At 39.6% G+C, this 144179-nt stretch overlaps 1 pseudogene; it reads left to right on the forward strand.

The window, feature by feature from the left end:
* The first annotated feature begins 31622 nt into the window (after window positions 1-31622).
* On the forward strand, window positions 31623-112568 carry LOC133765200 (cyclin-C-like; annotated as a pseudogene).
* The last annotated feature ends 31611 nt before the right edge of the window (window positions 112569-144179 follow it).

Here is a 144179-nt window from a genome sequence, read left to right on the forward strand (position 1 = left end):
CTCTCACTGTCTACTCTGCCTGTCAAAAAAAAAATTTAAAAAAAATTAAAAAAGAATGCTTTGTTAACCACTGCACATTGTGAGAAGAAACTCTCAAGTGGAAATTACATCAAAGATCTGAAAATAGTAGTGTTTTAACTCTGGAATGCAGAACAGAGATCAAGGTAAGATCAATGGATTTTACTTAAAATGTCATTAAAGATGTTTGAACTGAGTAGGGAGCCAACTTGCAAAAACACAAGTTTAAACAATTACTATCTGAATTAGTGCCATGTAAGGAGAGCAAATATAACAGTAAGGTTTTCCTCTGAGAATAGAAAACATTTTCATGGGTACTATAGGGAAGACAGAAAGGGTATATCAGTGTATGGACATATTTGTAATTTATCCTAATGTTTGCATAAAAATCCATCTTTTACTCCCTTATTAAGCACATCTTTGTAAATAATTTTCCTTTCACATAAACAGAAAAAACTACAAACAGTAATCAATTTCTCCCTTTCAATATTTTTCACATTGTTGCTATTTAAAGCACAATAAAAGGGGGCATTGAAAAACCCTTTAGAACAAAGCACTTGAATATACATTCCAAATGGTTTTATGTGTAGAGTAAGTTTGCCATTTTAAGAATCTTTTAAGGGACTGGCACCATGGCTCAACAGGCTAATCCTCCGCCTGTGGCGCCAGCACACCAGGTTCTAGTCCCGGTGGGGGCGCCGGATTCTGTCCCAGTTGCCCCTCTTCCAGTCTAGCTCTCTGCTGTGGCCCGGGAGTGCAGTGGAGGATGGCCCAGGGAGACCAGGAGAAGCACCTGGCTCCTGCCTTCAGATCAGCATGGTGCGCTGGCCACAGCGGCCATTGGAGGGTGAACCAAGGGCAAAGGAAGACCTTTCTCTCTGTCTCTCTCTCTCACTGTCCACTCTACCTGTAAAAAAAAAAAAAAAAAAGAATCTTTTAAGGAAAAATTAATGTATAAATATCATTCCTTACACATAAATATAAACTGCTTATTAAATAAAATGTCAGTAAAATTCTTAGCTCAATGGGAAAATAAGAATATATGTGACATATCATGGAAATCATAAATGATTGCAAAATACAGATAGAATGAATACTGAATACATAAATAACAGCCTTTTATAAGTAAACTTGTAAACATGTACCATTAAAAAAAAGCCTAAATTCAAGGACCAATGTTTTTACATAGCAGGTTGCCAGCATTCCATATGGACACCATTTTACAGTCCAGTTGCTCCCCTTCTGATCCAGCTCCCTAGTAAAGCCTGGGAAATCAGTAGTAGATGGCCCAAGAGCTTGGGACTCCACCCATGTGGGAGACTTGGATTAAGCTCCTGGCTTTGGCCTGGCACAGCTCTAGCTGTTACACCCATCTAGAGAGTGAACTAGCAGATAGATAATCTCTCTTTCCCTCCCTCTGTGTAACTTTGCTTTTCAAATAAATAATAAATCTTTTTTAAAAAAAATCTAAATTCATCACTTTGAACTTGCTTTACAAGGCAATATAAAGTTTGTTTTCTGTAAAAAGTGGCTTTTATCATGATTTGGCAATTTATTCCTTTGGTAAAAATGCAAGTTTGAAAATAAATGCAGTTTGAAAATAAATCATTTTAAGACAGAACAAATTACTGGTTATATTTACATATAATGCATCTCTACAAAATATCTTTTTGTGACAACAATGATCTGTTGCTGTTTGACAGTGCTGAGTTTATGTACCATGACAATTATATGAAAATATCAAACATAACCTTTTGCATAAGAAAGTTGCAAACCAGTATGTTAACAATACAGCAGCTTATACATTAGTGCTGGAATAGTCCCTAGAATAACAAAAATAAAATAACATGGAATGCTCATATAGTGTGTATAATTGCAATTGTTAAAATGGTAACAATTTCTTTGTGAACTCATAATACAAGTTCAAGAAATAATCATTGGATACCTCAGGCACAAAAAGCTCTGCCAGACTAAGCTAAAATACTTGAATTTTAGTAAAAATATTTTAAAATGAATATTAACAAATCTTTTTCATTATGCCTGTGTCAGGTACAAAGATATTATAAGTAAGGAGATAATAAAATGTATTTTACTATTTTCTTGATAAACTATCCAGTTTGAATGAATTGTAGTGCTTGAATTCTTTCTGGGCAGTTAACTCAATGGAACTTCCAGTTTCCCTTGAATACGTGGTAACATGACTGACTCCAGGTCAAGAGACTGAGGCCAATCATGTATGTCAGTTCTAGGCCTGCTTGTTAAAAACTACCCACGCTCCTGCTGTTGATCCTTTTCTTAATCTTTTCTAATGTTTCTGAGCACATTGCTTTTAGAGGAACATGGGAGAGGCATCGGATGGATGGAAAGAGTGCACTGAGAGTGTGATGACCGCTGATTCCCAACATCTGCTTGGAAATCAGTAACAGAAAGATAATATTTTCACGTTTCCTCACACATTTGAAAACTTCTTCCTTCATGAATTAATATGTGATGTATATGAAGGATCTGCAACAAGTTCATGGAAATAAGTATTGTGAGGAAATTCTGTGAAGATTTTTTTTTTTTTTGCCAAAATAAATCTACCAGCCAATTTTGGGTTTGATTTGTTCTTGTTTTTTCTAAATTCTCAAGATACAATATCAGATCATTTATTTTAGATCTTTCTATTTTTTAATATAAGCATTTAATGCTATGAATTTCCCTCTTAATACTACTTTTGTTGTATTCCACAGGTTTTGATATGATATATTCTCATTTTCATTTATTTCAGGAAAGTTTTTATTTCCTTCTTAATTTATTCATTGACCCACTGGCCATTCAGTAGCATGTCATTTAATTTCTGTGTATTTTAAATGTTTTATTCTTCTTATTGTTCATTTCTAGTTTTATTCATTTGTGGTCTTAAAGATACATAGTGTGATTTCAATCTTTTTGAAAATTTACTGAGACTTGATTTGTGGCCTAATATATGATCTATTCTAGAGAATGTTTCATGTGCCAATGAGAAGAATGTGTATTTTGTATCTGTTGGAGGAAATGTTCTATGAATGTCAGTTAGGTCCATTTGCTCAATAGTATGCTTTAACTCTTTGTTGATTTTCTGTCTGGATGATCTGTTTGTTGATAACAGTGGGATGTTGAAGTTCTGCACTAGCCTTGTATTGGATCCATCACTCTCTTTAGTTCTAATAGTGTTTTCTGTGTATAATTGGGTGGTCTTGTGTTGGATGCCTATATATTTACAATTAGAATATATTCCTGCTTAATCAGCACTTTCATCAATATATAATGTCTATCTTTGCCTTGTTTTACAGTTTTTTATTTAAAATCTGTTTCCTCTCTTGTACATATAGCTACTTCTGCTTGTTTTTGGTTTCCCCTTGCAGGATATATCTTCCTCTAGCCCTTCTCTTTCAGTCTATATGTGTCTTTGTTTCTGAAGTGAGTTTCTTATAGGAAGCATATAGTTGCATTTGGTTTCCTTTTTCCATTCAGCCAACCTAAACTTTTAGCTTCAGAATTTAATCCATATACATTCAAGGTTAGTATTGATTGGTAAGAACTAACACCTATCATTTTGTTAACTGGCTACTGTTTGTACCTGCACTGTTAGTGAATTTGGTAGTCTCATGGGTTTTCATAATGTTTACATCAAATGATGTATTCCTTTCAGGATTTCTTGTAAGGCTGGTCTGGTGGCGGTGAATTCTCTCAGTTTTGCTTATCTGGGAAATAGCTAATTCTCCTTAACTTCTACAGGAGATCTTAGTTGGATATAATATTCTTGGTTTGAAGTTTCTTTCTTTTAAGACTTTGAATATATCATCACAATCTTCCCTGTGTTGTAAGTTTCTGTTGAGAAGTTTGATTTTATTCTAACTGATTTTCTTTAATATGTAATGTGACACTTTTCTCTTAGTGTCTTCAGGATTCTATCATTGTCCTTAACTTTTCACAATTTGACTATAATATGCATTAGAGATCTTTTTTGGTTGAGTTGGCTTGTGTTCTTTTGAGCTTCCTGTATCTAGATTTCCATGTCTCTTTCAAGACATGGGAAATTCTTAATGATTATTCCATTTATTTGGTTCTCAACTATTTTTTCTTTCTCTTCTGCCTCAGTGATCCCCAAAATACAAATATTTGCTCACTTCATGGCATTCCATATTTCATGTGGGTTTTCTTAATTTTTGTAATTCTTTCCTCTTTATTTTTGTCTGGTTGGTTTATTTCAAAAGTCTTAATCCTACAGATCATGAATTCTTTCCTCTGCTTTGTCTACTCCATTGTTAAGGTTTGCAATCATATTTTTTATCTCATGGACTGAAGATTTAATCTCCAAAAAGTCTATTTGGCTCTTTTCAATGATTTCTATCTCCTTAGTGAATGTCTCATTCATGTCACCTATTGTTCTCCTCATTTCTCTAATCTGTCTATCTGTATTCTCTTACAGTGCATCTTTTCCTTACAATAATTATTTTGAATTTTATTTATTTTTCATAAAGATTTGTTTATTTTCAAAAGCAGAGCTATAGAGAAGCAGAGGCAGAGATACAGAGAGAGAGGTGGTTCAATCCCCAAATGGTTACATCGGCCGGAGCTGGGCTGATCCAAAACCAGGAGCTTGGGGCTTCTTCCAGGTCTTCCACATGGGTGCAGGGGCCCAAAGACTTGAGTCATCTTCCACTGCTTTCCCAGGCCATAGCAGAGAGCTGGATAAGAAGTAGAGCAGCTGGGGCTCGAACCAGTACCCATATGGGATGCCAGCACTGCAGGAGGCAGCTTTACTTGCCAAGCCACAGTGCTGGCCCAGAATTTTATTTCTGTCATTCAGATTTCCTTCAGACCAGGTTCTATTTCTAAACTACTGTGTTTTTCTGCAGGAGTCTGGTTACATTGCTTCTTCATTTTTCCAATACCCCTATTTTGAAGTCTGTGCATCGGTGTAATAGTCCCATTATATGTGAGAAGAGTTTATAGTTTAGATTGAATGCAAGATATCACTTGACTTTTTTCTTTGGCTTTGATTTAGGTGATTCCAGAAGTGTAACCTCTGAATGATTTATTTTGCATTGATCAATGCCTTCTGTGTCTATAAATAACACAGTCAGGAGAGAAATAATAAGGATTAGAGCAGAAGTAAATTAAATTGAAACTAAAAAATTACAGAACATCAATTAAGGGGCCAGCATTGTTGTATAGCAGGTTAAGCCACTGCCTGTTGTGCCAGCATCCCATATGGGGGCCAGTTGGCATCCCAGCTGTCCCACATCTAATCCAGCTCCCTGCTAATGTTCCTGAGAAAGCAGCAGATGTCCCAAGTGCTTGGGCCCCTGCATTCACATAGGAGGCCTGGAAGAAGCTCGTAGTTCCTGGCTTTGCCTGGCATAGCCCCAGTCATTGTAGCCATTTGGGGAGTGAAGTCATGGAAGACCTCTCTCTCTCTCTCTCTCTCTCTATCTCTATCTCTATCTCTATCTCTATCTCTATCTCTCTTCTCTCTGTAACTCTTTCAAATAAATGTTTTTTTGGGAAAAAAAAGATCAATCAAACAGAAAGCTAGTTTTTTGAGATGATAAACAAAACAGACAAAACATTAGCCAGACTAACAAAGAAAAAAATATAAAACCTCAAATACATAAAATTAGAGATGAAAAAAGAGATATCACAACCAACAACACTAAAATCCAAAGAATCATAAGAAACTATTATGTACTATAATCTAACAAATTGGAAACCCTTAAAGAAATGGATAAATTCTGGATGCATATAACCTACGAAGTTTAAATCAAGAAGATACAGAAAATCTAGACAGATCAGTTATTACTGATGCGATAGCAATGAGATTGAAACAGCAATTAAAAGTCTCCTGTCACTGAAAAATTCAGGACCCGATAGCTTTACCACTGATTTCTTCAAAACACTTAAGGAAGAACTTACTCTAATATTTTTCAAGCTATTCCAAAATATTGAAAAGAATGGAATTCTCTCAACTTATTTTTATGAGGCCAGTATCACTCTGATACCAAATATGAACAAAGACATAGCACTAAAAGAAAGCTATAGACCTAGATCTCTGAAGAAATCGGGTGCAAAAATTCTCAACAAAATAATAACAAACTCAATCCCAAACCCCATCAAAAGCATTATATATCATGATCAAGTGGAGTTTATCCCAGAGAGGCAATAATGATTCCACATTTGCAGATCAAGAAATATCATAAATCACATAACATAATGAAGTACAAAAACAATATGGTCAACTGAATAGATGCCAAGAAAGCATTTGATTAAATTCAATATCACTTCATGACCAAAAAAAAACCTCCACAAATTAGGCACAGAAGGAACATACACCCAAAAATGATAAAGGCTATATGTGAAAAACCAAAATCCAACATCATACTGAATGGGGAAAATCTGAAAGCATTTCCCCTCAGGTCTGGAATGAGACTAGGATGTCCACTTTCAACATTCTTATTCAACATAGGATTGAAAGTAGTAGCAAGAACAATTAAGGAGGATAAAGAAATAAAGGGCATCAAAATTGAATGGGAAGAAGTGCAAATATCTATGTTTGCAGGTGGCATAGTGTGGTACATGGAACAACCTAAATAATACCACCAAGAACCCAATAAAACAAATAATCTAATTCAGTAAAAGTTTCTGTTTACAAAATAAATATACAAAAAGGTGATTTTTCTATATGCTTATGATGAACTTGCCAAAAGAGGAATCAAAAAAGAATCCCCAGTCACAATAGCTGTAGAAATAGCAAATATTTAAGAACAAGTTTAACAAAAGAAGTTAAAGATCTCTACAATGAAAATTTTAATACATTGGTGAAAGAAATCAAGAACACTCACAAAAAAAAATGAAAGATATTCCTTGCTTATTGATGGGAAGAATTAATATAATTAAAATACTGAAACTACCTAAAGTAATCTATAGATTCAGTGCAATCTATATCAAAATACCAGTGACATTCAGAAAAAGAAATCTAAAATGCATATGGAATCATGAAAGACCAAGATAGCAAAAGCAGCCTTGAAAAAAAAAAAAAAAAGCTGGGGGCATCACAATGCCTGATTTCAAATCACATTAGAAAGCTATAGTAATTAAAACAGCATGGTGCTAGCATAAAAACTGACACATAGATCAACAGAACAGAATAGAGAGCCCAAAAATTAGACCAAGCACATACAGCCAGATTATTTTTGACAAAAGTTCCCAGACCATACATTGGAGAAAGAATAATCTCTTCAAAAAGTGGTGCTGGCAATACTGAATGGTGTATATATATAGAGAGAAGAATGAAATTAGATCCCTACAACTCAACACATAAAAAATAAACTCAAGATGGATCAAAGACCTAAATTTAAGACTTGAGACTATGAAGTTACCCAAAGATAATGTAGGGAAAACACTTGAAGACACTGTGTAGGTGATGACTTTTTGGACAAGATAAACAAATGGGACTATATCAAACTCAGAAGCTTCTGAACCAAAAATGAAACAATCAATCAACTGAAGAGACAGGTGACTGAATAGGAAAAAATATTTACAAGCTACCTACTCAACAAAGGATTAATATCCACAATGTACCAGCAATGCAAAAACCACAACAATAAAAGAACAATCAATCTAGCTCATAACTGAGCAAAATGCTTCAGTAGACAGTTCTTAAAAGAAAAAATACAAATGGCAAAAACAAAATTATGAAAATAGTGCTGAACAGCACTAGCCATTAGGGACATGCAAATTAAGGACACCATGAGGGGCCAGTGCTGTGGCACATTGGTTTAAGTCGCTGCCTTCTACGCTGATATCACATACGGGCACTGATTAGTGTCCTGGTTGTTCCACTTTCAATCCAGCTCCCTGCTAATGTCTCTGGGAAAGCAGCAGGAGCTATCCCAAGTGCTTAGACCCCTGCCATCAACTTGGGAGACCCCTGTGGAGTTCCAGGTTCCTGGCTTCAGCCTGGCCCCATCCTGGCCATTGAGGCCATTGGGGGAGAAAACCAGTGAATGAAACTCTAACCCTTTCTCTCTCTCTCCTTCTTTGTAACTATACCTTTCAAATACATAAATAAATCTTTAAGAAAAAAACACTGACATACCATCTCACCCCTGTCAGAATGACTATTATCCAAAAAGCAGAGTAGCAAATGCTGGTGAGGATGTGAAGAAAGTAGAACTCTGATACATGACTACTTGAGGTTCCACTGTTGGTGGAGATGTAAATTAGCACAGCCACAGTGGAAGACACGATAGAGATTTATTTTAAAGCTAGAAATAGACTTGCCATTTGCTCTAGCATTCACACTACTGAAGTTATACCCAAAATATAGAAATACATTTTATCTAAGAGGTACCTTTACCACCTTATGGCTGTACTGTTCACAATAGCCAAAATTTGGAATCAATTATGGTGTCCATCATCAGATGAATGGATAAAGAAAATCTGGTATTTATATACAATGGAATATCATTCATTTATAAAAATGAAATTCTATTATTTGCATCAAAATGGTTGGAAGTAGAGTACACAATGTTGAGGGAATTAAACCAGACACAGAAAGACATGTTGTCCATTATATGTGGGACCTGCAATTAAGAAAAAATCAAGAAACAAAAAAGAAATGCTTTTGTGTAACAGTATGGCTGCAAATATAATTTTGTGAAGCTTTGTGTTATATCTTAGTCAAGCAAATTGTTGTATTCTATATATTGTTAATCATTTTATTTATTTGAGAGGAAGACACATAGAAAAACAGATAGTTGCTATCCACTGGCTCACTCCCCAAATGCCTGCAATGGCCATGGATGGGCCAGCAAGGACACAATCCACTTCTCTCATAAAGGTGTAAGGAACCCAATCATTTAAGCTACCACCTGCTGTGTCCAAGGGTCTGTGTTGGCAGGAAGCTGGAGTCTGGAGCTGGAGCTGGGGATTGAACACAAGTACTCCAAAATGGGAATGGGTGCTTAACCACTAAGTTAAACACCCACCTGCAACTTCACGTATTTTTACTGGGCTTAAAGTGAAACTCAGTTCAACATATGGTGCCTGTCACCAGCTAAGGCATCCTCCGTGTAGCCTGAAAGAGCAGCTTAACAATCACAAAGTATTTGGGGTCACATAAGCAGGGATCTAAATCACTTCTTCTATTTGCATAGAGCTCAGTATCCCTGTGGGAAAAATGTAAATGTGTCCTCAATAGGAGTTAAGCAAGGACATCTGATAGACCGTGGAATGGGAGTGTCTTGGGATGACACAGTGCAGTCCTCTGCCCTAAAAACAGCCAAATAAACAAGCAATGTGTGTCAGGAAAGACCAAACTCAGCAGGGAAGTATGAGTGAACTGCTCTTAGTGAGACTACTTGAGGTTCTAAAATCCACTATCAGCCCAACTCCACTTACCACCACCACTGTTGCCATTAAGCATACAAGAATGTTTTGGAAGAATATGCTACAGTAGAAATAAAAGAAGGACTTGCCTGTTTGACCCTGCTCAGAGGTAACGGAGCTTACTCCAAAGCAATGGTATGGAGCAAGGATGGCAGAAATAGGAGCTGAAGGGAGACAGCATCAGGTAGGAGGTCCAGGTGCCTGGGTTGATCAGACTGAAGCCTCAGATGCTTTGATAAGGAGTCTAACAATGTTTCCCACTGTCGTACTATCCCCAGCAACCACAGTTTTAATTTACTGCTTCTCAAGTGTTCATTACTCTAAGTAGTAGAGTATTTACTCCACTGTTTTCCCAGGCCATCAGCAGGGAGCTGTATTAGAAATGGAGCAGCCGGGACTCGAACCTGCTCCCATGTGGGATGCTGGCACTGCAGGCGGAGGCTTTACCCACTTAGCCACAGCACTGACCCCAGACACTGCAAGCCTATAAAACTCACCTTGTTTCTGTCAGAGCACCGGCTAAAATCCACCTGCATGGATGTAGAGCCTCATCACCTCCCTTTCCAGCTGTGTCGCTTTGGGGAAGTTGTATCACATTCCTGAGCCTGAATTTCTCACCTGTAAAAAATCAGAGTTCTATTACCTAACCTCATAGGTGCCCTGAGCAGATAAAGTCAATGCATACAACTGAAGCTCTCATAACACAAACCTGGAGCATAAAATGCACTCCATAAATACCTGGTTTCACTATAATGGTTAGGTGCATCACAGGGCATCTGATACTTCTTTTTGTCCTAGGGACATAACGACACAAATATAAAGAAGCAAACAGGGACTCAGGAAGCCAAGCAACTGTGTGATGGAAGAAAAACCACCTAAGGCATGGCATTGTTATAGCAACATTTTTTGAGGTACAATTTACATAAAATTCACTGATTTTTACATAAACAGGCAGAAGAGTTTTAACTGATATCCAAATATGTGATGGCAATCAAGATAGAGAACAATGTCTCACGCCAACCAGTTCCCCACTGTCCCTAAACAGCTACATGCCCCTCTCCCCATCAGAGCCCGAGGTGATCCCAGATCTGTCTTTTATCACTACAGGTCTTGCCTCTTCCAGAACATCATTAAAATGAAACTGTACTTTATTTATCCTTTGGTTCAGTGTGTTTTGCTCAGAATAACATTTTCTACAGTCACCTTGCTACATGGACCAGGGGTATATTCCTTTAAAATGCATAGTACTGTTCTATTATAGGAATGAACTATAAATCATTTATTCAACTATTGGGAATCATTTAGGTCATTTTTATTCGAGAGGTAGGGATTCACAGACTGACATATACACAGAAAGTGGGAGAGATGGAGTTCCCCTCCACTGATTCATCCCCCAAATGCCTACTACAGCCAACACTGGGAGCTAGGAACTCAATCCAAGTCTCCCAAGTGAATAGCAGGGACCCAATTAGTTGAGGTATCAGAATTGTTTCCTAGAGTCCGCATTAAGAGGATACTGGAGCCAGGAACCAGTGTTGGGTTTTAAACCCAGATGCTCTTAAATGCTAGGCCAAATGTCCACACCCCCATCTAAGAAATCTGTGTCCAACCCAGTATCATAAAAATGTTCTGTGTTCTCTTTTAGAAGGTTTATAGTTTGAGCTTTCACACTGAGATTTCTGATTTCTAGATGTTTATACTGTGCTGCAATGGTTGAGATTTTTAAGCATCATTTCCATTTTTCCCAACAACATTTTTGAATGTGAGAAAAAAAATCTATATTTAATTACCTAGTGCATTTACTAAAAATACAATTGGCCATGTATGTGCAAGTCCATTTCTGTATTGTTTCTCATGCCTATCATAATGCCAATGCTATTGTCTTTGTTACTGAAATTTCATAATCTCGTTTGCTTTCAAAGAAAGTTAAGTCCTCCCAGTTTGTTCTTTTTTTCCCCACACAAAATTGTATAATATTTTTCATTTACATTTTCTTTTTAAAAAATATTTATTTATTTACTTAAAAGGCAGAACAACAGAGAGAGTGGGGAGAGGCAGAGCTCTTCCAACTGCCTGTTCGATCCTCAGATGGCCACAACAGCAAGGTCAGGACCAAACTGACCAGAGCCAGGAACTCTTGAGTCTCCCATGTGGGTGCAGGGCCCCAAGCACTTGGGCCATCATTCTCTGCCTTCCCAGGTGCATTAGCAGAGAGCTGGAATGGTAGAGGAACAGCCAATACCCAAATCTTCTCTCTGATAGGTGATGCAGAGTCGCAGGGAGTTGCTTAACCCACTGTGCCACAACGCCAGCCCCTAAATTTCCTTTTACATATGAAAATGAACTTTTCAGTTTCTAACCTAACCTGAAAATAAACTCTTATCAAGATTTTGAATGTAATTACATTCAATCTATAATTTAATTTAGAAGGGATGGACATCTTAAAATGATGGAGACTTCCAATACACATATGTGGTGTATTTTCAAAATTTAATTGAGGTCATCCTATTTTTCTCAGCAATGCTTTGTAGCTTCCAGTATACAGGTCTTTCTTGTGCAGGATTTCTCTAAGTTTGTCTCTAAGTTCTTCATTTTTTGATGCTAGCTTAACTTGCACATGTAAAAAAATAATAGTCTAACTGTTCACTGCTAGAGTTGAGATAATTTTGTGAATATTACAATTTGTTAGATTGCCTCAAGAAATTCACTTATCAGTTCTTTTAGTTTTTGTAGATTTCTTGGTGTTTTCTTTTTAAGAAATATTTATCTACTTATTTATTCATTCATTCATTCATTTATTTATTTGAAGGCAGATTTACGAGAGAAAGGGGGAGGTATAGAGAGATCTTGCATCCTTTGGTTCACTCCCCAAATGGCGCAGAAGCCAGGAGCTTGGAACTCCATTTGGGTCTCCCACATGAGTGCAAGAGTCAAAGCACATGGGCCATCTTCCAAATGCTTTTCCAAGTGTGTTATCAGGTAGCTAGATAAGAAGTAGAGCAGCTGAGACTTGAACCTGTGCTAATATGGGATGCCAGAATCACAGGTGGCTGCATAATCCATGGCCCGACTATGGCAGCCCCAGCCTTAATGGTCTCTAATACTCAACAAAGATGCTCCTTGACTTATGATGGGGTTACATCCCAATAAGTCCATCCAAATTGAAACTATCATGGATCAAAAATAATTTACTGCAGTTGGCCTCCGAACACCCTGGCTTAGCAACACAGTACACTGTAGAGCACCGGTTATATTCTCTGATGAAACAACCGCGTACCACCGCCCAGCATCACCAGAAAACAATGCACCACATATTGCTAGCCTGGGAAAAGATTCAAAATGAAAATTTGAAGATTTCTACAGGAAGCATATCAGTTTACACTATTCTAATATTGAAAAATCACAACTTGAGCTATCATAAGTCAGGCCTTGTCTGGCCTTCATTTTCAACATTTATGACAGTATTTCATTTCCTGTACTGATCTTGAGGTACTGGGTATGAATATCAGTATAAAAAATGCATGAAAGTGGTAAGGACAAATATCAGTATCTCTCCTAATCTTAAGGATAAGACACTCCATTTTTTCAACATCTACAAAGATATTATTACAAGATTTCCATTTGTTCTTTATTCTGCAGAAGACATTTGCTTCAATATTAGGTTGTTAAGAGTTTTTTTTTTATCACAAATTGATGTTAAGTTCTATCAACTTTTGTTCTGCATATGTTGAGATGTTCAATGATTTGCTTCCCAGTTTTTAGATTTTAATTGCATTGATTGATTGTATAAATAAATGCTACATGAATCTTGCATTCCTAATTCCTTATGTATATTACTAGAATGGATTTGCTAGCATTTTCAAAGGAATTTTTTGAATCAATGTTTGCTATTCTTATATTTTACTTTCTTCTAAAACATTTGTTTAGTTTTGCTCTCAAGGAAATTTTAGTTGGCCAAAGAGAGTTCAAATATTTCCCAGGCCTACAGGAGCAATTAGTCAATTGAGAGCTCCCTGGGAGTTCTTCTTGCTTGGATTCCTGGAGCTGTGCATGTATAGATCAGTTGGTAGACAAAGACTCCACTGGATTCCTATGCTGACTTCTTGGGCATTTTTCCTTTGTGACATCCACTCTGACATTCGGTCCTGTAAACCTTCAGCCATTGTATTCTCCTACACAACCTGTCTTTGTCCCCTCATCTTCAGAGATGGCCTGGCTCTGTTTGCTTCCTCTCCTCTTCTGTGGCCTGGAAAACACACCCAATTAGGAAGCTCAGAGCAATTTTAGGGCTCCTCTCACTTATGTCTTTTCTCATAAGTCTTGAAATCTAATGTTCCCTGCTGCAAATGCCTGAAAACAGGTATTTTATATATTCTTTCTTGTCTTTTTATGTTAAAATATTTCAAATAAAACAGAAAAACACAAAAAAAGTTCAATGAACACACAGCTTTAATGGTTTTTAATATTTTGTCCTATCTTCTTCTTTCATAAACACCATATATACATATGTGTGTATATATATATATATATTACTTTTTAAAGCAAGGGTAGATATATTAATAATATATAATGTGGAGTTCATGAAAAATCATAAAATGGAAACAAGGGTATATTATTATGTAAAGGGTAAAATTACATGCAGAAAACATCTATAAATATCAATATACCAAATAAAATGATCCACACATTATTGTTTTATGTATATATCAATTTAGACATATGAGAGAAAACACATGGTTTTGTTCACTCAACACAAATATCTCCAATTCCATCCATTGTTTCCAAATGTCAAAATTTATTTTTATGTCTAAATAATATTCAGTGTGTATATATAATGTATGTACTCTATAGATACTATATATATATTTTTATATATATAAAATCTTACTTTCCATCCATCCATTGATGGATGTCTACATTGAGTTCTTGTCTTTGTTAGTGTAAATTGGGCTATGGTAACCATGGGAGTGCAGGTATTTCATATGCTGACATAATTTCCTTGTATACATTCCCAGAAGTGGAATACTTGGGTTATATTGTGGTTATTTTTTTGTAGTTTTTTTTTAAGTTTTTTTAGTTTTTTTAAGGCTCTACAAACTCTTTTCCATGATGGCCATACTTATTTGCTTTCTCACCAAGAAGTGTGTTCTCACGTTTTAACAGACAGTAAGTTTCACATCAAGAATGTTCAGGGACAGAAGCAGCAATTTAAGCATAATATCTTAATTGCAAATGTTATCTAGCCAACACTCTTACCTCAGCAATGAAATATAAATAGTTCTTTATATTGATTCTTTTATCCCCCATTGAAGCTGTGAAGCAATATTCTAAGGCAAACTGACAGCTGAGTTTAGAAATAAACAGACATGTTTAATCGTTCTGATTTTCAAGCTTCTTAATTCTGTTATGTAAGCATCCGTTAAATTTACCTCATGCCTTGAATCTTGTTTTTCTTGAATCTAACATGGTTGACAAAGCTCATTACCAAATCCATAATTATGCAAACTCTGCACCTAAGATTTTTTACCTGATCTCGTAGATTTATGAGAAGAATCCTAAGGATGTTAAGTATAAAGCACTTTTTGATTATAATATATGAACTCATTAGGAAAAACCACAACAGTGAGAAAGAGAGTTGTGTAGTATCATTAAAAACTGGATGAATTTCTATGGGAAGCTTTAAGTCACAGGGATTAATAAATTCCCTAAAATAAAATAAATCACTCAGGTCCAGTTATTGCCACTATGTAGTGTCATCAGAGAGACATGGCAAATAATGTATCAAACAGATCTGAAAATGCATTTTAAAACATTTCAACAATTAGTTTGTTATTAAGTTATGGGACCTGCCAAACTGTTCTTTATTTTTAAAAATGGTAACTACTGAAAAAGGCAGCTTTGGAAGAAAAATCTTTGTAATGAATATTCACTACACCAATAGTAAATAGATATGACAATTCTAATTTGGTTTCTTTTAGAGTTTTGGGAAAAAATGTGGAGTGTGAAGTTTTGAATGTGTTTAAGCAAGTCTGTAGCAAGCAGAAGGCCTACAGAGCACCTCAAAATGAGCATTCTCCCAACATTGGCAACATAGTTAGCTTCCCATGCAGACTCTATTGAAGAAAAGTTGTTGGAATATGAACATAACAGTGTTTTTTTAGCTGAATATGTATTTTTAACAATGAGAGGAGGTTGAAACCATTCAAATTTTAAAGCCCGTCTTGGTTAGCAAACATTTATGAGAAATGTTGAAATATTTTGTCTTCACTTGTACATCTCCATAAGGATCCGCACTCTGGCAATAATTTCATTAGACATCCAAGATTGCTTTGTCAGTTTTGCATTGAATTAAAGGAAACACTTGCTTTAAGAGCTAAAACATGTGTCCAAGCCTATACTCTGTGACACTGTTTAGAAAGGTATTTTAAATATGACTTACAGCACTCAAAGTAGAGAGAAAGAAAAAGGCTAATGCTGGGAGATGAAAATCTTGGCAGCATAAACAGTTTTAGTCCATCTTATATCCGTTTTAGTGATGGATTAGCACTTAGAGCTGGCAGTGTGGAGGAAGTGCTTAGCTTGGTGTGAAATGAAACACAGAATCAGCCATGTGATAGTATGCACACATCACCTTAAACCACAGACTAAACGGGACTTAGTCAATCATCAAAATCAATTAATTCATTCAAAGAAAGTTCAAATAACTAAGCTAGAAATTATCGAAATCTGCACACGATATTGTTCTGAACAGGAATCAGAGAGAGACATGGACTCGTGTTGTGGGCATAAATCAGCATATTCTCTCTCTCTCTCTCTCTCTCCCCCTCTCTCTTCCTCTATCTCTCTCCCCCTGCCAAATAAATAAAATTAAAAAAATGCAGACCTAGGGTAAGGCAGACTCATGGGGCAACATGTATAACCCCGTCTACAGAATGCCACAGAGTACTTCATTTTGCAGAATCAGAGTGGAGTAGTACAGAGAAAGCAGACTGCTCACTCATCCGAGTGGGAGCATCAACAGGGGAATGATTTTGCAAATCCCTCCAGTCAGAGTCCCAGTTTTCTCTTTTGAAAATAAGTTAGTATCAACTAGGGAACCTCCAGGATTCTAACTCTAAATATTCCATTACATTTATAACAAAGGGAGAATTGACAGCATCAACAGATGTTCCTTCAATTTGTGCTAAATAGAAAATAAAAACAATTTAGAAAACTTTTACTTCAATAGAAAACTTAAAATTTTGTCCATTTACATCAAACATTATGTATACGTGCACATTTTTTTTTTACTTTTTAGAGATTTATTTATTTGAAAGGGTCATGGATAGAATAAGGGAGGGAGAAGGGAGAGGATGAGCGAGGGATGAGGGAGATCTTCCATCCAATGGTTCTCCCCAGATGGCCTCACTCCCCAGATGGCTGGGCCAGGTAGAAGCCAAGAGATTGCAACTCCATTCAGGTCTCCCCCCTAGGTAGCAGAGCTCAAGAATTTGGGCCATCTTCTGCTACCTTCCCAGGCACAACAGCAGGGAGCTGGATTAGAAGCAATGCAGCAGGGCTGAATGGCTGCTCCAATATGGGATGCCAGTGTCGCAGGCGGCAGCTTAACCTGCTGCACCACAACACAAGCCCCTGCATTGTTTTATTTTAAGTTGATTTACAGGTGAAAAGCTAAGTATTGAACTTATAATAGTAGTTGTGGTCACAATAATTTTAAATTACCCATTCTTTTTCATCTATAGAGGTAACCTACATATGCTCTATTTTTATTAAAATAAAAAATTACAGCAAAGATAGTTTATTGTCTACATTGTTTCACAAATACTAGAAAGTCACTATAATAACATGTAATCATAGATTCATGTTACCCAAAAATTAGAATCAATAAACTTAGCAGGAAATTTACTTATAATTGAGGATAGCCTGAACATAAAAGTAAGGTCAAACATAAACACTATATCCTCAACTCAATTAGAAGGGATATTCACTAAATTATGAAGTTAGAAAATTGTGGAGAAGTTTGTCTTTTAGCTTTTATGTTTTTAACCATCTCTGAGGTATTCCCACCTATCCCTCATATAAGCACTTTCAACACCAGACAGCGTATTTCTTCATCGTCACACAGTGTCACATTCAACATCATCAGGTGCCGCAGACCCCTGCTTCCCTCCTACCTGTACTGTTACAGCTTAGGCTGACTCAGCTCAGGAGGATTCTGTCCTGGCTGTCAACCAGCCAGATCTACCAGCTCAAATAGCAGGTGCTCTCTTCTTCACGACATTTATCTCAATATCGAAAGCTGTCAGCGCTCCTCCAGGTCTACTTCTCTCCAAGCTGAGTCACTTATCCTTTAGTAATTCCTGAAACCATTTGAGGACTTCTTTTCATCTCAGTGGTCATCCTCTAAATGCACCCTAATTTGTTTTCTATTTAAAAAATACCAACAGATGTATATACTCCTGAATGCCTATGGTATGAGTCAAGGTTCTCTAAAGAAACAGAACTGATGGGAGAATACTTGAAATTGTGTGTGGGTGTGTCTCTCTGTGTGTGTATAGTAGGAATAAGACATGAGAACAGCCAATGCCTTTACACCGATCTTTCTCAGAAGCATACTGCTATATACTACTATACCATATTCTACACATATATATGTACATAGCTTCATTATACAGTATTATATCTCAGTAGCAATGAGACACAAGAGCCAATGTCTTAACACTGTTCTTTTTCAGTAGTATCCAGCTATATACTACTATACTATATTACTGCACACATGTAAAAATGTACATAACTTCACTAAATCTCAGAAGGATTATCACATGAAGAGCCAATGTCTCAGTAAGGCCAGATAAGAGCCATGTCCTGGTTCAGTCAGTGAGCAGGGGTTTCCTCTTATTCAGTCTTGTGCGTTCTGCTCCGATGTTCAGCTGATTGGCAGAGGCCCACTCACGTGAAACAGAGCCACACCTTCATGCAGCCCTGTCCTCATGGTCACCCACAGAAAAAGGTATGACCACATGTCTCAAGCAAATGGTTCTTTCAGGGGCCAAGGGGTGCTGCGGTACTGGGAGGTGGAAGCCTCGTCAGGCGGAATGAGAGGCAGCTGTATTTGTGCTGAATCCTCCGAAACAAACCAAGGCCTCCTTAAAGCCTAATTAAGGCTTGATCACACACAGCTGTGGCTGGGCTCAGTCATCCAGGGTGAAGAAGCAGGAGAAGCAGGAAAGAGAAGGCTGGCTAGACAAGCTGCCACCACAGAGAAACGATCACACTGACATCCCTCAAGCTATTATGGCAGATTTCAAATTCTTATAGATAAGCTTTAACGTCGAAGGTTTTCAAATTCATTCTACTTATTTGATTTCAGGAAAGTATTTAATGCCTCGGGGCTGAGGCAAAACAATGAAGAAAATCTCACAGCTATTAATAAACATAATGGAAATATGTAAAGCCTGTAAGAAATAAAATTATGCAAGTCCAAAAGGGACTCAAAAATTGAAAAAAAAATTATTATAAACTTGTCGGTTCTGTTTGTATATTCACTTAATATAATTGCAATAAACATACCTACAAATATGATTTCAATGGAAATAGGAAATTAGTTCTAAGGTTTCAAAAATGAACAGGCATAATAGCTTAAAATAAAAGTAAAAAACCTGTAGGAAAAGCTAGCTTACAAACTATGACACCTAGTATTGCCAAAATTATGTGAGCTTGGCACATGAAAATATAGGATGGTCAGTAGAATGGAGTAGAAGTATAAAAACAGACCCAAGAGCTTATGGAAATTAAATGTACAATTATGATAATACAAACACTGGGAGACAAAGTAGTAGTATTTGTTAAAAGATGCTGTGACAGCTGGAGACATTTAAAAAAAGGAAAAAAAAATCTATCCTTTATAGTATATACAGAAACTCTCGATGATGCAAAATTTAAACGTAGGAAGTAGAATTATAGGAAGTATTAGAAGAAAATAAGAATAAATTCTTCTATAACCCTAGAGGACCTGTAGGGAAATGTTAACTATGCCTCAAATTCCAAATCCAATAACATAAGCAATTAGTAATTCTATTGCATACTATTTTTACAAAGTATTTGCATCAAAAATCTAGAACAAAACCAAAGGTCAAATGGTAAACTCCATGAAAGTGTTCAAAAAGCATATTACAGGAGTGAGCATCTTGGCCTGGTAGTAAGCCAAGAATTAGGACGTCCACACCCCACACCAGAGTTCAACTCCTGGCTTCAGCTCCAAACTCCAGCTTCCTGCTAATGCGAATCCTGGGACACAGTGGAGATGGCTCACATAGTTGGCTCTTGCCACCCAGCAGGAAGAGCTGGATTGAGTTCCCAGCTCCTTGCTTCAGTCCCCCAAAAACTGCAGGCATCAGGGGAGTGGACAGCAGAGAGCTCTCCCTCTATTTGTCTTGAACTCTCTGTCTCTCTCAAATTTAAAAATAAGAAAAAAGAATTATATTTCCAATATAAGCAAACACTTAAAAATGGGGAAAATGTATAAAAAATGAATGAAAAATAGAAAGAGGAAATTACCAAAAAAAGGTCTTTAAAAAGGTCTTTAAAACATAAAAATGTATCCCATTCCAGTCATAATAGAAAAGCAAATTAAAACGATGCTGAGATGACATTTTTGTTCCAGTGTATTGGCAAAAGTTAAAATCTTGGCAGTATTTCCCCTGTCCAGGTTTTAGAAAAATATGCTCATTCATATGCTCCTTGCAGAAATGCAAATGTATTCATTTCTGGAAGAAAATAGGGCTCTGTGAAACAAAATTACATATGTACTTACACTGTTACTCAGTTATACCACTTCTAGGAATTTATCCTAAAGATACACTTCCAAAAACAGAAAGACACAAATACAAAAGAGCACTCATTTTTTATAATTGAAAACTGTAAATCAGCACTAAGCCATTTGAAAGGAATTGGAATTGCTGATTAAATACTCAACTGTCACATTTAAAACCTGAGAAAGCTATGTTTTCAAAAATATGATGTGATTGTAATGTAATAAAATAAATAAATGAAAACTTCAAAGAATGTATGTATGCATACACACAGTTAAGGGACTTCAGAACACTGGTAGAAAAGTATAATTAAAGATAAAACAAAAAATATAAATGTTTTTTCCTCAATATAAGTTCCCTCAAGTTCAGAACACTTTAGGAAGTTGAGAACACTTTAGGAAGTGATGATACCAGCCATTCAGTCCATCTGCTAAAAAAAAAAAAAAAGGGTCTTGGGAAATTTTTTAAGCTTTATGTATTTATGTATGTATTTGAAAGGCAGAATGATGGCAAAAGAGGCAGAAACTCGGTAGTGTGTTTGTCTGTGTGTGTGTCAGAGAGAGAGAGAGAAAGGATGAAGAGATTTGCTGTGAAGACATTGAGAAGATGGTTAATGAAAGCCAAAGAGCAGCCAGCGCCACGGCTCACTAGGCTAATCCTCCTAGGCTAATCCTCCACCTGCTTCGCTGGAACTCCGGCTTCTAGTCCCAGTTGGGGCACCAGTTCTGTCCTGGTTGCTCCTCTTCCAGTCCAGCTCTCTGCTGTGGCCCGGGAAGGCAGTGGAGGATGGCCCAAGTCCTTGAGCCTTTGGGGGGGTGAACCAATGGAAGGAAGACCTTTCTGTCTCTCTCTCTCACTGTCCACTATGCCTATCAAAAAAAAAAAAAAATTGAAAGAGCTTCATGAAGTGCATTAGCAGAAACTGTTTGCAGCTGAACAATTACAGCAGTAAAGTTCTTTTTTTTTTTTAAGATTTTTATTTATTTATTTGACAGGTAGTGTTACAGACAGTGAGAGAGACAGAACGGTCTTCCATCCGCTGGTTCACTCCCTAGATGGCCATAACTGCCGGAGCTATGATGATCCAAAGCCAGGAGCCAGGTGCCTCCTCCTGGTCTCCCATGCAGGTGCAGGGCCCAAGCACCTGGGCCATCCTCCACTGCCCTCCCGGGCCACAGCAGAGAGCTGGACTGGAAGAGGAGCAACCGGGACTAGAACCCGGCGCCCATATGGGATGCCAGCACCGCAGGCAGAGGATTAACCTAGTGCACCACGGCGCCGACCCCAAGCAGTAAAGTCATAAAGTGATGAATATTATTCTTAAACCCAAAGTTTAGAAAACCTGTTTCCCATGGTAATAGGGAAAACAGAAAATACACAAATGAACTTGATAAAGCTAAGGAGATTTCTAGGCAAAATATTAAATGTACTGCCTTATTCTTTTCTAGTTTTCTATTGTGAAATGAGAGAGAAGAGAAATTAACAAAAAGAATGATATACTAGTTTTTTAAATGATATTCTAAGGAAATATAAAAATTCTGAACAGTCTTTTCAGCCAGCAAAGAGTTCATGATTCAAAATGAATTTCAAGCAAAGATCAGAATCAGGCAATGCTATAAAATTCTTAAGACCTCAGAACAACATAAGGCAGCACATTAGAAACCCCTTCATATGGAAAAATTCTTGTTGAGGGTCTTAAAGGAATGCTCAGAGATCCACTCCAATAAATCATAGAGCTTTTAAGAAACACTGGGGCTCTGTCCCACAGAATCCTCACAGGAAACCCAATAAACAGAAGGGCTTATCTCAAAGAGGTTGTCAGCATACTTACTGTTTACATTCATAGGTGATAAATCAATATACATAATACTTGAAAGAAAGTGTCAGGTTTGGCTTACTAAAAGGGACAGAAATGGTGCAGAAGGAAAAGCATCTTTTGATTCGCCCTCCTCCCTTTTTCTTTTCTAGATGGTAGTAGACAAAGTAACTCAGTCGCATACACACCCTTCAGGAGAATAAAGAAAGCGTGACTAAGAGAAAGCATCAGCATGCCAACAGGCATAGCCGGTAGCTGCCGAAAATAACCGCAGTGAGGAGAGGGGAGCCCTGCTAAGGAATTGAGATCTCACCTGGCTGGATTTCATTACTATGGACTAATAACCGTGTGCCTCCTGTTTCCCCAGTGTGTGTTCAAGTATCTGTGATTATCCTATCCGCCATTGTGTATTGGGTGTGGGCAGATGGCCTATCCCCTTCATTCATACAGGAAGAGTACTCAAAGAGCCAGGGCCTCCTGGGAGATTTGTCCAAGCCTAGACTGGACTTTGGTGATGATAACCTGGACCTCAAGCCTGAGCCTGAGCCAGAAAAAGATCCAACTCCTGTGTGTTCCTAGAAGGGAGCAAGTGCGTTTTGGATTCAGTAGAGAAGTAAACTGGTGGGGCTAGTTAGTAGATTGTAGTAAATCTATTTTCCAAGAATGGGTGTAAAACTAGTATCCAATCTATGTGCTCCTATAGACCATTACCACTCTGTCAGCCATAGAAGTATATCAAGCCCCTCTTCTTGAATCTTGGCAGTACCAGGACTCATTTGTAACCACAGAATGTGGCAGAAGTGAAATGGTGTGTCTTTTCAGAATAGGTCATAACACATGATACAGTTTTGTTTTGAGACATGGGACAGTCAATTGTGGATCACTGAACCACCATATGGGAGGTCTGACTACCCATGGGCTTCCATGCTGTGGAGGAAACGAGGGAACTTGAAGAGTTCACAGACGGTCTGACCAAGCCCCAGCTACAGTCCCAGTCAACACGTGAGAAAAACCACACGTGAGAGGAGCCTCCAACCTATTCCAGGCCCAGTCAATGAGTCACCCCAGTATTTAAGGATTCACAACAAGAATTCAGAGACCCTGAAATATCTCAACTTCATCCTGCCTGAATTCCTGACCCATGGAATCAATGAGCATAATAAAGTGGGAATTTATATTGCTATGATTCAGAAATTCTGTCGCTCAGCAGTAGCATCTGGACTGGTAAGCTGAGTCTTTATAAGAAAGAAAGGCATTCACCATTGAACAGAACACCAAGCAGGTTCAAACAAATCAAACTACCTTTGAAATGAATACACAGCTATTCTGCTGAAAACTCATGGGAATGGTGTGTTATGGAAAAAATACCACATGGATTCCAAAAACAGTGGCACACTGAGGCCAGCACTGTGGCATAGCGGGTTAAGCTACCACCTGCAGTGCCGGCATCCCATATAGGCACTGGTTTAGGTTCCTGCTGCTCTACTTCAATCCAGCTCTCTGCTATGGCCTGGGAAAGCAGTAGAAAACCCAAGTCCTTGGGCTCCCATACCAGCGTGGCAGACGCTGAAGAAGCTCCTGTGTCCTGGCTCTGGCCATTGCGGACACCTGGGGAGTAAACAAGTGGATGGAAGATTCTCTCTCTCTCTTTTTATCTCTCTCTCTCTCTCTCTCTCTCTCTGTGCCTCTGCCTCTGCATTTCAAATAAAATAAATCTTAAAAAAAAACATTTGGCACCAAAATAAATTTACTTTAATCCAATTTTCTATGATTTTTTTCCCAAATTTTATTTAATAAATATAATTTCCAAAGTACAACTTTTGGATTATAGCAGCTTTTCCCTCTATAACCTCCCTTCCACCCTCAACCATTCCACCTCCCACTCCCTCTCCCATCCCATTCTTCATCAAGATTCATTTTCAATTTTCTTTATATACAAAAGATCAACTTAGTATATACTAAGTAAAGATTTCAACAGTTTGCACCCACACAGATACACAAAGTATAAAGTACTGTTTGAGTAGTAGTTTTAACGTTATTTCGCATAGTACAACACATTAAGATCAGAGATGCTTCATGGGTAATAAGTGCACAGTGAATCCTGTTGTTGACTTAACAATTGACACTCTTACTTATGACATCAGTAATCACCCAAGGCTCTTGTCATGAGCTGTCAAGGCTATGGAAGCCTCTTGAGTTCACCAACTCTGATCTTATTTAGACAAGGTCATAGTCAAAGTGGAAGTTCTCTCCTCCCTTCAGAGAAAGATACCTCCTTCTTTGATGGCCCATTCTTTCCACTGGGATTTCACTCACAGAGATCTTTCATTTAGGTCATTTTTCTTGCCAAAGTGTCTTGCTGTGTATCCCACTTCCCATGTTGTATTGTTGTCTCCTTTTTAATTCTATCAGTTAGTATTAGCAGACACTAGTCTTGTTTATGTGATCCCTTTGCCACTTACTCCGATCATTATGATCAATTATGAACTGAAACTAATCACTTTAACTACTAAGATGGCATTCATACATGCTACTTTGAAGGGACTGAATTGGAATCCCCTGGCACATTTCTAGCTCTACCATTAGGGGTAAGTCCGAGTGAACATGTGCTGGACTGTACCTCTCCTCCCACTCTAATTCCCACTCTAATATTTAACAGGCATAACTTTTCATTAAATTTAACCACCTAAGAATAATTGTGTATTAATTAAAGAGTTCAACCAATGGTATTAAGTAGAACAAAAAATACTAAAAAGAATAAAATAGTAAGTTTTTCCTCGACAGTCAGGACAAGGGCTGATCAAGTCATTGTTTCTCATAGTGTCCATTTCATGTCTACAGGTTTCATTTTAGGTGTTAAGTTAGATGTCATATATAAGGGAGAACATATGATATTTGTCCCTTTAGAATGGCTGATTTCACTCAGCATGATGTTTTCCAGATTCCTCCATTTTGTTGCAAATGACCAGATTTCATTTTTTACTGCTGTATAGTGTTCAACAGAGTACATATCCCATAATTTCTTTATCCAGTCTTCTGGTGATGGGCATTTAGGTTGATTCCATGTCTTAGCTTTTGTGAATTCAGCTGCACTAAACATGGAGGTGTAGACAGCTCTTTTCTTTGCAAATTTAATTTCCTTTGGGTAAATTCCAAGGAGTGCGATGGCTAGGTCATATGGTAAGACTGTATTGAGGTTTCTGAGGAATCTCCAAACTGTCTTCCATAGTGGCTTTACCAGTTTGCATTCCTACCAACAGTGGATTAGTGTGCCTTTTTCCCCCATATCCTCGCCAGCATCTGTTGTTAGTTGATTACTGTATGTAAGCCATTCTAACAGGGGTGAGGTGGAACCACATTGTGGTTTTGATTTGTATTTCCCTGATAGCTAGTGTTCTTGAACAATTTTTCATGTGTCTGTTGGCTATTTGGATTTTCTCTTTTGAAAAATATCTATTGTGGTCCTTGCCCATCTCTTAAGTGGGTTGTTTGTTTTGTTGTTGTTGGGTTCCTTAATCTCTTTGTAGATTCTGGTTATTAATCCTTTTTCGGTTGCATAGTTTGCAAACATTTTTCCCATTCTGTTGGTTTCCTCTTCACTTTCCTGTTTCTTTTGCAGTGCAGAAACTTCTCAATTTGATGTAATCCCAATTGTTAATTTTGCCTTTGACTGCCTGTGCCTCTGGGATCTTTTCCAAGAAATCTTTGCCTGTACCTATATCTTGTACGGTTTCTCCAATATTCTCTAATAATTTCATGGTGCCGGGTCATAGATTTAGATCTTTAATCCATGTTGAGTGGATTTTTGTGTAAGGTGTGAGGTAGGGGGTCTTGCTTCATGCTTCTGCATGTGGAAATCCAGTTTTCCCAGCGCCATTTGTTGAATAGACTGCCCTTGCTCCAAGAATTGGTTTTAGATCCGTGATCAAATATAAGTTGGCTGTAGATGTTTGGATTGATTTCTGGTGTTTCTATTCTGTTCCATTGGTCTATCCATCTGTTTCTGTACCAGTACCATGCTCTTTTGATAACAACTGCCCTGTAGAATGTCCTGAAATCTGGTATTGTGATGCCTCCAGCTTTGTTTTTGTTGTACAAGATTGCTTTAGCTATTCGAGTTCTCCTGTGTCTCCATATGAATTTCAGCACCATTTTTTTCCATATCTAAGAAGAATATCTTTGGTATTTTGATGGGTATTGCATTATATCTATAAATTGCTTTTAGGAGAATGGACATTTTGATGATATTTATTCTTCCAATCCATGAGCATGGAAGATTTCTCCATTTTTTGGTATCCTCTTCTATTTCTTTCTTTATGATTTTGTAATTCACATCGTAGAGATCTTTGAAGTCCTTGGTTAAGTTTATTCCAAGGTATTTGGTTGTTTCTGCAGCTATTGTGAATGGGATTGATCTTAGAGGTTCTTTCTCTGCCGGTGCCATGGCTCAATAGGCTAATCCTCTGCCTAGTGGCACCGGCACACCAGGTTCTAGTCCCGGTCGGGGCGCCGGATTCTGTCCCGGTTGCCCCTCTTCCAGGCCAGCTCTCTGCTGTGGCCCGGGAGGGCAGTGGAGGATGGCCCAAGTCCTTGGGCCCTACACCCGCATGGGAGACCAGGAGAAGCACCTGGCTCCTGGCTTCGGATCAGCACAGTGCACCAGCCGCAGCGTGCCAGCTGCAGCGGCCATTGGAGGGTGAACCAAGGGCAAAGGAAGACCTTTCTCTCTGTCTCTCTCACTGTCCACTCTGCCGTCAGGAAAAAAAAAAAAAGAAGTTCTTTCTTAGCCATGGCATTGTCTGTGTATACAAAGGCTGTTGATCTTTGTGCATTGATTTTATATCCTGCTACTTTGCCCAATTCTTCTATGAGTTCCAAAAGTCTCTTAGTAGAGTTCTTTGGATCCCCTAAATAAAGAATCATATCATTTGCAAAGAGGGATAGTTTGACTTCTTCCTTCCCAATTTGTATCCCTTTAATTTCTATTTTCTTGCCTAATGGCTCTGAAACTTTCAGAACTTTATTGAATAGCAGTGGTGAGAGTGGGCATCCCTGTCTGGTACCAGATCCCTGTAGAAATGCTTCCAACTTTTCCCCATTCAATAGGATGCTGGCCGTGGATTTTTCATAAATTGCTTTGATTGTATTGAGGAATATTCCTTCTATATCCAATTTGCTTAGAGTTTTCATCATGGAAATGTGTTGTATTTTATCAAATGCTTTCTCTGCATCTATTGAGATAATCATATGGTTTTTCTTCTGCAAGTTGTTAATGTGGTGTATCACATTGATTGATTTGTAAACATTGAACCATCCCTGCATACCAAGGATAAATCCCTCTTGGTCTGGGTGGATGATCTTTCTGATGTGTTTTTGCTTTTTATTGGCCAGAATTTTATTGAGGATTTTTGCATCTATGTTCATCAGGGATATTGGTCTGTAATTCTCTTTCAATGTTGCATCTTTTTCCAGCTTAGGAATTAAGGTGATGCTGGCTTCCTAGAAAGAATTTGGGAGGATTCCCTCTCTTTCAATTGTTCTGAATAGTTTGAGAAGAATTGGAGATAGTTCTTTAAATGTCTAGTAGAATTCAGCAGTGAATCCACCCGGTCCTGGGCTTTTCTTTGTTTGGAGGGCCTTTGTTACTGATTCAATTTCTGACTCAGTTATGGTTCTGTTTAGGTTTTATATGTCTTCATGGTTCAATTTAGGTAGGTTGTATGTGTTCAGGTATCCATTTTTGATAGATTTCCCTGCTTACTGGCATACAATTCTTTGTAGTAATTTCTGATGACTCTTTTTATTTCTGTGGTATCTGTTGGTACCTTCCCTTTTTCATCTCTGATTTTATTGATTTTAGTCTTTTCTCTCCTTTTTTTAGTTAGTTGGGCCAGTGGTGTGGCAATTTTGTTTATTTTAAACCAAGTCTTCATTTTGCTGATCTTTTGTGGATTAAATTCTGTTGATTTCTTCTCTAATTTTAATTATTTCTCTTCTCCTATTAGTTTTGGGTGCATCTGGTTTGCTGCAGTTTTTCTAGATCCTTGAGATGCATTGCTAGCTCATTTGATTGATGCCTTTCCAATTTCTTGATGTAGGCACCTATTACTATAAACTTTCCTCTTAACAATGCTTTTGCTGTATCCCATAAGTTTTGATATGTTGTTTTGTTATCTTCATTTGTTTCCAGAAAGTTTTGATTTCTCTTTTGATTTCTTCCATGACCCAGTGTTCATTCAGGAGCTTGTTGTTCATTCTCCATGTGCTTGCATGTGCTCTAGGGATTCTTGAGTTGCTAATTTCCAGCATCATTCCATTGTGATCTGAGATAATGTATTGCATGACTTCAATTCTCTTGAATTTGCTGATACTTGCTTTATGGCCTAGTATGTGGTCAATCCTAGAGTAAGTTCCATGTACTGCTGAGAAGAATGTGTATTCTTCAAGTGTAGGATGAAAAGTTCTGTAGATATCTGTTAGATCCATTTGGTCTATACTGTCAATTAAATCTGCTGTTTCCTTGTTGATCTTCTGTCTGGTTGATTTGTCTATTGCTGAAAGTGGAGTGTTGAAGTCCCCAATACTATTGTATTGGAGTCTAAGTCTCCCTTTAAGTTCCTTAACACATCTTTTAAATAACCAAGTTCCCTGTAATTAGGTGCATATAAGTTTATAATAGTTGCATCTTCCTGTTGAATTGTTCCCTTAATCATTATATAGTGCCCCTCTTTGTCTCTTTTAACAGTTTTTGTGTTAAAGTTTATTTTGTCTGATATTAAGATGTCTACGCCTGCTCTTTTTTGGTTTCTGTTGGCATGGAATATCTTTTTCCAACTTTTCACTTTCAGTCTGCGTGCATCTTTGTTGGAAAGATGTGTTTCTTCTAAGCAGAAAATAGATGGGTTTTGTTCCTTAATCCATTCAGCCAGTCTGTGTCTTTTAACTGGAGGGTTGAGGCCATTTACATTCAATGTGACTATTGATAAGTATGACATTGCCCTTCCATTTTTCCAAGGATATATGCTTTGAACTTCCAAATATGTGCTTTAACTTCCTGTGATCTTTTACTGGGAGGTTTTCTTCCTTTACCTTCTTTCGTATTGATGACCGTGTTTCTGTGTTTCTATGTGTGACACATCTTTAAGCATCTTTTGCAGGGCTAGACGAGTGGTGACAAACTCAATTTCTGTTTGCTATGAAAGGTCTTTATTTCACCTTCATTCACAAATGAAAGCTTTACAGGATATAACATTCTGGGGTGGCAGTTTTTTTATCTTAGTACTTGGGCTATATCTTGCCATTCTCTCCTAGCTTCTGGGGTTTCTGATGAGAAGTCTGCTGTGAGTCTAACTGTAGGTCCTCAGAGTAATCTGGCATTTCTCTCTTGCACATTTTAGAATCTTTTCTTTATGTTTCACTGTGGTGCGTTTGATTACAATGTGTCATGGCGAGGATCTCTTCTGGTCCAATACCCTCATACAATAATCATGCTGAAAGGAGAACAACAAACTATTCCCTTCTCCCCCCCAAAAAAGCATACTTTTCCAAAGACAAAACAGAACAAAAAAGTAAATACCGAGATCTTGTTAATAGGTTTTTTTCCGGTGTGGATTAACATACCTGAACTAGTTCCTGTGCATCTCTGCAGAATTAATCAAACAAGACTCTAAATTGGGATTTTTGGAGGCCAGTATCCTCCCTCTTAGAGAAATGATTTACAAATGCAGTAAAGGTGGAACTAGAATCAACCATGAGGTTTGGGGTTGGAACAGAAAGTATCAGAGTGAACCTGTTTTTAATAGACACAAGGATAGGTAATAAGTAGTTAAATAAATTTCCTAACTCCTAAGAAACCCCAGAAGCAATGATAACCTATTAGACACAAGTATGGATCTTGACTCCTAAATACTTTTTTCCTCAAAAAGAACCAAGGATCTTTGAATAAATAACTGACTACAAATGTAAGCCAAGTTAGTGAAAGATGAGTCTGAATCACTCTGTGAGTTAAGAAGCTATTAAAAATGATGGAGAGGGGCTAGCACTGTGGCATAGCGGGTAAAGCCACCTCCTGCATTGCTAGCATCCCATATGGGTGCCAGTTCGAGTCCCAGATGCTCCATTTCTGATCCAGCTCTCTGCTGTGGCCTGGGAAAGCAGTGGAAAATGGCCCAAGTCCTTGGGCCCATGCACACACGGGAGACCTGGAAGAAGCTCCTGGCTCCTGGCTTCAGAACAGCGCAGCTCCAGCCACTGCAGCCACTTGGGAGTGAACCAGCAGATGGAAGACCTCTCTCTCTCTCTCTCTCTCTCTCTCTCTCTCTGTAACTCTTTCAAGTAAATAAATAAATCTTTAAAATAAAATGGTGGAGAACTGCTTACAGAATACAGGAGTCAACTCACAGACTCCTAGGTCAAATCTGAGGAACTGGGTTGTCAAAATAAATAAAATTTGAGTTAAAAAAGGAATGCATCAATTCTGATATAAATAAATTACCATTGTTTTAAAATGAGAGATGCATTGGCATTTGCCTGATAATTAAGACCTTGTTAAAGATGCCCACCACCTGCATCACAGTGTCTGGGTTCAACACCTGACAATAATTCCTAATTCTTGGTAATGCAAAACCTGAGAGGCAGCAATAATGACTCAAGCATTTGGGTTCCTGTCACCCATATGGGAGGCCTAGATTAAATTCCCAACTCTCAGTGTCAGGCCTGGCTTGCCCCAGGGCCATTGTGCATGTATGCAGAGTGAGCTAGTAGAAGGGAGCTCTCTCTCTCTCTCTCTCTCTGTGTGTGTGTGTGCATGTGTGTGTTTTACACAATTTAAAATGAGACAGAAGAGACTTCTATTACCATGTAGAAGGCCAACTGATCAAAGTAGTGTGAATGATGTAGTTAAGAAATGATAGTTTGGTCTCGATGGTAATCGTGTCAGCAAAGAATCATCAATGGCAGATAGAGCCAGGGGATAACTGATAGGAATTGTGTGCTTACAGTTTTATACTAATATCCACATGAGCAGCTTATTGACTATGAAATCACACCCTACACAGTTAGGAAACAAAGACCTAACTGAAAAGCTTAGCACTAACCTTACAGAACAAGAAATTTTGTTTAAATTGCCCCCCATGAAGGCTAAAACCCTTCAGGACCATGGGATGGCAAACAGCAGGTGAATTTATGATGTTTCGAGCCAAAAAACATCCACCTCCAAAAACCATCATTTTTGGAACATACAGTGTAAGAAAAGGCATGGAGCTGCCCTGCATCTCAGAAAGACAACGCCCTTTCTTGGCTGACCAGTCACACCGCTTCCTGGATGATCCATTAACTCCAGCATCTGATTCCCACCCCTCCTTCCCTTCTTATAAATGTCACTTGCAAAAGGTGCTGTTGGAGTCAGATGGCAGCATTGTTCCTGGCTCCCCACTGGCTGTTTCATGATTAATTGGCTGCCCACAAAAGATCATGGCCTTCCTGTGTGGCTTTCAGATGCACACAGGCAGCTGAATGCACATTCATCTGATAAAAGTTACAAAAGCAAAAATAGTCACTTGACCATGAAGAAACTGGCAAAAAACCACCATGTGGCCAAGTTTAACATCACGGTAATAAGACAAACTGAAAACACAAGCCCTGGTACGGTGTGGTGTGAAGAAAACTTCTCTCATATTCCTGACAAAAGCATTTAACTTTGGTGTAATTAGGACAAACCCTGAGACAGACATATATTTTAAATATTTGTGAAGCAACTTGCCTGTGTCTTCAAAATGTCAAGGTCGTTAAACAAGGAAAATCCTTAGAGCTTTCTCAAGTTAAAGTAGAATAGAAACATTACCACTGAAAACTATGCAGGATCTCTAATAGATCCTCACTGGAGAACAAAAGTAGCCATAAATGGCAATAGTGAGACAACTGGCCAAATGTTAACACCGGTTGCGGTTACAAGCAGCATTGCATAAGATTCAATTTCCTGATGTAGATCATCATGCTATGATACACAAAGAAATTTTTTTGCCCTTAATAATTGAGAAAGAAGCATTTAGGGATAAAAGCAAATACTTAGATGACTGTAATTCACTCTCAATCTATGTATTCTCAAATGACATGCGCACATGTGTGTGTGTGTGTGTACAAAAATAAAAAGAGAGAGGACTAAGGGGATAAGCAAGGATGTGGAAATACTAAAATATAAGGAGGAAAGTTATCAAATGATGAATATGAGCCAAGGTTATTGGGGATTCTTTCTTATTTATTATTTATATGATGTTTCCATAATTTTAAAATTATATTAACATACAACTTCCTCCCATGGAAAAAAATATGTCACTGACAACTTGGAGTTTTGAATTACCCTAAGATAAACACATTGAAACCTTGATAGAAAAAATTCAGGGGGCCAGCGCTGTGGCACAGCAGGTTAATGCCCTGGCCTGCAGTGCCGGCATTCCATATGGGCACTAGTTCAAGATCTGGCCACTCCATTTCTGATCCAGCTCTCTGTTGTGGCCTGGGAAAGCAGTAGAAGATGTCCCAAGTGCTTGGGCCTCTGCACCTGCATGGGAGACCTGGAAGAAGCTCCTGGCTCCTGGCTTCAGATTGGCGCAGCTCCGGCCGTTGCAGCCATTTGGGGAGTGAACCAGCGGATGGAAGACCTCTCTCTCTCTCTCTGCCTCTCCTCTCTCTGTGTAACTCTGACTTTCAAATGAATAAATAAGTCTTTAAAATAAAGTAAAAAAAAAGAAAAAATCACTATTTATATCTTTATCACAGGAAAATAACTTTCTTCCTCACATGTAAGTTAGCTTACCTTCTTAAACTTGTATGTTCTCAAAAATCCTGTTTTATTATTCATTACCATAATCATATAGGACCAGGTGATCAAGTCTAAAACTAAGAAATAAAAAATTAACAAATTAAGAAACTCTAGAAAATGCAAATGCACACCTGGAGACTGAAAAACGCACTCCTGAGTGAAGAGTGGGTAACAGTAGAAATTAAGGGAGAAATCAAAAAATTCCTAGAAATGAATGAAGAAGAAAATATGCCATATCACAACTTATCGGATACAGCAAAAGCAGTTTTAAGAGGGAAGTTTATAGCACTAACTGCCTGCATCAAGAAATGGAAAGGCATCAAATAGATCTCAAGGATCTAGAAAAACAAGAACAAGCCAAAATCAAAATTAGTAGGAAGAAATAATTAAAATTATAGAAGAAATAAAACAAAATTGGCCAGCACCGCAGCTCAATAGGCTAATCCTCCACCTGCAGCACCAGCACACCAGGTTCTAGTTCCGGTCAGGGCGCTAGATTCTGTCCTGGTTGCCCCTCTTCCAGGCCAGCTCTCTGCTATGGCCCAGGAGTGCAGTGGAGGATGGCCCAAGTCATTGAGCCCTGTACCCACATGGGAGACCAGGAGAAGCACCTGGCTCCTGGCATCAGATCAGCGCGGTGCACCAGCCGCAGTGGCCATTGGAGGGTGAACCAATGGAAAAGGAAGACCTTTCTCTCTGTCTCTCTCTCTCACTGTCCACTCTGCCTGTCAAAATAAATAAACAAATAAATAAATAAATAAATAAATTAAAAAAAAGAGATAAAACAAAATTGAAACCCAAGAAAACAAAAAACTCAGTGAAATGAGAGATTTTTTTTTGAAAAAATTAACAGTTGATAAACTTTTTGTTCAACTAACCAAAAAACAAAGGGAGAAGACCCATATTAATAAAAATCAGAGATGAGAAATGTGATGTTACAACAGGTACTACAAAAATAAAAAGAATCATCAGAAATTATAACAAATAGCTGTGTACCAACAAATGGGAAAATCTAGAAGAAATGGACAGATTTCTGGACACGAACAATCTACAAAATTGAGTCCGGAAGACATAAAATACCTACACTGACCGAAAAGGAAGATGGAGATTGAATCAGCAATAAAGACCCTCCCAACAAAGAAAAACCCAGGACCAGACAGCTTCACTGCTGACTTCTACTAGACATTTAAAGAAGAACTAGCTCCAATTATTCTCAAACAATTCAAAGCAGTTGAAGTGGATGGAATCCTCCCAAACTCCTTCTATGAGGCCAGCACCACCTCAATTTCTAAATCAGAAAAAGATACAACAAGGAAAGAGAACTACAGACCAATATTTCTGATGAACAAAGGTGCAAAACTCCTCAGCAAAATGCTAGCTAATTGAATATAACAAAACATCAGAAAGATCATTCATCAGGACCACGTGGGATTTATTCCTGGTATGCAGGGATGGTTCAACATTTGCAAATCAATAAATGTGATATTTCACATTAACAAGCTGAAGAACAAAAGTTGTATGATTATTTCAATAGATGCAGAGAAAGTATTTGATAAAATATGACATCCTTTCATGATGAAAACCTTAAACAATTGGATTCAGAAGAAAAATTTCTCAACACAATCAAGGCAATTTATAACAAACCCACAGCAGTATCATGTTGAACAGGAAAAGCACCTTATTGAATGGGGAAAAACTGGAAGCAATACCACTGAGATTCAGAAACATACAAGGATACCATTCTCACTGTTGCTATTCAGTATAGTCCTGGAAGTTTTAGCCAGAGCCATTAGGTAAGAAAAAGAAATCAAAGTGATTCAAATTGGGAAAGAAGAAGTCAGACTATCCTTATTTTCAGATGACATGATTCTATATAGAGAGGATCCAAAAGACTCCACCAAGAGACTATTGGAACTCATAGAAGTGTTTGGTAAAGTAGCAGGACAAAAAAATCAATATACAAAAATCAATAGCCTTTGTATACACAGACAATGCCATGGCTGTGAAAGAACTTCTACGATCAATCCCATTCACCATAGCTACAAAAACAATCAAATACCTTGGAATAAATTTAACCAAGGATGTCAGAGATCTCTATGATGAAAATTACAAAACCCTAAAGAAGGAAATGGAAGAGAACATTTTAAAAATGGAAAACTCTTCCAGTTCATAGAAAGGAAGAATCAATCTCATCAAAATGCCCATTCTTCCAAAAGCAATTTACAGATTCAATACAATACCAATCAAAATACCAAAGACATTCTTCTCAGATCTAGAAAAAATGATGTTGAAATTCATATGGAAACACAGGAGACCCTGAATAGCTAAAGCAATCCTATACAACAAAAACAAAGCCAGAGGCATCACAATACCAGATTTCAAGACATATTACAAGGCAGTTATAATCCAAATAGCCTGGTACTGGTACAAAAACAGATGGATAGACTGATAGAACAGAATAGAAATGCCTGAAATCAATCCAAGCATCTACTTCCAGCTTATATCTGCACAAGGAGTTAAAGCCAATCCCTGGAGCATGGACAATATCCTCAAAAATGGTGCTGGGAAAACTGGATTTCCACATGCAGAAGTATGAAGCAGGACCCCTCCCTTACACCTTACACAAAAATCCACTCAAAATGGATGAAAGATCTAAATCTACAATTTGACACCATCAAATTACTAGAGAACATTGGAACCCTGCAAGACATTGGCACAGGCAAAGAGTTCTTGGAAAAGACACTAGAGGCACAGGCAATCAAAGCCAAAATTAACAAATGAGATTACACCAAATTGAGAAGTTTCTATACAGCAAAAGCAACACTCAGTAAAGTGAAGAGGCAACTGACATAATGGGAGAAAATATTTGCAAATAATTTGCAATTGATAAAGGATTAACAACCAGAATATATGAAGAGATCAAGAAAACTCCACAGCAAAAAGAAAAAAATAAACAACTCAGTGAAGAAATGGGCAAAGGACTTAAACAGACATTTTTTAAAAGAGGAAATCCAAACAGCCAATAGATACATGAAAAAATGTTCAGGATTCTAGTCACCAGGGAAATCCAAATCAAAACTACAATGAGATTTCACCTCACTCCAGTTAGAATGGCTTTTTTTTTTTTTTTTTTTTTTTGACAGGCAGAGTGTTTAGTGAGAGAGAGAGACAGTGAGAAAGGTCTTCCTTTTTGCCGTTGGTTCATCCTCCAATGGCCAGTGCATCGTGCTGATCCGAAGCCAGGAGCCAGGTGCCTCTCCTGGTCTCTCATGGGGTGCAGGGCCCAAGGACTTGGGCCATCCTCCACTGCCTTCCCAGGCCATAGCAGAGAGCTGGCCTGGAAGAGGGGCAACCGGGATAGAATCCGGCACCCCAACCGGGACTAGAACCCAGTGTGCCGGCACTGCAAGGTGGAGGATTAGTCTGTTGAGCCATGGCACCAGCCTAGAATGGCTTTCATACACACATAATCAGACAACAAATGCTGGCGAGGATGTGGGAAAAAAGGTACCCTAATCCACTGTTGTTGGGAATGTAAACTGGTAAAACCACTGTGGAAGTCAGTTTGTAGATACCTCAGATCTGAATATAGACCTACCATATGACCCAGCCATCCCACTCCTGGGAATCTACCCAGGGGAAATGAAATTAGAAAATAAAAGAGTTATCTGTACCCCCATGTTTATTGCAGCTCAATTCACAATAGCTAAGACATGTTATCAACCTAAATGCCCATCAACTGAAGACTGGACAAAGAAATTATGGGATATGTACTCTAAGGAATACTACACAGTGGTTAAAAAAATGAAATCCGAGCTATCAATTGTGAGCTGAAATTGATCACTTGAACTAGTGCGATGGCATTGGTACATGCCATCTTGATGGGATTGTGTTGGAATCCCCTGGCACATTTCTAACTCCACCATTTGCGGCCAGTCCGATTGAGCATGTTCCAAATTGTTCATCTCCTCCCTCTCTTTTTCCACTCTTAGATTTAACAGGGATCACTTTTCAGTTAAAATTTAAACACCTAAGAATAATTTTGTGTTAATTACTGAGTTCAACCAATAGTACTAGAACAACAACAACAACAACAACAAATACTAAAAAGGATAAAGTATTACATTGTACATCTAAAGTCAGGACAGGAGTTGAAATCTTTACCTAATATATACTAAACTGATCTTCTGTATACAAAGAGAATTGAAAATGAATCTTTACAGGAATGGAAGGGGAAAGTGAGCGGGAGAGGGGAGGGTTGCGGGCGGGAGGAAAGTTATGGGAGGGGGGAAGCCATTGTAACCCATAAGCTGTACTTTGGAAATTTATATTCATTAAATAAAAGTTAAAAAAAATGAAATCCGGTCATTTGCAATAAAGTAGATGAATCTGGAAAACATCATACTTAGTGAAATAAGCCAGTCCCAAAGGGACAAATACCATATGTTCTCCCTGATCTGTGATAACTAATATAGCACCTAAAAGGAAATCTGTAGAAGTGAAATTGACACTTTGATAAGCAATGATTTGAACAGCCCTTGTCCTGTCAATGAACAGGTTTTTTTTTTTTTTTTCTTAATGGAGAGTTGGACTCAGAATGGAAGAGGGAGGAGGTGGGTGGGAGTGGTGGTGGGAGGGGGGGTATGTTGGGAAGAATCACTACATTCCTAAAGTTGTACTTATTAAATTTGTACTCATTAAATAAAAGGTTTCTTTGGGGAAAAAAAAATCAAAACTAGAAAAATGGGATTACGTCAAGCTAAGAATCTTCTAAACTGCAAAGGAAGTACTCAACAAAGTGAAGAGTTAATTGACAGAATGGCAGAAAACATTTCCAAACTATGAGACTGATAAACGATTAATATCCAGGAATTATAAAGAGCTCAAGAAACTCAACAACCACAAAATGAACAATCCTGTTAAGAAATGGGCAAAGGACTTGTACAGGCATTTTTCAAAGGATGAAATACCAATGGCCAACAGACACATAAAAAGATGATCAGGATCACTAGGCATCAGGGAAATGCAAATCAAAACCACAATGAGGTTTCACTTCACCCCAGTTAGAATGGCTCTTATTTAGAAATTGACAAACAATAAATGCTGGCAAGTATGTGGGGGAAAGGGTACCATAATCCACTGTTGGTGGTAATGTAAACTAGTACAACTATTGTGGAAGACAGTATGGAAATTCTCAGAAATCTGAAAACAGATCTACCATATAACCCAGCCATTCCACTTCTGGGAATTTACCCAAACAAAAAGAAATCAGCATATGAAAGAGTTATCTATATCCCCACATTTATTGCAGCTCAATTCAGAATAGCAAAGATATGGAATCAACCCAGATGTCCATCAACTGATGAATAGATAAAGAAAATATGATATATATACACTCTGGAATACTATTCAGCCATAAGAAAGAATGAAAGCTTGTGTTTTACAACAAAACGGATGCAACTGGAAACAATTATGCTTAGTGAAAAAAGCCAGTCTCAAAAAGATAAATATATGTTTTCCCTGATTTGTGGTAACTAAAATACAGAAAGTCAAAAAAGTAATGTGCATGAGCAAAATTGACATTTTGAGATTTGATTATTGTTTACTACTTACTACTTATTGAATTGTTCATTTAGTGGAGGCGTAATCTTGTAATTATAAAATAAACTAAAGGTTACAAAGGGTTGTTTTAAAAGTATTATATATAAATTCTTAAATTATAAAGAACTGTCTGTGTATTACAAATATAAAAGCATGTTAATAAGATTTATACTCATTGTACTGCAAGACTGTAAAATTCTAATTGACATAAGATGTGTCATTATACAGTTTTAATGTTCAAAATGCTCTTTCTTTAATAATTTATGAGGCTACAGTTAAGTTTATATACTCAATTATCACTTTGAAAAATAATGCTGGGGCCAGCACTGTGGCTCACTTGGTTAGTCCTCTGCCTGCGGTGCCAGTATCCCATATGGGTCCTGGTTCTAGTCCCGGCTGCTCCTATTCCAGTCCAGCTCTCTGCTGTGGCCCGGGAAGGCAGTGGAGGATTGCCCAGGTGGTTGGGCCCTGCACCTGCATGGGAGACCAGGAGGAGGCACCCAGCTCCTGGCTTCAGATCGGCGCAGATCCTGCCATAGCAGCCATTTGGGGGTGAACCAAGGGAAGAAAGACCTTTCTCTCTGTCTTTGCCTCTCGCTGTCTATAACTCTACCTGTCAAATAAATAAATAAAAGAAAATAACGCTAAGCTGACAATTAAGTGCTGAAAGAGATGAATTAAATACTGCATCATTCAGAAAAAAAAATTTGAGAATTAGAGCATATCAATGTAATGATATATTTTTAAGTAATACAACTATAATAATTGGTCTTCTCTTATTTTTTTTAACTTTTATTTAATGAATATAAATTTCCAATGTACAGCTTATGGATTGCAATGGCTTCCCCCTCCCATAACTTCCCTCCCACCCGCAACCCTCCCCTCTCCCGCTCCCTCTCCCCTTCCATTCACATCAAGATTCATTTTCAATTCTCTTTATATACAGAAGATCAATTTAGTATATATTAAGTAAAGATTTCAAAAGTTTGCACCCACATAGAAACACAAAGTGAAACACACCATTTGAGTACTAGTTATACCATTAAATCACAATGTACAGCACATTAAGGACAGAGATCCCACATGAGGAGCAAGTGCACAGTGACTCCTGTTGTTGACCCAACAAATTGACACTCTAGTTTATGGTGCCAGTAACCACCCTAGGCTCTCGTCATGAGTTGCCAAGGCTATGGAAGCCTTACTAGTTTGCCGACTCTGATCATATTTAGACAAGGTGATAAAAGACAGGGTGAGGATAGTAACCAATGATCCTAAGAGTGGCATTAACCAGGTTGGAACAATTATACAGCATTAAGTGGGGAAGAGGACCATCAGTACACACAGGTTGGGAGTAGAGCCATTGGAGGTAGAGTAGAGGTTATGATTACAAAGGAATGAGGCCCAAGTGCACTAGACAGGGTCTAGAACAAAGGACAGAGTCATTATTAGAGGAGCTAAGAAAGGTGCTGTCTAAGCTACAATTAAGTTTTCTGATTGAGAGGCAAATAGAACCTGACAGAAGGGGCTTGATAATAATCTGGTGGTCTTCTCTTATTAAGGATGACTATTGGGGCTATTTACAATAGATACAAACAACATCAACAAAAGCACTGAAAATTTGATGGGACATGAAATTCATAATAGCTGGAGAGCATATTTAATGTTTTATTTAATAGTGAAACTCATTAGAATTTAAAATAGTTATAATCACTTTATGGACATTATGCAAATAAAAATATTTGAGGCCAGTGCTGCAGCTCAATAGGCTAATCACACACCGGGCTCTAGTCCCAGTCGGGGCGCTGGATTCTGTCCCGGTCACTCCTCTTCCTGTCTAGCTCCCTGCTATAGCCCAGGAGTGCAGTGGAGGATGGCCCAAGTCCTTGGGCCCTGTACCCACATGGGAGACCAGGAGAAGCACCTGGCTCCTGGCTTTGGATCAGCACACTGTTCCGGCCACAGCTGCCATTGTGGGGTGAACAACGGAAAAGGAAGACCTTTCTCTCTGTCTCTCTCTCTCACTGTCCACTCTGCCTGTCAAAAAAATAAATAAAAAAAAAGAAAAGAAAATATTTGAAACTTAAAAGAGTGTAGCAACAATATAAATTTCGGTTTCTTACTTCTCAGTGGTAGGTTAAACTTTCCATTTTGAAAAACTTCTTGTTTATGGTCTATTTACCCACAGGAAGGAACACATTAGCTAAGTCTTACAGGATAAGCAAGTGCTTGCAAACTGAAAGAAAAATATCATTTCAACAGTAAACTATTTCAAAAATTCATGGAAAGCAAAGTTAAAAGTCAATTTTGGTGAAAAATATTTTGAAATTATACATATAAGGCATCTTCAGAGTTCATGGAAATGCATATTATGAAAAACTACACTCAACTTTCAAAACTGATTTGCACCAAAATAAATCTATCTTTTTCTGTGTATTTTTCAAAGTACCCTGGTGTAGTTATGAAGGGTCTGGTATATTCAGAGAATGATTCACAGAACCTAAAGTGTGAGAGAGGAATTTAAATTGTGGCCAGGGATAAAGCTGGAGCTATGGGTTCGTGTTAGATTGTAAATGGCCTAATAACATCAAACTAAGAAATTTAGAGTTTATTCTACTGGCAAGAAAAAAAATAGCTATTTTAAAGAGATCGATTTTGCAGTTTTTTTACAAAAATGGTTTTGGAAAGAAAACTCTCGCAGTAGTCTGAAAATAGAAGGAATGCATTAGTCCCAAAAAAGGAATTGAAGGTTAATTAGGAAATTGTTTTAATACATCAAGCTAACGATGCAAATGTTTATAAACCAAATGACAATAATAAAACAGTAGACTCTTCAGCTTTGGTGATTTATTGAGTGTTGTGTACATCATGCTTGCTTCTGGCTTCAGAAACTAGGTAAATAGTAGAGTCAAGGGCATGTCGTAACAGTGCAGTTTGTTGGGTTCGGAGTTGGTAATGCTGGCTAAGCAGAAGCCACAGCAAATACATAGCGCTGGCCCAGTGAACTATGCAACCCACAGAGACAAAGCCAAACAACCTTTCCATTTCTGACTTAGCTGTGAGATCTCTCAACAGTGATGCACCCAAAATCCTACAAAAATTGCTAGGCAACCAGTGGGGCTGCTACATGCCGAGGACACAGACAGCTACCCCCAAAATCGAGGGCTATTTCACCCTCTGAAAACAGCCAAAGTCAGATGCTCTTGAATGAGAAGATTTCAAATGGAATTGACATGCAGAATCCATGCACAAAGAAGTGTTTATAAGGCACAGGGAATTAAAAACCAAATTTTACAGTGTAACTTTGGTAAAATTACACAAACTTTTTATTTATTTGAAACAGCTTGAGCAAGATTATCATTTGATAAAAAACAGTATATGTTTATCAAGTAAAATGTCATTTTGAAATAGGTGTGTGTTGTGGAATGGCAAAATCAAGGTAACTAACACAAGCATTACTATTCTTTTTTTTTAATTTTTTTGAGAACAGTTAAAATCTAATGCCTTAAGCATTTTCAAGAACATCATATATTATTATTAACTATTCAGCAAGCTATGTAAGAGAACTCCTAGAGGTAGTCTCCTCACCTAACTGAAACTCCGTGTCCTTCGACCAACCCACTCTCCCAGTCCCTGGTGACTACCATTCTACGTTCTACCCTATGAGTTCGACATGCTTAGAATCCACGTTAAAGGGCAATCATGCAGTACAGTAATTTGTCTTATTTCACTTAGCATGATGCCCTCCAGGCTCATCCATGTTACTGCAAATGGCAGCATTGCCTTTAAAAAGACTGAATAGTATTATGTGTGTGTGTGAGTGTGTCATATTTTCTCCATCCATCCATTCTATTGATGAATACTTTGCTTGATTTCACATTTTGGTTTCTGTGAATAGTGGAGCAGAGAACATGAGAGTGTAGATCTCTCTTTAATATACTGCTGTCATTTCCTCTGGATAGACAGCCAGCTGGTCCTTTCATGGTTTTTTTCACGGATTTGTTGTGTCCTTAAGAAACCTCTCTACAGTTTTCCAGCAATTCTCTGTTCTACTTTACACTGCTACCCATGGTGTGCAAGGGCTCCCTATTCCCTGCATCCTGCAAACACTTGTCATCTTTTGTCTTCTTCAAAATAACAATTTTAGCAGGTTTGAGGTACTATCTCACTATGTTTTAATTTTTTTTTTGGTGATTGGTGATTTTCAACATTTTCTTCTTGTTCTCTCAGCCATTTGCACTGTCTGTTCAAATCCTTTGCCTGTCTTATAATTCTGCTTATTGTCTTACAGTGCAGTTGTTTGAGTTCCTTATACTACACATCTTCCAAAAGTTCATGGAACTATATTATTATGAAAAAAAAGGATGGATTTCAAAGCTATTTTGCACCAAAAATAGACTTTACTTTAAATTCCATTTTCTACAAACTTGTTAAAGCCCCATGTGTTTTTTGGATGTTAACCGCTTATCAGATATGTGGTTTGAAAATACAACCTCCCAGGGCTGGCTCCGTGCCTCACTTGGTTAATCCTCTGCCTGCACTTGCCGGCATCCCTTATGGGCACTAGGTTCTAGTCCTGGTTGCTCCTCTTCCAGTCCAGCTCTCTCCTGTGGCCCAAGTGCTTGGGCCCTTGCACCAGCAAGGGAGACCAGGAAGAAGCTTCTGGCTCCTGGCTTCAGATCGGCATAGCTCCAGCCGTAGTGGTCTTTGGGGAGTGAGCCAATGGAAGGAAGACCTTCTCTCTCTCTCTCACTGTCTAACTCTGTCAAATAAAAAAAAAAAAAACTACCTCCCATTCCATATGTCATCTCTTCATTCTGTTGGGTATTTCCTTAGCTGTCTAGGAGCCGTTTCGTTTAACATAATCCCATGTGTCAGTTTCTTTCTTTTTTATTCATATTAAAAATCATTTCCCAATATTATTTTTAAAATATATCAAACAGCCAATAAGTCTTTGATCATACGTTTTGTCCTATCAACAGTGTGTCTTACTTGAATAGCCAAAAAAGTAAAGGGAAATACATTAGATGAATATTTGAAGTGAACACTCCAAGCATTTCATAATACATTGACAACCGCCATCCCCACATTAAATCACTTGTGTTAGAATCACAAGATGTAGAATATCCGATGTTTGGGGTCAGCATTGTGGCACAATGGGTTAAGCCACCACTTGAGACACTGGCATTCTGCATTAGAATGCTGGTTCCACTCCTGGCTGCTGGTGCAAAGTCTTGGCTGCTCTGCTATCAATTCAGATTCCTACTAATGTGTCTAGGAAGACAGAGGATAATGCTCTAAGTAATGCGTTCCTAATACCCAAGTGAGAGACCTGGATGGAGTTCTGGGCTTCTGGCTTGTCCTTGCACCTGTCCTGGCCAGTGTGGTCATTTGGGGAGTGAACCAGTAGATGGAAAATAGCTTCTCTCTCTCTCTCTCTCTCTCTCTCTCTCTCTCTCGCACACACACATGCACACTCAATGATCAGGATTTTTTTGTCAGAGTTCAGATGGGACACAAACACTTATCCCTGTAAAACTGAATACAGTTTCAGTGAGTTTAAAAGCCTGGACTGTAGTCACATATTTATGCTATTAAACGCTAAGAACTTCCTTAAAATGTTTATTGGGGTACTCAATCTTGGTATCTACATTATTTAAACATTGACTTTATCAACTATAGGTCAAGGAATAATTGAGAAGCCCACAAATACTGTAAAGTAGCTTCAAATTCAGTGAGGTTTTAATAAATGAATAATAAATAAAATTTTCAGATCTCTTCTATAGATATGTAAACAAGGACAGGCACTTGGCACAGCAGACAAGATGCCACTTGAACCCCACATTCTATATGGGAGTTTCTAGTTCAAGTCCAAGCTACTCTGCGACCCACCCAGCTTCCCGCTAAGGCACCCTTGCCAGGTGCATATTGGAAAGGGGGTAGCAGGAGATGGCACAAGGATTTGGCTTCCTGCCACGCCTATGTGGGAGACCCACATGGATTTCCTGGGTCCTGGCTTCATTTAGCCTGACCCATCCTGGCTGCTGGTGGGCATTTAAAGAATGAACCAATGGGTGGAAGGTCTCTGCCTATACGTCTCCGTCTCTCTTGTCTCTCTGCCTTTCAAAAACAATGAAAATAAATAATGTTTTAAAAGATTTATTGTATTTATTTATTTAAGAGATAGAGTTACAGATAGAGAGAGGGAGAGACAGAGAGAGGTATGGTTCACTCCCCAAGTGGTCTCAACAGCTGGAGTTTGGCCAATCTGAAGCCGAGAGCCAGGAGCTTCTTCTGTGTCTCCTACATAGGTGCAGGGATCCAAGGACTTGGGCCATCTTCTACTGCTTTCCCAGGTGATAGCAGTGAGATGGATTGAAAGAGGAGCAGTATAGACTCAAAGTGGCACCCATATAGGATACCAGCCCTGCAGGTAAACACTTAGCCCCAGTAAATTTTACTTTTAGAAGGGTATATGTAAAAAAATAAATATCTCTAGACTTCTAAGATCTGTTTACCTGTTCATTTTCTTTAATAAATATGGAACACATAATAAATGTATTTATTTACCAGTTTCCACCATTTTACATCATGATGATGAGAAACTCCTCAAGCCATTGGCTGTCATGTTGTAAATACATTTCAGTGTGTGACATACACCCACAGCTCTGTTTTACTGAAGTATCTTTCATTTTATACTTTTAAAATTACATGCATAGTAGTTATGATATCGGGAACATAGGAAGTTCGATAGGAATAGAAGAGTTGGAAGATTTTCTCACAATTTCTGTTCAGCCCAGCACTACAACTCCATCCCTTGATGCAAGACAGTACGTCCATATGCCCAAGATGCATCTCTGTCTCCTCCCCAGCCAGAAAGCAGCACAGGTCACGATGGCCATGTGGAATTTAAGCTCCACGCAGAGGGGCCAAGAAACTCCCAGGAAGCTTTATACACAATAACACCTGCCTTAACTCCAGCCCAGTAGGGCACCAGCCTTCCCGCATAAAGGGAACTGCAGCACAGGGCACTGCCTTTTCTGACTTCTTGTTGTTGCTGTTGGTCCTTCTCTGGCCCGCTCCGTGCTTGCTCCTCTTAAGCAACTCTGGTCTTCTTATGTGGGTCCCTCTCTGTGTGGGGTTGCCCACACTCACGTGTGTTTGTTTATTCACTCTCTCATTTAAAAAAAAAAATTGCTCTCACTCGAGCAGCTGGCTTAAGCCTCTGCCTTGAATTCTTATCTTGTGGTGTCAAAAACTTGGAACAAAATTTAGGATATGTATTCCCATAACAGCCTTGCTTGTACAACTCTGTTTTGAGAGCTGTTTGCCTCTAGAATATAATAAAGAAATAGAAGCATCTCTTTATTCTCCTTAACTTTTAGTGTCTCTTTGGCTTTGAATTGCATTTTAGACAATACATAATGTATACAATTGAATAGTTTCTTTGTATATTAACAGAGCCGTGTAGCCATCAACAGACTGTCAGCACTTCCATCATTAGGAAAAGACCCCCGGCTCCTTTACACTGACTACCTTTGCACCCCATCCTCCTCTGTCTGGTCCCTAACATAAAAGCTCATCTTTCTATCTCTGGGTACATGGAACCACATAGTACATAATGCTTTGCATCTCACTCTACTGAACATAATTTTTGAGGATTATCCATCTCACAGCATGTATCAGTGTATTCCTTTTTGTTGCTGAGTACTCGTCGACTGGGTGAATATACTTCATCTCTTTTATATTAACCAGGTAGTAGACATTTTGGGTGTCTGCACTTTTTGGCTATCATGAATGACAAGGCTAGGAACACTCAAGTATAAAATTTGGTGTTTGACATATGCTTCCATTATCTGTGGGTAGATACCTAGGTATAGAATCGTTGTGTTGTAGGGTAAACATACTAACTATTTTTAATACCAAACTGTGTCCAGGGTAGCTATACAATCCTACCAGCAATGACCAAGCTATGCAATATTACTGTGTCTTTACTGACTTTTGCTATTTTCCTTGTATTTGTAGTAGTAGCATTAGTAGTGCCAGCTGAATAGGTATGAAGTAAGTAGCTCACTGAGGTTTTAATTTATGTTTTCCTAATGAATAATAATGAAGAGTAAATTTCCATGTGCTTATTGGCCACACTTATATCTTTTTTGGTGAAATAGCTTTTTTAAGTCTTTGCTCACTTGTATGGTTTGGCATTTGCTTTTCTTTTTCTTAGTATATCTCCATAGTTCTTCATATGCTCAGCATACAAGTTCCTTACTGGATACCTAATTTTCAATCTTGTGTTTCTAAACATTTGTGGTTTTCCATTTTCTTAGTAGTATAATTTAAAAGACTCAACGTTTTTCAGTTTTAATGATATTTAATTCATTTTTAAAATTTTGCTTTGATGTCTGGAATTCTGCCTAACCCTGATTCTCAAGATTATCTCAAATGTTTTTCTAAAATTTTATAACTGTCTTTCCTTCCTTTAGCTCAGTGACTTGTCTTTTTTTACATGTGAGTTTGTGTTAAGTATAGTCTCAATGCATCTTTTTGTATGTGGATATCCAATTGTCCTGGCATTATTTATTAAAGGACTATCTTTGTTTCACAGAATAATCTTGATTCCTTATTGGAAATTGATTAACCATAGGCATAAATTTTTTACAGACAATTCTGTTCCCTGATGTAAAGTTTGTGTTCATGATGACATCACTACTGTGAACACTATTACTTCCTAGTTAGTTTTTGAAAGAGGGACATTTAAGCCTTCATGTTCATTCTCCTCTTTAAGTTGTTGTAGCTGTTGTGGATCCTACATGTTTAATAAACTTAGAATTTACTTGTCAATTTCTGCAAATTGCTTCCTTAGAAGTTTATGGAAATAGTCAGCTTAATAGTATTAAATCTCCAAATGCACAAACATGACATTTGTCACAATTTATTCAGATTTTCTTTACTTCCTCTCAACAATGTTTTTAGTTTTCAGCACACCAAACTTGCACGTTTTTGTTAAATTTATTCCCATGCATTTTACTCTGGAAGGAAATGTGAATTGAATACTGAATTTCACTTTAGCATTGTTTATTGCTGGTTTATAGAAATGCAAATTGGTTTTATGTAGGACTTGTATAGTCCCTCCAGAAGTAGCTTTGTGTATTCTTCAGTACTTTCTATATACGGTCAAGTCATCTACAGTGAAAAAAGTTTAATTGTTTTCCTTTTCCAATCTGGATTAATTTCTTTATCATTCCTTATTGGGCTGGTAGAACCTTCAAGTCAATGTTGAGAAGGGGTGCTGTCAAGACTGAGTATCTTTCCTTGTTTTCAATCTTAGGAGAAAATACTCAACCTTCATTATTAAATATGATGTCATCACAAATAAGCATGTTAATTGTTAAGGGAACAACAGAAGTCACTGTGCACTTTCTCCCCACATAGGACCTCCATCCATAATGAGTTGTACTATGAGAATCAACTGTAAATTTTGTTCCCAAACTGTACTCTATATGTTGTGTGTGTGCATGGGTGCAAATTGTTGAAGTCTATGCTTAGCATGGAGTTGGCCCTCTGTATATAAATTCAAACTAAAAATGAACCATAATGCAGAAGGAGATGGGAGAAGGAGAGGGAGAGGGAGGCAGGTTGGGAGTCGGGGTGGGGGGCGGTTATGGGATAAAGAAGCAGTGTATTTCTAAAGTTGTATCTATGAAAAAATGCATTCATTAAATAAAAAAGAAAAAAATAAGTAAATATGATGTTAGGTGTAGTTTTTTCAGATACCCATTATTTGGAAGAGAAAGTTTCTTTTTATCCCTAGTTTGTTGACAGTTTTTATTATGACTAGATAATGGATATTTTGTAATTATTTTGAAATGATCATGTAGTTTTACCTTTTATTCTATTAAGATATTATATTACTTAATGTTCTGATGATAAATCAATCTTGAGTCTTAAGGGTAAAGCCTACATGATTACAGCATATAATCCTTATTATATATTGTTGGATTCAGTTTGCTTATTTTTAAGTTTAATTTATTTATTACTTTTATTATTTCAAAGACATAGTGAGAGAGAAAGAGATCTTCCATCTACTGGTTCACTCCCCAGATGCCCACAAAAACCAGGGCTAGACCAGTTCTAAGCCAGGAGTCTAGAGCTCAGTCAAGATCTCCCATGTGAGTGGCAGGGACCAAAGTATTTGAGCTGTCACTCTTGCCTCCCAGGACACAAATTAGCAAGAAGCTGGACCCAAAACTAGATAATTGGGACTCAAACTAGGTGTCCCAAGTAACAATAACCAATGCATGCCCACACCACCACCACCCTTAATTTGCTTATATTTTGCTAATAGATTTCACATCTACGTTCATGAATGATATTGGTCCATAGTTTTTTTTTGTTGTTGTTGTTGTTTTTTTTTTTTTACAAGATGGACAGGATTATTTAATGACATAGGAAAATAATATGCTTTCAAACAAGATGGTCACAATAGGGAAGCATGAATTCATTTTGACAAAAAAAAATTTAAAAAACTATGAACACACATACATAAATCTGGAAGGTCACGCGCCAAAATCTCAAGAGTGCTTATGCTCACTCTTGTTTAGTGATTAAATCTTGCCTTTGCTTTTGTGTATTTTTTGAAACATGATTATTTACGAAGCAAGAAAAACAAGGTCCTGTTGAAATAGTTATTAAGCGTCAGGAGTGAAGAAACCAGGAGCCCTGCAGCCAAGGTGTAACATCCCGGTCAGGTCCAGCCAGGGAGACAGTAGTCCAGTGCAGAGGTGGAACACTGGGCTGTCCTTTCATCCTGGAATGCTACTTATCAAACCGTTTCCTCTGCGGCTCCTGGTCTCAGTGGACTTAATGTGGCTTTAAATATTAGCTGGCCAAACAGCAAAACTATGCTAGATACTCTGGTTTTGAACCGCAAAATATACTTATTTTGTATGTACATACTACACAAAACTGAAAGCAAGTGTTCCTGACACAAAAAACCTCACTACAGCACTGACTGCTATTTTATGACTTTGTTGATTTCCAGTTTTCACTGCCAACCTTTTTTTTGTTTCACAGACCTGGAAGAGTTACTCTTTCTCACTAACAGTAATGCAGGTCAAGCCCTGTATATAGGCAGGTTGGCTTTTGGTCCATAGTTTTCTTGTCATATCTCTTTCTGGTATCATAGAATTAGTTGAAAATAATTTTCTCCCTTTCTGGTTTTGAAAGATTTTGTGAAGTACTGCCATTAATTCACCTCAAATAGTGCTACTCCCCAAGTATCTGCTCCAATTCTGTTCTCGTATAGACTCCTTTAATGACCTAATCCGTACTCATAGTATTAACCTGAGAGATCATCAATGCAAACTTCTTTCATGAGTTCTGTATTTCTTTTTACAACTGCTTCCTAGTTACCTGTTCTTAAGTGTTCATTGGTGTTCCAAACACCTAATTTGCCCTAAGTGTTAGCGGAATAAAGGCCACCCAATTGCATGAGAGACACAGACTTGCCTGCACCTACTATGCTCCCACACACAGTCAATAATCCCAAAATCTTAGGAGCATCACCTCCTAAATCTCTCTTACACCTTTCTTCTATTCTCCTTGGACACAGTCACTGCTTCTCACTTTGATTAAACAGTTCACTCAGCAATTCCTTTTGCTCTTGTTTGTGAGCCAGTCCTGATTAAGTGTTACAAGCGGAAATCATCATTTGGAATATGGCAGGTGGTCACGATTCTGTCCTCTGCTTTTGCAAAGAGGTCTTTAATAAGTAGAAGGCAGCACCCTCCCAAGAGGCCTGGCTTTTACAGCCGCACGTCATCCTGATAAACAGTAATAGCAGGTACTCTATTGGTATTTAGTTTCTTTTTTTTTATTCCTTGATAATGTAAAAGCTCTGCCTAAGGTCAATACCATGCTTTTTCCATTAATAATGCATCCTGTCCTTAATTATTTCCTGTAAGGGTGCTGTAAAATTTAGCAGCTCGGAACTGGGGTTCTGGCATAGCAGGTTAAGCTGTTGTCCCCAATGCCAGCATTCCATAGGGACACCGGTTCAAGTCCAAGCTCCCTGCTAACCCACTGGGAGACTCAGAGGAAGTGCCTGGCTCCTGGCTCCTGGCTCCTAGCTTCAGCCTGGCCCAGCCCCAGCTGTTGCAACTATTTTGGAAGTAAACCAGTTGGTGGAAAATCAATCTCCTCTCTCTCTCTCTCTCTCTCTCTCTCTCTCACTCTGCCTTACAAATAAGTATTTTTTAAAAATTTTATCAACTATTCCTCCAAAGTCTTAGATCGACCAAAAAATTAATCATTTATATACTAATGTCAAAAACATACACGAGAAATGATCTTTTAGTGACATAATTTTCTTTAACTTGTCATTGAATGGCTGCCTATAACATTTCCCTAAAATATAATCTGAAAAAATAAATGGTTTTAAAAGAAAAGTTAAAACCTCGAATGCAAATATATCTACACATTAAGACCCAGGGAAAGAAAAATATGGCAGATAAGAAATAGAAATTATATTCACAGCCCTAGCCCTCAGAAAGTTAAGTGTAATGTATTTGCTTGATGAATGAAGGTTGTAGTTAAAATCATAAAAAGCAATTACAATGACATTTTCAACCATCTGTATGTACAATGCCAACTGTGCTGAGATACCCACAGTTATATACTTAAAATAACTGCTGTTAATAAAAGTGCCTGTTAAAAAATACATCAGTTCACTTTACAAATGAAACTACAGTTAATACCAATTATCGGTTGTCATGGTAACAGCTGAACGCTAAAAGGTGGGTATTTTGCTCCTTTGGCTTCTTCACTCCGCTCCCTGGATGGTGCTGTCGTCGGCATGCAAAGTTAAACATCTAGGAGATTACAAGGCCAGGGTCAGACATTTTCCCATAGGCATTTACATTATCGTCATGAATGTTATCTTGCAGCACTATTAATTATGTGTGATTGCCTCCTTGTCTAGTTTTGAAAGCAAATAATTACAGAGTATTTATATCCTGAAGCATTCCTATATTGCTAGTTTGAAAGTTATTCCTCACAATACTGTGAAATTTCTCCCATTATCCAAAGAAATAACTTTAAAATTTCAAAGGTCTGTACAGCCATTCCCTTTCATATAAATTATACACAAAATTTAAAAGTCAAAACCAATGTTATATATGAGCCTCTATAAGAATCACTTTCAGGTAACTTTTCTGTTTTCTGATTTTTGTAAACTTTAAATATATATTTGCCAGAGAAATTTTAGTGCAAACTAATTTTCTTAGTATGATGTTTGTGTCTTTTTTTAAATCATCTTAACATTTTAATTGTGTAAATAATGAAAACTTTGGAACTACGGTGTAGCAAAAAGTAACATTTAAGCTCAAATTTCCTCACACTTGCTATAAATTGAATGCATGGTATAAAATGGCTTTTAAAATTTTAGTCTTTAGAAATCTTTTGTAGGTGGAAAATATATATACATATATATTCATTTTTTTACAATTTCTGGTGGTCACTATGATTTGCTTATGATTAGTCATAGAAGGATCAGAACAATTGTTGGTGAAGAAATCAGGGATGAGCGAGACCTGTGGTCCCTGGACAGCTGACACCAGCAACCACTGGTGGCATGGCAGATCTTTGGCAGGTGGAGCCTAGTCATCTTTTTTTCATATATAAGATTTGTATAATTATGGGTTTGAAAGGCAGAGTGACAGAGAGAGAGGTAGAAAGAGAGAGAGAAAACTCTCCCATCAGCTGGTTTACTCCACAAAGCCCAGGGCTTGTCCAGGCTGAAGCCAGGAGCCAGGAAAGCCATCCTGGTCTCCCACATGGATGGCAGAGCCCAAGCGCTTGGGTCATCTTCTGCCGCTTTCCCAGGCACAGTAGCAGGGAGATGGATCAGGAGCGGAGCAAACAGGACTCAATCGAAGTGTCACTCTGATATGAACTGCAAGCAGCGACTTAGGGCACTGTGCCACAGTGCTGGCCCTGGTAGTGTGCGTGAGCCAGTCCTGCAGCCTAGACAGATGCATGCGTGTGAAGTCTGAGAAGCCTGCACTAGACCAGGGCTGCACAAACACTTGTCTGTGGACTGCTTCATAGCTAAACCATACCAGTTCACACTAGGGAGGAAAACTGCAGCTGGCGGCAATTTCTTAGCAAATATCATACTTCAACATGTTCTGGTACTTAACTGTATCTCAAATTACTAAACTGATGCTGATAAAGTCTCTCTTTAAGGCCTTTTTTGAGAAAAATTCAAAGTCTGCAGTCCTAAGTTCATTCTTAATATTTCTTTGGTGTTGCATGGGAGTGGGGTTTATCACTGGGCGGTGATAAAGACACTACAGGGTCAAGGTCAAGCCCTTTCATTCACAGTGGGAAATAGAGCAAGCAGGATCCAGGAAACTTCTTTAAATCAGACAACTACCCACAACACAGAGAGGGACAAGATGCCAGGTCTCCACCATGGAACCCACAGTCATCTCATTATTTTATTCTCTCACCATAGAACCATAGATGGCAGGGCCCATTTTAAAGGTACATGATTTGACAGAATCTAGAAACACGTATAGCAGGATCTATCACGGTACAGCAGGAGTTAAAAATGATGTCTCAAGTGAAGCACGGAAGAGATTTCATCAGAAAAGCGGCTACTAGGGGTGAGTGAGTCCTCCTGGATCAAAGGAGGCTCTGCCCAGGAATGAGACCGTGAGGGATGATACGACCACACCCACCAGCATGGAGACCACACCCGCCAGCTTCACTCAATTTCTCCTTCCAGACTAAGATTGCCTCTTTCTGCACATTATGCTAAGAAAGCACAGAGAATTCAAATTCACTCATAGCAATGACCTGACCGACTCTCACTTAAAATTGAGATTCAGTGATGACAAGCTAATAAAAATAAATCAAATTAGGGACTCATTTAAAATCTAATTTCTGGCCTGCGCCGTGGCTCAACAGGCTAATCCTCCGCCTTGTGGCGCCAGCACACAGGGTCCTAGTCCCGGTAGGGCGCCGGATTCTGTCCCGGTTTTCCCTCTTCCAGGCCAGCTCTCTGCTGTGGCCAGGGAGTGCAGTGGAGGATGGCCCAAGTCCTTGGGTCCTGCACCCCATGGGAGACCAGGAGAAGCACCTGGCTCCTGCCATCGGATCAGCGCCGTGCGCCGGCCACAGTACGCCGGCCGTGGTGGCCATTAGAGGGTGAACCAACGGCAAAGGAAAACCTTTCTCTCTGTCTCTCTCCCTCTCACTGCCCACTCTGCCTGTCAAAAAAAAAATAATAATAAAATAAAATCTAATTTCTAGGATCATGCATTTGCTGCAGGAGTTAAGATACCCACATACCATACTGGAGTGCCTGGATTTCAGCCCCAGCTCTGCTTCTGATTCCAGGTTCCTGCTAATTGTACCCTGGGAGGCAGCAGGTGATGGCCCCAGAGGCTGAGTCTCCCATGTGAGAGACACTGGATACAGTTCTAGGTACCTGGCATTTGGAGACTGCACCAGTAGATGGAAAAAAGATCTCTCTCTCTCTCTCTCTCCCCCCCTCTCTCCCTCTCTCTCTCTTTCTCTGTGTGTGTGTGTGCATGCATGCATGTCCCTCTTTTTTCTTTTTCAAATAAAATGTTTTTTATTTTTCATTTTTGCAAAGTTTATTTTTTTATTTATTTGAAGGGTAGAGTAATAGAGAGGCAGGGGGAGACACACACAGAGGGAAAGACAGAGTTTCTCCCCAAAATCCACTCCCTCAACTTTCCCCCACACACTCCCATTAGTAATCAGCTCTTTCCAGATTTAACTGGAAAATTGAGTGATCACCTCTGATCCATCTTTTTGTCTGTATCCCACATCCAATTTCTCTGTAAATCGAGTTACCTCTGCCTTCAGAATCTAAACATCTTGCCACCCTTACTGCTGTTTTCTTGGCTCTGATTGTGGCGTAGTTCAGTCTCCTAACTTCTCTACTTGCCTTCTCCCTTGCTGTCCTGTGTACTACCATTCACCCGATAACGAGATCCATTCAAATAAAACCCAAGTCCGATCACATCACTCCGGCTATGAGCTTCTGACCCCTCCTGGAGGGAGAGCAGACGGCTTCACTGTCACCTACGGATCTCATGATGGGCCTGCACTTGCCATCCTCTGATCTTCCTGTCTACCACTGTCTTCTGTCTCCTCAACTACATAGACACCAGGCTCCTGCTAATATCTTGAACGTGCCAGGAACACTTTAAGTTAGGAAACATTGGTCTGGCTCTTTCCAAAGCACAAAACACATTTCTCCAAAATAGCTTTATGGGATGTTCCGCCACCTCCTGTAAGTCATTACCCAAAAGTCATTTTCTCAGTGACTCTCCCCTTCCACCAGGTGTTCAATAGGCTACCATTTCCAGATGGAGAGTTTCCCCATCACAGCACGCCATCTTTCCTCCTCCACCCCCCGCTGTGTTTTCCCCAGGGTAGTTATACTAGCTGATAGTTTTATATTTTACATTTTATCTTACTGGCACTCTTCCTCTTCTAGAATTTAGCCTTATGAAGGAAGTATTTTATTGGTTAATTTCACAGCTACATCTTTCCTCAGCACCCATAGCAGTACCTGACCCACAAGGACACAGTCAGTAATTAATGATTACATTAATTATCAAGGGTTTTTTTTTTTTTTTTTGGGAGCATATTCTTCTGGAAATTTGCCTTGGGAAAAAAAATGAAGAAGGGAGAGTCCCTCTGCTGCCAGACTCAGGGGCTTGGAGAAAGGTTCTGAGCCTATGGCTTTCATCTGTAACACACATGCACCTAACTGTTCCAACCATGGGCACCCAGCGGCCTCCCTTACTCATGATAGACACCTTCCAGACATTTCTCAGATGCCTGAAACTGCAGGTAGGACCAAACCTTACTAACACACACTGATTCTTTCCTACACATACATACCTATGACAAAGCTTAATTGATAATTTAGGCACACTGGAGACGAACAATAATGACTAACAATAGAGTAGAATAATCATGATAACATGCTATTAATATAGGCCACTTAAAACATGAATTATTTGTTTATGGAATTTTCCATTATCATTTTCAAACTGAGATTGAACACAGGTCAAAAACTGGAAAACTACACCTCAAGTAGGGGAAGACTAGTGTGTTTTCATAAGCAGAACCAGGAATCCCTTACCCATGCAAAAAAATCATTTAGAGATTAAAAATATAAAATGCTTAGTACATTTGAAGTTCAGATAAACTTGGTTTTTTTTAAGATTTATTTTAAAGACAGTTACAGAGAGAGTGAGGGAGAAAGAGAGAGAGAGACAGAGAGAGACAGAGACAGAGAGAGGTCTTCCATCCTCTAGGTCATTCCCCCAGGTGGCCACAATGGCCAGTGTTGGGTCAGGTCAAGCCAGGAGCCAGGAGCTTCATCTAGGTTTCCAGCATGGAGAGCAGGGCCATCTTTTGCTGCTTTTCTCAGGTCATTAGCGTGGAGTTGGATCAGAAGTGGAGCAGTTCTGCAGGACATGAACCAGTGCCCATATGGGATGCCAGCTTTGCAGTCGGCGGCTTTACCCACTCTGCCACAACACCAGCCCCCAGACAAACAACATTTTTTAAACTATTTATTTATTTGAAAGGCAGAGAGACAGACAGAGATCCAATCCACTGGTTCATCCTTGAGTGTCTACAATATCTGGAGGTAGGTCAGGGATGAAGTACCCAGGAATTCAATCCAGGTCTCCCACTTGGTTGGCAGTAACCCAGTTATGTAAGTTGTCACCTCTGCCTCCCAAGGCCACATGAATGGGAACTGGAACCAGGAGCAGAGCCAGAACTCAAACCCAGGTCCTGTGATGTGGGATACAGGAGGCCCGAGCGGTATCTTAGCTCCTAGGCCAAATGCCTGCTCAGAACGTTTTTCTTATGTATGTGCTCATATGTCTCAAATATTGCAACTGAAGGTTCAGTTTGTTGCCCTAATTTTTATTTATAGTATTACATGGGGCATACTTATCCTAAAAATGATTTGCCATGTATCATAATTTCAAATTTAACTAGACTTCATATATTTTATCCAGCAATTGCAACTACTTCAGATCCATTCTACAGAAACTTAAGACTAAGTCAGAAACAACTAACTTTTAAAAATTATACAAAGAGAAAATGTGATCGTAAGCCAGATAAAATTCATTTTGCTTTTTTTCTTCATACTATTTGTTGAACTCTTTTACTTAGTGTAGGGTTAACTTTACAGTCATGAAGTACCCTGAAAATAGATCTTTGTAAAAAACTAAGAGTGGGAATGGGAGAGGGAGGAGAAAGAAGGGTTGGCGTGAGGGTGGGAGGGAGGGTAGGGTAGCAAGTATCACTATGTTCCTAAATCTGTATATATTAAATACATGAAATTTGTATAACTTAAATAAATTTTTAAAAGATTTTTTAAAAATTCATTTAACAGAAATAGACCAAAAACTTGTAGAAATATCAGACTTAGCAAGCAAATTCCTTAAAACAGCTAGTGCAAAAATATTCAAAAGTTTGAAAGCAGTAATGAAAATCAAGAAGATTAAGAAAGGGAAAAGGCATATAAACCCACAAATACACAAACATATTCTCCTACTATAGAATTTAAATTTTTCAATGAAAAATCAGGAAGTTGAGATTAAAAAGCAAATTCAACACTGCAGAAGAAAAGATCAGTGAACTTCAGAACACGGTAACAGGAGTTGTACAAATTAAAACACACAAAAAAAAAAAAAAAAAAAAAAAAAACAACAAACCAGTAGCCCTGAAAAATCCAAGTAAATTTTGAGGCAAGCAGCCTAACAGACATATAACTGATGTTTAAGAAAAAAGGAGATGGGGCTGGTGCTGTGGCTTAGTGGGTAAAGCTACCACCTTTGACACAGATATCCATATGGGCACTGGTTCAAGTCCCAGCTGGTCAACTTCTGATGCAGCTCCCTGCTACTATGCTTGGAGAAGCAGCAGAAGATGGCCCAAGTGCTTGGCCCCTGCACCCACCTAGGAAACCTAGAAGAAGCTGCTGTCTCCAGGCTTCAGCTTGGCCCAGCCCTGGGAGTTGTAACCATTCAGGGAGTGAATTAGCAGATAGAAGATTCTCTCTCTCTCTCTCTCTCTCTCTCTCTCTCTCTCTCTCTCTCCCTCTGTGTGTGTGTGTGTGTGTCTTTCTCTCTCTCTCTGTAATTCTACCTTTCAAATAAATAAATGAATCTTTAAGAAGAGAGAAGAAAGAGGTAAAGGTTGGGAAAAGAAATATTTGAAGAAAAGAGCCAATCTTTTTCAAATTAGATGAAAATTATGAATTCACAGATTGAAAAAGCTAAACAAACTCCAAGCAAAATAAACACAAAGGAAACATCAAGACACCATAATTTAACTGGTATAAATCTGTGATAAGCATATTATATAAAAACATACTGCAATAGACTTAAATATTTCAACACAGTGATTTTGAAAACAATGAAGAAATCTCAAAATCTCAATGTCTATAATTCTACAAGAAAAAAAAACAAAATTATTATTATTTTTTTTGACAGGCAGAGTGGATAGTGAGAGAGAGAGAGACAGAGAGAAAGGTCTTCCTTTGCCGTTGGTTCACCCTCCAGTGGCCGCCACGGGAGACGCATTGTGCTGATCCGAAGCCAGGAGCCAGGAGATTCTCCTGGTCTCCCATGCGGGTGCAGGGCCCAAGGACTTGGGCCATGCTCCACTGCCTTCCCGGGCCATAGCAGAGAGCTGGCCTGGAAGAGGGGCAACTGGGATAGAATCCGGCACCCCGACCGGGACTAGAACCTGGTGTGCCGGCACCACAAGGAGGAGGATTAGCCTGTTAAGCCATGGCGCCAGCCAAGAAAAACAAAATTATGTATACTAAAAATTTCTTCTGATGAAAGCACACCATGACTGAATATATTGTCCTGTTCTTCATCTCTTTTCTACCTATTGTAGGATAGTGATCAACAGCACAAGAATTTCCCTTTGCAGGTTGCAAAGTTTGCCTACAACAATTGCAAATCATCAACTTACAATATTAAACATTTTGGTATAACTAAAGAGTTAGAGTCAGAGGTAGGCTTTGTGGCACAGCCAATTAAGTCACCATTTCGGAAGCCCACATTCCATATCAGCGTGCCAGCTGAATCCAGCTTCCTGCTGCTATACCTGGGAAGGCAGTGGAGGATGGCCCAAACACTTAAGCCCCTGCCACCCACATGGGAGACCCCAGTGGAAAGCCTGGCTCCCAGATTCAGCCTGGTCCAGCCCTAGCTACTGCCAGCATTTAGGGAGTGAACCAGTAGATGGAGGATGGAGCTCTCTCTCATACGAAATAATAATAATAATAGGGGCTGGTCTTGTGGTATAGCAAGTTAAATGGCCGCCTGCACATGCACACTGGCATTCCATTGAGCACCATTTCAAACCCCAGCTGCTCCACTTCCAGCCCAGTTCCCTGCTTAACATGCCTGTGAAAGCAGCAGAAGATGGCTCAAGTCCTTGGGCCCCTGCACCCATGTGGGAGACCCAGAAGAATCTCCTGGCTCCTGGCTCCCACCTAGCCCAGCCCCAACTATTGCAACCATCTGGGGAGTGCACCAAAGGAAGGAAGACCTTTCTCTCACTCCCTGTGTGTGTGTGTGTGTGTGTTTCTCCTCTGTCAGTTGCCTTTCAAACAAACAAAATAAATAAATAAATATATTTAATAAACAAAGAAATATTTTAAAAATATTGAGGACTCAGAGTAACTGAAAACAAGCTAAGGTGTTTTCATGCAGGATCTGTATGAGGGATGCACCACAGTTTGTCAAGATTGTTTTCTTGTTTTATTGATGCACCCATTTAATTTTAATTACGTTAGAGAGCACAAAATGTTTAATGCATTTTCTCCAGGGTTCTGAATTTAACCAGATTAAAAGGGCCATTTTCACATTTTAAAAGTCTACATTTTAACAGATGTGATGATGGGGGGAAAGATTAAATGGATATTTAAATAATGAAAACTCATGTGCTCACGGATTTCCCAGAAGAAAGGGTAAAGCAAGATGCAAGTTAATCAGCAAAAAATCGATTTAGATTCATGAGAGCTCAAAGTGTCAGCCAGGTTGTTTTCATGCCGAAAAGAAGTTATGATTCTGTTTCTTCCTTCAAATCAAGCAAAATCAAAATTCAAAATACACCAAAAAACTTCTTTAGTTCTTAAAAGTGGTTATCTTTGACTTAATAGTCACAATAATCTTGAAGCCTTTTGCTTTCTCTTTAGCAAAACCACACAAAGCAAGGCAGAGAAGGCAGTGTTCAGTGGCCTGACACCTCCATGCGTGCAATTTTATAGTGATGCCCCTTGGCTTAGCCTACTATTCCCGGCCCTGATGAAGAAGGATTCATATGAAAATGCTTGGTAAATAATAATGCGCTATATAAATGGATGTCAGCACGTGTGGTTATAAAAATGCATTAAAATATAGGAGCTTTATATTTTAGATAGGCTCGATAATTTACAGCAGATTAAATTAATTAAGCTATATAATTATTTAAAGAAGGCTCAAGAGCCTACAGTAAATCAGCTGGATAGGTGCACAGTAGTACATAGCAAGGAACTAGGCAACTAAATTTAGAGATGTTGTGTTACTTGAACAATAAATATGCACCCAGTTAAGAGACTGTGGGAGTGCACAGGCCTCAGAGACAGGGCTTTGGTGAATACTACCACCATTCACTGCATTAAACATTTGTTGGAGTGGATGCGAGGGCTGGGTGAAATTGCAAATGATCAGAATCATATGAGCTTAAACCTCCTCCTACTCTTCATCTGCACCATTTTAGCAAGTCTTGGCTTGACAGCTAAAGCAATTTCAGGGGCTGGCATTTGGCTCAGCAGTTAAGTCACTGCTTGGGACGCCCGCCTCTCATACAAAGTGCCTGGATTGAGTCCCGGCCCCTCTGTTTCTGATCCAGCTTCCTGCTAATGCACACCCTTGGAGGCAGCAGGAGATGACTCAAGTACTTGAGCCATGTCACCCACGTGGGAGACCTGGATGGCATTTTAGGCTCCAAACTGAAGCCTGATCCAGCCCTAGAAGTTATGGGCATTTGGGGAGTGAACTCGTATGGAAGGAAGTTCTCACTCTCTCGCCCTTTCAAATATAATAAAACTAAATAAATAAATATTTTCATTACAAAGCCAACTTCAAACCCTCACTCTCAGTTTATAGTATTACATACACCCTCCTCACTCGGCCCAGAATACACTTATTGCCACCCAACCTCCAGTTTTCCTCACTGTAAGACAACTTCTGCAGCAATTTCTTGTGGGCAAGTCCATGAGGGAAGAAAAAGAAAACTATGAGGAGAGACACAGCATTGGGAGAACAGTGGATATTAAAAAAAAAAAAAAGCAGATTCTTTTTACTTACAAATCACTGCTTCTCAATCATCACTCTGGGGAAGTACAATAATCCTTTAAATCTGTGCCTCTGAATCATTCAGAGGGCTAGTTAAAAATGAAGACAGCCAGCATCCAGGCTCCTTCCCCAGAGCTCCTAATTTTGTAGGTCTGGGATGAGACTAGGAAATTGGCATTTCTAATAATGTCTCAGTTGTGGCTGCTGCTGTCACTGGCCCAAGAATCATTTTTTGAGAACAATCCCTTTAAGGTGATATCCACTTATTGGTAATTTGTGGGCCTGTGATGCATCTTTTAACAAAGTTAAATGTAAACTGGGTGAGAAATTAATGCCTCTTAGAAAAGTATTTTTTAAATTTCACCATAATATTGCAAAATTTACTTCCTATAGAGCTACCAATTTGGGTAGAGAGAGTTAGCTATATAGTCAGAAGAATAAAAATCTGTTGTTTCAATATGCCCCCAATTTATATCGGAGTTATTGCTCAAAGTCCCAAGAGGGTACGGTGGGCTGTATCATCATGCTCTTTTTTTAAGATTTTATTTATTTATTTGAGAAGTAGAGTTACAGAGAGAGGGAGAGACAGAGAGAAAGGTCTTCCATACACTGGTTCACTCCCCAAACGGCTGCAATGGCCAGACGTGGGCAATCTGAAGCCAGCAGCTTCTTCCACATCTCCCACGTGGGTGCAGGGGCCCAAGCATTTGGGCAATCCTCCACTGTTTTCCCAGGCCATTAGCAGAGAGCTGGATCACAAGAGGAGAAACTGGGACAAGAACTGGTGCCCATATGGGACGCCGGTGCTGTAGGCAGAGGATTAACTTACTATATACCACAGTGCTGGCCCATATCATTATGTTCTTAAAATTGTATATATGAGATACATTAAATTTGTTTCCTTCATGTACATAAAAATTTAATTTAAAAAAAGTAAAAAGAAAGATAATGGATCTGGACTATGGGGGGCGGGGGACTTGAGTTGCGGATGCCACTTTCTTTCTCAATGTAGGTGACTATTTGCTCTTTCTGGTGTGTTGGATCCTCCAAGCAACTACACATGTAATAGTTCTAAGTGAGCTACTTCAACTTGCAGGTAGTTTCCCTGTGCCCTGGGCTGGGATTAACCCATAAATTTGGTCCCAAGTTAAACAATGGTGCAGTACAAATAGTGCTTCGAAGGACCACTCATCTTTCTGCCTCTCCTCTACTGTGAGTTTACTGGAAGTTGAAATTGCCATGAACAGTTTTAAGGCCATATAGTGTAAGAAACTCCATTAATGCTTTTGAAATATTTGATCGTCATAGGAAGCAATTAAATATTTCATCAAAACTATTTTCCAGGTATGGCTTATGAATAATAAGAGTAATACTAATAATAACAATAATCTGATTAGAGAAATTCAGTATAATGATAAAGAGAACACTGAGTAAATAAACTACCCAAACTCATATTCTTGTTCTCCCAATAACCTCTTAACCTTGAGCAATTCCCAATGCCTTAGTTCCCTGCTCTGTGAAATATAATAAATTATAATATCCCTCTCACTAGGCTGACTCAGAATTAGCAGACTTTTAATCTCTGTATATCTATAGGTCACTTAAAATATTCTTGATGTGTAACATGCTAATTATTATGTGTATCAACACATATGTTGATATAAGAGTACTTCATGGGAAAATGGAACTAAGAGATAAATTTTTTGGTGCAAAAAATATTTGAAATCCAAGAATACCAGAAGTTGTCAAAAAGTTCACAAAAAATGTATATTATGAAAAAACTATCTGTGTATTTGACCATTATACATGTATGACCATTGTAACATAGGCGGTGGGCGACAATCTCACACCTTTAGGTAATCACAGAAGTGGACTTCCTGTACTTCTGCAGCTTGATCTGCTTAATTGGTCTTCAATCTTCCGCAGTCAACAGCGTTATATTTAATCATGATAACACACCTTTTCATCTTCTAAAATCCATGTGTAGATCAATAAACAATGGTTCCTCCTGGAATCACGGGAAAGTCCTTGCCTCCGAGAAGGTAAATTTGCTATCAAAATGGGAGAGAGCAGCCTTCCATGACATCTCTTTAGGACTAAGTGTGATAATTTTTGATACTTTAAAATTTTCATTTTATTTGACAGGAAGAAAGATACAGAGAGAGTGAGAGAGAGAGAGAAAAGGGGCAAGAGAGAGAGAGAGAGAGAGAGAGAGAGAGAGAGAGAGAGAGAGAGAGAATCTTCCATCCTCTGGTTCACTCACCAACTCACCAAATGCCTGCAACAGCCAGAGCTTGGCCAGACTGGAGCCAGTAGGATGGAACTCCATCTGGGACACCCACATGGGTGACAAGTACCCAACTTCCTGAGCCATCACCTGCAGCCTTGCAGGGATGTTCATCAGCAGCAAACTGAAATGGGATTGAGACCAGCACTAGAACCAGACCCTTGAATAGGAGATGCAGCATCCCAAGTGATGTCTTAACTGATGTACCAACACTTGCCCCACAACAGTTTTTAATGATCCAAACAGCCGCTCTCTCCTCGTCCACAGAAAACATTCCACCTCCCCAGGATAGAAGCACAAAAATTGTTTTAAACACACTCTGGGTAACCTCATGGTAAAAAGAATCATCATATTCCCTCGCAACATTCTTACAACAGGTTGATTTGCTGTGGTAGTATAAATTACATTACATTACATCAAGAATTCCTTCCGATTGGTAAAAAATATGTTAAGAAAAGTAGACTGGGGGATTGTGTTGTGGTACAGCAGGTTAAGCCACTGCCTGCAGTGCCAGCATCCCATATGGGTGTCAGTTCAAGTCCAAGCTGCTCCACTTTTGATCCAGCTCTCTGCTAATGCAACTGGGAAAGCAGCAGAAGATGGCCCAAGTGCTTGGGCCCCTGCACCCATGTGGAAGACCCAGAAGAAGCTCCAGGCTCCTGGCTTCATTCAGTCTGGTCCAGCTCCAAGTCATCTGGGGAGTAAACCAGCAGATGAAAAATATCTCTCTGTCTCCCTCTGTCTCCTCCTCCTTCTTCTTTTCATTCTCTTCTTCCTCTTCTCTGTAACTCAACCTTTCAATTAAATAAAAAATAAATCTTTAAAGAAGATTAATAAATGGACTGAATAAATGGACTAACAATTCACACAAGTGGAAAAACAAAAGGAGAGCAGAAAATTGACAGGTATTAAAATTTCAAAATATAAAATAAAGTGTAATTAGGGGCAAGTATTCAATACAGGGGTTAGAATGTCTATTAGGATGCTCACATCTCATCTCAGAGTGTCAGGATTTGAGTACTGGCTCCCCTCTGAATTCTAACTACCTTTTAGTGCACAACCTGGGAGGCAGAAGAGATGTTTGATTAGTTGGATCCCTGCCATCCTAGTGGGAAATCTGAACTGAGTTCCTGGCCCCTGTCTTCAGCTATTGCTGTCATTTGGGGAGAGAATCCACCAACGAGAAATACAATTCGATCTATATAGCTAAGTAAAAAAAAAAAAAAAAAACTTATCATAAGTATCTTAAAATAAATTGACTCCATTCATTAAATATAAGATGGCAAAAGTTAGCACAAAATAGTATAAAATATTTTCTTATGCAAGCAAACACAAAATGTGTCCATTGATTAATAATCCTATTTCCAAGAATTTAATCAAAAGGAATAATTATAGAAAAGGAAGGAATTAATATTCAACCCCAAACAAGCTTTGTAATAGAAGCCAACAAGGGAAAAGACGACAGTCTAGATTTAAAGGGTGGTTAAATTAAGATATGCCCCTGTGACGAGTTATAACTCACCAACTAAAATTATAAACATAAAACTTATTTCTAATACCAGTGCTGTGACACAGCAAGTTAAGACCCCACTTGCAACATTGGCATCCCATACTGGAGTGTAAGCTCAAGCCCCAGCTACTCTGCTCCTGATCCAACTTCCTGCTAATGTGCGTGGGTAGGCAACCAATGCTAGTCCAAGTGCTTGGGCCCCTGCCACACACATGGGAGACCTGGATTGAGTTCCTGGTTCCTGGCTTCTCCTTGGCTGTTGCAACCATTTGGGTAGTGAACCAGCTGATGAAAGATTCTCTTTCTCTCTCTCTCTCTTTCTGTCTCTACTTCTGTCCCTGTCATTCCTTCAAAGAGAGAAATCTTTAAAAAAAGACTTATTTCAGAGCATGAAAAGTGTGACATATCAAATAAAAATGTGAAATGTAAATTTTTTCACTAATTACAGAATAGTCTTCATTTATATCTGAATTGATAAGGAGGAAGTATAATAAATAATCTGTATTACTTTAGAATCTGAAGATACACAGAAATATGTTTGTAAAGTCTCAACAATTTAATATCTTATATTGTTTGAATACTTCATAAATATATAAATAATTGTGTTACATTACAAATTGTCATATAATACGTTACTGACAATTTAAAATATAACGAAGAATAAAATGTTTCAAAAAGTGATGGAAGGCCGGTGCCGTGGCTCAACAGGCTAATCCTCCGCCTTGCGGCGCTGGCACACCGGGTTCTAGTCCCAGTTCAGGTGCCGGATTCTACCCTGGTTGCCCCTCTTCCAGGCCAGCTCTCTGCTGTGGCCTGGGAAGGCAGTGGAGGATGGCCCAAGTGCTTGGGCCCTGTACCCGCATGGGAGACCAGGAGAAGCACCTGGCTCCTGCCTTCGAATAAGTGCGATGCGCTGGCCGTAGTGGCCATTGGAGGGTGAACCAACGGCAAAGGAAGACCTTTCTCTCTGTCTCTCTCTCTCACTATCCACTCTGCCTGTCAAAAAAAAAAAAAAAAGTGATGGAAAATGGAATTAAAATATAAGTTTATTTTGGTGCAAAAAGTTTTTGAATTCCAAGCATAGTTTTCCACAATACTATTTCCCATGAGTTTTTTTAAACTTTTACTTATGTATTTTCAATTTATTTGAAAGGCAGAGAGACATAGGGAACAATTTTCCAATCACTGGCTCACTCCTCAAATGCTCACAACAGCCGGGGCAGGGGCAGGCTGAAACCAGGAAGCTGGAACTCAATCCAGGACTCCCAGGTGGGTGGCAGGGACCCATGTACTCGAGCCATTATTTGCTGCCTCTTGGTATGCATGTTAGTAAGAAACTGAATTGGAAGCAAAGTAGCCAGGACTTGAACCGGGCGCTCTGAAATGGGAGGTGGGTCTCCCAAGCGGCAAATGAACTGCTGCACCACAGGCTCACTCCTCCATGAACTTTTTGACGATCTGTTATAAAAATAACAGAAGTCTAATAAACCTTTACCCAATTATATGTAAGTCTTTCAACTAATCTTTTGTTTACATTTGCAGAATATTTCCTATCAAATCTAACATCAATTTAAAATCACAAACTAAACAAACACGTTTGCATGATATTTCTTTTCTGTGTGTAAAATGCTGGAATCATGGACTTCACAGCTCAAACTTAGCAACATCTTGTGTCACACAGGCTATGTAAGCTGCAAGAGGGCCCCTGGAACTCTGTCCTGCCTAGCTCCGCTTTCTCAAAAGGAATCAGTTGAATTATTTCATGACCTGTGTGAATACCGGAACCTGAACTGGCCCCAGGATGTGAATTATTTTTGTACTTCCTTTCCATAGTGACGATTACTTAAGCCAAACTAGAGCTCCTCTTGTGGATGTACAAGATCTATGAACAGAAAGCAGGATTATAAAGTAACTTATTTAGCTTTTACTTTAACTGATAATGACAGATATCAATATATGAGGAAGACTAAGTTGTAGTTCTTATTCATTATGGCTGTTGGCTCTGTATCTGAGGAGTCGCTAACTGACTCTGACAGCAATTACAAAATATGTGCAAGGCTTGCAAGGACCTGGGGCAGTATGGGCCCTCAGGGTCAGAAGGTTTAGGTCCAGGGTTTCTGTGCCTGGACATGGCTGTGTAAAATTACAGCTGGAATGAGATGCCTCTAATTTGTCTCCACGCTCAGCTGGAGGTCTTGAACTGACTTTTGCTCAAGATAGGAAAGGCACATTACAACTAGTAATTTATACCTCGGTATTGAAAGTTCAAAACTTCCCTGGGGGCACCAAACTGGCAATGGTATTATTAATGGGTTGCACCTGGTATTTCCAGTGAGCAGTCTAAATGGATGAAGTGATCAACCACATAAAGGATCCCACTGGTTACCTTTTAGGGCAGTCTCCAACACCATGATTTATCACACAGATCTTTGATGGTTCAAGTTGGAAGTGAAATTCATCCTGGGAAAGCAAGGAAGACCTTCAGAAACTCCCGAAGATCTTCAAGCTTCCTCACACTCTTCACCACTCTGTTCCTTCCTTTACCAAAAGCCTCCAAGGATATGTCTTACAGAATCTTGCAAATACTCTCAGTTGTAGACCTACTGTTTTCTGTGCAGGTGGCATGGTTTACTCAATGATGGAGATGATGGTGACTGCTTTAGGAGAATTAATGAAACAGGGCAATTCAGCAAGTATTGGGGTCGGGATGACTTTCTGCCCATCCTGGCTTGAAGCGGCCTGAACCACTTGTCTACAGCCACTTTTGGAGGAACAGCTTACCAATGGATGCTACAGAGATAAATTCTTGCATTGGGAGGGAGCTAAATGGATTCTAAAGGGAGGAAAGGCAACAAAGAATGTTGTGCCCTGGCTGCTTTTTTCTGTTCACAGTAATAGGAAAACAGCTGGAGGCTTCCAGAGCCTTAGACCTAGCAAGAGATTCAGTGCATGATTCCCAATGGGAGTTGGAAGTTATCTGCTTTAATCAAGCCTTAGTCCCTGTATGAGCAAAAATCACTACATGTTTATACAGGCCTCATTAGAGAAGTAAAAATGGAGACCACAGAGACTTGAGATTTTGAGCTCCATGGTGAAGCCACTTTGAGGATTGCCTCCAATCCACTTCTGAACCTTGACTGCAATCGGTGCTGTGTATGGGAAATCGAACTGTGTCGCTCTGGTCGAATACTGTCAAGTGGACAAGTACATCAGGGCTTACCCAGGACCCTCGCCTGTGGTTTGAGCCAACTGGCACTGCTTCCCTGTCATCTGGAGCCATAATCTTGGGTGCTTGTTGCAGATTTGGCAGTGATGTGGACACAGGGCCAAACCCTGTATCTGTTAAACCACAGAAAAGCAAAGGTAAACGGCAAAAACCAAACCCACCCTGAGATTTTAGGTGGAATTCCCAAGAATGCTGAAATGTTGTGAATATAAGCAACTTTTATGAATTGCAATAATTCTAAACATTCTAACTCTATACTTTTGGTTAAGATATGGTTGGGGCTGTGATATAAGAAACTCCAAGTGTGTGGCTCCCTTCTTTTTTTAAAAAAATATTTCTTTTGAAAAATTGAAAGCAGAATGACAGAGAAGGAGGGGGAGAGACAGAGAGCTCTTCTATCAGCTGGTTCATTCTCCAGATGGCCACAATAGCTTAGGCTGAGCCAGATCAAAGCCAGAAATCTGGAACTCCATCCAGGTCTCCCAAGTGGGTGGCAGAGGTCCAACATCCACTGCTTTCTGAGTGCATTAGCATGTAGCAGGATCAAAAGCAGAGCATCTGGGACTCAAATCACTATTCCAATATGGGATGCTTGAGTCACAAGTGGCAGCTTAGCCAAGTGAGCCACAGTGCTAACCTCTGGCAGCTTCCCATAGAAGGCTCTTGGAGTGACAGATGAGGTAAGAGAAACTATGGAACCTCACAGCCAGCTGCTGTAAGTGATGCCAGGGATGGAAAAGAGCCAGGAGAACTCGAAAAGAAGGGAACACAAATAAAATGAGTGAAGAATGCAACCTCAAAAAATCTAAACTCAGTGTGAATCTTCTGGAGTTTGGTTTCAAAAGGAAAAGACAGATGGTGGCTGCTAGATGTGTAATGAACCCCTAAATAAAGATGTGGAGGTCTGTCTGCCCCACCACCTCTCCAAACTGTAAAGAACCTAGGACAGATTGGCTCTATTTACCTGAGATTTTATGATCTTTAGAAAATCAGTAGAATTTATAACCCACTCCAAGTCAATGTCCATTGCAATCGTAGGAGGCAGAGAGGAAGATTATGGCTCTAGATGACAGGGAAGGCAGTGCCAGTTGACTCAAACCACAGCAAAGGATCTAAGGACAGGTGCAATGGCTGAAGGGCAAGGAGGGAACGTTAGCTGGATTTCTGGACACCGATGCCCAGTGTAACTCACACAAAGCCTGGTGATGTGATTGAATTAGAGAGATAGGATGAGCGACTGTAGAAGACAGCAAGCGACATCACCTAAAAGGTAGGAATTCACGGAGTGACATCTGCCTGTTGTCTCACCACCAGAATGCATTATTGCACAGGATCTGAGGTTCAAATGAGGAGACCTCTCACCTCCCTCAGATAATGGAGGAACAGCTTGTCCTTCAGATTCGCTTTGCTCTTCATTCTCTTTTAATGGAGCATGGTCGATGGGAAATTTTAAAATTAGCCAAGCCCACTCAACTGGCTAATATAAGACAATTAGAATAGACCAGGGTAGGATACCTGAGGTGCATAAAGAAATTTAGGTTTTAATTAAAGATCTTTTAGATGCAGGTATATCAATACCCACAAAGTCCTTGTTTAATGGCCTGTGAGAGAAGCTGATGAATCCTTGAGATTCACTGTAGATTATAGCAATATTAATAAATAATAGCTCCCATGACACAATAGTGCACAATATTATATTAACTATTCAAGCTATGCAACAAGCTCAGAGAGAATGTTATTCTGCGACCAATTTAGCTAATGCTTTCTTTTTCACTTCTACTTATGATAAAATTCAAAGGCAATTTATATTCATGGAAAAATACACTTACTCTGTGCTCTCACAGAGACAGTTAAACCCTAACCTAACGTAACCCTAGGGTTAGGGTTAAGGTTAGGGTAGGGTTAGAGTTAGATATTAATACCACACCTGACGAGATTTCGACCCTCTCATGGGGAAGTACTGTTATTCAGTATATTATGATTTAATGTTCAGAAATCAATCTGGACACTAAGCTAATGCTGAATTACAATGCCTGTTAACCATCTGATCCCAGAGGATGCCTGGTTAACCCAACTGATGCCCAAAGCCCAGGAAATCAGTGAAATTCTAGGACAGCCCCTGGCCAGGAGGGCCTCTCTCTAACAACCAAAAATAAATTATTTTTCTGCTCACACCAACATCAAAGCAAGTAGTAGAAAAGTCGATCAGGTTGTTGGTTTCTGGAGAAATCATATATAATATCTAAGAACTATATTAGCCCCTACTCACAAAATTGCCCAGAAAAAAAAAAAATATTAACTTAAGTGGGGCTTAAACAACTGGAGGATTTTCCTTCTTCAGAACCATTGCACAATAAATCTCTGTGATCTTACTAGCTTTCTGCTCACCTTAAGATCCCCATGCTCTAATGATTTTGAGTGTCCCGGCAAAGCAGCCACCTGGGCTGGAGCATTTGGCAATAGCCCGTGCCTGACACCCAGTGGTAATTGCTGGTATTTTGGACTAGAATGTGTACACTAAAGAAACTTCAAGGTGAGCACCATGTGAAAACAATTCTCAGCTTGCTATTGTTATTAGAGTTTTAGCTGAAATTGTTTCGATGACACAAGTGCATACATTGACTTTGAGATGTGAGATACTCATTGTCCTGAGTTAGATCATCTCAGCATTCCTGTGTGCAGGGAGACGTAGACAAGAATTCCCTCATTCAACACAATGTGCGTTACATCTTCCAGTGGGATTACGTGAGCACACAGCTGACTGGTTTTCTCTCTATGCTACGTTATGAAGGGACACCAAACAAGCAGTGTGATTTTTTAAATAGTTCTCAAAGGTGGAAGACAAAGCCAATAAGCATTCATTTGAGAAAGCAGTCGTATTGTGGAAGGATTGATGGCACTACTTTAACCAGAGATAAAATATAAATCCACTTGGGGCTGGCACTGTGGCCTAGCAGGTTAAAGCCCTGGCCTGAAGCACTGGCATCCCATGTGGGCGCTGGTTCTAGTCCCAGCTGCTCCTCTTTCAATCCAGCTCTCTGCTATCACCTGGGAAAGCAGTAGAAGATGTCCCAAGTCCTTGGGCCCCTGCACACATGTGAGAGACTGGAACAAGCTCCTGGCTCCTAGCTTCAGATTGGTGCAGCTCCGGCCATTGCGGCCATCTGGGGAGTGAATCAGCAGATGGAAGGCCTCTCTCTCTCTTTCTCTACCTCTCTGTAACTCTGCCTTTCAAATAAATAAAAATAAATCTTTAAATATATATATTTAAATCTACTCAACAAACAGGATTGAATCAGTTCCTTGTAGCATCATAGGAAACAGGTAATAATGTTGTGATGTGTGTTTTGCTATGCTATGATTCTTGAGAAATTACATAAATGGATATTATAAGTATGATTATTAATTTGGCTATGCTTTGGGGCCAGCATTGTGACATAGGAGGTTAAGCTGCAGCCTGCCATGCCATAATTCCATATTGAAGTTTGAGTCCCAGATGATCCATTTCCTACCCAGCTCTCTCTAATGTGCCTGGGAAGGCAGTGGACGATGGCCCAAGTATTTGGGACCCTGATATCCACATGGGAGACCCAGATGAAATTCCTGGCTCCTGGATTCAGCTTATCCCAGCCCTGGCTATTGTGGCCATTTAGGGAGTTGAACTAGCATATGAAAGATCTCAAAAAGAAAGATCTCTTTCTCTGTCTCTCTGTGTCACTCTTTCAAATAAATAAATAAATATAGCTGTGTGTGTGTGTGTATACACAAATATGTAAGGGGAGGGGCTCTGCTTTGATGGCACTAACTCCATTCTCAGCTTTTTCTTACAACACAGGCAGGTTGGGTAGCTGATAGCAAGGAGGCCTCTTACTTCACTCTGGCTGAATGAGAACCACATTGGCAACTATGTGTCAAGATGCAGATGAGATAGCTTGGGTCTAAGCTGGCGCCGCAGCTCAATAGGCTAATCCTCCGCCTTGCAGCACCGGCACACCAGGTTCTAGTCCCGGTTGGGGCGCCAGATTCTGTCCCGGTTGCCCCTCTTCCAGGCCAGCTCTCTGCTGTGGCCAGGGAGTGCAGTGGAGGATGGCCCAAGTCCTTAGGTCCTGCACCCCATGGGAGACCAGGAGAAGCACCTGGCTCCTGCCATTGGATCAGCGCCGTGTGCCGGCAGCAGCGCGCCAGCCATAGCAACCATTGGGGGGTGAACCAACGGCAAAGGAAGACCTTTCTCTCTGTCTCTCTCTCTCTCTCTCTCTCTCTCACTGTCCACTCTGTCCAAAAAAAAAAAAAAAAAGAGATAGCTTGGGTCTGGGGCTTTTCCTTCCAAAGCTGACATCTGGAAGTTAAGATCATACACTGTTAGGCTATATACATACTGGTGCCTTCCAACTGCCATTTGAGACTCCCTCACTGTGACTTCACTCCCTGCAAGAATTCACTCTGCAAAGGCTTCACTGCAACAGTGAAGTCTCGGGCTTCATTACTGAGGGTCTGATGGCATCTGGAACCCTGGAGCCTTGACCTGAAGGCGTGTGTGCCCTGGACCATTTGGAAAACCCTTGGAGGGTACACAGTGTGTGCTACATCATCAGCAGTCGGTGCTCAGATAATTTCCTTCTAGCTATTTTTGATATTCTTTTCATGCATTCCCTTTGCTTATTTTTGCTCATTCTGATTGTGAACGTAACAAACTGAGTGAGGATTCTGACAAGCAAGCTGCCACATTTGCCTGAACTCTTCTCCTACTTGGCCGATTCCCAATCTTTATAGATGTAGAGTCTTGTGAGCCCTTTCAATTACCTGGATCTAATTTTCAATCTGTAGCAATGTTCTTCTATGTTATAGAGTAGTAATAATCCTACTTCATATGGTTGTTTTGAGTAATAAATGTCTTGAGATGCCTACAATGGAGCTGGCACATTCAGAGCTTACGCACATTATATTTTATCCCTGGAACAATGCCATCATTACAGTAGTTTGCATGTAATTTTCCAGGATAAAGAGCACCATATACTTGGACATAGAAATTCTAAGTTTTTTTATTACTTTACAGTCACACATAAGATGTAATCCTCATGTTTTCAGAAAGCAGATTTCTTGTTTTGTGGATAAGATTAGCACAGTAAGAGAGTACTCATGGAAAGTAGAATTAAAAGGTAAAATTAGAGGCAAGCATTTTGCCTATGAATTAAGATGCTGCTTAAAATGCCCACACCCCACGTCAGAGTTCACTGGTCTGAATCCTTGCTCCTGATCCCAACTTTTGTTAATGTAGGTCCTGGGAGGCTGCAATGATAGTTCAAATCCTTGGGTTCCTGTCACTCATGGGGGAGACCTGGACTGCGTTCATGGCTCCCAGCCCATCCTTAGCTACTGTGGGCATTTGAGGAGTGAAGCAGTGGATAAGAGCGCACATGCTCTCTCTCTCTTTCTCTCTCTCTTTCCCTCTCTCTGTCTCTCTCTCTCTCCTTCCCTTCCCTTCCATTCTCCCTCAAATAAAAATGAATAACTAAATACAGATGTTTCTTCCTGCAAAAAAAATTGAAGTTCATGCATACTGTTTCATAATATGTACTTTCTTTCTTTTTTTTTTTTTTTGACAAGTAGAGTTAGACAGTGAGAGAGAGAGAGAGGAGAGAAAGGTTTTCGTTCTGCTGGTTCACCCCCCAAATGGCAGCTACGGCCGGCGCGCTGTGCCGATCCGAAGCCAGAAGCCAGGTGCTTCCTCCTGGTCTCCCATGTGGGTGCAGGGCCCAAGCACTTGGGCCATCCTCCACTGCCTTCCCGGGCCACAGCAGAGAGCTGGACTTGAAGAGGAGCAACCAGGACAGAATTTGGTGCCCCAACCGGGACTAGAACCCAGGGTGCCAGCGCCGCAGGTGGAGGATTAGCCTAGTGAGCCACGGCACCAGCCACCCATAATATGTATTTTCTATAAACATTTTGAAGTGCCTCATGTTGAAAACAATATTTTTTTGAGAATGGCAAGATGGCGGAATAGGAAGGGAGCACACTGATAGTCCGGGAAGAGACAGTTTAATAAAAGTGGAGATACTGCAGGTTCAGGAAAGAGTGGAGGAAGAAACAGCAGAGGAAACTCTTCTGGAACTAGTGATTCACAGTGGACCTGCGTGGAGAGCGTGGGAGCCCAAGTTCGGGACACCAGCGGCAGACTCAACACACCAGCGCTGGAACGCGAGGTGAGCCGAACCTCAATAGCCCGAGACACCAGCGGGAAAGTGGAAAGAGGAGACTAGAGAGAACGAGGCTAGAAACTCCGTGGGGAAAAGTTCACCAGCCTAACTAGAAGAGAGAGAGGGGTAAAAAAAATATGGATACAGACACAAGTTTATCTCTCTCCGCTCACCCCTCAAAGGCGAGCAAGACAAAGAGCAGGCACCATTTTGGACATACGTCATAAGCAGGGCGACCTCAGGTCTGCACCGGCCCTGAGCCTAGCAGGAAAACCTGACTCTGGGGGGGTGAAATAACAGGAGATTAGGATCTAACTTGGTAACCCAGAGGGAGACTGCAGGAGAATTGGAGCCCACACTGAGGGCAGCACAGATTCCCTGTGTGGTCCTTGGGAAAGAGCTTCCGATCTCTGGCTCCTGTGGGTATATCATTCGCCTACCAACTACCTCCAATTACGTTCAGCTGTGCATTCAGCTGTGCGGAATTACTTCCCTTTTGAATCAAAAAAAGAAACAAAGAAAGAGAGATTTACCACGCCTAACCTGGGAGTGTCATCTTTGACACACCCTCAACCCTGAGGAACCAAACACAGCTCTTAGTCCACACTCATCTCAAGCCTCTAAGTCTCCACCGAAAGCAGACAGTCCACTTTATATAGAGCCATAGTGTAACAACAAAAAACACCACAGTGAAGAAACCAAATATCTCCAACATGCCAAACAACAAACGGAAAAACCGAGGTAACAAGAACAAAGAAGATACCCCCAAATGAAAAAGACACCCCAATTCAAGATTATGAAGATGATGAGATAGAAGAAATGCAAGAAGCGGATCTCAAAAAATTGATAAGAACATTAAGAAGTTCTCAAAAACAAATTCTTGAACTACAGAAATCCTTAATGGACAAGATAGAAAATCTCTCTCGTGAAAATGAAATATTAAGGAGGAATCAAAATGAAATGAAACAACTAGTAGAACAGGAAACTGAGATAGTGACAAAAAACCACAATGAAATGAAGAACTCAATAGATCAAATGACAAACACATTAGAGAGCCTTAAAAACAGAATGGGTGAAGCAGAAGAGAGAATATTGGAATTAGAAGACAGAGAACAGGAAAGGAAACAGGCAAATCAAAGAAAAGAAGAAGAAATCAGAAATCTAAAAAATACTGTCAGGAATCTACAGGATACTATTAAAAAACCCAACATTCGGGTTCTAGGAGTTCCTGAAGGCATGGAAAGGGAGACAGGATTAGAAGGCCTTCTTAGTGAGATACTAGCAGAAAATTTCCCAGGTTTGGAGAAGGACAGAGGCATCTTAGTACAGGAAGCTCATAGAACCCCTAATAAACATGACCAAAAGAGATCCTCACCATGACATGTTGTAATCAAACTCACCACAGTGAAACATAAAGAAAAGATCCTAAAATGTGCAAGAGAGAAACGTCAGATTACTCTTAGAGGATCTCCAATTAGACTCACAGCAGACTTCTCATCAGAAACCCTACAAGCTAGAAGGGAATGGCGAGACATAGCCCAGGTACTAAGAGAGAAAAACAGCCAGCCCAGAATATTATATCCTGCAAAGCTCTCATTTGTGAATGAAGGTGAAATTAAGACTTTTCATAGCACAGAAATTGATAGAATTTGTTGCCACTCATCCTGCCCTGCAAAAGATGCTTAAAGATGTGTTACACACAGAGACACAGAAACATGGTCACCAATATGAAAGAAGGTAAAGGAAGGAAACCTCACAGCAAAAGATCTCAGGAAGCTCAATTTCTCTTTGACATAGAATTAAAATCTGATGCTCTGTTAAAGCAATGTGGTAAAGTAATCTATTATGTTCTCTTGATGTCTGTTAAATTCTAATTGTTCAAAAACAGCTGAATTTTTATTAAGAGCTATGGGTTATTTAAATATGTGCTTATTTTCAAAGATTTGACTAATCACCTTGTAACAATGATCAAATTTGGTCTATGTTATGTCATGATTTTAAGGAATCTTATTTCAACCAGATATTTTGGATTTTGAGCCTTCTTGGCATTCTTGACAGGCATTCAAAAAATCAAAGTTTCAAACAATCTGGACTCTAAAATTTCCAGTAAAACTTGGACTTTGATTTTCCAGCTTGGGCCCAACTGAAAAAATCGAAGGACCTATGTCTCTCATCTTATAGAGACACCAACTAATCAGGCTATTTGGATTATATTAGAAGTACTGTCAAGATGTGACGTGGTACTAAATTTTAAGTTTCTATAATGGAAAATGCTGTTAATACAAATGTTTGAGAATTAAAAAGTCTAATGATCTTGTGTTACTAGACATGATAGTTATCTTAATGAGAAAGCCCCAGAGGCCTAAAGGGTTAAATACTTGTAAAATCCTACAGGTGCTTTCAAAAATACTGTGAAGTAAGCAAATGCCTCTTGTTGGTTGATGAGTTTATAATTTTAAACATGGCAATTTAAAGTCTTTTGTCATCCACAGTTATATATGATTTGCTGCTCATAAAACTAAAGCGTTGTTGGTTCTGTGTTTAGCTGTCCTCCTATAGGTTCCTATGGACTTTTTCCAGCCACTTCTATTGTAGTCAGTACTTTGGGATGGCTCTGTAAACAGATGAAGCCAATAATGTATTAACAGTACCAACTGAGAGAAAGTATTGTTAACTGAGGTTACTAAAAACAAAAAGCAATTCAAATCAATTGGCAATCTACAAAAAGAGTTAAAGATTTTAAAAGCTATTATTAAAATTGCTATATTGGTCTATTATTATTGGTCTGTTATGTTATATGTGTGTACATACTGTATGTCCACATGGGAAAATTTTATTAAGAGTTTTATTTTAATTGGCTTATAGATAAGATTGTCCATAAATTTAAGCTGCTAAAATCAATCAAAGATACATTTTAATTCGTGTGACCTGAATCTCTGCATCATATGTTTTAAACTTGTTGGTAGAAAGAAACTAAAAACATTTTAGATGGTTGTGCTTAAGTTTACTGGTTAAACAAAGTACACCATGTTAGATATTTAAGAGGTGTTTCCAAATACATGATTCTTAAAATTTATAGAAGGCATTGGACCTTCTGGTAAATGTTTTCTTAAGTTGTTATCTAATCGTTGAAACTATTTGCCAAATATTCATGTAATATTGCTATTGTCAGCAAGCAATCTAGGACTTCCTCCCTCATTTCTCTATTCTAAGTCCAACTTGTTCTTTCATTTCTCTATTCTCCTCAAGGTAGGAAACTAATTCTATTATGAAGGAATCTGTAGGACGCACAATTTGATCTTTAGACCTTATAAAAGAGATGGCTAACATTTGTCTGTAATAGCATAGCCAAAATAAGAGCTTAAATAATAATCTCATAGCTAGATTTACTTCGCCATCAGCGAAGTAAATAGTAAGTAGAAAAAACCTCCCTTTCAGACCAAAGGGAAAGAAAGTTTTTAAGTGAGAATATAATTTTCCTCATGGGCATTGTCTACCTTAGAAAAACTACTACAGAACATGCCTGTGACTATAGACTTTGTAGTTCAGGCCACCGAAGTTTAGAGATGGGACTTGGGCACTCCCTTGACTTGCATCCTCTGGTCTGCTTTAACACAAATCAGGAGGAAAAGAAAGCTAGGCATCAGAAGCAATGGGTGGCAGGCCTATTAATGGCTGATCTGTACAGTGATCTGCCCTCAAGGAGACCCAACAGGCCAGTCCACTGCAGTGGCTTTCAATGTGGTAAGCCTGGGCTTCAGCAGAAGTCAACTTGTGAAGAGCCCTGGCAGCTCTGCCAAGAGTTGGATCACTGGAAATGGACCTGCCCTGGAGTCACAGGATGCCCAGGTCAGAGCCACAGATCTTATTGGCTCTAAGCTGAAAAGCCCTTCACTCAGCCCAACTTCCAAAGTGACCACTGCAGCTGAGGGGACAGCCAAGTAGGGTCAGCAACATTGCAGGCAGAACTGTAAATTTCTTGTTAGAGATGCCACCTGCCTTTACCCTCTCCTCCCAGGCCAGCCAAGTAATGAAAGTCAACAGAGTGCCTTCCCCTAGGAGGTTCACACCTCCCTTAGGATGTACCCCATGTGAAGAAATACATAGGTCTGGGCCTCTGAACTTACAAGGCCTAAAGCCCAACAGATTATTATCAAGCCCCTTCTGTCTATTTGCCTCTCAATCAGAAAACTTAATTGTAGCTTAGACAGCACCTTTCTTAGCTCCTCTAATAATGATTCTGTCCTTTGTTCTAGACCCTGTCTAGTGCACTTGGGCCTCATTCCTTCGTAATCATAACCTCTACTCTACCTCCAATGGCTCTACTCCCAACCTGTGTGTACTGATGGTCCTCTTCCCCACTTAATGCTGTATAATTGTTCAGACCTGGTTAATGCCACTCTTAGGATCATTGGTTACTATCCTCACTCTGTCTTTTATGACCTTGTCTAAATATGATCAGAGTCGGCAAACTTGGAAGGCTTCCACAGCCTTGGCAACTCATGATGACAGCCTAGTGTGGTTACTGGCGCCATAAACTAGAGTGTCAATTTGTTGGGTCAACAACAGGAGCCACTGTGCACTTGCTCCTCATGTGGGATCTCTGTCCTTAATGTGCTGTGTACATTTTGATTTAATGTTATAACTAGTACTCAAAGAGTATGTTTCACTTTGTGTTTCTATGTGGGTCCAAACTGTTGAAATCTTTACTTAATATATACTAAATTGATCTTCTGTATATAAAGAGAATTGAAAATGAATCTTGATGTGAATGGAAGGGGAGAGGGAGTGGGAGAGGGGAGGGTTGTGGGTGTGAGGGAAGTTATGGGAGGGGGAAGCCATTGTTATCCATAAGCTGTACATTGGAAATTTATATTCATTAAATAAAAGTTTTTAAAAAATAAAAAAAGAAAACAATATTTTTTATACTATGATTTGACCTTCAATTAATCAATCCAAGAAAAGTTCAATAAGTTTAAGATTCTACGCATAGCCATGGTTGCTACAATAGAACATACTCTTCTCTATTACCAGGGTAATCACACTAAAGATAAGTAAAATACATAATATACCATGCTTCAAAGCAAAAGTATTCATAAGCAAAAGGCTAATATGATACAGAAACACTTTGTACTGCTTTTTTAATAATTTATTTATATAAGGTAACCAAATTTCTTGTATTTCATATATATGGAGATTTAGGGGCGCAGTGATACTTCCCAACCTACCTTTTCTCCCACCCACACTCCTATGCGCCCTCCTCCTTCCTTTCTTTTTTCTTTCTTTTAATTGTTACAATGTATACTTTCAGTATATATTATTTTAAAATAGTAAATTTTTCATATACTTTGCTTTTTATATTAATTTCATCTGGTTATTAATAATTCCTAGCTGGTAACAGCACTGCGGCCTAATGGGTAAAGCTGCCACCTGCAGTCCTGGCATCCCATATGGGCACCAGTTCAATACCCAGCTGCTCCACTCCAATACAGCTCTCTGCTATGGCCTGGGAAAGCAGTAGAAAATGGCCCAAGTGCTTGGGGCCCTGCACCTGCGTGGGAGACCTGGAAGAGGCTCCTGGCTCTTGGTTTTGGATCAACCCAACTCTGGCTATTGCAGCCATCTGGGGAGTGAATGAGAGGATGTAAGACTTCTCTCTCTTTCTCTCTGTGCCTCTGCCTATCTGTAACTCTGCCTTTTAAATAAATAAATAAAATCTTTTTAAAAAATTTAGGTAAGACCAATAAAGCAGCATAAATAGTTCTTTTTCTTTATTGATAATGATTCTCTGGCTTTTAATCACATTTAGATATATGAAAATTACTATTCCAGGAAACTGATTTTTATTTCAAAATTAATATACATGATTAATATGCTAGGATTTAATTTACAAAGTGTTGAAAATAATTTTACAGTAAGTTACTTGTCTCTGACTTTTAATTAAATTTTCCTACACTTATTTGGAGCTATAATTTGAAAAATAACTAAAAATGGGTTATTTTCATTCATGACATTTATTGCTCCAAAATAGAAAAGGGTCAGTGCAAATTTCCAATTAGAGTGACTTCAGAATATTACAATGGACTTTAGAATATCACAATATTTTCCACCCAAAATTGTAGCTGAAAGGAAATGGGAAGGCAAGGACAGTTATTTTTGTTTGGTTGATGGCTTACTTGCCTTTGGCAATGAGAGTTACCAAAACAGACTTGGGCCTATTGGAAATAATAGGAGCATAAAATGATAGTGTTGAGCATAAGAGGGATAATTTCAGGACTGAAGTCCTTGGGTAGGTGGAGGAAATACCCAAGTCAACGCATATGAGTGTGAGCCTTGTTGCAAGTGGGAATGAAAGGGAGAAGCAAGTCAGGGTACAGGTTCAGGCAGCAGAGGGTGGGAAAACTCCTGCCTGTTTGTGTTAATGATATGTCCTCAATTCAAACATGAGAAAGATATCAGCTGGAAATTACAAGAGTGGAGGAGTGTGGATGTCTAAAGTTTGATGAAAATGAAGATGGGAAACAGACTTCCAAGACAATGGAAAAGGGGGGATTCCAAGGTGGCACAATAGGAAACGAGGTATTAAGCTAGGCCAGGGATAAATAGTAAAAAAAAAAAGAAAGAAAGAAAGAAAGAAAAGAAATGTTAAGGGATCTAAAGGTAGATATAGACTCTAATACAATAGTAACAGAGACTTCTTTTTTTTTTTTTTTTTTGACAGGTAGAGTTAGACAGTGAGAGAGAGAGAGACAGAGAAAGGTCTTCCTTCCATTGGTCTGCTCCCCAAATGGCCACTACGGCAGGCCAGCACTGCACCGATCCAAAGCCAGGAGCCAACAGAGAGCTGGACTGGAAGAGGAGCAACCGGGACTAGAACTCAGCACCCATGTGGGATGCCAGCGCCGCAGGTGGAGGATTAACCAAGTCAGCCACAGTGCTGATCCCCAAGAGACTTCTTTTCAATACCCCATCTTCTTCAATGGACATACCAACTGCACAGAAAATCAACAAAGAAACACCAGAGCTAATAGACTCTATGGACCAAATGAACCTAACTGATATCTACAGAATTTTTCACTCCACAGTTGTAGAATACACATTCTTCTAATCACAGACCTAGCTTTCTCTAGGAAAGACCATATTCTAGGCCATAAAGCAAGTCTCAGCAATTAAAAATAAAAATAAAATGAAATCATACCATGCATCTCCTCTTACCACAATGGAATGAAGCTGGAAATCAGCAACTCAAGAATTTAGATCATTTGCAAACACATGGAGACTGAACAACATGCTCATGAATGAACAGTGGGTCATAGAAGAAATCAGAAGAGAAATCAAAAAGTTTCTGGAAACAAATGAAGATGACAATACATCATATGAAAACTTATGGGAAACAATAAAAGCAGTGTTAAGTGGGAAATTTATAGCAATCAGTGCCTACATGAAGAAATTTGAAAGGTAACAAAAAATGAGCTATCAATGTATCTCAAGGAACTAGAAAAACAACAAACCAAACCAAAAATGAGTAAGAGAAAAAGAAATAATTAAATCTAAAGACGAAATAAACAAAATTGAAACAAAAAATACAAAAGATTAGTGAAATGACGAACTATTTTTTTGGAAAAAATAGATATACCATTGGCCAAACTAACCAAAAAAGAGAGAGAGATGGAGAGAGAGAGAGAGAAATAGAAGACCCAAATCCATAAAATCAGATGTGGGTGATCCTGAGCATGGCTGGGAGACTGCCTGCCTAGCCCATGCAGGAGGTTAAGAGGGTACAGCACACCACGCCTCCCAGGAAAGACCCTATGACCTGACTGCTGGCAGGCAGCAGGAGCCCCAAGCACAGTGCCCCCACCCCCACTCCCTGTTGCAGGCTACATGACATTCAAGCTGATTGGAACAGCATAGTGGCACCAATATTGGTTTTATCCTATAGAATCAGTGTTGCTCTGAATTAGCTACACCCTCTCTGCCTGTGTTTTAAAAAAGGTGTGCTTGATTCTTAATAAACACATGTTCACCAAAACTTGTCTCCAGTTCTTCTTGTCTAAGAACGCTATCACCCCACCATCCCAGGAGTGCAGGGGCCTCACAGGATGAGCCCGCAATCAGAGATGAAAAAGGAAAGGTAAAAACAGAAATAAAAAGTATCATCAGGAATTACTACAAAGAGCTGTATGCCAACAAATTGCTATACATTCCTGGACATAGAGAATCTACCAAAATTGAGTCATGATGACAATAGGAAACCTAATCAGACTAATAACCAAGCAGACATTGAATCAATAATAAAGACCCTCCCAACAAAGATCAGACAGCTTCACTGCTGAATTCCACCAGACATTTAAAGAACTAATTTCAATTATTCTCAAGCTATTCAATATATTTGAAAGAGAGGGAATCCTCCCAAACTCCTTCTATGAACCAGAAAATGATACAACCAAGGAAGAAAATTAAAGACCAATATCCCTGATTAACATAGATGCAAAAATCCTCAAAAATATTAGCTAATCTGTAGAGATTCTGCATAAGTACCTCTCAGGGGGGCACACCCCCCAGAAATTAGAAGCACAGCCTCAGTTTCTGCTCATGCCAAAACAGGCTGGGGATGGGCACACCTGCCCCAAAGGAATGTTGGCAGTGGGAGCAACAGGAGGCTAATGGACATTAATTGGCATTTGGAGTGTTTTTGGGAATTTGTAAATTTACATGAGCATATAAGTGGGCCTGTCTCTGAAGATTTACAACATAGCTGTAATCCCTATCTTAGTCCACCACACTGAATTCCTTTTCCCAAATGCTTAGGCTGATGTATAACCTTGCCTACGTGCCTGCTAACTTGTAGACATGCTGGTGCCCTCTAAATAAAAGTGGGAGTGCATAACTATCCAGGGGCACACTCTAAGAATGGACGCTCCTGTGTCCTATCTCCTCATCTGAAAAACCCCATCAGTATCAAATCTACCAACATATCAGAAATATCATTCACCCAGACCAAGTGATATGGAGGGATGGTTCGACATTTGAAAATCAATAAATTTGATACATAATATTAACAAACAGAAGATCAAAAACCATATGATTATCTCAATAGATGCAGAGAAAGCATTTGACAAAATACAAAATACTTTTATGATGACGACAAACTTAAGCAAATTGGGCATAGAAGGAACATTCCTCAGCACAATCAAAGCAATTTATGACATGACCAGCAATTTATGACCAGCATGTTATTGAATGGGGAAAAGTTTGAAGCATTCCCACTAAGATCTGGAACCAGACGAGGATAATCACTCTCATCGTTGCTATTCAATATTGCCCTGGAAGCTTTAGACAGAGCCATTAGGCAAGAAAAAGAAATCAAAGGGATACAAATTAGAAAGCAGGAAGTGAAATTATCCCTGTTTGCAGATGACATGATTCTATATACAGGGGATCCAAAAGGCTCCACTAAGACAATTCTAACTCATAAGAGAGTTTGGTAAAGTGGCAGGATATATAATTAACACAAAAAAATCAATAACCTGTGGCTGGCACTGTGGCATAGTGGGTAAAGCCGCTGCCTGCTGTGCCAGCATCCCATATGGGTGACAGTTCAAGTCCTGGCTGCTCCACTTCCAATTCAATTCTTTGTTGTGGCCTGAGAAAGCAGTGGAAGATGGCCCAAGTGTTTCGGCCATGTGGGAGATCCAAAGGAAGCTACTGGCTCCAGGCTTTGGACTGGCAAAGCCATTGTGGCCATCTGTGGAATGTACCAGTGGATGGAAGACCGCTATCTCTGTGCCTCTGCCTCCTCTAAATAAGCCTTTCAAATAAATAATAAATATTTTATTCCACGTAACAATAACAATCAAAAAATAAATCAATACCCTTTGTATACACAGACCATTCCATGGCTGAGAAAGAACTTCTAAGATCAATCTCATTCACAATAACTACAAAAAAATTGAATACCTTGGAATAAATTTACCCAAGGATGTCAAATATGTCTACGATGAAAACTGCAAAACAATAAAGAAAGAAATAGAAGGCACAAAAAAAATGGAAAAATGTTCTTCCATGTTCATGGATTAGAAGAATCAGTATCATCAAAATGTTCATACAACTCAAAGAAATTTACCGACTCAATGTGCTCCCCATCAAAATACCAACAACATTCTTCTCAGATCTAGAAAAAAGATGATATTGAAATTCATATGGAAACACAAGAGACCCTGAATACCTAAAGCAATCTTATATAACAACAACAAAAAAAGCCAGAGGCATCACAATACCAGATTTCAAGACACACTACAAGACAATTATACTCAAAAGAGGCTGGTACTGGCAAAAAAAAAAAAAAAAAAAAAAAAAAAAAAAAAAAAAAAAACAAGTAGACCAATACAACAGAACAGAATACAAATAGCAGAAATCAATCCATGCACCTACAGCCAACTTATTTCTGACAAACTAGCTAAAATCAATCCCTGGAGCAAGAACAATCTCTTCAACAAATACAATTGGAAAACTGAATCTCCATATGCAGAAGCAGGAAATTAGACCCCTACCTTATACTTTACACAAAAATCCACTAAAAATGGATCAAAGTTCTAAATCTACTACACAACACCCTCAAATTACTAGAGAACATTGGGGAAACTCTGCAAGACACTGTCATAGGCAAAGGCTTCTTGGAAAAGACCCCAAAAGAACAAGCAATCAAAGCCAAAATTGACAAATGGGATTACATCAAGCCGAGAAGCTTCTGCACTGCAAAGAAGGTACTCAGCAAAATGAAGAAGTAACTGACAGAATGGCAGAAAACATTTCCAAACTGTGAGACTGATGAAGGGTGAATATCCAGAATCTGTAAAGAGTTCAAGAAATTGAACAGCAATACATACAATCCAGTTAAGAAATGGGCAAAGAGCTTGAGCAGACATTTTTCAAGAGAGGAAATTCGGGGCTGGTGCTGTGGCATAGTGGGTAAAGCCACCACCTGCAGTGCCGGTATCCCATATGGGTGCCGGTTCAAGTCCTGGCTGCTCCACTTCCAATCAAGCTCTCTGCTATGGTCTGGGAAGGCAGCACAAGATGGTCCAAGTCCTTGGGACCCTGCACCTGCATGGGATGAGCCAGAGGAAGCTCCTGGCTCCTGGTTTCAGATTGGCTCAGATCCGGCCATTGTGGCCAATTGGGGAGTGAACCAGTGGATGGAAGAGCTCTCTCTCTCTCTCTCTCTCTCTCTCTCTCTCCACCTCTCCTTCTCTCTCTGTTTAACTTTTCAAATAAATAAAAAAATCTTTAAGATAGAGAGAGGAAATTCAAATGGCCAATAGACATTTGAAAAATGCTCAGTATCACTAGATATCAGGGAAATGCAAATCAAAACTACAATGAGGTTTCACCTCACCCCAGCTAGAATGGCTCTCATAAAAAAAAAATCAATAAACAAATGCTGGCAAGGATGTGGGGAAGAATGTATCCTGGTCCACTGTTGGTAGGAATGTAAACTGGTGCAACCACGGTGGAAAACAATATGGAGATACCTTAGAAATCTGAATATAGACCTAACTTATAATCTAGCTAACTCATTCCTGAGAATTTACCCAAATAAAAAGAAATCAGCATATGAAAAGTATCCATTCCCATATTCATTTCAGTTCAATTCACAATACTTAAGATATGTGAATCAGGTCAGATGTCCATCAACTGAAGATTGGATAAAGAAATTACAGTACACACACACACACACACACACTTTGGAGTACTACTCAGTTGTAAAGAAAAAATGAAATTAGGTCTTTTGCAACAAAGTGGATGCAACTGGAAACTGTTATACTTAATGCAATAAACCAGTCCCAAAAAGACAGATACCATATATTTTTTCTGATTAAGAGTAACTAATAGAGTACCTAAAATATAATGTATTGGAGTGAAATGGACATTTTGACATCTGATGAATGGTTACAATCCTTTGTCTCTTCTGTTGAGGAAGAGTGTTGCTTTTTCTTCACAATATTTGTTGAACTCTTTTACTTAGTGTGGGGTTAATTTTACCACCATTAAGTAAGCTGAAAATAGAAGTCTATAACAATTTATAGAGTGAGAATGGGAGAGGGAAGAGGAAGAATTGTCTGAGCATAGGTTGGCAGGAAGGAAGCATCACTCTATCGCCAAATCTGTATATATGAAATACATAAAACTTGTATAAGATAAGTAAAATTTTTAAAAAGACAATGAAAGACCTGACAAAATTGCCAGAACTGATTGTCACACACCTGATACTTGGCTGTCACACATTAAAATTCTACCAAATCAATCTATTTTATGAGAATTTTCTATGTTAACTGTAATTTCACCATAATATTTTCTCTCCTTACATACATCCCAATTATAAACTTACTAGATATATATAATATGGCAGAAACATGGATTTTCCAGTAAACAATTATCCATGTAAAAATTATCAATGTAACTCGCAAGCCTATTTAATGGCCTAAAAATTACTCACTTCATTGTTGTTAATATCCACAAAGTAGAGAAGCCTGCATTCCAAGAAAAGCAATCTGTATGGGTCCAGGAAAAAATATCCTAGTACTTCGTAGGACACAATCACCTAGGATTTGGGAAAAATCATCTTCATTCAATTAGAATTCATTACATTCTCCCAGATGTTGATGTGGCACTCCTTTGAGCCAAAATTATAAATTTAATTATTTTCAACCAAAATACAAAATAAATTACATATCTCAAAAAGATTTCTAAGATGTCCACTTGTCAACTCTTTTCAGGGGCTTCAACATAAACAAGAAAAGTAAATACTGCCATTATTATATATGGGTTCTTGTTATCAAGTGACAGGAACAACTGGATTAGTAATTTCCCTATAGGACTGCTTTTCTCCACTTGTGTCTATTTTTAACTCCAACAACAAGAGGTTATTCTAAGAATAGAATAACAGCAAAATTAATAGCCATTTGAAAGTCTTGCTTTTCTGTTTTTTTTTCAAATTGAGATGATGATTGTTTATAACAACTGAATAACAAACCTTTATGAATCAAATATATTTGCCCAAAGAATGAACTGAAATGGTGCTGTCTATTCATTGAGCCACGCATGCATTCATGTACCCACTGAGGAAGTATTTTAGACATTCTGTTGTACTTACATTTGATAGATATTTGTGGTGTTCCAGCAGACTGTGCACAATCAATCTAAGGAAAGCTCTATCAGGAAGGAATAAATAGGGTAGGTATTCGGCATACCTGCTTGGTACATCCACGTCCTGCATCTGAGTTCCAGTCCCATCTCTACTCCCAGTTCTACAGGTGAGCGATTACCCGGGGTAAGAAGTGAAGGGAGGATTAAACTACAAAGAGCAATGGAAAATCCTTTGTGATGGAAATGTTGTGACCCTTGACTGGTCTTAGCTTCATAAATGTACATACTTCAAACTGTACCAAACAGTACACTTAAAGGGATACAGTTCACTGTAGACAGTTTGTGCTTAAAGTTGTTATAAAAATAACAAAGGTTAATATGAAGAGCCTATGGCTTCCAGATTTAAAGGAAAATGGAAATCCTTATAAGCAAGATTAGAGGAAAAAAATTATAAATATAAGATAAGGTGATCCCCAAAAGATATTCAAACATAAATTACCTTGAGACAAGAACTATACCAGAAGTAGAATGGAAATAAGATCCAAAAGATGAAAAATTATACAAAATATTCAACAATTAAATAAGGGCTTTTTAAAAATGGTTTTAAATGAGTGATTTTGGACATGGAATTGCTACAGTATTTGGATCCCATTGGATGATTTTAAAAGAATAAAATAATCGCAACTACCAAAATTTGAATGAAAATACTTTATATGACCCCTTTGAGAAGAATAGAGTGGTATATAGCCTTTCTAAATTATTTGTGGAATATTATCACAAAACTGTGTCTATTTGGAAGATGTAAATTTCTCATTGGAAGGATTTTGTCCCACTTACAGCCTCCTTCTACAGATTATTAATTTAGTCTTTTGCAGTGCTCATGTTAATGACATATACATATTAATTATATTTTTAATCATGTATTTTAAAAAATTCCAAATCACCCATTAATCAACGTAAGAACTACAAGGCTGAGATTTCTGTCTGTATTGCTCAATGAAGTGTCGAAAGCACCTGTTACACTGCCACACGTATACAAGTTGTCTTATAAATATTTGCTAATAAATTGAGGGAGAAATAAGGAATGTGACTCCTGGGAGGATCCAATGCTTATTTACTATAGTACACCACACTGGAATTCGAGTTTAACCTAGAAGCTGGTATCAGTTACATGGCAGAACAGGAGGCTCCTGAGGGTCTCTCTTCTCACACCAAGAAAACATCTAAACATGAAGCAACTCCCTAAGAAAATCAGTTTCTCTAGGAGAAAGCCAAACTCTATTTGAAAGAGTTCTACACACCAGACAACTGAGCAAGTGTCCACAGCTATATGGGTAGGGAAAGCAAAGACAAACTGGAGCATTAAGTCTACTGGCAATACTGCACCTTATGATCAAGAAGGAGTCCCCAACATCCACTTGGATCTCGAGTGGGCAGGGTCTGTACCACACATACAATGCCCACCTTATGCACTGCTTACTGCAGAGTTTTCTCTCACATCACATTGCTTGAAGACTGGCAAGACCTGGGCATTGGAACATTTCCTTTAAGCACAATGAACAAAGGCATTGGAGCAGGGAGTTGAGGAGGAGATAAACTGTGTGACTACTCCCAGCAGACGTAGCCCCTAGGATCAATCCAGTTGCCAACTTTCCCCCACAAAGGATTTGTCTGCACAGTTTTCCAGGTGCTCCCTGGGGTTCTGGCCCCTAACAAACCTGTATCTGGAAACCAACACAACACATAAAGAATAAACTTCCTTGAGCCTAAACACAAAAAAGCAATAATGCTCAATAGACCTTTCACTTCAGCGATCTGCAGTGATAAATCCAGGCAATCTCACACTGGAAGGAAGTTAGGATGCTTCTCCATGCCTGAATAAGAAAATAGGCACTCCCTACACCTTCTCTCTTAGCTTGCTCCAATCTGAAACTCCAGATCAGAAGTCTCCCCAAGCAAAGCGGCAAGAGACTCGGGCTTGGTTGAATGTCTTACTCCATGCAGATCCCCCCTAAAGTACTTTCTGCACACACAGAGCACCTCAACTGCTATATCTCCTGTGCAAGGGACTGGCTCCTAAGTCACCTAGCTTGAGGAGTTGAAGGAAGTGAGAGGGTTGCATGCTCCCGAGTCTCCTAGACCACAGAGAACAGAACTGTGATCTTTAAACTTGTAAAGGCTCAGTGGCTGTCTTCCTAGGTCCACAGTAAGCAGCCTAAACAGGTGGGAAATAAGCTCTGGCTCTCAGGTACTCCACAAGGAAAGGAGGAACTGGAACACACATCTAATAACCCAGTCTCTCCAAACGCAACCAAAGGACTGGCTTCTATCTCAACCCTCAAGTTAATAACATACCAGATACTCTCTAATCTCTTGCAGGCAACCAGGACTAAAAACCACTGTGCCAGATGATAGAAAATTGCACAGAGGTACTTAGAATCTCTAGCCAGGTTGACTGGAGAGAAACAAGTCCTACATGAGACAGATCTGACAAGACTGAGAGAGTTGGTTGTCTTAGTGTTCAGAAATCAACACAGAGCTACAAGGGAGACAAAGAAACAAGAGGTAATGTTCCCAATAAAGGAACAACACAGCTCTCTAGAAGCTGAGCCTAGTAAAATGAAGATATATGATTCACATGACAGGATTTCAAAAGAATAGTCAAATTTCTCACTGAAGTAAGGAGCGTAATGTATTTCTTTGTGATTCAGCCTTATTATGTTGGATATGTTGAGGAATTTAGTTGTTTCTTCTAGATTATCCAATCCATTGGTATATAATCATCCCTAATGGTTGTTATGGATTAAAGATTATTTGGCTCCTCAAACTCATGCAGGCATATTAAACCCTGAAGTCTTATGTTTGTACATTACATAACCTTATTAACTCCAATAAGCCTGGCTAGACACCAAGTGCCTCTGAGCAGTCTGTGCTTATCCGATCCGCTATTATGAAATGGATGCTGCAGAACTTAGATATTTGTCACTATATGTGTAAGTATGTGTGTGTATCTGTGTCTGTATAAAAGATACATGTGTATAGGTGTGTGTGAATATATCTTGCTTAAAGATTTTTATCCATAAACTAGTACCATTTCGGTAAAATAGTTCTAGAATTATGGATGCTCATCAATTGATACTTATCTTGCAATATTCTGTTATTTTAACCAATATTTATCCTTAAATCTTCTTCAAAATCTTTAAGAATTTATATAGACTAAATGAGTATTACATTATTCATTAAGTGGCACTTCAGCGACATAGATAGATGATAGATAGATAGATAGACAGATAATCAGTAAGCTTCCTGTTACTACGATGAAATACTTGAGACAAACTATTTATGAAGGACAGAGAAGCATATTTCTAGCTCATGGTTTTTGGTGGATCAAGTCCAGAATTGGGTGGCCTCCTGGATTGGGTGTTTTGTGAGACTGGCAGGTGGCAATGACAGAGCACAGCATGGTGAGTCAGAAGGCAGAGGCAGTGGCTCAGCCCAATTCTGCTTTTCCAACAAAGGTTCTGATGACAGCTACCTCCCCAGGGTCTATCCCAGAAACCTTGGGTCTCCCACGAGCCGCCTCCACCCTGGATTAACAGTATAACTGGATTAAGTTCCACCTTCTTCATATCATTAACTTACAATTTGGGGGTTTAAAGAGCTCATGAGTTCAGGAGCCAAATCTTGTTCAAACCATAGCAATGTAACACACTTTTTGTTATTTTTGGAATGATGCATGTAATTTAGGAGGACAAGCGAATCCCAACATTATATTGGACTTTGAAAGTGGTTTTTGTTTTTTAGTTTTTTCCTCAAAACATAATAAAGTTAAACATGAAAATAATACATTTGAAAGTTAAATGTGAAAAACAGTGATGAATATACTTCTCCAAGATTTTTATTCCTGGGCAAGCACGTCTGTCCTAAATACATTGCTTTTAAACATAAGGCCAAATCCACAGTAGTTGAAATGTTTAAAAATAGTACAGAGGGGCCAGCGCAATGGCACAGTGGGTTAAAACTGTGGCCTGCAGTGCCGGCATCCCATATGGGCACCAGTTCTAGTCTTGGCTGCTCCTCTTCTGATCCAGCTCTCTGCTATGGCCTGGGATAGCAGTAGCAAGTGGCCCAAGTCCTTGGGCCCCTGCACCATGTGGGAGACCCAGAAGAAGCTCCTGGCTCCTGGCTTCAGATGGGTACAGCTCCGGCCATTGCAGCCATCTGGGGAGTGAACTAGTGGAAGGAAGACTTCTCTCCCTGTCTCTACCTCTCTCTGTAACCCTTTCAAATAAGTAAAAATAAATATTTAGGGAAAAAAATAGTATAGATGCACGTCATATCTAGCAAGCTATAATATGAACCCAGGGCCAGAACCCCTAAAAGAGTCTGGGTGTTAACAACAACCAAGCAGAAAGTAAATCATTAACTTTGTGGTTAATCAGCTTGCCTTCCCATGAGTCATCGGCTTTCTCCAAAGGTTACCCTTCCTTCACTGTTTGGCTAATTTATATTTCTTAAATCAACACACAAACAGGGATTAGGCTAATGGTTCTATTTATTGTGTGCAATTCTGCCTGCTCACAACTGATGGCTAACCAGAGCACTGTTATCTTGAGTCATGCTCTACCTGTAGCCATGCCTCCATTGTCTTGCCTGATGCTTATAAATCAGAGGGAGTCCTGACCCTCAGTTCTTTCTGGCTTCACAGTGAGACTCGTCTATGCAACTGAACACTTGCTGAGTCTTGTTATCTGCCTTGAAATTAGCCATTGTCATCAAAATGTTTTGTGGGGACTATGTAAGTATAATGGTTATTTCTGTAAAAATTTCTAATCTTTCAAGATCTGATCTTTACCTATAAAATTTCACCTGTGTTACTTGATATTTTCTACAGAAAATATTGATGTTTTCATTAACTTTTTAATCAGTAGGTATTTAATGTAATGATTAAATGGAGTTACTATTACTAAATTTCAGTTCTGTACTAGTATATTATCCCATGGAAGCAATTTGGTTGTGTGCACTCTCCTACTTAGCTTGACTCAGAATTCAAACAAAGGTTTTAAGATTTTTGTCTCCAGTTTAATTTCGCTATATAAGATTATTATTTCAAAAAAAAACTAGCCAACAAAATTTTTGATTTTTTGATCATAAAGAAATATTAAATGTTTGAGATGACAAATTTATCCTAATTTGACATTACACAATGTAGACAAATATAGAAACATCACATAGTATCCCATAAATAAGGATATTTTTATATGTCTATTTAGAACATTTTAACAAAAATTAAGAAATTAGACTAATTCTCATCTTTTTTTTATTTTAACCCAAAGTTCTCTTAAGATAAATTATCTGGGTTGATTTTGAATAATCATCTGTTGAATATGAGCGATGGTTACCTCAGTTTAATAATTTCATATTTCCCCTTTCCTAAATCAGTTCATACAACTACTCTAACAGTGTGCAAACTTGTTAAGAATTGAAAAAGACTTATCTAAATATATATTACCTGAAAATATATCCTTTTCATATGATCTCAAAAACTAAATATAAATCTACATGTTGATTTTTAATCTATATTATAGAAAAAGGCTTTGCAGGAAACTTTTTTTAAAGATTTATTTCTTTATTTGCAAGGTAGAGTTACAGACAGAGAGGGTGAAACAGAGAGACAAGTCTTCCATCCTCTGGTTCACCCCCTAAATGGCCACAGCACCAGAGCTGAGCCAATCTGAAGCCAGGAGCCAGGAGCCAGGAGCTTCTTCCGGGTCTCCCACATGGGTGCAGGAGCCCAAGAATTTAGCCCATCTTCTACTGCTTTCCAAGGCCATAAGCACAGAGCTGGATTGGAAGAGCAGTAGCCTGGACCAAACAGGCACTCATATATGGGATGCCTACTTAGCCTACTATGACACAGTGCCGGCACCTCCAGGAAATTTTTATATTAAAAAAATCATATTATTATTTAATTAAGCTTTGGCAAAAAAATTATGTGTGTATGTGTATTATACAATTCACTCATTCACAAAGTATTAATTCTTACAAAATTTTATTTATTTATTTTGCTTCAAATTAAATATTGAAATGAAGGCTTCAAATGTGGCTACATTCCACCGTTTTAGCAATACTAATTTCATCTTCAGCTTGCTAGATCTCATTTTGCATTGTAAAGTTCCCATTTTAGTTTTCTTAATTACAAGACAGTTGTATTTTACTACAAAGAAATAAAATGTCAGTGTAGTAAATGATTAAATTTGTAAACGCGTATAGTTTTCTCTTTCCATTTATTCAAGTAAAATAATTTAGAACAAATTCATATTATTCTGTGTGCTAGATAGCCTAATATTACTATTCATATCTATTTATTAAAATAAATATTTAAAGAATTTTTAAATTATATTTCCAGGATTATTATAGATTATGATAGAAAACTTTTTAACAGTAGTAATGATTTGCTATTATTCTAGAGCACATACAGGAAACTGAGGATTAAAGAGTTGAATTTGAGCATTCCTAAAAATTTAAGTCTTCTTGGCTGTCTCTATTTGCATAAATATTATGTTTTGTGTATGTTCTCAGCAACTGTATATGGTAAAATGGTCTCACATCATCAATATAATTAATTATAGAGCATTTTCTATCTAAAACATAAGGTCTAAGTGATTGGAGTTTGGTATTAAGGAAATCCATGTTTCAGGCCATTTTCATCTATTTCATCTCCATTTGGGACCTGGTGTTCTCAACAAGAGACAACTCCTAGCTAGAGAGAAATGTCCCACAGCAGATAACTACTAACTGTATTGCTTGTTAGACCCCTACTGAGCTGTTCTAACTCAGTATATATGACACCTGAATGTACACACTTGATATAAACGCTACCACTTCTGAGAGTCACCCAGGTATTTCTTTACTGTCTGTTGCAAAATACAGAAAATCTCAATATAATCAAGAGGTGAGAACCACAGAAAGGTTGTTACATTTCTGTTAGAAATATGCATAATTAATATTTAGAATTACTTTCTGCAGTGATGGGGTCAGATGGTCACCAATGATTAAGGTAGTTTGAGCTTCTGACATTAAGAAGGTAAATTGATCACTCTGATAGGTCTAAGAGTCAAAGGGATCATATAAACAAGACTAGTGTCTGCTAATACTAACTGATAGAATCATAAAGGGAAAAAATGATCCAACATGGAAAGCAGGATACACAGTAGACTCATAGAATGGCAGATGTCCTAAATAGCACTCTGGCCTCAGAATCAGCCCTTAAGTCATTCGGATCTGGCTAAAAAGCCCATGAGAGTATTGTAGGCATGGAAAGCAAAGACACTCTGAAAAAAAAAAAAAAAGACCTAAATGAAAGATCTCTGTGAGTGAGATCCCAGTGGAAAGAATGGGGCCATCAAAGAAGGAGGTACTTTTCTCTGAAGGGAGGAGAGAACTTCCACTTTGACTATGACCCTGTTGGAATAACAGCGAAGTCGGCAGACTCAAAAGGCTTCCATAGCCTTGGCAACTCATGACTAGAGCCTAGGGAGATTACTGATGCTGTAAACAAGAGTGTCAAATTGTTAAATCAACAACAGGAGTCACTGTGTACTTATGTCTCATTTGGGATCTGTACTTAATGTGGTCCAATGTGAAGTGATGCTATAACTAGTACTAAAACAGTATTTTTACACTTTGTGTTTCTGTGTGGGTGCAAACTGATGAAATCTTTACTTAGCATATACTGAATTGATCTTCTGTATATAAAGATAATTGAAAATGAAAAAAAAAACCTGGTGTTAAATTGGAAATTGCATACAAAAGTAATCAATTTTTAAAAAATATCATGTAGGATCTCTGTCTGTAATGTGCTGTACACTGTTATTTAATGCTATAACTAGTACTCCAACAGTATTTTTTCACTTTGTATTGCTATGTGGGGACAAACTGTTGAAATCTTTACTTAATATATACTAAACTGATCTTCTGTATATAAAGAGAATCGAAAATGAATCTTGATGTGAATGGAAGGGGAGGGGGAGTGGGAAAGGGGAGGGTGGCAGGTGGGAGGGAAGTTATGGGGGGGGAGCATTGTAATCCATAAGCTGTACTTTGGAAATTTATATTCATTTAATAAAATTTTTTTTTTAAATAAAAGAAGGTAAATAGAGAGGCCAGAGCTAGGTGCAGCAGGTTAAGCTGCCACTTTCTCTGCTGGCATCCCATATCACAGCACTGGTTCAAGTCCCAGCTTCTCTACTGCCAATCCAGCTGCCTGCTAACGTGCCTGGGAGAAACAGCAAAAGATGGTCCAAATGCCTAGTGTCCTACCATCCATATGGGAGACCCATATGGAGTTCCAGGTCCTGGCTTCAGCCTGGCCTGGGCCCAGCTGGTGCGGCCATTTTGGGGGAGTGAACCTGTGGATGAAAGATCTCTCTTTCTCTGTCTCTTCCTCTCTCTCTATCACTCTGCATTTCAAATAAATAAAATAAATCTTCAAAAAGAAGGTAAATTTACTTTATTATTATACATTCCATATAAATACACATTATTTGTAGATTATTATTTACTTAAGAAATATATTTATTATTTTTATAGATTTATTTATTTTACTTGCAAGTCAGAGTTACACAGAGAAGGAGAAGCAGAGAGAGAGAGAGAGGTCTTCCATCCACTGGCTCATTCCCCAACTGGCCGCAACAGCCAGAGCTGTGCCAATCTGAAACCAGGAGCCAGGAGCCTCCTCCAGGTCTCCCAGGTGGGTGCAGGGGTCCAAGGGCTTGGGACATCTTCTTCTACTGCTTTCCCAGGCCACAGCATAGAGCCAGACAGGAAGCGAAGCAGCCAGGACTCGAACCACCGCCCATATGGGATGCTGGGACTGCAGGCAGCGGCTTCACCCGCTATGCCACAGTGCCAGCCCCATGAAATATATATTTATTATTACATATAAAGATCTACTTTATTTGCTGGAATGTAAAACCATCTTATTGAAAGCAAGATTTTAAGTGATTTCTGCAAACATGGAACTATTTTGGTTTATTAATTAGATATAAATTACATTTCAGGAAGATGTTATTGTAATATCCATCTTTCCATCTTAGAATGGAGAAAAATCTCATTAAAGTGTGTTTAAAAAAAAAAAAAAACTTGACTTGCTCAAGCCAACATCCAAATCCAGGCATCCATAGGTCCCTAGAGTTCAGACTGTATTCTACTAAAACACACTGCCTCATTAGCCATATTGTTTCTTCTAGAGAAATTTTAACTAATTTTGTCCTGTTTCATTATCAACAGAGACCCTCTTTGTGGAATATTAGCATTTTACTTACTATACAATTATTAATGTAATGAAATCATTTTGTCCTCTAAATCAACTTTAATCCTATTTACTCTTCTATTCCTTTGTGCCTTTTCCTACTTCTGCCAATTTTTACATATTAAATTACCTTTATGCTTGTGTTATACAATTTAGGACCGAAGTCCCCTATTTATTTATCATTTAAAAGGGAATAATGATGGGGGTTGGGTGGGGCAGAGACAAAGAGAGAGAGAGAATCTTCCATCTGTTGGTTCACTCACCAAATGCCTGCAACAGCTGGGGCTGGCCCAGGCCAAAGCCAGGAGACCTGAACTCCACCCAGGTCTCCCATGTGGGTGGCAGAGGCTCAAGTACTTGAGCCATCATCTGCTGCCTCCCAGAATGTGAACTAGCAGGAAGCTGGATGGGAAACAGCGCAGCCCAGACTGGAACTGGCTCTCCAACATGGGAGGGGGATGTCCCATGCAGTGGCTTCACCTGCTGTGCCACAATGCCTGCTTTCTTATCAATGACTGACAGAAAAATGATAATCATAGTAGTGTTAAAAGCAAGCTAACGTTTTGACCATATTCCACACCTGAAATTGCATTGTTTTACATGAAGAAAAATCATTATTAGGATTTCTTGAGTGCTCACTATACAACTGGGGTTTTACCTGCCTTATGTAACGTGATGCTCACAGAAAATTGATTTGCAAGAACACCATTTAACACGCAAAGGTTTTGAAGGTTTTTTAGGAGGTTCTAGAAATTCTACTCGGTGCTTCTACCTACATAATTTTTAGTATTCAAAGCCTTCAGAGAAAGTACTGTCATCCCCATTTTCCAGATGAAAACCCTGAGACTTGAAGGGGTTAAATACTCTTCCCAATGGCAAAAAGCCAGAAAGTGCAGATATAGAACTTTGTAAAACTCCAAAACCATCATGCCAAGCACTAGACAGAGAGAAGCACCTAAGTATTTTCACGCTACGTAATTCCCAGCTTCTTGTTGGAAGCAGAGTAGATTCTTTGTGAACACAAATCAGAGACGTCATATTAGCAGCAGTATCTTTACAAAGATGCTCCTACTCATGAGTTTGCCTCCAGAATAGCTCAAGAGCATTTAGGCCCAATTAGGATGGACACATGCCTTGGGTTTCAACAATGAATTTCACGTAGTGATGGAAAAGCACTCCATGAATCAGAAACAGGGCAGGCATTTGGCCTGCTGCGTGAGACTCTCAGGTCCTACACTGGCACACCTGGGTTCAGGACAATGTTCTGGCTCCTTAATCCAGCTTCCTGCTAGTGTAGACCTTGACAGGCAGCAGTGATGGGTTAAATCATAGGATTCCTTCCATCCACATGGGAGACCTAGATTGGACTCACCACTCACAACTTAAGCCCTGTCCCAGACACTTGAAGGCATTTGCAGAGTGAGCCAGGGCACTGGAGCTTTCTCTTGCTCTCACTCTCACTCCTGCTCTCCTTTTGTCTGAATCTTAAATAAACAATTTTTTTAGATTTATTTATTTATTTGAGAGGCAGAGTTACCAACAGAGAGGGAGAGACAGAGAAGTCTTCGATCCGTTAGTTCACTCCCCAAATGGCCTCAACATCCAGAGCTGGACTGACAAAAGCCAGGAGCCAGGAGCTTCTTCTAGGCCTTCCACATGGGTGCAGTGGCCGAAGCACTTGGGCCATAGTCTACTGCTTCCCCAGGCCATTAGCTGAGAGCTGGATTGGGAGAGAAGCAGCTGGGACTTGAACCAGCACCTAAGTGGGATTCCAGCGCTGTAGGCAGAGGCTCCATCTACTATACCGCAGAGCCGGCCCCTATACAAACAATTCTTTAAGGAAAGAAACAAATTCAGGGCATGTGAGAGCAATTCAAAAAGTTCATGGCAATAAGAATTAAAAGATAAATTTATTTTATTGCAAAAATAATTTTTAAATCCATATATAGGTTTTGTTTTTTTCATAATGCCCATTTTCCATGAACTTTTTCAAGACCTCTCGTATTACCCCACAGTGATTGTAGGCTGAGAGGAAACTCGCCTGGGAGCAGAGGCTGCTGAGAAAGCCAGATTATTTTCAAAGCAGACTTTTTCTATGGCCAAGTATTCCTGGGAGGAAAAGTTCCATCCACGAAATCTAACTTTGATTGTTTATCTGCATTATGACTTACTGAACAAATATTATTAAAAGGTTATTATTCACTCTTCAGATTGCTTTTCACTATCACAAGACCACATTTTCTGAACTTTACACACTGATTCAACAGAAGTTATGAATCACACTGGCCATGGCTTCAACCTTTACGGAAGCTTTGTGATGCTTAACTAGTATTGGACTGGAAAATTAAAGGTGTTCGCTCTTCACTGAAGTGACATATGGGCATGCTCTGGTCTGGAATCTTTTCAAAAACTCCCATTATAATGACCACTATGGCTTTTAATATAGGATCTGGGCAGCATGGGTGTGGAGCAGAGGTGACCCACACAGTCAGCCCTACACTCAGCATGCAGGATCCACCTGACCAAGCACAAGCGACTTCATCTTCCTGTATCTCAATTCTCCTACCTATTAAGAGGGTGTGATAATAGCTCCTGCCATTTGAGGGTCTCTTGAGAATTAATTGGCAGATAAATCACTAAGAACAGAAATAGGGGCTTAGAAAACAGCTCCCAAAAGTGAGGTGTTATTCAGTTTTATTAAGCACCAAAGCCAAAACTTGAATTCAACTCTAACTCAGAAGCCTTCAGCTTCACAGCCCAGGACAACTGCTCTTAAGAGAGGGGGCGAAATCTCCACTGATTACAAATGACTATACATATGTGTGTGTGCATGTGTGTGAGTGGTTGTATAATTATCCAAATTTCACGAATAAATTTGAATATCAAAAGTTCATGAATGTAAACTTATTTTCTCTTAAACTCAGCATCATCCTTATTTGTAAATAGACTCTAGCATGGTAAAAAAATTTTATAAACTCACTTCCTTCATCAATGTACTGCCAGTTTTGCTTTTTTATGGCAAAAAAACCCTCAAAAGTGTATTGCATTCATTATATCCGATTTGTTTCCTCCAGTTCTCTCCCTAAGTCCACCCTTACTGGACTTCTCCCATCAACCCTTACCTAAACTCCTCTTACTATGGTAGGTGGTGATCTCCACATGGCAGAATTCCATACCCAAATCTCACTGCTCATCTTACTGGACACATAAACTACTAGATACAGAACTACAATTTGGAAACTCTTCTCTTCCCTACTTATAGTCACTCTTTGGGTCACAGCATCAGATATAATGGTTTTAATTATAATCTTTGTTGAATTTGTATCTGAACCTGGCACTTGTTCCTGACCCCCAGATGCATTTAACTAAGTACTTACATACTCTGTGAGTGGAAACTTCATTCTTATTAGTACGGGGGGTGGGGAGGATGGAAGAGCAAAAGTATACAGCTTCCTTGACTCTCCTTTTTCTCTCACACCTTACATAGTCATCACCCACCAAATTTATGCAGTAGCTTCTACCTGGTCTTGCTGATCCACGCTTTGCTGCCCTTCAAAGCACGGGGGATCCAGCTGTGAAGATGATTGTCAAAAATGGTGCCCTCTTGAGAACCGCATTCCACTGATGTACAGGAACCATCATACATTCGAAATTGGATAAAGTAATGGACTAGGAAGTAAAATCACCCAAGAGGAGGTTTTGACAAGAGCCTTTGGTCCAGGGTCACCATTTCTTTGAGAAATAGCAAGAACAGTAGTAAGAAATAAATTAGGAGAATCATGTGTATTTTCCTACGTGCTTTCACAATGCAGATCAGAGATATTGTAGATGATAAGACATCTCTCTAGACTTACTAGTTTCTTTGGAATGCTAGAATTTTCTAGATGATTATAAAACTATCTGGAAAACTATTTTTTGTTATTTCACCTCTACCAGTAACATTAATACATTATATTCTTTCAAATAATCATAAATTTCAACCTAGAACTCTCTTTGAATTTAAACAGCATGGGAGTCTTAAAATCCTCAATGAATAAAGAAATGATAGTTAAATAGATAAATAATAGTTTTATTATTTGTCCTAATTAGTCAATGCATTTAACAAACCTTACAGAAAAGAAGCCATTAGATGATCAGATTACCAAGTTCAAAAACCATACTTCTTTCATTAAATCATAAGATAAGAGAAATTGTGTTTGAGCAATGAGTCACACTCTGTTTAATAAGTCATGTGTTTCTGTAATTAGGTGGTGTGGAAAATTAGGAAAAGAATCCATTTACAGGGCGTTACTCACAGATGTCTCTTCTGGAGGTCAGCCTCCTTGGCCAACAGAACTTCTCTCTCCTGTGGAATTCTTCCATCAGCAGAAATTCTTTGCAGTCTGAAGTAGCTCAGCCTGAATCATCCAAAAGGAAGGAATTACTGAATTTTTAAAAGATTTTTAGGGTTTGTGCTGTCAATCTCCCAGTCTCAGTCTCTTCTGAATAATTTCCAATGATTTATAAAGCTTTGCTGATAGCTTACAGTATTTCTTATCCCAGGAGGAGTACAAAGTGCTTCTTGGGGCCCATTTTCTTGACCAGCTTCACACATAAGCACAACACATAGCTTTGAATGCATTCTTTCTCAATTACTCTTTTATTTATGTCCTCAGACATTCGGGTAATTATACTAGATGGACCCAGAAAAAAATTAACAGTCCATGACAAGTCTCATGTACAAAACATAAAAGTAATTTGTAGACAAGATAATGTGTTCTCTGCACTCCTATTATGGATAAAGTTGGATCAACTTCACTCACAACTACAGTGCATTGACTTTTCCTCTTTATTTTGTGGCAATAGATAATAAAGTAACAGGATGCCTCAGTATGTGTTATCATCCTAGCCTTTAATTGAAACATTTGTGCTATTTTATTTTGAAATAGGCCAGAATTAAAAGCAATGTAATGATATTTTTCAAGTTATAAAAAAGAAAGCATGTTAACCCTAGCAGACACATATCTGCTACTAATGGTTTTTAAAGACACATAGATCATACTGTAATTAAAGCTGCATCATTCTTTTCTGGTCACCCGGTCACAATTGCATCTTCTTGAATAATCATTCAGTTTTTCAGGGATTTTGAATATTCATTCATACTCCTCTAGGCAATCACTTAGATACCAGGCTCAAAATATCATTGTTATAAAGGGTAAGTAGGAAAACAGACACAGGTGGTAAAAGGTAGAGGCATTCGTACCTGGGGGCAGGCACACCTTTTGTGTACTTCCCATCACCTGCTGTTCTGACTGCTGGTGTTTAATCAGGCATGCAGCTCAGACATAGGAAAGTAAATATTCACAGCTAATAGAGTAATCTCTTCTCAGCAAAAAGGGTTAGACTCGAATGCTCAGTGATATGTGAATTACTAGCTTTGAAACGGGGAGTCACAACTGAACCTGTCACAACTTAAACAGTCAGAACATTTTCAGCATCTCACGCCTCTACAGTTCTGGTCTTATTTGATCCTGAGTATTGTGAATGCCAGGATGATTGTGGTTATGCCGGATTTTCCCTCAAAATCCTCAGTGACTTCTAATTTTGTGATTTGATGGACATGGTCTTTTTCTTATATATGAGATACTTCAAAAAAGTTCACAGGAAAATGGAATTAGATGATATGTTTATTCGGTGCAAAAACATTTGCAATCCATGCAAAGTATTTTTTAAAATATGCAATTTTCACGAATGTTTTGAAGACACTTTATATGCATGGAAATGTAAAGAGTTCAACAAATAGTATAAAAAAAAAAAAAGAAAACTGTTCCTCAGAAGTCGAGACAAGGGCTGTTCAAAGTCAACGCCCCTAAAGTGTCAATTTCACTTCTCACTTGAGATTCTTTTTCTCTGTGGTTTAGACAGACAGGTAGAAAGGATAAATCCAAAGTCCTCAGCTTCTCAGTTATGTGGCAGTTTATTTTCCTCTCACCCCATTTGGATTTGCAAGAAACTTCTTGGCTTGGAGTGGGACAGAAGACAGCCCTACAGGATCACATGCCTGGTGAGACCTTGTAGCACTTGAGTGTGTCAACGTATGAGACCCACTCCACAAAGCCATCATGACCATGAACCCCTACTCACAAACGCAGTCCCTTTTTAAGATCCCTACAGTTTGACTCATTTGTAGTTCTGAGAGCTTTGCTTTTCCCCCTTCTAATGGGTGCTTTTCCAAGCAGAGTTAAAAACTTATGGGAGGGCCGACACCGCGGCTCACTAGGCTAATCTCCACCTGCAGTGCTGGCACCCCGGGTTCTAGTCCGGTTGAGGCGCCGGATTCTGTCCCTGTTGCTCCTCTTCCAGTCCAGCTCTCTGCTGTGGCCCAGAAGGGCAGTGGAGGATAGCCCAAGTGCTTGGGCCCTGCACCCGCATGGGAGACCAGGAGGAAGCACCTGGCTCCTAGCTTCCTATCAGCGGAGCGTGCTGGCCATGGCAGCCATCTGGGGAGTGAACCAACAGAAGGAAGACCTTTCTCTCTGTCTCTCTCTCTCTCTCTCTCACTGTCTAACTCTGCCTGTCAAAAAAAAAAAAAAACTTATGGGAGGCGCTGGCTTTGTGGCAAAGCAGGTAAAGCCACAACCTGAACCCCATACAGGCACACTGATTCCTTGTGGATGTTTGAGGGAGTGAACCAGCAGATGGATGACATCTCTCTCTCCCCTCCCCTCCTTCCCTCTACCTTCTCTCTCCCTGTGTAACTCTTTCAAATAATAAATAAATCTTAAAAGAAACACAAAGGGGATGTGTTTTCTGTTACCCCACTTCTTAGTCCCATGTTTGAACCTGTGTCTTAATCACTTTGTTTGTTGTGGTATCCTGTTTAACCACTGTTTAGAGCTAAATGGAAGCCAATGTAGTAATTTCTGATTTAAAGTTTCCAATGTTTGGTTTCATGAGACTTGATTTGCACCTAGAAATAACACATCTTTCACTTTTTAAACATATTTGCTTATTTGAAAAGCAAAATGACAAAGAGAGGAAGAGACAGAGAAAGAGAAAAAGAGAGAAGGAGAAATCTTACATACACTGGTTCACTCCCAAAATGGCCCCAACCAGTGGGATTGGTTGTGAACTTAAAATGTCCACAAGCACCGGGGCTGGACCAAGCTGAAGCCAGGAGCCAGGAACTCCATCCAGGTCTCCAAAATGCATGGCAGGGACCCAAGCACTTGGGCCATCCTCCACTGCTTTCCCAGGCTCATTAGCAGGGAACTGGATCAGAATTCATTTGGTATTCAAACTGGGGCTCTGATATGGGATGCTGACCTCTCAAGCCATGGCTTAAACCCCTACATTGCATCCGTCCCTAATTTTTTATTTTGAGAAAAGTTCAGATTACAGATATGTTACAAAAATAAGTCAAATTCCCACTGACTTTTTCCACAGCTTTCCCAGTTTACATTTTATAAGATGATACTGAAGTTATCACAAGGATACTAATCATAACGCTATTCCTGAATCACTATTGGAATTACACCAGGTTTTCTGGAAGTATTCTTTTGTTTTCCTCTTCCAAGAACTAATGTAGGATTCTACACTGCATTTATTTTCCAGGTATCTTAATCTCTTCTAATTGGTGATGGTTGCTTAGTCTTTGATTTAAGATCTTGAGATTGATGAAGAGTCACATGAATTGTATGTAGAATGTCCCTCAATACGGAACTGTATATTTTTCTTAATTAGGTTCAGAATGGATCTTGTTAGGAGGGACAACATGTGTGCAATGTACCCCTCTAATATGCACCCTAGGAGAGGAGACATGATGTGGACATGTCATTCCTGGTGAGGGTAAGAAGCACTTAGTTACCATGCACTTAGCTCACTTGTGTTTTGCAAAAATCACTTTGTGATTTTTTTCAAGATGGTATGACTCTCTTTGCAATTAACAAATATTTACTGAGTGCAAACACTCTGAGGACATCCAGTCATCCTGTTGCTCTTTAAATTTTCTATCACGATTGGAATATCTACAGTGGATTTTACCTGCAGGATTATTCCTGTGGTTTTGTATGATGATATTTTTCTAATTCTGTTATTCTTTCTAAATTTTCTCTTACTAATTTTGAAAAATTATTCTTTTTGGAAGAGATGTATTTTTAAACCATTTTTACTGATGTATTTATCCGTACAGCAAAGACAAGAGGGTATGTATTTCATTCTTGAATTTATAATCCATTATCATCATTAATAGTTGAGTAGCTCAAAAGTTTCTATCTTTGGCCACTGGGAACACTTCCACCATGACTCTTATTTTTAGCATTACCTTTAGTGTAAGCTTTTCCTAACTTTGAGCTGGTACAAGATACACTAGTCTCATCCAGTATTTTTTCCCACCCCAACCCTGGAATTAACTACTTCTCAAAGGATCTCTGATTCCTTTGAATGAAGGCTAAGATCAAGATTTGAATGTTAGGTATACTCATTGTTACTGGGATGTAATTGCTCATAAGTCCCTTCAGGGTACAAAGCGAAGTAATATTTTTATACACTAACCCAATTATCTCTACCCACCTATATGTATTTTCATATAAATGTATGTAACTATATCTTTCTATCACTATCCTCTAGCTTCATTCCAATAACTCTGACATAATGGACATCACAATTCCAGCAACTTCCTCATTATTTATAATTTCTCTCTTAAATAATAAAACCATAACTACCAATATGTGAAATACACCTTCTTATTTTTTCAATGCTACCATTCAAGTAGTTTAAAGTTCATTAAGATATTGCCCCATGAGAAACACCTTCACTCAGAAGAGCACATTTTCTGAATGCTTTTCATTTCTAATTTTACAATATTCTATCAAAATACTACTATATATATAATATACATATATATATATATATATATATATATATATATATATTTGAAAAGCAGAGACAATAAAGGTGGAACTCCCATCCACTGCTTCACTCTTCAAATGCCCACAACAGCTGGGACTGGAACAGGACAAAGCCAGAAGCCAGAAACTCAGTCTGGGTCTTCCACATGGGTAGCAGGGATTCAAGTACTTGATTCATCACCTGCTGTCTCTCAGTGTAGGCTTTAGCAGGAAGCTGGAATCAGGAGTGGAGCCAGGACTTGAAAGCATCTCATAATAACTCAAGCTTGCAACATATCAATAAATAATTAACTCACAAAGTATGAAGCAGGAGACTCTAGGTGACTTGCTGCAATGTCCAGCGAGGAACAAAAATGAGCTGAAATCAGGCCTGCTAGTGAGATGTGCTCCTCATCTGGAGAGAAGGGGCAGAAAGGAGAGGAGGAGTCTTCACTGCCAGCCCCTTGTTTATCCCAGCGCTGGAAGCAGGCAAACACCAGACCATTCCTGGTCACATGCTGTTTCCTCCAACTTTCACTCACTGGGTTAGACGCATGCTTCTTTTCCTACCCTTCCTCTCCCAGTCAGAATGTGGCCAACCATGCAGAACAAAGATGCAATGGACATAGAAGTGGCTGTTATTTGTAGATGTATTTCCCATGGGCTGGAGGAACTGAAGCTAGTCACATTTAAGCATTGACACTTTCATGGAGTTTTGAGAGGGAGCATCCCCCAAGTCACAAAAGAAAAAGAAAGAAGAGAGCCTCTTCAAAAGAGCAAAGGGTATCAGTGACAATTAACTGAGCACCAAAGGGGAAACCTGTCGAAGTGAAATGGACACTATGAGAAACAGTGACTTGATCAGCTCTTGTCCTGACTGTTGATGTACAATGTAAATCTTTATCCATTTTAGCATTTTTTTGTTCTAGTACTAGTGGTTGATCTCTGTAGTTAGCACACAATTATTCTTAGGTGTTTAAATCTTAACTGAAAAGTGATCCCAGTTAAATATAAGAATGAGAAAAAGAGAGAGAGGAGATGTACAATTTGGGACATGCTCAATCGGACTTGCCCCAAATGATGGAGTTAGAAACGTGCCAGGGGATTCCAATATAACCCCATCAAGGTGGCATGTACCAATGCCATCTCACTAGTCCCAGTGATCAATTTCAGTTCACAATTGATCACACTGATAAATCTAAGAGTCAAAGGCATCACACAAACAAGACTAATGTCTGCTAATACTAACTGATAAAATCAAAAAGGGAGAGAAGGATCCATCATGGGAAGGGGGATACACAGCAGACTCATAGAATGGCAGATGTCCTAAATAGCACTCTGGCCTCAGAATCAGCCCTTAAGGCAGTTGGATATGGCTGAAGAGCCCATGAGAGTATTTTAGGCATGGAAAGCCAAGACACTCTGAAAAAAAAAAAAAAAAAGAAGACCTAAATGAAGGATCTCAGCGAGTGTGATCCCAGTGGAAAGAACAGGGCCATCAAGGTAGGAGGTACCTTTCTCTGAAGGGAGGAGAGAACTTCCACTTTGACTATGACCCTATCAGAATAAGATCAAATTCGGTGAACCCTAAAGGCTTCCATAGCCTCGGCAACTCATGACTAGAGCCTAGGGAGATTACTGATGCCATAAACAGGAGTGTTAAATTGTTAAATCAACATCAAGAGTCACTGTGTACTTACGTCCCATGTGGGATCATTCCTTAATGGGTTGTCCAATGTGAAGTAATGATATAGCTAGTACTGAAACAGTATTTTTACATTTTGTGTTTCTGTGTGGGTGCAAACTGATGAAATCTTTACTTAGCATATACTGAATCGATCTTCTGTATATAAAGATAATTGAAAATGAAAATAAAAAACTTGGTGTTAAATTGGAAATTACATAGAAAATTAATCATTTTTTTTAAAAATATCATGTAGGATCTCTGTCATTAATGTACTGTACACTGTTATTTATATAACTATATAACTAGTTATATAACTAGTACTCCAACAGTATTTTTTCACTTTGTGTTGCTATGTGAGGGCAAACTGTTGAAATCTTTATATATACTAAACTGATTTTCTGTATATAAAGAGAAAAAACAAAACAAAACAAAACAAATATCAAAGGGTGCTGGAAAACCATCACCTCCTTGAGATTCCTTTCACATGGACTCTATTGACAATAGTATAAGAACATCTAGCAAAAGGAGAAAATACTGATTTGCATGATTATAAATCTGTTAAATAGATCTTTGGAGATGAAATGAACATATACAGAAAAATCAGTGAAGGAGAGTATTAGAGTGAAGCAAAAGCATCAGTATTAGTGAAGGAAATGGAGCAATTTAAGTGTTGATACTTTTTTTTTTCTAGTGAATACCTCTCTGCTCATTAATAATTTCATTTTCTAATTGTTATATAACCCTCTTGATTGTTAACCACTTTCTACTGTTCATAAATGAACATTTCTAATGCTCACTTTACAGAAAGTTAACCATATATCCTTATTGTGCATGTGTGTGTGTGAGTTTGTATGTGTGTGCGCCAATCCATAACTGCTTCCCATTCAACAAAGCATACTGACACGGCAGAAATTTTCATTTTAATATAAAGTACCATATGAATTTTGATGAGTTTTCATCTCTTAGGCATATGATCTCATTTTTTTGTTAATTACCAAAATTTAACTGTTACTCTGTCTATAAGGTAGCTAATACATTTTTTAAATGAAGAAAATTATATTAAAGCACCCCAAATGTAATTTATAGCTGAAGATAGAGTTGGACTTGATTTCATATAAGAAATATTTAGGGGCCTTCCCAATGCTTCATCATATAAAAATAAGTAGCCAATTGAGTATTCTTTAAAACAAAACAGTATGGGGGCCAGGGCCGTGGCTCACTTGGTTAATCCTCTGCCTGTGCCACTGGCATCTCATATGGGCACCGGATTCTAGTCCCGGTTGCCCCTCTTCCAGGCCAGCTCTCTGCTGTGGCCCGGAAGGGCAGTGGAGGATGGTCCATGTACTTGGGCTCTGCACCCGCATGGGAGACCAGGAGAAACACCTGGCTCCTGGCTTCAGATCAGCATAGCTCTGGCTGTAGCGGTCATTTGAGGGATGAGCCAACGGAAGGAAGACCTTTCTCTCTGTCCCTCTCTCACTGTCTAACTCTCTGTCAAATTAAAAAAAAAAAAAGTAAAAAAAAAAAAAAAGCAGTGCAATGCCCTCTTTGAGTGGGTGATCATCATTTCCAGGCATTGGTGTGTGATTTGTCAAATGGTTGAAAGAATAACTTAAATATTCAAAATTCAGAGAGAAAGACTCCTTATCACATAGTCTGATGACCATCAATATTTTTTAATCATCTTTTCCTTCCTATACCTTCTGATACATGTACTTCATAATGAGGTCACTTATTAATTGCTATTGATTAACATTTACACGCAAATCAATGTCTATATAAAACAAGGTACCCTTGAGAAATCAAAATTTAGTTTCAAATACCTTAAACTTTTAAAATGATTACAGCTACATGCAACTAAATTATCTAAATTATCTTATTTTCCTATCGTGTAATCAATGCACCTCATTTTATAAGTAGAAACCTGTTCACCAACTGATATAAAACCAATCAAGACTAGCAGTGCTTCTTTTGTCTCCATGCCCCAAGTAAATTATAGCAGACATTCAAACAATGTCTATAAAACACCTTCTCACAATGGAACGCCTTCAACCCACGTTAATGATACCTTGAGGGATTTTTTTCCCATGTAATTCTTGTTTTACAGGTTTTTACATCTTTTTATTCACTGAATAGAATAGAAACACTATTCAAGACACTTATTTAAAACAGCTAAAGGTAAAAAGCACTCTCAATAAAGCTGCCCTTACCTTGGTAATAAATATTAATCATATGTCTGTCCAGATAAATTCTAAATTTTGTTCGTGTTTTCATTAACAGGAAAATAGACACTATCTTTATTATACAAGGGTATTCCAAAATTTTATGAAAAAAATTTTAAAAGATAAGTTAAGAAATAAGTTCATTTTGGTGCAAAACTATTAGAAATCCATGCCTAGTTTGCTCATAATACACATTTTTCATGAACTTTTGAAGACTCCTTATGCAGTTAAACAACCTACCTATGGGTCACCTAGTCAAGGTTTTATTTCTCTGAATATTGACTTTCCTTTGCAATCATATTATCTTGCTGTAGCCAGTGTTAATTCAGAGAAAGGAAAAATAAAATAAAGCAAAACTAGCCACAACCAGGCATTCTCCTAAAGGTAAAAGTCTGTCAGAAATACAACTTTATGATCCTTTCCATTGTCTTTTATCAGTGTCCAAAAGGGAAGAAAAATGGAAAAGCAAAAGGACACTCTTTTCCTCATTAACACCTCAAGAACATACAGTTCACTGCATAGCGATATCATTGATGTCTGCTACTGAAACCTGAAGAATCTGTAATCGCCAGCAGTCTGGTTCTATTTGTGAAACAGATTACTATGCTTTCAGAGTGCTAACGACCAACCTCTCTAAAAATATCAAATTAGACAAAAGTTGCTACAATATTAGAATCACCATTCACCTGAGACAACAACATCGTTTTGTAGAAATTATTCTGATCTATCTCTGGAATGAAATTCTTCACACATTAACAGTCAGCATAATCTCTGCCTCACGTGTGAAATGCGGGGCTGGGTGCATTTCCCAAACACCAGAACTCACTTAGAGCCTGTACTGAATTTGCCTCACATCTAACCTTTTCAAAATTTTAAGTCTTTATATGTTTTATCACCTCTAGATTAATTCATGTGTAGTAGGCCTTTCAACAGCTTAAAAGGTTATTAGCTCATATGCAAAGATAAAGTTTCCTTAATTTTTTGAAATATGAGAATAATAGCAAACAAAGAATATTTTCAAAAGATTAACAGCTACACCAGTGGAGTCCTAGGTCTAAAGTCAGAATAACACTGTTATCCTGGGTGGCCAATTATTAAGCCAGTAGCTTTGTATAAATATTGAGTCATCATTTTTCATATATAATAGAGAACCAGGAAAACTTACCTTGTCTGATACAGTCTTGTTGATACCACCAAATTAGGTAAAGTATATAAAGGTGCTATTCAAATCCTAGTAGTTTCCCTCACCTCAAAAAACATGATTTGCAAATTTTACACACTATTTTAGTTGGTACTTAAATATGCTCGTTAGGCTCAAATGCCATATCAGTTATTAAATAATGCAGTTATGCTTATTATATTTAAATGTCATATCAGTTATTTATAAATAATATACTACTGATGAAATAAAAAGGGAGTAACAGCATCTTAGTATTAATTAGATCGTTTGTAAGGAAAGCTGAGCAGTATTTTAGATCTGCTCATGACATTGTTATGCGCCCGACACCTTGCATTTACTTTAAAGATAAGAAAATAGCACAACAGACTTCACCAAGGACCCTGCAGATCAAATGGAAAGGTAAATTACCAAGTAGTAGTCAGAGTGATTCTATCTGGAGCAATGTCTTAGGACTGTGTCAAAAGATATGGGCAATGGAAGAAGAGAAATCGCAAACCACTTGCTCTTGTGAGAACTATGAAAATATCTGACAATAATTGGTAGAGAGATCACAAATAACTTTTCTTCAGCTTTTTTGTCACAGGCATCCTCATTTGCCACACCGTTGACATTAAGTATATATTAATTATCTAATGATTTTTCAATGCTTCCCACTCCTATGTCCTCTCATGTGGGTGGCTGTCATGTGCAGAAGGCACATGGGAACCCTCCCTCTGCCAAGGCTGTTTGAAAGAATACCCCATCCCAGTCATGAGCACAGAGACACATGGTGACTAGGTTTCAGCATCATTTTTTAAGGGGACACGACACTGGAGCGCAAGGGGACATAAATGAGCTAGCACAGTTCTTGGCTCACGTTGAAAACTCAGCAAGTGCTGTTTGGTCTCTGGGGACTCTGGTGCCACGGGTATTGAACTACTTCTGTTCTCCCCTTTACTTCATTATATGGTTTCGGCTTTCATTTGATTGGAATCATTCTTGAGTATTGTGTTTGGGAGAGCATGTAGAGAGTGCATTTCCCCTTTTTCCCTTCTTTTGAATTATAGGTTGTTGGCTGGCTTTAAGACTTTTGAATCCTAGAGCTTTTACTCTGGATTCTGGAGAAGCTGATCAGAAGCCTTTTCCCAACGGCTGAGCAGAGCTTAGCAGGTCCGTGAGGGCTCCACAGGCAGCTCCATGGGCTGGTGCTTTTTTTATCAGGGCAAGCTGTGTTCCCCGCAGGGCACTCTTGGCCCAGCTCCCACTATTTGCATCCAATTCAAGATAAACAAGAGCTGTTGAAGGGGTGCCAAAAGGACTTGAAATTTCTCTCAAAAGAAGAGTATTGGAAAATTACAAATATTTTTTACAGATATTGTCTTGGCATTAGATGAACATCTTAAATTAAGACCAGTTATTGCCACTGCTACAGTCTATTCTGAGACATTCTATGCCGTATATTCTCGGAAAAGCATAAATCTTGTATGAATGGCTTCTACCTGTGTGTTTTTGGCACCCAAAGGAGAGAAATTTGGAGTAGTCTCAAATGCAAGATTGGTTTCTGCTGCTACTTCTGTATGGAAAGGTGGATTTGCAGATACTTTTCCAAAGGAACTTGCTCATGGGATGAATCCTATATTGAAATGTGAACTCCATATTCCAGAATTAATGGGCTGTTGCTTCAGTTTTTATCACCCTCCTAGACCTTTGCTCCAGTATGTGCAGGGCATGGGCTAAGAAGCCGCGTGGCTTCCCCCTGCTGGATAGAGTGAGAGACGCCTACAGAAGGGCACTTTGTCCATAGCTCACCTCCACGTGGCCTGTGTTGTACAACAGAATGCCAGACAGTGGTTTGCTGAGCTTCCTGGGGATACCGAGAAGATTTTGGAAATTATCAGGTTATTTTAAAACTATATGAACAGTGGAAGCATTTTGATGAGAGGAGAGATGGTAATGATTCTTATAGGAGGGTAAACCCAAAATCAACTCCCAGCAGTGAAGGAGAGCAGGATCCAAATGGAAGGTGGAACTCCAGCTGTGCCCAATCCTAAGACCTTCCCAGGAATTCCGCAGTGGACCGCTTGAAGATAAACCGCTGGACAGATGTCACTCACGTCTTCAGTGGCACACAAATGAAAATGGAGAGCTTGTTTCTGTCAAGCATACTGGGAAGTGATTTTATTTTTGCAAAATACGTTTTTCCTTACCTAAGTCGATTCTAGTACAAAATCAAATATAATCTCCTGGTTATAAAAGTATGACAAGGTTCTAAGAGGATCTGCAGACATTTCAAAATTAATAACTTTCATTTAATATTTTTTAACTTGGATAATAGAAAAACTTTTTAAGTTTAAAATCATCTTTGTTCACTGAGGTACCAAAAAAGGACATAAAAATTCAAGATGTGAGAATTTTTTTTCTTTCATAAGTTAAACTTAAGCATCTTCTTGAAGCATTGCTTCCAAAAATAGTAAAATGATGTTAGTGAAGACTGACTTGTTTCTTCACTGTAAAAGCCTGGGTAGATGAAATAATTCTCCTGTATCTATTTTTTTTTTTGTAAGATTTACTTAATTACTTGAAAGGCAGAGATCCAGAGAAAGAAGGCAAGACAGAGAGAGAGAGAGAGAGAGAGAGAGAGAGAGAGATCTGGTTCACTCCCCAAATAGCTGCAATGGCCAGGGCTGGACCAGGCCAAAGCCAGGAGCCAGGAGCTTTCTCCAGGTCTCTCACATGGGTGCGGGAGCCCAAAGACTGGGGCCATCTTCTGCTGCTTTCCCAGGTGCATTAGCATGGAGCTGGATCAGAAATGGAGCAGCCAGGACTTGAACCCAGTGCCCATATTGGATGCCGGCACTCCAGGCAGAAACTTAACTTGCTGTACTGCAGTGCCAGCTCCCCTACATATATTTCTTAAGCTCCTTAACTTCTATCTACTAACTTGTGAAAATCTTATGGCAACTAATTTAATCATTGATTCCTATTTATATATACTCTGCAACAATTTGAAAACTAATATAATTAAACCTCTTAATATCACTATCTGTACTATTCCTAATGCAAGTATAATACAATTATAAACTAAAGTCATACTTTCCTTTAAGAATCCAACTAAATTCACAAAAATCCTATCTCAGTGATTCTGTCTCTGGAAAGATTCTTTCCTGAGAGCAGAAGTGCACAGGAGCCAAGGGCAAAGGGTCTCCTACTCACCTGAGGCTCGGTTGCCATTTCTTCTGATTGATGACGACAAGAAACACCCAGCTGGCCATGCATCCTGTCTCTTCTTGACACTAGACAACCCTGCTGTGGACAAAACTCTGATCCCTTCATGGCAATATAGGGGTTTCTCTGTATACTCTGCATAAAACTTGAAGTATTAGACACCTTGCTCCCAAAAGCAAACCAGCTAATGGGAATTGGGTTTTCACTCTTTCACTCTCAGTCTCTCTCTCTCTCTCTCTCTCTCTCAGTCTCTCTGTTTCTCTCTCTCTCACACACACACAAACAAGCTCACGCACACATATAGCTATTTTTCTTCTTGAACTGACATGAAATTAAGAGCTCATGCTTTTAGAATTTTGTTTGTACCTGTGGGGTCCTTTGCAAATGGAAATTTACTTCTTTGCAAAGATGAATTTCAAAAAAGCCTCAGTAGTATGTGTTAGTTTATTTTACATCAATGACAGCTATAATGAAGAGGGCACTCTTCATTTATTCAAGCGTGGCTTCATGACACACTACTTGGATGGATTTAAACAACTTAGTCTCCTAGCCTCTTCATTTATGAGATAAAAAGACTAGAATCTGTCTCACCAGGCTCCTGATGACCAGGGAAATGCAGGTGGAAATTCCTAGAACATAGGCTGCTTACATGAATAATAAATTTTAAAAACCCCTTGGCAAACTGGACATGAACTCGAGTCCACAGCCAAGGCACTACCTTAGATGTTTGGAAAAGTCAAGAGAAGAAAAGTATCTTCCCTCAAAAGATCAAAGCGTAAAGACAAATGCAAAAGATGAAGTGCCACAGGGAACAGAGACGCAAAGTGAATATTAAAGAAAACTTTCCAAAGTGGAAAAGGCTTCACATGACATTGGAAGAGGATCTGGAATTTGGGCTGGGCTGCAACCCATGGAGATGGAACAAGTGCGGAAAGAAAGACTTTTGTTTTTAAAATCTATGTCTAAGAAGTCACTATTAAATAGACTGTTGCCAATTATGAGTACAACTCAACTCAAACACTGATATAATATATATATATATATATATATACATATATACCCCTCGCTCTCTCCTTCCCTCTCTTTCTCCATTTCAAATAAAATGAAAATAAAGAAATAACAATTCTTTAAAGTCATATGCATTCCCTCTTTTCTGGCAGAGATGATGAGCCTCATGGCGAGAGGTGTCCGAGTGGGGAGGAAGCTATCGGAACTCTGCAGGTTTTTTTTTTGTTTGTTTTTTGTTTTTTGTGTTTTTTTGCAGGCAGAGTGGACAGTGAGAGAGACAGAGACAGAGAGAAAGGTCTTCCTTTGCCATTGGTTCACCCTCCAATGGCCGCCGCTGCCAGCCCACCACGCTGATCGGAAGGCAGGAGCCAAGTGCTTATCCTGGTCTCCCATGGGGTGTAGGGCCCAAGCACTTGGGCCATCCTCCACTGCACTCCCGGGCCATAGCAGAGAGCTGGCCTGGAAGAGGGGCAACCGGGACAGAATCCGGTGCCCCGACCGGGACTAGAACCCAGTGTGCCGGCGCCACAAGGCGGAGGATTAGCCTAGTGAGCCGCGGCGCCGGCCTCTGCAGGTTCTTAATCACTTTGATCTATGCCTTGTTCTCAGCGCCTGAAAAATCCTTTAGACCAAGCCGAGGGAGGGTGACTGTAATGTGATTGCTCTCTCAGAGCAGTGGGGATTCCAGGGAGAAACATTGTTGTTCCCTTTCCTAATCAGTCATGGGAGTGAATGGGTAGTTATTGCCTAAATTATTGAGAACCTGGCTGAGGGTGTTTAAAGCCTCATAAAATATATTCTTTACTGTAGGGGGTTTCTCCTTCAATGCGATTTTATGATTTGGAAGAATTTCAGAGAATTGCTTAAAAGGAAAACTATGTATGTGTATATGTTTTTAACTGGGAAGGAACCAACTCTGAAAGTATTGCTGAAATGTGTAAGGATACCTGCATGGCATATTCATTCTTGATTTGGAGTAAGAAAAAAATGTCAAGAAGCAAAAGTTATTATTCCTTGCTTTCTGTACTTATATTTTATAACATTAATTCTAAATTATTTGGGTAACAAAGAACAATATTTTATGCAACAAAAATCATAGCAACTCTGTAAGTTGGAAATATTTCTATAATGATTGTTTTATATTCAATCATTGATAGCTATATTTTTACCTATTGTTTCTATTGATACATATATTGTCCTTCATATAAAAGACTAATGCACAGATCTTTTGTTCGCCTCTTATTTCCAAGTATTTAGTACTATTTATATTTGTGATGAGGACGTAGAGATGGAAATAGCAAAGAGTGTGAGAGTGTCAGCCTATAAAACCATCTCAGAAAACAAGGTGAAACCTCTTAGACCCTTGTAAGAAGAGTCAGGAAGGGACTGGCGTTGTGGCATAGCACTGTGGCCTGGAGCATCTGGGGGACCTGGATGGAGTTCCAGGTTCCTGTCTTCAACACAGCCCAGCTGCAGCTGTTTGCAGCTTTTGGGGAGTGAACCAGCAGATGGAAGATCTAGATCTCTCTGTCTCTCTCTCTCTTTCTGCCTTTCAAATGAATAGATTGATATATCTTTTTTTCTTATATACAGAAGATCAATTTAGTATATATTAAGTAAAGATTTCAACAGTTTGCACTCACACGGAAACAGAAAATGTAAAGTACTGTTTAATTACTAGTTATAGCATTGATTCACATAGTACAACACCTTAAGACAGAGATCCTACATGGGGAGAAAGTGCACAGTGACTCCTGTTGTTGATTTAACAATTGACACTCTTGTTTATGGTGTCAGTAATCACCCTAGGCTCTTGTCATGAGTTACGAAGGCTATGGAAGTTTTGAGTTCACCAACTCCAATCTTTTTTTTTTTTTTTTTTGACAGGCAGAGTGGATAGTGAGAGACAGAGACACAGAGAGAAAGGTCTTCCTTTACTGTTGGTTCACCCTCCAATGGCCGCTGTGGCTGGTGTATCGCGCTGATCCAAAGCCAGGAGCCAGGTGCTTCTCCTGGTCTCCCATGCGGGTGCAGGGCCCAAGGACTTGGGCCATCCTCCACTGCCTTCCTGGGCCATAGCAGAGAGCTGGCCTGGAAGAGGGGCAACCAGGACAGAATCCGGCACCCCAACCGGGACTAGAACCCGGTGTGCTGGCGCCGCAAGGTGGAGGATTAGCCTGTTAAGCCACGGCACCAGCCACCAACTCCAATCTTATTTAGACAAGGTCATAGTCAAAGTGGAAGTTCTCTCCTCCCTTCAGAGAAAGGTACCTCCTTCTTTGATTGCCCATTCTTTCCGCTGGGATCTCACTCACAGAGATCTTTCATTTAGGTTTATTATTATTATTTTTTTTTTGCGACAGTGTCTTCACTTTCCATGCCTGAAATACTCTCATGGGCTTTTTAGCTGGATCTGAATGCCTTAAGGGCTGATTCTGAGGCCAGAGTGCTGTTTAGGACATCTGCCATTCTATGGGTCTACTGTGTATCCCACTTCCCATGTTGGATCATTCTCTCCTTTTTTAATTCTATCAGTTAGTATTAGCAGACACTTTTGTTTATGTGATCCCTTTGACTACATCTTTAAAAAAAGTGTTTGAAAAATCTCCAGTGTGCATTCCTGTAATTGGAAAGCAACCCTGGCTTATTATTACTGATATATTATTATTGTTAGAATATAAAAATGTTACTGACTTCTGTGTCAATTTACTGTCTGGCAATTTTACTGAATTTGTTGATCAGTTCTAGCAGTCTCTTGGTCATGTACATTATCTACAAAATTTTTCCTTCTTTCCTATTTGTATGCCTTTGTTTGTTTATCATGTCTAGTGGCTCTAGCTAAAACTTCTAGTGCCATACTGAATAAGGACAGTGGGAGTGGCTATCCTTGTCCAATTCCAGATCTTAGAGAAAACGTCCTCAGCTTTTCCACATTCATTATGTTAGTGTGATGTATCATGCTAATGGATTCATGTATATTGCATCATCTGCATCCCAGGGGTAAATTCCACCCGGCCAGGGCGATTGATTGCTTCATGTGTTGTTGGATCCAACCTGCTACTGTTTTGTTGAAAACTTTTGCATCTGTGTTCATCAGAGAGATTGGGCTGTAATTTTCTTCTGTTGTATCCTTGTCTGGTCTTGAAATCCAGGTAATGCTGGCCTCATAGAATGAGTTTGTCAGAGTTCCACCCTTTCTAAAATGTGAGAAGAACTGGTGTTAGTTCTTCCTTAAAAGTTCTTTCATAGTGAGGCCTTCTGGTCCTGGGCTTTTCTGCACTGGAAGTCTTTTATTATTGATTAAATGTCGTTACTCACTGGTAGTCCACTCAGGTTTTCTGTGTAGTCATAGTTCAGTTTTGGTAAGTTATACGCATCCAGAAATTTGTCCATATTTTCTAGGTTTTGAAGTTTGTTGATGTATTTAATATTTGTCCCAATGACCTTCGTATTTCTGTGGTATCCATTGTAATATCACCTTTTTCTTCTCTGATCTACTTCTCAGATTTGAGTCTTCTGTCTTCTTTTCCTGATGAATCTAACAGTTGGGGGGTGGGGTGTGGGGGGGCACATTCTGCCAAGGGACATTTGGACATTACAACCGTAGTATTTTCTTGCTAGATTGATCCATTTTTCATTACATAGTGACATTCTTTACCTGTTTTTATAGTTTTTGTCTATTTTGTCTAATAAAAGTGTAGCTATTCCTACTAACTTTTGTTATCCATTTACATGGGCTATCTTTTGCTGTCCTTTTATTTTCTGTCTGCATATCTTTATTGGTGAGATCAGTTTCTTTTAGGCAAGGTGTCATTGAGTCTTCTTTTGTAATCCTTTCAGCCAGTCTGGTTTTTCTATTAAATTTTTTAAAGATTTATTTTATTTATTTATTTGAAAGGCAGAGTTACAGAGAGAGAGGGAGAGATGGAGGGAGAGCTCTTCCATCTGCTGGTTCACTCCCCAAATGGCCACAATGGCTGGGGCTGGGCCAGACTGAAGCCAGGAGCCTGGAGCTTCTTCCAGGTCTCCCACATGGGTGCAGGGACCCAAACACATGGACGTCTTCTATTGTATTCCTAGGCCTATTTGCAGGAACTGGATAGGAATTGGAGCACCAGGATTTGAACCAGTGCCCATAGAGAATGCCTGCACTGCAGGCAGCAGCTTAACCTGCTATGCCTTAAAACTGGCCCCAGTCTGTCTCTTGTAGCTTGGCAATTTAGTCTATTTACATTCACGGATATGACTCTGATGTTTCTTCTGCTCATGCTGAATATTCTTTACCCTTTCTCTAGTGTATTTTAAACTTGTATGTCTTTTCATGATGGTAGTTACTTTTATTTTGCTTCTATTTGTAGAAGTCCCTTAAGCATCTACCATAAGGCTGGCAGGTGGTGATGTTTTTTGCTTGCCTTAGAAAGCCTTTATTCCTCCTCTATTTATGAAGGATGGCTTTTCTGAGTATGTCAGTCTTCGTTGGCAGGTTGATTTTCCTTAACCTTGCGGTGTGAAACTTGATTCCCTCCTGGTCTGCGAAGTTCCTGCTACCTACTATGCTGCTTTTTCTACTGCTCGACCCCCTTAAGTGTGACTTGATGCCTTTCTCTTGTGGATTTCAGAATTCTCTCTTTGTGCTGTACTTTTAAGAATTTGACTATGATGTCTTGTGGCGAGAATGTTTTCTAGTCATGTCTATTTGGGGTCTCAAGAACCTTCTAAGATTCTAAATCTTTGTCAAGATTGGAGAACTTTCCAGTTATTATTTCATTGACTATGTTTTCTATGCCTCTACTCCCTCTTGGAGTCCCATAATCTAAGCATTTGTTCATTTAATGATGTCTCAAAGCTCTCAGTGAAATTCATTTTTTTGTCTTTTTTTCTGATTGTGGTATTTCAAAAGACTGGTCTTCAAGTTTCAAACATTTCTTCTGTCTGAACTAGTTTTTCATTGAGGTTTCATTTGTATTTTTATTTACTTACTAAGTTGTTCATTTCCAAGATTTCTGCTGGGTTCTTTTTCAAGATTTATCACTTCACTAGATTTCTCATTCATATCATTCACTGCTTTGCTGATTCTGTTCAATGTCTGTATGTATTCTCTTGTATCTCCATGAGTATCCTTTTAATCATGCTTTTGACTCATCAACCTCCTTCTCTTTAGTCTGTTTATGAAACATTACTGTATTCCCCTAAGAAGTAATACTGCCTTGCATCTTCCTGTGTCTGTCAATATCTGCACATGTGTCAGATCAATTGTTTCTATCATTTAAGAGCAGCTTTCTTCGTAAAAGACTTTTTCATGAATATGGGTCTTCAGGTGTTGGTTTTGTGGGCTATTTGGCTTCATCTCCAGTTGGATGCTGTGGTATAGTTTCCCTAAATCTTTCACAGTGATTGTTGGCAGAGCACTGGGGGCATGGCTGCCCTTCTCAGTCTCCACAGGGATGTGTGGGTCTTGGTAGTAGTCTGTGGGGCAGAAGCCACGGCTGCAAGAGCACTGGTTCTTAGTCCACTATGGCTGAGATTTGGAAGCACTGGCCTGGAGTCTTGGAGGAGCCACTCAAGATCCCACATTGCCAAGGGCATGGCTAGAGTCACGGTACCACCAAGCCTAAAGTCCGGCAGGGACACATGAATCTCCATAGTGTCAGCACTAGGTTTCTATGAAATGTTTCAGGACTTGTCTTCTTTTTCTTCCCCCATGCAGACAATTATTTTTTTCTGTGCTATACTGCTTGAGGTTAAGGAAGGAGTGACAAATCCTGTGGCTTCCTGTGCCCTAATACTACTTCACAACTGGAGCCCACAGCCTGCTGAGACCAGTACACATGGAGCAGGGCCGAAGCCCACTTTCCTATGGGTTCTTTGCAACTACGGTGGGCTTGCAGCCCAAGGCTATGGCAACCAACCACAGCTGATGCTGATGGGGGTATATGTCTCATTTTGCTACTGCCACAAGTATCCACCAGGATCCAGGTGGTTCCAGGGCTCTGTTTATAGGCACTGGCCTAGAACAAGGACAATTTGTATCTGCCCAGTGCTTTTACCATTTCCAAGACACAGTGCTGTGTTCACTTTGGTGCCCTACTTCCCAGCTGCTGGAGTCTTGCTGCTTTCTCTCTGCCCACAGTTGGGGGCAGTATGGTGGAGGCAGTCCTGTGGCAACCCAGGCCGGCGCTAAATTGCATCACATGTAGAACTCAAAGTCCCCCAGAACTGCATGGTGTCAGGTTAGACACCATGTCTCCTCAATGCTGGGTGGTGTTAAGGGCAGAAATGAGTCTGTTCCAGATCTCACCTGACACCAGGGCAGACCTACATGCTGTGACTGTGAGCATGATCCTAGGGACAGAGGCCTTTGAGCTTTATCTAGTGCCAGGTCTCATCACAGTAGGGCCAGCACTGAGCTTCAAGGCAAAGCCCTGGGGCCAGCATTGTGGCATGTTGGTTAAGTTGCTACCTGCAACACAGCATCCTATATGAGTGCCAGTTCATGTCCCAGAGGCTCCACTTCCTTTCCAGCTCCTGCTAATGTGCCTGGGAAACGGCAGAGGATGGCCTAAGTGCTTGGGAGACCTGGAAGATGCTCCTGGCTCCTGACTTCAGGCTGGCCCAGCCCCAGCCATTGTGGCCATTTGGGGAGTGAACCAACAATTGGAAGATCCTTTCTCTCTCTTCTTCTCTCCTTCTCTCTCTCTCTCCCAACTCTGTCTTTCAAATGAAAAAAAAAAATCTAAAAAAAAGGAAAAGCCCTAAGCTTCCTTTCCTTCCCTACTCTTTGGTACTGGACTCTTGTTCCACTGTTTGCTGGCCTGGCTATGGAGGTCCAAAGGCTCGGTATTCAGGAGTGAGTCTCGGGGCACAGGCTATAGGCTGTCTCCAGCACTGGTTTTCAAGTCTAAGGTGTATATTTAACTTCCTCTCCTTCCCCCAAGTGAGAGACTTGGAGCTATGTTTCATAGAACTGGGGAAGAGGCACCGTGTCAACTCTTTCCTTCCTGACTTCCTTAGTGGCTCTTTGCTCACTATCATGTGCAAACCAGGCCCTGCGGTCTCTCAGTTGGCTTCTTTAGCTCTTGTGAAGTTGGCTTGAGTATGAATCACTGCTCATGTTGGTGTCTCTATGGGGAGTCGACCACTGGATCAACTTGCTTAGCTGCTATACCACTCCACTGCCAGGGAGCAGTGGTTTCTCGGAAGAAAGCAATGTTACACATCCAAATCATTCCTACTGTTTTGCACAGTTAGATTATGTGGTAGTTGATTCAGTTTGCTAAAAATGGACTATTTATTCTACTATCAAAACTCCAATTTATATATGACTAGGAGCAAAACTTGTATTTGGATTACATTTATAGTCACAATAGGTATGATATGGAATCAATCCAGATGTCCACCAACCGATGACTAGATATAGAAATTGTGGTATATATACACTATGGAATACTACTCAGCCATAACAAAGAATCAACTCCTGTCTTTTGCAACAAAATGGATGCAACTGGAAACCATTATACTTAGTGAAATAAGCCAGTCCCAAAAAGACAAATACCATATGTTTCACCTGGTTTGTCCTCACTAATAGCATAACATAAAAAATGTAATGTATATAAAGCAAAATGGACATTTTGAGAATTATTGCTTACAGTCCTTGTCTCTACTGTGAAGGAACAGTGGTTTTTTTTTTTCTTCCTACTACTTTATTTAGTAGAGAGTTAAGCTTACAACTATAAAATAAACTGAAAATATGTCATTGTGAAAATTAAAAGGAATTATAAGAAAGGAAGGAAGAGAGAGGGTGGGAGCATGGGCAAGAGGGAGAGTAGGGTGGGAAGTATCACTAAGCTCCTAAATCCATATATAAGAAACACATGAAATCTGTTCACCTTGTATAAATTAAATAAATAAATAAGAATTCAAATTGAAATGACAGGCATTAGATCCTACTTTGCCTTAGATGAGTGATACTACTTCCAACCCTGTCCATTTTCAAAGCAAGGAAAATAAAATCATCTTAGCACACACACACATAGTATTTTTCACTGTCATGCTGAACAGTGGACTTGTTTTTCAAATTTTCCACTTGGCCCTATGGCCACAAAAACGTAAGACCTTTTCATGGAAAGGGCGCTGCTTTAGCGGTGTTACATTCTGAATACACACCTGAAGCAACCGTCTGTGGCTCTCTCAGTTTCACTGGGTGAAGTTAAACTGTGAAAACCAGCAGGTCAGATCAGATGCTGTTAACGGAGCAGCTGCGTTCCTGGAGCACACGCTGTTTGCCTGGGTCCAGGTCCGCACTACATGTCAGCTGGGACTCTCAACGAGTCGCCCTGCCAACTGCACTGTTTTTTTTTCTTTCATTCTTTCCCTTGCTCCATCATCACCACTGGAACTCAAATCAGCTATCAATATCCTGCTTAAGACTTTTTTTTTTTTTTTTTTGACAGGCAGAGTGGACAGTGAGAGAGAGAGACAGAGAGAAAGGTCTTCCTTTTTGCCGTTGTTTCACCCTCCAATGGCCACTGCAGCTGGCTTATCGCGCTGATCCGAAGCCAGGAGCCAGGTGCTTCTCCTGGTCTCCCATGCGGGTGCAGGGCCCAAGGACTCGGGCCATCCTCCACTGCCTTCCCGGGCGATAGCAGAGAGCTGGCCTGGAAGAGGGGCAACTGGGACAGAATCCGGCACCCCGACCGGGACTAGAACCCGGGGTGCCGGTGCTGCAGGCGGAGGATTAGCCTATTGAGCCATGGCACTGGCCTCTGCTTAAGACTTTTAACATCCCATAGTAATCTTGTACCTGCCACCCCCAACTCTATTTTCTACTCATATACAACTAGCATATCATGCCTGTACCCTCACTTTGCAGATCACTTGCTTGATCACACACCTATAAGGGAGAAATTTCTGCTCTGTCAACTATAAACAGCTCTTCTCCAACTTTCTTTTTCAGGCTAATTTTTCTCTCTCTTATTTATTTATTATTGTTTCTCCAACATGATAAATATAATGATGGAAAGAATCTACTTAATTCATATATGGTCTGTATTTGCAAAAAAATGTAAAAACTTCTATTATATCCTATGTAAAGCCAGTTTATTCAGCCAAAAATTTCACTAAATGATTTTAAAATCAGTCACTTAATACAAGTGACCTCACTAATAAATTGGAATAGTTTAAAAAGAAGATTCAGTACATAGACAATCTTGGCCAAGTTCTGACACAACTTATGCAGACAAAGAACATAAAACATAATTTGAAATATAAAAGAATGAAGCCCTAGAACAATTACTTGGCACAACAATGCATTATAAAATGATACAATCTGTCCCAATTTGAGGAACAGGTACCAAACTGGGAAAATATAAGGTACTAACTACAAACAACAACGTCGTGAGTGCGAGGATGTTAGTGAGAGAAGAGCTCAAGACAGATTAGCTTTGTCATGGGATTCAGGAGCACTTGTACATGAATGTACTTGAACTCTGTAAGATACAGACTGTGCTTTTCCCTTAATTACATGTAGCTTTCCAAACAGGCATTTAAGAGTTCACTCCACTAACACCGTTGTACTTCTAAGTATGAAAACATGGCCATCTCACAATCATCATGAGGCTTTTGGCCTCCTTCAAATAGCGAACTCCATGTTTCTTAGCATCAGCAAAATCGAGTTCAAAATGAGTTGAATTCTGAGCTAGCAAACACTGTTCTTAATCCTCCTGTGAGCACTTGGGTATTGGCGTGTGTATGTTTAAGTAGAAATTATGGTCTAGTCCTTTCTCGTTAATTAACCAACCTTCTACTGTTTGAAAGCTTTGTCTCCAGCTAAGATGATATTGCTGAACAGCATGGCGAATGAGCCCTTCTCACGGCCTCCTGGGTTCATTTGCTATGGGAAGGCATATATTTTTTTCACAATGGTTCTGGTTATGCTGACAACATCCGGGAGAGCTGCCTTTCTTCATAACACATTTTTTGCTGAAAGCTCTCCTGGTCTGTCTGTGATCATATAGTGCCCAGCCTGGGCCAGCTCTGTCTAAAATAAATGGGCCATGTGGACCCAAAGCCTGCCCTCACTGCTCTGCCATTTTATTGCTGGCAAGAGGGAGAATTCCCAGGGCCTGTCACTCTGGTTTTGGTTTGCCCCTGCAGCTATGAGTGCAAGCTAAATAACCCTGCCCACCTAGATGACCCACATGTGTATAACTCTCATAACCCAAATTCAAACATTTTCAATTTCCCCTAATGTGATTTTAGGGTGCTTTATGTGCAAAAAAGGCTGCACTGCTTATAATTTGTGTAAATGGCATGAACTCTCCCCCAAAAAGCTTCCTTTTCACTTTCTGTGAAGTACTCTCCAATTCCTAAGAAAATGATTCTTGCTGTTAACATGACAAGTATTTTTCATTTGTTTCCTATATTTTTCTACTCTTGGTTTTGGGTGCACCAGTTTCCTGTCTAAAATAGTAGATGTCAACATTATGAAAGCCGATAGGTAAAATAAACACAACCAAATTTGCTGTCTACAATTAACATATAATTAGGGCTTTCATTTAATAGACTTGTGTGTGTCTTAATTAAAACAAATAAGGGACTGGTGTTTGGCACATTGGTTAAAACTTCATTTGAACACCTGCATTCCATACCTGAGGGCCTGGTTTGAGTCCTGGTTCTTCCAGTCCCAATCCAGATTCAAGCCAATATGCTCTGGGAGGCAGCAGGTAATGGGGTCAGGTACTTGGATTCCTGCCATCCACATGAGAGGCTTGAATTTAGTTCCAACTTTCCAGCTGCTGCCTGGCCCAATCCTGCATGTTGCAAGCATTTGGCGGATAAACTTATGCATGGAAGTTCTCCTGCCTCTCTGCTTTCAAAATACAAGTCAAAATATTTTTAAATGTTTAATTAAAAAGAATAGGTTTTCTGTATCTATGACATTCATGAAACTTGTATAACTTAAATAAATTTTTTTAAAAAATTTTAAAAAGAGTAGATTTTCACTGTTATTTATCTAGCAAAAAAAAAATGTTGAAACCTTTCATGCAACTTATCACACTCACTTTCTTATGGACTCTCCCACCAGGTGCAAGGGACCATCTTCCCAGCTCCTAACTTCAACCCCATGATGGATGCCCAAATGCTGGGGGGAGCACTCCAGGGACTTGGTAAGTCTAATCATTTTACTAAAATGTTTTTTGGCTTCCCCTTGTTTAAATACTCTCCCGTGTTTGTAAAATAGCATATTTGTTTTAATGAGGTAAACAAGCAGAATGACAAGAAAAATCACCAAAATGGACAACAGCAATGGACAGATCTGAGCTCAGCATGTTTGTCCGAAACCCTCCAGAGCCTCACCGCTAACTACTAACCACCACGGACTCTGGACGGAGCACCCTTCTTGGCCTCTGCCTTGGTTTGCTGCCTGCCCTGTTTCATTTCTTCAGTCAAATCAGATGCCTTCCTATTTTGCCAAATGGTTCCGCTTGGTCATATCTCTGATAGCCCAAATCATCCCCCTACCTGGACAACAATTTCTCCTAGTTTTTATCCAAATTCTCTTCCTTCAACACTCTGTAAAAAATGAGCCTTCCTCTGTCAGACTTTCTCTCTGAGCCCTCCAAACTCAACCAGGCACGGCAGCCCCAGAGGCCCTGGCTTCCTAGATCTCATTTGCATGGTTATTGAGTTTTCTCTCCCGACTGCTGGACTGCGACTTCCTAGACACTGGAGTTTGGCTACAGGTGTTTAATAAATGGATGCTCAATGAATGAGACTAATAGTTTATAAAAGGGACTTAGAGAGAAGAAAGGAGGGGCCGGCACTGTGACACAGAGGGCTAAGCAACTGCTTCTACAAGAGCCAAGTCAAGTCCCAGTTGCTGTGCTTCTGTGCCAGCTCCCAATGAACGCACCTGGGAGAGCAGAGGAAGACGGCTCAAGTGCTTAGGCCCCCACCACCCACCTGGGAGACCCAGATGGAGTCCCAGGCTCCTGGCTTCAGCCCAGCCCAGTCATGGCTGCTGCAGCCATCTGGGGAGTGAATGAGTAGATGGAAGATCTCCTTCTCTGTCTCTCCCTGTCTCTGTTACTCTTTCAAATGAAGAAAAATACATCTTTTAAAAATATGAAAAATTTGCAATTTTTTAAAGAAAAAGGAAGAATAAAAAAGTTGGGATTCTTTTTTTAAAAGATTTATTTTTTAATTAATTATTTTACTTATTTGAAAGAGTTATGGAGAGAGGCAGAGCCAGAGAGAGAGAGGTCTTCCATTCTGCTGCTTCTCTCTCCTAATGACCACAACAGCCAGAGCTGAGCTGATCCAAAAACAGGAGCTCCTTCCTGGTCTCCCATGTGGGTGCAGGGGCTCAAGGACTTGCTGGATCAGAAATGGAGCAGCCAGGACTCAAACTGGCACCCATATGGGATGCTGGCACTGCAGGCCGCAGCGTTAACCCACTGTGCCATAGCACGAGCCCCAAAAGATTTAATCTTTAAGAAATAATATGGAGGTATTAAACATCCATGTATCATCCTTTAAAAAAAGAAAACTGTGTAAGGAAAATTTTTGGTGTGCCCAAAGATAAACATAGACAACATAAAAGAAATGTTTGTATGGCTGGTGCCGTGGCTCACTAGGCTAATCCTCCTCCTGCAGTGCCGGCACCCCAGGTTCTAGTCCCGGTTGCTCCTCTTCCAGTCCAGTTATGCTGTGGCCTGGGAGTGCAGTGGAGGATGGCCCAGGTGCTTGGGCCCTGCACCCGCATGGGAGACCAGGAAGAAGCACCTGGCAGGATCCTGGCTTAGGATCGGCGCAGCTCCGTCCGTTGCAGCCATCTGGGGAGTGAACCAATGGAAGAGCTTTCTCTCTGTCTCTCTCTGTTTCTCTCACTATCTGTAATTCTACCTGTCAAGTAAATAAAAATCTAAAAGAAAAAGAAATGTTTGCACAAAACCTTTCATAAAAAAGCAAGCTCTTAACTTTAAAGACAAGGTTGCCTTACAAGACTTCCTTGTGTGTTTGCTTGTGTGTGTGTGCATCTGCAAATCCATGTGTTTTATTCACTAGCAACATCCCACAGGAAAACAACAGAGGACTTCAAATGTGCTCTCGAAAGCTGAGTTCGGCAATTTGCAGTGAATGCTTTCAAGCCTTTTAAAGTATCCATGATCACCAGAAAACACGGAGACAAGAGAACGGAAAGTTAGAGATGAACTTCTTTAGGAGTGCAATTTGTGCAATCTACTAACCAAGCATTTTCTCTGCGCCCCGATTTCCATGTCCCTGTCTCATGGCAGCTTTGGGGACAGAACGTGCATGCATTCTGACCATCCTAATTCTTTGCCTGTCTGTGTTTCAGCCTGGAGGATTTCAGCAGGCTTTGGTTTTTGATTGCGCAGTGCCCACTGCAGCATGCCAGAGCAGGATCACGGTGGGAAATGCTTGAAAAGCCCATCTGTGCTGATGACCCTGGCCAAGTGCCACTGGAAGAGATAATAATATTCTCCCTGACTTTTGGATTTTATTTAGAGAAACCTGAAGGGCAGCTGTTTGGCATGAAGAGTTAAGCCAGTTTATGGTGCCCACATCCCGCAGTGGAGTACCTGGTTCCAGTCCTGGTCTCCCCTCCCTGCTCATGCCCAACCTGGGAGACAGCAGGAGATGGCTCAGATACCTGAGTCTCTGGCACTTCCCAGCTCTGGGCTGGACCAGCCCTGGCTTTATGGGCATTTGAGGACTGAACCAGTGTGTGGAACATCTCTCTCTCTCTCTCAGTCTCTCAGTCTCTCTCTCTCTCTGTCTCTCTCTCTCTCTCTCCCCCTTTGCAAATAAGGTGAAAATAAATAAGAAAAATCTGAAGGCAAAAATGTGTTTGAAACAGATGAAAATGAGTAGCTGTAACACAACTTGTCTCACATTACTCAATCTAAAAAGGGACACTCTTTTTCCTAATAGCTCAGTCTGCTTCCCCCGTCTCCTGGCTCGGGCCTGGCCCTGATTCATCTGTTGCAGACATTTAGGAAGGGAACTGGCAGATGAAAAAGCTCTCTGTCCCTGTCTCTCTGTCTTTCCCTCTTTGCCACTCTGCCTTTCAAATAAATAAATCCTTTTTTTAAAAAGCTCATGAAAAAAAAGTGTAATTTGAAAAAACTTCATGGATTTTTTTTAATTTGACTACAAAATAATTAAAAATAATTAATGAATAATTAAAAAGGAGAGAAAAATCCAACATTGGAAGCAGGATACACAGCAGACTCATAGAATGGCAGATGTCCTAAACAGCACTCTGGCCTCAGAATCAGCCCTTAAATCATTCAGATCCAGCTAAAAAGCCCATGAGAGTATTTCAGGCATGGAAAGCCAAGACACTGTGGCAAAAAAAAAAAAAAAAAAAAAAAAAAAAAAAACCTTATCTTTTAATTTTACTTTCCATGAACTTTTTGAAGTCCCCTCATACATTTCTAAATCTTAACAAAGGAGCACATAACTCAAAACTAATCTTTTTTGAAACAGTACTATTTTGAGTAGATATCTCACTTTCCTAATCTTTCTCACCACTGTGATGCTAGTTGTAGGTTTTTTGAAGACATTCTTTATTAAGCTGAAGAAATTCCTTTCTGTTTGTAGTTTACTGAATGTTTTAAATCTTGACTAAGCATTAAATTAGGTCAAATGTTTTTTCTACATTTAAGGGAGTAATCATATGACTTTTCATCTTCAACCTTTTTTTAAGATTTATTTTATTTATTTGAAAGACAGAGTTATATAAAGAGGTAGAGACAGAGAGAGAGAGAGAGGTCTTCCATCCACTGGTTCACTCCCCAGATGGCCACAATGGCCAGAGCTGTGCTGATCCGAAGCCAGGAGCCAGGAGATTCTTCCAGGTCTCCCATGCGGGTGTAGGGGCCCAAGCACCTGGACCATCTTCCACTGCTTTCTCAGGCCATAGCAGAGAACTGGACTGGAAGAGGAGCAGCTGGGACATGAACCAGCACACATATGGGATGCCAGTGCTTCAGGCCAGGGCTTTAACCCACTACGCCACAGTGCCGGCCCCCATCTTCAACCTATTATAGCGATGGATTACATAAACCGATTTTCAAATATTGAATCATGTGGAATAAATCCCACTTGGTCAGGAAACATAGTTCTTTGTACACATTGTAATAATCAATTTACTAATATTTTTGAGAATTTTTACATCATAAAAATTACACATAAGGGATACTGGTCATAGTTTTCTTGTAATTTCTTTCTCTGGTTCCGGTGTTAGAGTTTCAGTATTTGGTCTCAAGAATAAGATAGAAGTACTCTCTCTGCTTCAGTTTTCTGGAAAAGATTGTACAGAGTGATATTTCTTCCTTAGAAATTGGATAGGCCTGCGCCGTGGCTCACTAGGCTAATCCTCCACCTGCAGCACCAGCAAACCAGGTTCTAGTCCCAGTCGGGGCACCGGATTCTGTCCTGGTTGCTCCTCTTCCTGTCCAGCTCTCTGCTGTGGCCCGGGAGTGCAGTGGAGGATGGCCCAAGTGCTTGGGCCCTGCACCTGCATGGGAGACCAGGAGAAGCACCTAGCTCCTGGCTTCGGATCAGCACGGTGCACCGGCCGCAGTGCACCGGCTGCAGCACGCCGGCCGCAGCAGCCATTGGAAGGTGAACCAATGGAAAAGGAAGACCTTTCTCTCTGTCTCTCTCTCTCTCACTATCCACTCTGCCTGTCAAAAAAAAAAAATTGGATATATTCACCAGCGAACCCACCTGAGCCTGGTGATTTCTGCTTTGGAATGGTATTAATAATTGGTTGAATTTTTTTTTGAATAGTTAAAAATCTACTTTTCTTTTTTTTAATTTCATAAATATAAATTTCCAAAGTACAGATTATGGATTACAATGGCTTCCCCCCCCATAATTTCCCTCTCACTTGCACCCCTCCCATCTCCCGCTCCCTCTCCCATTCCATTCACATCAAGATTCATTTCAATCATCTTTATATACAGAAGATCGATTTAGTACATATTACGTAAAGATTGCATCAGTTTGCACCCACACAGAAACACAAAGTGTAAAATACTGTTTCAGTACTAGTTATAGCATTACTTCACATTGGACAACACATTAAGGACAGATCCCACATGAAAAGTAAGTACACAGTGACTCCTGTTGTTGACTTAACAATTTAACACTCTTGTTTATGGCATCAGTAATCTCCCTAGGCTCTAGTCATGAGTTGCCATGACTATGGAAGCCTTTTGAGTTTGCCGACTTTGATCTTATTCCGACAGGGTCATAGTCAAAGTGGAAGTTCTCTCCTCCCTTCAGAGAAAGGTACCTCCTTCTTTGATGGCCTCGTTCTTTCTACTGGGATCTCACTCGCAGAGACCTTTCATTTAGGTCTTCTTTTTTTTTCCAGAGTGTCTTTGCTTTCCATGCCTAAAATACTCTCATGGGCTCTTCAGCCAGATCCAAATGCCTTAAGGGCTAATTCTGAGGCCAGAGTGCTATTTAGGACATCTGCCATTCTATGAGTCTGCTGTGTATCCCCCTTCGAATGATGGATCCTTCTCTCCCTTTTTGATTCTATCAGTTAGTATTAGCAGACACTAGTCTTGTTTGTGTGATCCCTTTGACTCTTAAACCTATCAGTGTGATCAATTGTGAACTAAGATTGATCACTTGGACTAGTGAGATGGCATTGGTACGTGCCATCTTGATGGGTTTGTATTGGAATCCCCTGGCACGTTTCTAACTCCATCATTTGGGGCAAGTCTGATTGAGCATGTCCCAAATTGTACATCTCCTCCCTCTCTTATTCCCACTCTTATATTTAACAGGGATCACTTTTCAGTTAAAATTTAAACACCTAAGAATAATTGTATGTTAATTACAGAGTTCAACCACTAGTACTAGAATAAAAAAAAATACTAAAATGGATAAAGATTTACATTGTACATCAACAGTCAGGACAAGAGCTGATCAAGTCACTGTTTCTCATAGTGTCCATTTCACTTCAACAGGTTTCCCCTTTGGAGCTCAGTTAGTTGTCGCCGATCAGGGAGAACATATGAATTTCTTTAATGGATATACGTAGATCTATTCAGATTGTATTTTTCCCTGCATGAGTAATGGACTCTCATTTCTGATGTTGGTATTTTTGTCTCTCTTTTTTTTTTTCTTAGACAGTCTGGCTACAGCCTTATAGAGTTTATCAATCAGTTCTAAGAATCAGATTTGTGTCATTGACTTCCTACTGTAATTCTATTGATTTATGCTCCACTTTTTATTTCTTTTCTTCTGTTTAACTTGTTCTTCCTCGTGCAGTTTCCTATGGTAGAAGATTAGAGTCTTGATTTCAGTTATTTTTTCTTATCGCACATGCGTAACTCAGTGTGATAGACATTCCCTGAGCATTGTATTCACTATTTCTAAAGAATTTTGATCAGCTATGTTTTCATTGAAAAACTTTTAAATTCTCTTGAGATCTTCCGATTGCTCCATTTGTTACTAAGAAGTCTGCGGTTTGGTCTGCGCATCTTCTGGGACGTCTCCAGCTTTCTTTCTGTTTAGATTTCTAGCTCTGCTTCAGTGTGTTCTGAGAGCCCATGCTGTATGGTTTCCATTCCTTTCCGTTTGCGAAGGTGTATTTTACGGTCCAGAATGTGGTGAACAGTCCACGTGTGTTCGGCTGCTGTTGCATGAACTGCTCCACAGGCGTCCGTGACGTCTGGTTTACTGACAGTGCTGCTCCGTTCAGTGTCCTCACCGACTTCCTTTCTGCTGACTCAGTCGGTTGCTGATGGCGCCCCACCGGGTGCACCTGTCAGCCTTCACACTCCTTTCCTGGCTGACTTTAACACGTGCTTGGTGCATACACACTGGAGATATCACTCCTTCACCTTAATAGGAATTTAGCCACAATAAAGTTATTGGCTCTAAAGTCTTTGTCAAAGTTAACACAGCCACTCCAGCTTTCTGTTTATATTCACATGGCATAGCTCTCCCTACCTATCTGTGCCTTTACATTTAAAATTAAATGATCGCGGACCACCCAGTGCTGTTTAAAAGTATTGGACATTTTATTCAAGGTTATTTTCTTACCTGGTAGACAACTTTTAACTATCTTACCATACAGCCAATCCTCATTATTCATGGATTCTGTATTTACAAATATATCTACTTGCTAAAATCATTTATAGCCCCAAAATCAATACTTGTAGTGCTTTTACAGTGTTTTGCAGACATGTGCAGAAAGAAAAAAAAAATCAGAATCACTAGGATGTATAATCCTAATAGAGATCATAGAATTTCACATAATGCCTTCTTCTTTTAGTACTCATACATTAAATATATGTTCTTTTTGTTGTCTATTATAAGTGCCATTGTTTTTGCAATTTTGATGGTGTTTGTTGGGGATTTTACTATTTAAAATGTCCCCAAACAAAAAAAAAAGGAAAGAAAGAAACTACTGTAGCCATTCAGAGTGAACCAGCAAATGGAAGAGTCTCTCTCTTTCTCCACTCTCTCTTTCTCTCTCTCTCTCTCTCCCCCTCTCCCTCTCCTTCTCCCCAGGACCCATAACTCTGCCTTTCAAATAAATAAAGTATTTTTAAAAACCAGCAGCCTCAGACTTCTGAAAAAGTAAAAATGGCCTTGAGAATAATGGTAAAATACTGATTGGTTTCCTATGCACACACACAAAAAAGTACACAAATGCAAAATGAAGTATTTGGAGAAAATACGTGTGCTAGATAAGCATGAGCTGCACTGTTGCTGGCCAGGAGTTTTATGTTAATAAATTAATAATACAGCACATCAGAAAGAACAGAGCATCCATTGATGTGTGCAGGGGGCTGCCTGGAAAATGTTCAAGCCACATCCACTCTATGGGGTGAAGCAATGCAAAGGATGGAAAAAGCAGCTGTGCGGGTTCATCAGGTGATACCTGATAATAACAGAACATTGAGAAAGCAGCTGAGTGGCCAGCTCTCTCCTGAGAGTAGTGCTGGCTGACAGAGGAGACAACTGCAGATCACGGGGAGCAGAACAGTGTTTAAAACAGCTCCTCGGCGCTACAGGAAAAGAATATATAGAATAGGTTTTCAATAAATAAATAGGTTGGGGTTAGGGTTAGGGTTACATCCCAAAGACATTGGCAAACAAATCTGTAATACAAATTATACTCGGGTTTTTCTTAAATATTTATTTTATCAAACTGAAAGGCAGAATGACAGGGGTGGGGGAGAGAGAGTGCATTGATTCATTTCTCAAATAGACACAACAGTCAGGCCTGATTCAGACCAAAGCCAGGAGCCTGGAATCTATCTGGGTTGCCCAGATGGGAGGCAGGGGCCCAGGGACTTGGGCCACCTTCTACAGCTGCTTTCTCAGGTGCATTAGCAGGGAGCTGGACCTGAAGCAGAGCAGTCGGGACTGGAACCAGCACTCAGATATGAGATGCAGGTGTCACAGGCAGTGGCTTAACCTGCTGCACCACAATGCCAATCCAGCACTTCAGTTCTGACAAGAAAAAAAAAATCCTAATCAGAGAACTGTAGCTTTCAGTAATTCAATATTCATGGCAACTTTGTAGAGAATAAATACCAGGAGTAACAAGAGTTGACTACACAACTTGAAAGCCTACCAAACTGCTGTGGTTCATTATGCCCCAAGTTTCCATTAAAACCAGAAAATAAGAATTATCTAGGTACCCCTGTCCTAATATAATGGGAAAAGAAAAGAGGGAAATATACAAAAATTCTAAAGAAAAAAATCAAAGCTGGTATTATTTGAAGAAAATATTCTGGAAGGATACTTCAAAAAGTTCATTAAAAATGAAATCAGATGTTTCCTTTTTTGATAAAAATAATGAAATCCATGCATAGTTTTTTCATAAGTCCCATTCTCCATGAACTTTTTAAAGGATGCTTATTTAACTAGAAATCCAAGGTAACCAAATAATTAGTTATTAAAAATTATAAAGAATTCAATAATTGTTCTGGATATAAAGTGAATATAAATTCAATATCACTTCTTCAGTTAACCAATTATGTGTTGAGAAATAAAATAAATACTACAACTTCAAATATCTGCAGAAATATAAGCAAGAATAATTTTAGTCAAGTAATACTTATTGCCATTTGTAAAACCTACAAATTTTTACTAAGTTTTTTAGAAAATAATTTCAATCAGTTGGCAAATATACCATTGATGACACAAAGACAACTCTCAAAATTGACTCTTAAAGTTTACAGTTATTTTAGCTTTAAATTTTAATAAAAGTTTAGATAAGCATACAAAATTATTCTGAGATTCTCTGGAAGGAAAAATGAAGAATTGCTATGAAAACTTTCAAAAGTGAAAAAAAACTCAGAGAGATAGACTGCAGAGGATCTCAATAGGCCAGGAACAAAAAAAGAGAACTCTATAGTAATTGCATCACTGTGATGATAGCAAAATCACAAGGCAATGGAAGTCATTGAAGAATATTCTAATGTGAGAAATACGTTCATTTTGGAGTTCCCCTCATGCTGATAAAAGACTCCTCCACAGCCACTTGTTTTCTTGTGAGTCCAGAGTCGTAACTGGGCTAGCCCCACACCGCATGGCTCGACGCCTCTTCTCTCAGAAGCCACTAATTTCAGTCTTTGGGGCTAATTCTAGATCTTCCTCCTTCCCTATTACAACTTTCAGATCATTTCTCCCACCTGCATGAAACACCCAGCTCTGCCTCCTGCTTCTCCTTGGCACCTCCACCTGACGCCTTTCTACCTGACTTCTCCTTGGCACCCTGCACCTCTATAAACCCGAGTCACTTGCCCTCATTCGTTCTATAGTCCATACCTGACCCACAGTCTTCCTAAGACCCTAACACCATCCAGGATGGCTTTAATTTTGAAATGATGGTTTGCTTCACATCCAGCCTCTTGGTTCATTGTTAACATCTCTTCTTGCAAACAGAAGGAATTAAATAAGCAAGGAAGAGTTCATCCAAGACTAGTCCAATAGGGATCAAGACCATTTCAAGACAGAAGAAAGATTTAACTCAATTCTTCTGAAACAGAAAGTGACAGTTTTGAATACCAAGAGGAACTAATGGAAAAGTACTAGAGGATGTTGGCACAGAGGCTCAGTGAATGTGATTAGGTCACTGTGACTAATTGGCATTTATCAAAGTGAGGCTCCTGCCCTCACACACACATCAGATATGCAGTTTTTATCGTTCCGAGTGATAATATGTCAAAGGAATGGCATCCAGAGCCATCTCTGGGTTGTAAAACAGGAAAGAGCCTTGGAAAATATATAAATCTCTAAAGGGCAGAAAAAAGAATTTACAGTTGCAAGGTCCTATATTAAGAAAGGGAAGTGATGGAGCCCAGTGCCGGGGCGCAGTAGGTTAATCCTCCACCTGTGGCGCCGGCATCCCATTTGGGCACCAGTCCCAGCTGCTCCTCTTCCAATCCAGCTCTCTGTTGTGGCCTGGGAAAACAGTAGAAGATGGCCCAAGCACTTGGGCCCCTGCACCCACATGGGAGACCTGGAAGAAGCACCTGGCTCCTGGCTTTGTATCGGCATAGCTCCAGCTGTTGTGGCCATTTGGGGAGTGAACCAATGGAAGGAAGACCTTTCTCTCTGTCTCTCCATCTCACTGTCTGTAACTCTACCTCTCAAATAAATAAAATCTTAAAAAAAAAAAAAAGAAAGAAAAGGAGGTGAAGTTAGGAAGAAATCTATTTAAATTTCCACTGACATGAGGGAAGAGTTAAGCCCATCTCTGTCTCCCTAACATGACTATAATTATGGCTAAATGCATACAAAGTGTGCACAGGAGGCAGTGGAGGATGCCAGAGGAACCACATTTCATACAAGGTGATAGAAGAATACTTCTGAGATGTTGTTTTAAATTAAGTTATAGGCTGGGGGATGGAAGGAAGAGATAAGAGGAGTTATATCCAACTGACAGGTTGGGGCTAAACCAACAAAGACAAGACAAAAAGAGGATTTGCCTGTATGTGGAAGGTTAACAGTCAGGCGACAGCGCCACCTGCACTCAGAACTGACCAAGCTGGAAGCAGCCAGCACTGTTCTTTATGTGTGCTCCTAGCTCAGGCCTCGGCCCACTGTGCATTGTCCCATCCCTTTGTCTCCAGCCACTGCTGGTTCCCAGCAAGTGTTTCATGTTTTCTCCTTCCAAAATTTGTTTCCTAGAATACCTGACACTTTAGTCAGTGTACGTGGTATCTGCCATGCTGGTGGTGGCTTGGGTAGCTTTTCCCAAGACCAATCCTTTTATTTCGGTTAGCATCTGTCATAGCTCAGTCAAACCTTTTAAATTTCAGGGATCTTTGGTCTCTACAGAATTTAATGGAAGGGTGATGGGTTCACGCCACCCCTCAGAGACATGCAGTTGCCTTGAAACAGAAGAATCTCTTTCTCCACGGCATCTGCCTCCTCTGGAGGTTCTGCACAGGAACAGAAAGCTTTGTCTTGACGCATGTCAGCTGCAAGTCGTGTCTCTGTGCACTGGCCATTGAAACCCGCATCAGCGTGAGGGCTGGAGAGCTGGGTGGCAGAGGCAGGAGAGGTGGTGGGAGAAAGCCAGTATTTCCTTTTTTCCCAATGTTTGTTGTGAGGTCTTTTTCAGGGGTGGGGAGCTGCCACTGAAGTAACAGTGCTAAAATGAGAGCTAGGAAGAATCTGGGCTTCATGTGGGGTCGCTGTGCAATTTCTCATCTGCGTGAAAATTCTTCTTGGCTTGAATGCGCCTTCAGGGATAGTAATGCTGGCATATCGGTTTGGATCCTGAGAGAATGGGTTCTTCCCAAACCCTGACTAATCTGCAAATACTGTTCCCTCCCAGAGTGTGACAAAGACCTGCTGATCGACATCCTGACTCAGCGCTGCAATGCCCAGAGACTGATGATTGCGGAGGCCTACCAGAGCATGTATGGCCGGGTGAGGCCTCTTCCTTGACCTGTGCTGGGGCGGGCTCCTGAGGCGTGGCTGCATGCCCCTTTTCCTGTCATTCTCGCATACTGCAAAGATTTCAGACCTCACTGTGTGTCAGAAATAGTTGTATTGCTAAGCTGTATCGTGAGGATGTACAGGGGCGCACTTGCAAAACTGCATGGGAAAAAAAAATGAAAAGCTAAATTTTGAAAGCCAGGCATTTTTATTTTCATAATTCACATTTCCCATGACTTTCTGCAGTGCCCTCGTGTGTGTGTGTGCTGTGCTCACACTCATGGTGATCACAGCTCTTTCCCAAAACTCACGCAAGCATGCCCAGAGTGAGTTTTGGTGACCTTACGCTGCTGGTTTGTCCATTAAGACTAAAAGTGTGCTGGGAACGCCCCAGTGTGGCGCTTTCAGGAACGACAAAAAGAACTAATGATCACCAGGTCAAAAAATAACAACTGGCCCTGCAATTCTCCTCAGGCCCCCGCCTCCCTCTCCACCAAAGCAAATTCTCCACCGGCTTTTCTTCTCCACAGCATGGGGTTAGAGAGACCATTACAAAAGAATGGCAGTTTAAAAATAGTTTTAAGGCCATGAAACCATCCGTGCTGTTTTTAAAGTAATCACATTCTTATTTCAAAGCAGGAGCCATTAAAGAGCCCTTGCTTTTGTTATGCATTTAAACCACAGATTGAGAACAAAACTCTTCTGGCCCACAGGGCCTGGAATAGCAATTACTTTGTCAACTGAGCACTCTGGATGAAACACTATCATAAAACTTTCTCTTTGGAGCCAGTCCACGAAAACTCCATCTCCAAACCTCAGCCTTTGAACAACTATAACACGAGGATGTTCAAAAAAGTTCACAGAAATGCATGTTAGGAAACAACCATGCATGCATTTCAAAATCTTTTGCAGCAGAACCAGCTTCTCTTTCAATTCCATTTTTCCATTAATTTTATTAAGTTCATGAGATAAAAGATAGCCCTCCATTTTAAAATGAATAAATAATCCAAAAAGCCACTACGAACAGTGACATTAATTGAATTTTTTCAAAGGAGAACAGCTACTTTTTTTTTTTTAACATAAGACTCTTCCCTGAGCTTCTGCTCCCATGACACCACGGCTAGGTTTTTGGAGATAGAATGTCAAAGTTACATGATGGGTAATCTAAATCGGTTTCTATACAAAGTGCTATAAGGGATGTCATTTTTCAGTAACTCCCTAAAGGTTTATATTCCTCTTTGGTTTTGATATAACAAGTAATTTAGACTAAAGCATTACTTTATCAAATGCTGCAAAATTGTAATGACACAAATTAAAATAATTAAGAAATGAGTTGCATTTAAAATGTTATGTTATAATTAAGCACTTCCCACTATACATGCAAGGCTACTTTAAAATGTCTGTGGAAAATGGCATTGAAAGATATGTCTAGGGGCAGGTATTTGCTGCAACGGTTATAATAGCTGTTGGGACACTGGCATCTCATATCATAGTGCTGGATTCCAGTCCTGGCTCCACTTCTGACTTCTGGCAGCCAGTGATGGCTCAAGTAGTCAGGACCCTTGCCACCCAAGTGGGAGGTGCTCCTCCCACATGACCCTCCCCTTTCTGTTTCTGACTCTCTGCCCTTCAGATGGATGGATGGACAGATGTTAGATAGTAGAAATTTAAAAGACACTTTTTTTGGGCACAAAAATGTTTTGAAACCCAAGCATGGCTTCTTTTCTTTAAAGATTTATTTATTTAATTCAAAGTCAGAGCTATGGGGAGGATAGGGGGACTCTTCCATCCACCCGTTCACTCCCCAAATGGCCACAACAGCCAGGGCTGGGTCAGGCGGAAGCTAAGGAGTTCATCCACATCTCCCAAGTAAGTGTAGAGGCCCAAGCACTTGGGGCCATCTTCTGCTGCCTTCCCAGGCAAATTAGCAAGGAGCTAGATCAGAAGTGCAGCAGCCAGGGCTGGAAACGGTGCCCATATGGGATGCCACAATCGCAGGCGGCATCTTAACCCACTATGCCCCAATGCTTTCCCCTAAGCATGGTGGTTTTCCATGACTTTGTAAAGACTCCTTGTAGGAGGTCTCAGAGTGAAGACTTCACTTTGCTGAATAGCCCCTACTTCTGCACATCTTGGCTGACTGACTAAACTGCCCACTCTGAAAGACACAGAACCACACTGCCCCTTTCCTCTGAAACACCGTGTCACACAGCCAATTACCATGCCCTGCAAATTCTTTTGCACTTCGCATTTCTCTCTTCCTCACTTACACAGTCCTCAGTTGGACCTTTGTTCTTCTGTGCCCACACTAAGCCAAATTTCCCTGCTGCCCCCATGCCCTTCCCACTCATGTCCACCATCCAAAGAAGCCAGAATGACTCAAAGTCTAAACTTTTCACAGAACGCGTTGCCCACTTTAATCCCTGAGTGTTTATCCCAGTAATCCCATCAGATATACCCAGATGTTCATGGAATGAACCCAAATACCTTCCCAGGGCACCCAGAACCTTGCTGGCTTTGTTCCTGGTCTCCACGTTTTTTTAAGATGATTTATTTATTTGAAAGGCAGAGTGACAGAGAAAAAGAGACAGACAGACAGATCTTCCATCCACTTGTTAACTCCCCAAATGGCCCCAACAACCAAGGCTGGGCCAGGTCAGTGTCAGAACCCTGGAGCTCCATCCAGGTCTCCCACATGGGTGCAGGGGCCCAGGCACTTGGACCATCTTCTGCTGATTTTCTAGGTGCATTAGCAGGGAGCTGGATCTGAAATAGGGCAGCCAGGACTCAAACTGTGCCACAACACCAGCCCCTCTGGTCTCCATCTTAACGCTCCTCCCCTCCTCCCACACTCAGCTGTGGCCAAATGGAACTGCTTGTATCTCCAGACCAACCTGCCTGCCCCTCACCTTTATTCAAGGTGCTCCATCTGTCTGCGGTGGCCTCTCATTGCCGCAAACTACCCACTAGTCTTCTTCCTAAACGGGACGCCATGCCTCACACCCTCCCCCAAAACAGAGTGGTGAGTCTCGAGCTGCTAAGGCATCCTTTTCACAACTTCCTCACATCACATCTTCAGCTTGGTTAAGTCCGTTTCACTCTAGCGGGAAGCCTTGGAAGTTGAAATGGCTCCTGCTCATCCCAGAGTTCAGCACCAATGTCTAACATAAGATGGCTTAATGAACATTTGTTGAATGATGCTATGAAGGCACAGAGCTACACTGCCTCCAATAAGAGGCAATTGGGCTCTGGATCCTCCCAGAAACCTTCCCAGTCTGTTGCCCTCACCTTCTGCTCTGGGCTGGATGCCCTGTTGGTCTGTGTTACTTTACTTTTCACAACTTGCTGCTCCCAGCCTCCTGGGAAAGCAGGGATTGGATCATTTGCTGCTATCCCTCCAAGAGCTCAACCGAAGGTCTGACATAGAAGAGGTGCTTCATTCATATAAAATGGGAATCTAAGAAATTATGTTCTTCCTTTTTATGTATTTTTAATTTAAAAACCCAAAAAAGGAAGGCATCCTCTTATATCCACTCTGCAGTTAAGGTAACTACTCGTGGACGATCTGGATTTCTCTTCTCCCTCACGCCTTTACGTAGCCACTACCGGTGAATCTGCCTGACCTTCCACTAGGCTTTCTTGTTCTCCCCCACTACTCACATGCACAGTTACTTCTCCCATTTTCCATTTGCTGCTTCCCCCTTTCTGGGGTGAGAGTGTATAGATTATCTTCCATGTTCATCACGGATATTTTTATTTCCTGTTAACATGGATGGTCAAGAGTTGACAGAATAATGGTCTTGGCTGCTGAGTAAAGCACAGAGGCGTGCTCCGTAAATGCTTGTGACTTGGTATTTCACAGGATTGCAGAGCTGCTGAGTAGCACCAACAGCTCTGCCTCAGCCACAGCAGAAACGAATCCCCAGACTCAGCTGCAAAGCCATTTGAAAGGCTGCTCATTGGCATATTTTGCAATACAATTAATATGGTTGCTATGGATCTTCCACATCATACAAGGGCTGGTCCACTGACAGTGTAATGAGACCAAGGGAACAAGAAAATACCTTCGGAAACAGGGAGAAGGATGAGCCAAACTCAAGGTTTATAATCAGACAGTGATCCCCAAAGGAGTTCAAATGCAGCATTGAAGCAATTTATTTTCTCATTTTCATCTGGAATAGGGATGCATCATGCTGATTTCTATCATTCATTTAACCCATGTTGTTCATTATGTAATTTACTACAGAGGCTAATTTGCACAAAGGGAAAACTTGAACCAAGGTTATCTGACTCTAAATCATGTCTTCCATAGCTTCTCAGTCAGGCCCATGGTTCTCAGTTGAATAAACAATGGACTTCACAAGGGCAGACATCTGTATTTCTAATTCTCTAATATCCTGCAAGGTCTTGCTTTAAATGTCAACCGCTCAAGAGGGCAAGACCTATCTAAAACTAGCACCCACTCCAAGGCCTGGGCTGGCCCCCACAGCCCCTTACCTGTTCTTATTTTTGTCCACAACACTCATCACCTCCTAACCTATGTAGTATATTTACCTGTTTTAATTATTATTTGTCATTTCCTTCTAAAATACAAGCCCCGTGAAGGGAGTAGTCTGTTTTGTTCCCAAATGTGTCCCCAACAACAGTGGCAACCACAGAGTTGGTATTGTGAACTGAACTGTGTTCCCCCAAAAGCCCATGTGTTGAACCTGTAATCCCCAACATAACTGTATTTGGAGACAGGGAGTTAAGGAAGTGATTAAGGTTAAGTGAGGTCACAGGGGTGGCTCCTAATCCAATAGGGCTCTTGTCCCTTAGAAAAGACTGCAAGGCTGTGTAAGCACAGGGAAAAGGGCACCCAAGGACACAGAAGAGGTAGCCCCCTGCCACCTGCCAGCAAGGACAAAGCCCCCACCACCAACCCTACCAACACCAAGGCCTTGAACTTCCAGCCTCCAGGACTGTGAGAAAATAGATTTCTGTTGCTTAATCCTGCCGAAAGGTGCTATCCTGTTATGGCAATTTGACCTGATTAAAACAATTGATGTGAATTAACAAATAGATGGGAATGTATGAAGTGTTCCCTCTTCAAACCCATTGTGCTCTCCTACTACAGTGTTTCCTATCACCTCTCAGCTTCATGATTAAAAATACTGATAGTGAAGTATTAAAATAACTTGGAAATGGCTACTGTAAGAGGACCTCATCTACCTCGTAGGTGCAACTGCCGCATCATCAGCCCTGGTAGCAGGTCTTGCATCCTACTTTCTACTTTCCACTTGTAGTGTGGGAGAGAGTGCAGTGGATGCAGTTATAGCCTGAGAAGCCGAAATCCACTGCACAGCTTATCACAGATCAGTTGTGTAAGCATAAATTAAATACAATTTAAAATGGCACAATTACTTTATCACTCACATACATATTTGATTAGATCTACTAATTTTGGTGAAACTGGGAACTTAACAACTAGGAACTAACAACTTAACAACTACAGAATCAACTGAAGTTTTATAAATTCAGAAAACCACCTGTGTCAGTTTGTGACAGCCTAGAGGATGATTATTTCTCTTTGCAATAACAAAATCTCTGCTAAGGAGGAAGGAAAAGCAGAAGAAAGGGAATGCTAGAGGTACAGAAAATTAGATACACAGCTAAAACCAGGCTCGTTAGGCTTCAAAATACTCTCTAAAGCACTTCATAAATTTATACTTCCACCTGCAATATAGAATGATTTCCCTTTTTCTAATAAAACATTGTATGATATAAAACTTCCTAAGGTTTAGCCAATCTATTTTATGGGTATAAGCAGAATCTCATAGTTTTAGTGTGCATATTTCACCAATGATATGTAATATTGAGCTTCTTTTCATAGTTTTTTTTTTTTTTTTGACAGATAGAGTTAGACAGTGAGAGAAAGACACAGAGAGAAAGGTCTTCCTTCCATTGGTTCACCCTGCAAATGGCCACCACGGCCAGCACTGCGCCGATCCAAAGCCAGGAGCCAGGTGCTTCTTCCTGGTCTCCCATGAGGGTGCAGGCACCCAAGCATGTGGGTCATTCTCCACTGCCTTCCCAGGCCACAGCAGAGAGCTGGACTGGAAGAGGAGCAACCGAGACTAGAACCCAGCACCCATATGGGATGCCAGTGTCGCAGGCAGAGGATTGACCAAGTGAGCCATGGCATCGGCCCCCCTTTCATCCTTTTCATAGGTTTTTTTACATACCAGTTTCTTCTTCTAAGTTAGCTCTTTAAATTCTTTTGGTATTTTTCTTTCTTTAGCCATCAACAAATCACAACACTGATTGATTTGTAGTTATTTATATATCTTGTACACTGGTCATTTCTTGAGTTTGTAGGTTGAAAATGTCTTCTCCAAATATATGGGTTACTTTCAAACCAGTCCAGTCTTCCATCAATGACTGTGAAGAGTATAAGAAGACAGTAAGTTAATCAGCTAAGCTAATGTGGATGC

This window comes from Lepus europaeus, chromosome 8 (assembly GCF_033115175.1).
Source record: "Lepus europaeus isolate LE1 chromosome 8, mLepTim1.pri, whole genome shotgun sequence".
NCBI lineage: Eukaryota > Metazoa > Chordata > Mammalia > Lagomorpha > Leporidae > Lepus > Lepus europaeus.